The 144,179-nt window shown below is 44.0% G+C and overlaps 1 protein-coding gene across 4 annotated transcripts; it reads right to left on the minus strand.

Moving 5' to 3' along the window:
• Nucleotides 1–36,542: 36,542 nt before the first annotated feature.
• EFEMP1 (EGF containing fibulin extracellular matrix protein 1) lies at nt 36,543–115,899 on the minus strand. Of its 4 annotated transcripts, none has more exons than XM_030557817.1 (11): nt 115,726–115,899; nt 113,505–113,592; nt 110,302–110,350; nt 109,877–110,140; nt 59,787–59,909; nt 54,862–54,981; nt 50,246–50,365; nt 43,550–43,669; nt 39,927–40,050; nt 39,606–39,801; nt 36,543–37,679 (listed from the first exon to the last, which is right to left on the minus strand). In XM_030557817.1, exons 2-11 carry the CDS (start codon nt 113,586–113,588, stop codon nt 37,521–37,523), a joined length of 1,359 nt encoding a protein of 452 aa, XP_030413677.1. In that variant the 5' UTR covers nt 113,589–113,592; nt 115,726–115,899; the 3' UTR covers nt 36,543–37,520. The 4 variants fall into 4 exon arrangements, with proteins under 4 accessions (XP_030413677.1, XP_030413676.1, XP_030413675.1 ...); XM_030557816.1 differs by lacking the exon at nt 115,726–115,899 and adding an exon at nt 115,377–115,464; XM_030557815.1 differs by lacking the exon at nt 115,726–115,899 and adding an exon at nt 115,307–115,328.
• Nucleotides 115,900–144,179: the final 28,280 nt, after the last annotated feature.

A 144,179-nucleotide genomic window follows, 5' to 3' on the forward strand; every position in this document is an offset into this window, starting at 1 on the left:
CCCCCAGCCCTTCCACACAACTGCATCTTCTGTCTGGGGTCTGTACAGCTCTACTAGAGAACAGGGCTGGGGGAAGTACAGCTGGACCTCAGGAGCTGCTGAGGTGGGGCTGCCCAGTGGCCCCACATTCTGCTCCTTTCACCAGGATATAATTCAGGACTGATTTTCAGAGGTGAAGGGGACTGGCTGCTCCCATGGACTTCTAGTGAAGTTGTATCAAGTGTGACAAAGTTCCTCCTCTACTTGGGTGGGTCCTGCGCTTATTGGCAGATTTGCTCACCTCAGTGATCTTCCCCACAGTCTGGGTCAACTCTTCCTGTGTCTGATCAGGAGTTGGGAGGTTTGGAGGGAACCCAGGCCCACCCTCTACTCCAGGTTCCAGCCCAGGGCCTTGTGGATTGCAGCTGTCTATAGTGCCTCCTGTAACAGCTGCATGACAGCTACAACTCCCTGGGCTACTTCCCCATGGTCTCCTCCAAACACCTTCTTTATCCTCACTACAGGACCTTCCTCCTGGTGTCTGATAACGCTTGTACTCCTTAGTCCTCCAGCAGCACACCCTCTCACTCTTAACTCCTTGTGCCTCTTGCTCCCATCTCCTCACATGCACTTCCTCTTCTCTAGCTTCCCCCTGCCTGACTGGAGTGAGCGCCTTTTAAAACCCAGATGCCCTGATTAACCTGCCTTGATTGGCTGCAGGTGATCTAATCAGCCTGTCTGCCTTAATTGGTTCTAGCAGGTTCCAGATTACTCTACTGCAGCCCCTGCTCTGGTCCCTCAGGGAGCAGAAGCCTGCTTCTCCTGTGGCCAGAAATCTCTCTTCTACCACTCTGCTGTAGAGGAAGGAGAGAGAGGGCTGCTGCTGCTGCTGCTGTTCCTGCTGCTGTTCCTGCTGGGCACTGGGCCCTCGGCCCTCGCTGCTGCTGTTTCTGCTGCTGTTCCTGCTCCTGCTGGTCCCCTGGCTGGGCTAGACACCACCCCTTTCTCCGTTGTCTGTTTGCTGGCTGGCTAGTAGATTCCCCTCCCCCCTCTGTTACTGCTGTTATTCCACCTACAGCCCCAGGGGGGGCTGCTGGCCTGCTTCCCAGAGAGGAGCGGAGTGAGGGACCCCAGCTCTTGTTGCTGAGGACACCACCCTCTGAGCGGGGTCCCTCCTGCCTGGACACCAGACCATCACCACCTGGGGCTGCTGGGGCTGTTGCTGGGGAGCTGTTGGTGCCGGGAGGAGGAGTGGAAGAGGGCTGCCTGCTGCTGGGAGACCATGTGAAGACCACTGTGGAGGGGGCTTTTCTGGACTGAGTCTTTTTCAAACTGTGCTCTTGTGGTGGGGGTTTGGACTGTGTCCGCTGGGGCACCGGGGGTGTGGCGTGGAGCCTGTCCCCAGTCCATCCGTGTCCCCTTCGCCCCCACCACCATCGTTGCCCCCTCCACCACCCCCGCTGGCTGTTTTCCTTCTGCTTTGGACTCCTGCCTCTGGGACTGAGCTGCTCGCCTGGCTCACCACGCCCACTTCCACCATTTGGGCCTGCAGCAGCAGCAGCCAACCATTGACTTTTTGGCACAAGTGCCTGTGGGTGCACCACCTCCCCCCTCATACTGGACTGACCCCCTGCCCTTTGCCACATTTGTCCACCCCACCTATTTCCCTCTGTTGCCTGATGGTTCTGCCCCGGCCCTGTAGCTGTCCCCGTGGTCCCTCTACCCCAATCTCAGCTCACCCTTTCTCCCCACCCTGTGCTCCCCCAGCCCTGATCGGTTCCCCCCCATGCGCCCACGCCCCCTCTCAGGCGCTTGTGCCCTTCCCCATTTGGTTCCCCCTTGTTCACTGCACACCCCCCTCTGCCGTTGTCCCCCCGCTCCCCTAGTGCAACTGGAGGAGCCGGAACCCCCCTCTGCGTTGGTGCCCTGCAACAATCCCACCCTTAGTCCTTGGTTGCTCCCTACGCCCCTTTAGCCTTCCCCTTCTGGCGCCCTCCTCCCCTGCCTGCAGCCTAGCGGGGAAGGGTGGCCGCCTCCTCTCCCTCCCCTCCCCTCGCTGTTTGTCCCCCACCCCGCCCTCGTTATGGCGGGGGATGCGGCGGGGGAGACCCCTCGCGATGCTCCCACTACCCCTCCTCCACCTGCCCCCGTGTCCACTGCCCAAGCTTCTACCTCGACCGCCGCTGCCGATCCACCTACCACCGCCCCTGCTGGGACACCGGCGGCGGCGAGTACTGGGGAGACCTCCGTTGCTGCCACTTCTCTCGCCCCTTCTGATTCGGGGGGAGCCCCCCCAGCCGGTGGGAAGGGTCGGGGTGGGAAGAAGGGTAAGGGCCCCGCTAGAAAGGCCAGGCCCTCCATGGCGGAGACTGCCCCCGCTGCCGCAGCCCCGCTACTGGCTGCGGCGTCCCTCCCCGCTATTCCCTCCACCAGCTCTGCAGGTGTCCCTCCCCCGGCCCCCAGGGCGTACGCCCAGGTGGCGGCGGCCCCCCCGCCTGCTGCTGCTCCTCCGCCCGCTGCTTCCGCCAACATCTACAGCGGCCGGGGCCCCTTTCCCACTTTGACCAGGAAGCACGGCGTCCGTTGCCTCCTGGTGCCCGCCTCGCCCCACGTGGAGACCTACGTGCGGGCGTTGGCCAGGGTAGTGGGGCCCACGGCCATCGTGGCGGCCTCCAAAATGTACGGGAAGGTGGTCTTCTTCCTGGCGTCGGAGGCTGCCGCCCAGGAGGCGGTAGAGACGGGCCTGGCGGTGGGGGGCGTGTTCGTCCCCCTGGAGCCGTTAGAAGACCTGGGGGTCCGCTTGATCTTGACCTCCGTCCCTCCCTTCCTGCCCAATGCCGCCCTGCTGCCCGCCCTTTCTGCCCTGGGATGCCCCATCTCCGTCATCAGCCCTCTCCCCTTGGGCTGCAAGGACCCCGCCCTCCGTCATGTTCTCTCGTTCCGCTGGCAAGTGCAGCTTCAATTGCCACCGGCGGCACGTGGCGGAGAGGCGCTCGAGGGGTCCTTTCTGGTCCCCTTCCAAGGAGCCCACTACCGGGTGCATTATTCAAGGGAGGAGGCCCGGTGCTACCTCTGCCGGGCGATGGGGCACGTCCGGAGGGACTGTCCCTTGGCCCAGTACGGAGGAGCTTCCGGGACCCCCGAGCCCTGGCAAGGCGCCGGCCCTGTCATCACCGGTCCCCCTGACTGTTCAGCACCCGAAGCTGCCCCTCCTCCTCTTTCTCGGTCCACCTCTGTGGAGGAGGGTGTGGCGGAGATGCCGCCGGACGTGGGAGAGGGCTCGTCCCAGGGGGCGTCCTCCCCCATTTCTGCTGTCCCACCACTGCCTCCCCGAGTCCCTGAGCCATTGCCCTTGCCCCTCGAGCCAACCCCTGTTAGCCAGCCCCCGGATGATGCCATGGAGGGCTGGTCTTTTGTGCAGGGGAAGCGGGGCAAGTGGAAGGCTCGAGCCTCGTTACATCCTTCGGATTTGGAGGCCCCTCGGAAGAGCAGAAAGTGGGGCACCGATGGCGAGCCTTCTGTCTTGCCCCCTGATGACTCCCGTTTTGTGGTGCCGGCTGGGGACGCCATGGCAGGACCGGAAGGTAACACCGCCCCTCCTCCGGGGTCCCTTCCCATGGAAACCCCCGAGGGAGCCTCTCTTTCCCCCTTCCCACTCGACGCCTCTGTGAGCGCTGAGGGGGGCGTTGCCTTGGGTGCTGGCGAGGGGGGCTCTGGGGTGGTGGACGGTGATCTCCCTTCCATCTACGAGGAGATCGAGGCCCTGGGTCTGACCCCAGTCACGCAGGGGGAGGACGACCCTCTGCTAGCGGTCCTCGATCTGGACGACCTCACCCCAGTCCCCGGGCTCCCTTCCCCTAACCGCTGCTTCTGCTCCCTCCTCTGAGGGTCCCCTGGATTCTTCCATCAACCCGGCTGTGGGTGGCACCCTGTTGATGGCCGCCAAACCCATTGGGGTGATGGCCAGTGCCCCGCTACTGAGACCCGGTTCCCAGGGGGTGTCCCTCTTGGGTGTGGAGGACCCATCCTCCTTCCTAGGCAGGGACCCCATTGACGAACATCTGTCTCTGGATGCCGAGGCTGCCGCACGTGCCACAGTGTCTGAGCCCGGCATCGTTAGGGGTCCCCTTCCTACTTCCCAGATCCCTGAGCCTGGCCAGGAGGAGCCACCATCCAGTGGCTCAGCTATAGAGGCTCAGGATCCTGCCTCTAACCCCTTCCCAGACTCTCTCCCTGATCCACGCCCTACTCCTGTTACCCCTGTCCTTGTCCCTCCCACCTCCTGTGATGCCAGTGCCACCCCTGGAAATACCCTCCAGGGAGTGGCTTCAGTGGTTTTTCCTTATCCCGACCCACCAGGGGATGCTGTTCTCCTTCCACCGCCCCTTGTTGGACCGGGGAGCAGGGCGGGTCGCGTGGCGTCGGCCCATCAGATGCCACGTTGGGGGTCTTCCCCCTGCCTGCCCACCTCAGTGGGCCACGGGGCTGTGACGAGGGCCCCACTGGGGGACAATCATCAATCAGTGACCCCGCCCGCCCATGCCCTGAGGGAGGAGCTGCAGGAGTTCCTTGAAGATGTCTGTGGCTCCCGGAACAAAGTCTATCTTGCGCTCCAGCGGTGGGGGGATTTCCATCAGGTCCTCCGGGTCGCGAGGGCCCTCATGGGGGAGGGTAAGAAGACCGGGAAGCAGGCCGCCGCGGTCTACTGGCGGGTCCGTGACTCTTTACTCACCTTCGGGATAGGTCAGGGATTGCTGCGCGGCCTGCCGGAGGCCATGGGCATATCTGCTGGAGAGGATCCCCCCCAGCTCTCCTCATGGCTCTGATTGTCCTTGCCACCTTAAACACGTGGGGCTGTAGGATGGGTCTCCGCAGGAGCCAGGTGCTCTCCTTCCTCCGGGAGGGGGGGTACTCTGTGGTTTTCCTGCAGGAGACCCATACAGATCCGGCCGCTGAAGCTAGCTGGCGGCTGGAGTGGGGGGACGGGGCCTACTTTAGCCACTTCTCGGTCTGCGCAGCTGGAGTGGCGACCCTGTTCTCCCCCGACCTACGGCCCGAGGTGCTGGGGGTCGCCGAGGCTGTGCCGGGTCGCCTGCTGCACCTCCAGGTCTGCATGGAGGGGCTTGTGGTTAATCTCGTCAACGTTTACGCCCCGACATCGGGCCTGGAGAGGCTGCGTTTTTATCAGCAGGTGTCCGCCTTCCTCCGCTTCCTGGGCTTCCTGGATCCTCGTGAGTGCCTGGTCCTGGGAGGGGACTTTAACACCACCCTCGAGGAACAGGACCGCTCGGGGACCGAGCAGTGCCCGGCTGCCGCAGATGTCCTCTGGGAGATCGTCGACCGCCACTCCCTCTTGGACATCTGGCGCGACCACCACCTGGATGACGTCTCGACGTTCACCTTCGTCCGGTGGAGGCCCATCGGTCACGCCACTCCCGGCTGGACCGTATTTACCTGTCACGTTTCCACCTTTCACGGGCCCATTTCTCCAGCGTTCGGCCGGCCCCCTTTTCGGATCACCACCTTGCCACCGTGACGGCCTCTCTCTGCGCGGAGAGGCCGGGGCCGGCCTATTGGCACTTTAATAATAGTTTGCTGGAGGATGCGGGCTTTGTGGCGTCCTTCCGGGAGTTCTGGCTGGCCTGGCGAGGGCAGAGGCGCGCCTTTTCCTCGGCGCGGCGGTGGTGGGATCTGGGGAAGGTGCGCGCCCGGCTCTTCTGCCGTGACTACACTCGGGGTGCCAGCCGACGGAGGGATGCGGCGATAGGGCAGTTGGAGCGGGAGGTCTTGGAGCTGGAGAGGCGTCTGGCCGTCAACCCCGAGGATCCATCCCTCTGCGGAGCGTGCCGGGAGAAGCGGGAGGAGCTCCGGGCCCTTGAAGACCATCGGGCCCGGGGTGCTTTTGTTTGATCCCGCATCCACCTCCTCTGGGCGGCGTCCACGGGCTCCCTTGATGCCTTCGAGGAGCAGTGGGCATTGTCTGGGGTTCTCTGCTTGGTGTCCTCATCAGGTTCCTTTCGTTTGGCCCTATGACCTCACTCCCAATCCTGTTTTTTCATTAGTTGTCCCCCATAATTACTTGGTTTCCCAGACCTGTTGGTCCTCCCCTTAGGCTGGGGGGAGGTGCTTTAGAAGTGGGCGGGCTGCTGTTGCTGCTGCTGTTCGTGCTAGGCACTGGACCCTCGCTGCTGCTGCGGCTGTTTCTGCCGCCCTCCTGTCCCTGGATCAGGAGAAGGCGTTTGACAGGGTGGATCACGGGTATCTCCTGGGCACTCTGCGAGCGTTCGGCTTCGGACCGCAGTTTGTGGGTTTTCTCCGGGTGCTGTAAGCTGCTGCGGAGTGTCTGGTCAGGCTCAACTGGATCCTGATCGAGCTGGTCAGCTTCGGGCGGGGCGTGCAGCAGGGGTGTCCCCTCTCGGGCCATGTTTACGCTCTGGCGATTGAGCCCGTCCTCTGTCTCCTCCGCAAGAGGTTGACGGGGTTGGTGCTTCGGGAGCTGGAGCTGCAGCTAGTCCTGTCGGCGTACGCCGATGATGTGCTCCTCGTGGTCCAGGACCCAGGCGACTTGGCGCGGTGGAGGCTTGCCCAGGCTGTGTACTCGGCGGCCTCCTCCACCCGGGTCAACTGGGTCAAGAGCTCTGGCCTGGTGGTCGGGATGGGTGGCAGGCGGGCTCAGGCCATCCGGTGGAGCGCGGGTCCGCTGCTTTATCTCGGCGTTTACCTTTCTGCCACGCATCCGTCTTCGCCGGAGAACGGGCACGGTTTGGAGGGCAGGGTGACGGAGCTGCTCCAGAAATGGACAGGACTACTCCGGTGCCTGTCCCTTCGGGGGAGGGCACTGGTGCTTAATCAACTGGTCCTGTCCATGCTCTGGTACCGGCTCAACACCCTGGTCCCGGCCCCAGATTTCCTGGCCAACCTCTGGACGGCGATTCTGGAGTTCTTTTGGCCAGGAATGCACTGGGTCTCTGCAGGGGTCCTCCACCTGCCCCTGGAGGAGAGGAGGCAGGGCCTGAAGTGCCTACGTACTCAGGTCCATGTCTTGCACCTCTAGGCCCTGCAGAGGCTCCTGTATGGTGCAGGTAGTCCGGCACGGAGCATATTGGCGCACACCTTCCTCTGCCACTTCTGAGGGCTCCGATACGACCGGCAGCTCTTTTATCTCCATCCGAGAGGTCTTCTGTGAGACCCCTCTGGGCTGCCGGTCTTCTACCAAGACCTCCTCCGGACCTGGAAGCTCTTTTCAACGACCAGGTCCGTGGTGGCCACCCTGGGGGTTGACCTCCTCGTGGAGCCCCTGCTACACAATCCCCAGCTTCGTGTGCAGGTGGCAGAGTCCCCCACGGTGCGCCAGAGCCTGGTCATGGCGGGAGTCACCAGGGTCGGAAACCTCCTGGACTACGACCAGGGAGACTGGCTGGATCCCCTGACGCTCGCTCAGCGCATGGGGCTCTCCAGCCCTCATACTCCCCAGCGCATACTTCAGGAGGTGAAGGCCACTTTACAGCCTGCTGCTCGGGCCTACTTTGACCGGGTCCTGTGAGAGGGCACGATCACTCACCCTCCACCCCTGGCCTCGTGGACATTTTTATCGGGCCCCTATCCCGTGGACCCAATCAGCCCCCCCCGCCCTTTCACTGCGAGCCAGCTGCATGATCTGCAGCCGGTTCTGTTCCAGACCGCTCCATGGAAACATCTGTACATGCTCGTGCTCCATACTCTTCACTCCCTCACCCTCATGTCCCGCCCCGATACTAAATGGCGGGACCTCCTGCCACCTCTCGAGGATGAGAAGCCCCGGTGGGCCAGCTTATACTCTGCCCTGGTCCCGAGGCCCGCCGGGGATGTCAGTTGGTGACACCTTCATGAGGCCGTGAGCACAGGCGTGTACTTGGCATGGTTCACCCCTGTCTCCAACACCTGCCCTTTCTGTGGCGTGAAGGAGACCCTGGTGCACATTTATTTAGAGTGTGCCAGGTTGCAGCCACTGTTCCGGCTCCTCTTGGACCTCCTATTGCATTTTTGGTTGCACTTTTTCCCTCACCTGTTCATCTATGCACTCTCCATCTGTGGCCCCATGAAGTCACGAGATCTCCTTATCAACCTCCTTTTGGCCCTGACCAAACTAGCCATTTATAAAACCAGGGAGAGGAGGTTGGCCGACAGGTTTTCCTGCGACTGTGGGGCCTATTTTTGCTCCTCCGTCCGTTCACGCATCCGGGCAGAGTTCCTCTGGGAGGCGTCCACTGGCTCCCTTGACGCCTTCGAGGAGCAGTGGGCATTGTCCAGGGTTCTCTGCTCGGTGTCCCCATTAGGTTCCCTTCGTTTAGACCTATGACCTCACTCCCGATCCTGTTTTTTCATTAGTTGTCCCACGAAATCATTTGGTGTCACAGACCTGTGGATCCTCCCCTTAGGCTGAGGAGAGGTCCTTTAGAAGTGGGCAGGCTTCGTGCCCCCCCCCAATGCCAATAGGACCAGACTCCTGTACCCCACTGGTTTTGGTCTGTCACACAAGCTGGACATCCAAAAGTTGAGGCACTTATGATTAGTGGACACTTGGAAGTTTTGACCTAAGTGACCTACCCAAGATCCAAAACTGAGTTAGTAGCAGAGCCAGGAGTCAAAGCCAGATTACCTGATTGGTACCCTATCCAAGTTACTGCACTTCATGACTGAAGCTAAAGGGGTTTTTAATGACTTAACTGTCTGGATGATTAATGACCAGCCGAATGAGGGAAAGGCTTCAGGTGAAACCAAGGGTCCTTCATTTAGCTGATTAATAATTAACTGACCCAGTGATCATTCAGGCCATTGTATATTATGCAAATATAAAAATGTAAAGTGGAAAATTCATTTGGCTATGAATTTAAAAGTTGAACCAGTCATTGCCTTGAATGAGGCGCTCTGCCTCTTTTCCTAGAATATGTAAGCCAACAAGATAGCAGGATTTCATTTGCAATGTTTCCTTAGATTTCTGATGAATAGTAAAGATAATTACAAAAAAAGTAGCCTGGCCTATTTTTATATTGTACATGTTTTCTTCAACTCTTTTTTCTTGTGAATGGGAGAAAAATATTGATAGATGGCTATTGCTGGTAATGTTAAAGAATTATTGTTGTCCAATCAAAACCTCTTTGGAAATGGTTTTGCTAAAGAACAAGGGATGAGGAGTCCGAGCAGTCATTCCTTCACTGGTAATGGGATGTGTACCTTTTGTATTATCAGTCTCACTCCCAATTTATTCAGAAGTATTGTCACTTGTTCTTCCAGGGCCAAAACACTTATGTTTTGGAATTAAGGTACCAGATGAATTAGTAACAGAGATGGTAATTAAACAACATGATAGGACATGCATGTGCAGTAATAATGATTAATGACATGACTCAGGTGGTTTGTGAGGCATGAGGTAAAGACCACTGATTCCAATGCACCAAAGAAGTGTAATTAATCAGCATTACATCCTGGTCTGGGTGAGATTATGAAAAATGACCTTTAAAGTAAAAGTTGTTCTAAATATTTGAAATAAGTTTGTGGAATTGTCAGAACAGAATTATTCAACCGTAAAAATGTGTTTAAAAATAGTTACACAGTACTTAAAGTAACCAATTGACTTGGCTGCTGATATTTGTTTTTAATTTTCCTGATATTTTTATTTTAAAAAGTTTTAAAAATAAACAGAGTGGGCAAGGAGGCAAAACAATGCATATATACAAGTTCCACTAATCACAGGGTCAGCCTGCATAGAATTTGGTGGAAACTTCTATAGTAGAACATCCATCAAAGAAAGAAAGATGGTCCAGTGGTTAGGGTACTTGTCTGGGAGTGGGGAAACCTGGGTTTAATTCCCTCCTCTGCCTCAGACTCTCTGGGTGAGTCTGACAGTGGGTAAGTCAATTAGCCCCTCTGTTTCATATCTATAAAATGAAGATAATAGCTCTTTACTAAGTGTCATGATGATAAAGAGTGTGAGGTACTCGGATACTGCAGTGGGGGGCATATACCTAAATAGACAGGTATGGGAAAGCTATGGTGGCAGAAAGTGACTGCAATCTCCTCTCACAGCAGGCAGTAATTTTGTGGGGTACAGGACGGGAGTGAACAGCGCAGGCTGTGAGTGAGGTATATTCAGTGCATCCCCTTTATGAAGCATCAACTATACATTAAAGTTGCTTCCTTGCAGAAACTTGATTGGAACCCCCCAGGAGGGCAGGCGGTAACAATGTGTATGCCCTGGCTATGGGGTTCTGAAAAGGAGTGATTTTGGGACCCTGTTAAGAAAAGTGTTAACTAGTAAAAGAAATAAGGAATATAAACCATTAACAAGAGTGAATGTTATATAGCACAGATGTTATCTGAGGGACTATAACAGGATCTCAGCCTTTGCAACTTCACATTTTAAACTTTTTAAAATCACAATTAAGAAAAATAAAACCTTTGATTTTAGTGGAATAAATATCAGAACTTGAAAGTCTTGTAGGTTTCAAAATCTGCATTGGAAACAATACTATGGGGGTGCTACACAGAGGGCTTGAAATAAGGAAAATAATAATTTTAAAAAGAAGGTTTAGAAATTTTTTTAGACTTTTTATAGTCAATATTTTCCCCTTTTAGCATGAACATTTATATATATTTTTTAAATGTTAGAGTAAATATAAATAGTAGTTCCAAACCATGTGGATGTGATGATTTACATAGGGCAACATAATAAAGGAGCTAGAGCCAGGAAATTCCAGCTGGGAAACCTTACTCCTCCCCAGCTCAAAGAGCAAGCTCCTGGCCAAATGGCAGAGCTTGTAGAAAGTACTCAGTTAGGTGAGACTGGTAGATTATGAAATGTACTGCCTGGACCAGTGAAAACAAAAGCAGATTTATCATGTAAATCTGTTTAAAATCCTGGAAAGAGCAGCAGACACTTCATATGCCCAGTGAAGGAAAAAGAGGATCTGGAGCCTCAGCTTCCTAAACCGGCTGAAATTGGGGTAAAGGAGGTGCCACTTGAGGAGGAGCTGTCTAATCTGTAGCAAATAAACAATAAATAAACAATAAACAATCTTGTGAGAGCTTACAAAGAGGTTTTCTCCCCACTATTGAGACAAACCTCCTTGGTGACTCCCTGGGGCTGAGCCTATTTGGAAGTCCTGTCAAATCCCACAACCTGTGGTGTAGTGTGGTGCTTTTGGTACCAAAGCTAGATGTGACCATCTGATTTTGTGTAGATTTCCATTAGATAAATATACATGCATCCGATGAAGTGGGTATTCACCCATGAAAGCTCATGCTCCTATATGTCTGTTAGTCTATAAGGGGCCACAGGACTCTTTTCTGCTTTTATTAGATAAATACCATTTCTGACTTTGAGGCATATCTGATGCCCCAAGTCGATGATCTGCTGGATTGTCTCGGTCAAGTTCACTTTACACAGCATTAGTTCTAAATAAGGGCTATTGAAAATTATGTTTACTCCTGACTCCCAAGAAAAAACAGCCTTTTCTACAGTGATGGAGGTACTCCAATTTGTTACCATGCTCTTTGGGTTGCGTGGGACCCTGGCCACTTTTCAAAGTCTGATTGCCCAGGTGTTATGGCCCTACCATTGCTATGCCATGGCCTACTTTGATGATGGTCTACAGTCAGGCCTGGGCCACGCACCTTCAGAACCTAGTAGCTGTCCTTCAAACTCTATGGGAGGCCCATTCAACAGCAAACCCAAAGAAGTGCAAGAGGGGAAAAGAGAAATGAAACGTCTGGGATATCTAGCAGGGAACAGTATGACTATAACACCTAGTGAATAAAGATGAGGCCCTAGCAAACACCCCCATCCCAAGAACAAAAAAGCAGCTCTGGTCCTTCCTACACCTACCACGGTACGATAGAAGATTTGTGCCTGACTTTGCCTTATTAGCCACACCTTAACAAGACCCATGATCCCTCCAGTGTAATTAAGCATTTCAGAAAATTAAGCAGATTCTCTGTAATAAGCCGGTATTGCACAGATCTAATTTCTCTTGAGAATTCATTCTTCAAACACATGCCTTGCACTGTGCCATGAGTGCAGTGCTGTCCTAAATTTTCCAAGGACAAGAACACCATATCCTTCACATAAGTAGAAAACTCATAGACTGGGAAATCCAGTACTCTGTCCCTGACAAGGAATGCCTGGCCATACAATGAGCCATAAAGGCACTGAGATACTACCTGTTTGGAACATCTTTCGTCTTGGTCGCTCAGCAGGCAGCACTAAGGTGTCTCCAAACCATGAAGGACTCAGATGACCATGTGACACATTGGTACTTGGCCTTACAACTCTTTCAATTTCAAATAGAGCATTGGCCTGGGAAGGACCATTGGAGTGCAGACTTCCTTTAAGAACTACAGAAGTCAGGAGGCCCAATGATAAGTGCCCTGGCAGGCCCACCTTGGGAGGAGGGGAGGGGTATGTGAAGGCTTGAGGGATACCATTCCTCTAATGTCAGAGGACTGCAGAGGTTGGCTGGCTGACTGATTAACAATGCTCACTGCACCAGAGAAAGGGCTGGAACTTAATTAGCTGACCTTTAGAGGACAGTAGGAAATTCAGTGGGGAAAACTGCAGTACCCTACAGAAAGCTGAGGGGCCAGGGGTCATGCTCCCAATGGACTGCTCCAGAGGAATTGCTCCAGAAACCAAACAGACAGAAGGGAGATTGTGTGAAATCCTTTACTGCTGAGGCTCTGAGGTAATGGAAGTTACTGGCATGAGGGACAGGCTTGGGAAAGGGACTACTTGGCCTGCCGATCATCCTATATTTCCTTTCCCAACAGCCCCGCCTTTGTCCTCAGTCCCAGGCAAACCGGTCACCTGGGTCCTCTCTACTCAGCCCTTTGTCCTCCCACTGGCCAGAACTGGCTGACTTCCAAGATGGAATGGGCCTCCAGTTGCTAGGGTGGGTTGCTAGGGTACCCAGTCTCCAGGCTGTTGTCTGGAGTCTTGACTGCTAGGTGAGGTGGCAAATGGTTCTCTGCAGCAACAAACACCCTTTCCCACCACCTTGTTAAACATGCAGCACACAGGGGAAACAGGGATACACATAGTATTCATGCAAAATCCTAAGAAAATCCCCCACATCATCACATCATTTGAAATACCTTCTCAATAAGCTTGTGTGGCTGGGCTAAGGTTGGGGAATTAGGGTATGTCTACATTGATCTTGGGAGTGTGCCTCCCAGCTCTGGAGACAGACACATGTTAGCTCTGCTTGAGCTAGTGCACTAAAAATAGCAGTGTGGTTGTTGTGGCATGGATGGTGGCACGGGCTAGTCACCCAACTAGGGCTCAGGGAATATGTTTTTTTGCTGGTGCCCTTGGATCAATTGAATGTGTGTATATACAAAATGCATGATGGCAATATCCCATGTGATAAGCATATCTGTTGTGTTCCTTTGACCACTTCACGTGCCTTCTATCTACTAATCTTTCTCCTCTTGGACTGTCACCATTCCTAACCTTTAAGCACATTTCAGGTAGCTGCCACTTTAAAAAGACCGCCACTAACAGGAAAAGCATCAGCCATAAAAATGTTTCCTTCTTTACCTACCCTTCCCCCTGCAAAATTATTCTCGCTTGCTGTGCTTAGCTATTTATGAGGAAGAGGAAGTAGTTTTAAAAGTGTGCTAATAAAACCTGTATACTACATGAAGCGTGTATGCCACCCAAAACTTATCACCTAATTCTGCAATTCACAGCATGGCTATCATCTTCACATATGTTGAATATATATATTGTATGGAATATTATATTTATACACACCCAAAAGTCCATTCAAAATTACACTGAGAATATTAAGGTTAAGCACTCAAAAGTCAGAAAATCCAAACATAAATTAAGGTTACATGTGTAAACTTATCTTTGTCTCCTTGCATATACATTATAATATAGTCTTGAATTGCATGGTCACAAACTATTTCTCTAATGCAGTGTAATAGTATTTTCTAAAACCTTAGCTACACATGTAGCATCTTTTACATCTGTGTTACTCAGTGCATGCCAGACTGAGGCCATGAATGTTTTTTGTATCAGAAGTACACAGTACACTGTACTCACTCTCATGGTCCCTGTGCAGATTGCCCTGTCTGAGACCCCTTTTCGGCTCCTGTGAGTGCACCCCTTTCAAGTGGCAGTCCTGTGCCTCCACTTCTCTTTGCAGTGGGGCCTCACAGATGAATCACTCCTCTACTGCGTCTCTGGGTTACACCTCCCTCCCTTCCCCTAGTTGCCAACTATGTTACTTAGAAGGCCCAATGGGCTTGGTACTGCAAGAGTTTCCCTGTGGGAGCCTGTGGATTGTAGCAGTTTGCAGTGACACAGAAGCAGCTTCTCCAAAACAGTGTGATTTATTTTTCCAAAAGGTACACCACAGTGCTTAGAAGTGGACTTAAGACAACACAGATATAGACCCATCTACCAATATCTGGCATTCCCTTGGAGCCCCTAAGTAGACCTGACTTAGCCCTGGTGCCTCTTTGCCACCCCGGGCACCAAATTATAGCCCGCTAGCTGTAGATCCTAGCTTTCAATCCACCTGTGTCAGTCTGCAGCAGCTGACAACTCCCTCCACCTCCATTCCTTTCTCTAGGGCAGATCCTTTTTACAGACCAGTGGCTTTTGATCTCCAGATTCTCAGTCTTGGCATACAGCTCAGCCATCAGAACTGGGGCAGAGAAGCCCCTCTTCACAGCTATAAATCTGAGGCTACACTATAGCTTATGTTGGCATAATTTATAAATAAATCACCCCCCCCATGAGGAACATAAGTTACACCAACATAAGCGCTAGTGTGGACAGCACTATGTCAATGGGAGAGCTTCTCCTGCCAACATAGCTACCGCCTCTTGCGGGGGTTGGAGTAGTTAAGCCCATGGGAGAACTCTTTCCCGTCCGCTTAGTATGGCTACATTAGAGAGTTTACAGCGGCGCACCTCTCTAGTGTAGCCATGCCCTGACTATTGTTTGAGGGAATGCTTCGTGTCTAGGCTTGTTTTACCTCTCCTGCCTGGTTTCTTTTAACAAATCCTTTTGGTCTAGCTATGAACTACAGCAGAGAGGCATATGGTATTTATAAAAAAATAATACAACTATTTCCCAGTTCTCCATGCTCACACAACATACTACTGATTAAGTGTAACACAGCATTATTATGAAAGGTGCTAGTGGCTTGTATGCTGAGGGGTCACTGATGTAATAGTCCAGATCTCTTTTGAGGAGACTGTGTAGGTTACGATACTTTTCTTTGTCTGGAGGTTAAATCTCTGATCTGAAGTACTTTTGTATTGCAAGGTGGTGGCACTTAGAAGGGTTGAGGCCAAAGTTAATCTTTTAGGGACATATGGTCCCAGGTGAAGAGCCGTGAGCTAGATGGAGTTCCCCCCGATGAAAATCTCAGGGGCTGAAGCAGGAAGAGGGAGCTGTTTGTTAAGCATTAAGATGTTAATAGGAGTCCAAGAACGAGGCAGAGACTTAAGACAGCTGCTTCTTAAGGCAGGGCAGTGGTGTTGTAGCTGATGTTTTTGCGAGAGTGAGATGTCTGTGTGCAGTTTGTGACCACCAATATTCCAGGGATCAGGATGTGTGTACATTGACTGAACTTGCAAAGCCTGACATTCAGCTTGATGGCATTCCTCTGTTTGTATGAAATGTGACAATTTTTAAACACCATTTCAGGGAATGTTCTAGGCATCAATGGCTAGCATCCCATTGATTCAGATGAAAATTGGAAAAGCAAAAGGGAGAAATGGGGAGAGACATAGGCCAGGTCTACACTACAGATCTATATTGGTATAACAACATCACTCAGGTAGTATGAAAAAGCCACACCTCTGAGCAACACAGTTATATTGACCTAGCCTCTTGTGTAGACAATGCTATGTTGACTGGAGAGCTTCTTTCATTGACATAGCTAATGCCTCTTGGGGAGGTGGATTAACTATCCTGATGGGCACAGGCACTGATTTTCCATTGTGCAGGGGAGTGCTTGACCCCTGGCTCTGCCCCAGGCCTCTCCCCCAATCCACCCCTTCCCTCAAGGCCACACCCTTCCCTGCACCCTTCCCACCTCTTCTCACCTCAGGTCCACCCCCACCCCGCTTCTTCCAACCCCCTACTTGGCGCGTGCTGCATCCTTGCTCCTCCATCCAAACCGCCTGCATGCCATGAAACAGCTGATTGTGGCCGGCGGGAGGTGCGGAGAGGGAGGGGGGACATACTGATCCATGGGGACCGCCAGGGGGCAGGCAGCACTGTGGGGAGGGAGAAGTGCTGATAGTGGGGCTGCCAGTGGATGCTCAGCATCCCCCATTTTTTCCCTGTGGGTACTTCAGCCCCAGAGCACCCACAGAGTCAGTGCCTATGCTGATGGGAGAGCTTCTCCCACTGGAGTAGCAATGTCTTCACTAAAGCGCTACAGCTGCTGTAGCACTGTATGTGAAGAAAGCCCACAGAAACTGGTTAGCAGAGTTAGTCGCTTCAACCATCTCTGTAATTGCTGGCTAACTGCAACTATTGACACATTCCAGCATAACAATACCCCTCATTTTAGCTCTGCCCATCCTTCTAATATAATTTTAAAAACATCGACACCCGAGAAAGGAAGAAAGGAGAATAAAAAGGGTGAGGGATGGGTTTCTTATACAGCTCCTGCCATGGGGGGCACACCAAACCCCTGCTGGGGAGGAGACTGGTGGGATACTGGTATTTGGGAGAAAGGGGAACTAGGACATATACAGAGCTCTGGTATGAAAGGGAAGGGGGCATGAGTGAAAGTTGAAATGGGGGGTACACAGCCTGTGGCATGTGGGGAGAATGGGGTATCCTGGCATGGAGAGGAGCAGGAGGATGGGGGACACACACAGCCCCTGGCATGGAGACAGGGAGGGCAGAGTGTACACAGAGTGTGTACATGTGCAGCAAAAGCAACAGAGTGTGCAACCCCTAGTAAACAAATCACACTAAAGAAATAACCTGGCTCTGTGTCACTGATTTCTGATCCAAAGGGGTAAAAGACATATAAGGCTCTCAGATCTGTTACCACTCGGCAAAAGGGCATCAAGAAATACATTTGGCATATTATATCTGGAAAACAAAGTAAACTGTCAGTGGGTTTCATCCTGGCTTATAATATTGTATATGCAGTTATCACATTTGTACATGCGCAGATGGTGATTAGACAGGGGCTAGATCATCGGGTCCAGAGAGAACAAAAGTGTCCTTACATATATTCCCTTGATTATAGAGCTAGCTGGGGGATAAACTGGTCTCTGGCACAGCTTAAAATAGCCCCAGGATGACTCTAGGGTATGGCTACACTTGAAATTTCAAAGCACTGCCGCGGCAGCACTTTGAAGTGTGAGTGTAGTTAGAGCGCCAGCGCTGGGAGAGAGCTCTCTCAGCTCTGCACGTAAACCACATCCCTTATGGGTGTAGCTTGCAGCGCTGGGAGTGCATTGCAGCGCTGGGAGCCGCGCTCCCAGCGCTGCAGCACAGATTACACTGAGGCTTTACAGCGCTGTATCTTGCAGTGCTCAGGGGGGTGTTTTTTCACACCCCTGAGCGTGAAAGTTGCAGCGCTGTAAAGTGCCAATGTAGCCATGGCCTGAGGGCATGGCTACATTTGCGAGTTAGAATGCATTAAAGCAGCCCTGGGCACCTTAACTCATTATGCATCCACACTGGCAAGGCACGTAGAGCGCCTGGACTCTGCGGCTGGAGCGCTCCTGGTAATCCACCTCGATCAAAAGCATAATGCTTGATGCGCCCTGGCTGAAGCGCCACAGCACCAGAGTGGACGCTCTGGTCTATTAATGCGCTCTGATCGGCCTCCAGGAGTGTCCCACAATGCCTGTTCTAGCCACTCTGTTCATCACTTTGAACTCTACTGCCGTGCCCTCAGGTGACTAACCATCAGACCTGCCCTTTAAATTCTCTGGGAATTTTGAAAATCCCCTTCCTGTTTGGCCAGCAAGGCATGTAGTGCTCTCAGCGAATCTTTCCAGGTGATCATGCCTCCACACACCATGAGATCCCCAGTATGGAGCAATGGTGATGCGCTGGACCTCATCAGTGTTTGGGGGGAGGAAGCTGTCCAGTCCCAGCTGCGCTCCAGCTGTAGGAATTATGGTACCTTTGGGCAGATATCAAGGGACATGACGGAAAAGGGCCATAACCGGGATGCACTGCAGTGCAGGGTTAAAGTGAAGGAGCTGCGGAAAGCCCACCACAAAGCCCATGAGGCAAACTGCCTCTCTGGTGCTGCCCCCGCGACCTGCCATTTCTACAAAGAGCTGGACGTAATACTTGGGGGCTACCCCACCTCCACTCCGAAGACCACCATGGACACTTCAGAGCCCAGTTCAACAAGGCAGGAGGAGAAGGAGGAGGAAAGTGGGAGATAGGATGCTGAGGAGGAGGGAGACACCTCAGCATCCTTAGATGCATGCAGCCAGGAGCTCTTTTCAAGCCAACAGGAAGTTAGCCAGTTGGGGAAGGACAAACACAAGAGGAGGTTCCCAGTAGGCAGCCTTTATTTTGGGGTAAGTGGGATCTCCAAGGATCACAATGGGTATTTCGATTTCCCCTATGGCCGTGGTCCCCAACCTTTTTGTGGCCAGTAGCACATTCATGTTTTTAGAAGAGTGTGGCAGGCGCCAACAATTTTTCAAGGCTTATTTTGTATTTGTACATTAAATAATATGAAAAACATCACATTTAATATAACATAATATATGAATCCAGAGAGAAGAGAGAAGCCGGAGAGAAGCTGTGAGGACAGAGAACTCTGGCGCCTGCAGCCTGCAGCCCCAGAGTTCTCTGTCCCTGGCAGGCATGGGGCAGTGGCTTCTCTCTGGCTTAAGCCGCAGCCCTGTGCCTGCCAGGAACCGAGAACACCAGCGCCTGCAGCCCCGGAGTTCTCTGTCCCCGTCAGGTGCAGGGCCGTGGCTTGTCTCTCCTGCTGGGCACTAGGCGGGCCCTGCGCCTGTTGGGAGCAGAGAACACCGTGCTCACAGCCTGATTTCTCTGTCTCCATCAGGTGCAGGGCTGTGGCTTCTCTCCCTTGCTGGGCACTAGGCGGGCACACATAAATGCCCTGGTGGGTGCCATGGCGCCCACGGGCACCACGTTGGGGATCACTGCCCTACGGTGATCTTCTGGTCTGAGAAGAAAGTCCCGGTTTGCAGCTTCCTGAACAGGCCTGTGTTCTGAAAGATTCATGCATCATGCACTTTTCTGGACCAACCTGCATTAAAGTCAATGAAATGCCCACTGTGATCCATAAGTGCTTGGAGAACCATAAAGAAATACACCTTCCGATTAACGTACTCAGAGGCTAAGTGGGCTGGTGCCAGAATTAGAATATGCGTCCCATCTATCACCCATCCACAGTTAGGGAAACCCATTTATGCAAAGTCAGCCACAATGTCATGCATGTTCCCCAGAGTCATGGTTCATCTGAGCAGGATGCAATTAATGGCCCCGCAAACTTGCATCAATGAGATTCCAGTGGTCGACTTTCCCACTCCAAACTGGTTAGTGAGTGATCAGTAGCTGTCTGGAGTTTCCAGTTTCCAGATTGCAATAGCCACCTGCTTCTCCACCGGCAGGGCAGCTCTCAATCTCGTGTCCCTACTCTGGAGGGTAGGGGCGAGCTCATAACACAGTCCCATGAAAGTGGCTTTTCTCATCCGAGTTCTGCAGCCACTGCTCGTCATCCCAGACTTGCATGACAATGTGAGTCCCACCACTCAGTTCTTGTTTCCTGAGCCCAAAAGCAGCGTTCCACTGCAGTGAGAATGTCCATGAATGCCACAAGCAATCTCTTGTCATATGCATTATGCGAGTTGACATCGTCGGACGCCTCACTGTCAGTTTTTAGCTAAAGGTGTAACTCGACTGCCATTGTGATGTGCTGGTGAGACCCATCAGCATATTCCTCAGCACTTCGGGATCCATTCCCACAGACCGAAAGAGAAGACAGAGCGCAGAGTACAAAAAACATTGAAAGATGATGCCAATGTGGATGGAAGCACAGAGCTTGCTAGGATGTGAAACGATGCATCATGGGGCATTGGGACAGTACCCAGAAGGCCCTGCAACCCCCTGCCCACAAGCCATAGTGCTAGAATGGGAAGAGGTACTCTATAGGATAACTGCCCATAATGCACTGCTCCCAATGATGCTGCAAGTGGCACAAATGTGGCCATGCTAGTCCACTTGCAGCTGACAGTGTGAACACACTGCGGCGCTTTCCCTACTGTGCTCTCCGAGGGCTGGTTTAACTCACAGTTATCCATATCTGCAAGTGTAGCCATGCCCTGAGTTGCAATCAGCTGTCCATGGTTCCTAGGTGCTGTTCTGACAGCTGGGGATCAGTAGTGCACATGGATACTCTGGCCACACCTTTTTCTTTGGGAACACTCAGCATAGAATATCAGGGTTGGAAGGAACCTCGGGAGGTCATCTTGTCCAACCCCCTGCTCAAAGCAGGACTAATCCCCAGACAGATTTTTGCCCCAGATCCCTAAATGGCCCCCCCAGGGACTGAATTCACAACTGTGGCTTTAGCAGGCCAATGCTCAAACCACTGAGCTATCCCTCCCCCTGGTTGCTGAGAAGGGGGTGGCATAAAGCCACTTGGTTGGTTCTACCGCACCTGGGGATTCCAGACTTACACAGGTGGACTTTTCAGGAGGCTGGTTAAATCCCTTTAATGGCTCCTTTGTGCTGCTGTAGCTATGCCAAGTGTCTGTAGCAGAGAGAGAGAGAGAGAGAGTCTTGCTGCAGATTACTTGCTTGTGAAAATGTTTACCTGTGTACATTTGGCATATGCAAAATTAAAAAAACAATTTAGAGTGAGGTAATACACAAAGCAGATTTATCTATAAGTATTAACAAAAATAAATGTTTTACATTGTTTTGTCAGAGAACTTGTTAAGTGACAATGAGTGTCTCATTCATAACCCATTAGCTGGAAGAGATGTGCAGAATGCAACATGCTGTCATATAGACTGGAGGAGAGTTTGGTTCAAGTCATGTGACTGAGAACAAAATTAGTCATATGAGAAGAGTAATCCTGAATACCTGAATAAGATTCTATTGCGGTTTGTCTAATTCAATGTGTTTTATTTAGTTAATTTAATTATGCAGAGCTCTCAAGTGTTGTGTCATACTGAAATTCACTGCTTCAAGTACATTATTTTATAAGTTTACATTAACACATTTAATGCATGAAAATTAGTTTATCCTGTACTACAGTATGTAGACTTAATTTATGACCTCAGATAGATGGTCATGCATTACTGAGGATTTTGGAAGAGAATTTGAACATTCAATGATTTTTATGTTTTGTAATGAACATGCTGGTTAGGTTAGAAATAAGAGGATGTATGACAAATCACTCCACAAATTGCCTTGTATTTTGCTGCGTGGGCGATTACACAACTATGTTTGAGTTAAAACAAAACCAGGGACCTATGCTTTGTGACTATAGAGGGATTTCAAGTGTTGCATAAGAGCTAAGGTGGTCCTTTCAGAGACTGATGTTTTGTGAATCTCAAAGTTTAGCGCAGAGTTTACAAAATTAATCTGAGGTAACTAAGCTAACTGGTAAATATACTGTCTACCCCAAGTTTAGATTCAATTAAAAATGTTTTTCTAAAGGGAAACCTGTACTATTAGAGATAGAGACCATCCTTCCTCACGCCTCCAAAATTTAGAGAGGCATGAATGGATAACCTAGACATAATTTACATCAAATCTATTTTTTCTTCATAATTTTTGCCTCTCTCTTTCTTTCTGCTGTTTGTTTTAATAGTCTTTCTTAAGAAGGATGCAGAACCAACAACATTCAAGTTGAGACTGAATATTTGAATGTTTGAGCGGGTTTGAAATCAGGCAAAATGAGTTCACCCATCACTAATGAGAACAATGCCCAACCCTCAGGAGGACAGGATTTTCCACTTATTTTATATATTTCATTTATTTTTTCATTTTTTTCTTGCCTTATTTGTAACCTTGTTATATAGTTAGATTTTGATTGAATAGTGTCATGTAATTTTTTGAAAAGTAAAGCAATATACTGCATTTGGCAATAGAACGTGCACTGAATTTTAATTGTCACTTTATGCACACAAGTACCTTATTTCAGTGCACACACATCAGGTAGCTGCAGACATAAGGTTCACATAAATGTATGTATATAGTCATGCATAATGAAGTTGGAAAACCTGGGGTAAATCCTGGTTCCACCACAGTCCATGGCACAACTTTAATTGAATTTTACCTCTGGTGCAAAAAGTTTAATAATTTGTATGATTTATATTACTTTCTAGTTAGCTAGCTTCATCAATTAATTTTATTCATAACTTGTCTAACTAGTAATATATTAGCAAAATAGTTGTTTTTTGAGGGTCACAAGTGAAGATTGAAAGCAACAATCTTTATCTTTTATGTTATTTAATTCTGCAAAAAATTAGATAACTGTGTTAGACAGTTTAGATTTACATAGCATATAACTTGAACTGTGTACCTGCCTTTGATGGAACATGCTTGCAAACCAGATCTGGCATCTCAACAGGCCGGTGCTAGATTCAAATTGTTCATATGCAATTAGATAAGTAAACAAATAAGGAATTCAGGGAACTTTTAAATTCTCTATCTCTCTCACATCCATACACCTATCTATGGACCTGCTTTTTAATCTATAGAGCTGTATCAGATGATAAGTGTATTCATTTATTTGTTTCTAGGTCATTACCAGTGTTGTTCATCTTTGTAATAAACTAGCAGGACTTAATAGACTCAAGCACGGTATGCAGGCTTCATGACTGGGAGGAAATACCACACAGATGGAACTTTCATGCAGTATGGTAGTACATTTAATTAAACAGGTTCCTATACAGGGTGACCATATTTTCCAAAGGGAAAATGGGACACTGCGCGGGGCTGGTCTGAGTTGCTCGCCTGACCCCTTCCCATGCAGGCTGGCCCGAGCTGCTCACCTGACGCCTCCCCTGGAGCTGGCCCCAGCCACTCGCCCAAGCCCTGCTCCCCACACTGGGGGCAGGCAGGGCTCGGAGAAGCAGCAACACACATACTAGATAGGGTGACCATATTTCCCAAAGGCTGGGGCTGGCTGCTGGGTCAAGCCCTGTCTTCCTCCTGCCAGACTCCTGTCCTCCCCTCCCCCCATGGGGCTGGCATCACTGCTTGCCCCCCCCGCACCCCACTTTTTTGACAAAAGTCAGCATTTATCCCATTTGCTCCTGGCAACAGATCAAGTAGGCGAGAGCAAATGGGACAAATGCCCACTTTTGCCAAAAAAGTTGGGACGGCTGGGACTGGGCTTAAAAAAGGGACTGTATCAGCCAAAATGGGACATATGGTCACCCTATCCCTATATTCTTCTCAAAGAATTTATGCTCTTGCGAAGAGCAACTTGTCATGTTAGTTACACAAGTTGCTCAGCTTAGCTCTTCTATGAAATGCCATTAATCTGTATAATCTTGGATATTTCATTTCAAAGTCCTAGGAAAGGCTGGTGAACACTAAGTAGGCATGCAGTTTCAAGGGAGACAGGATAAAAGGAGACTAGCCACAAAAGAGCATGTTATGATGATTCCTAAATGTAAAGCACTGAATGTGTTTGAAATATCAGATATTCAAGTTTAAGTTGCCCCAAGGCAACTTTATCTTATGTGAGTGACATTTACATCATGTATAAACCAAGCAGAAACCGAGCTTTGCAGTTTTACAGGAATAATAGCTTCACTAGGACAAAGTGTTCTTGAACATATTATCATGTGTGTTAAGAGCAAACCTGCTTTTCTTTTGCAATGGGTGAGATTGGGTCTTCATGTCATACCTCCTATTGACACTGACCAGAATGGGATAATCTCACTCCTTATTCAAGTCTGAGTTCCACTTAGTCCTTTCCTTTCTTTCTTTCTTTCTTTCTTTCTTTCTTTCTTTCTTTCTTTCTTTCTTTCTTTCTTTCTTTCTTTCTTTCTTTCTTTCTTTCGCAATGGATATGGGTGCAGCTGCTTTTTCAGCACATCATAAAAGACATAATCAAGAATAGACGTGTTGTGATTGCTGTGCTATGTGGCATCCTGAAATCAAATGGGTTCTGTGCACAATGTAGTGACAGAGGGTACCTCTCTGATTCACATGCAAAAATGTTAATTTCATTAAATGTCTTGAATTGCTAATAGCCTTTGGAGCTTGAAGTGACTGATAGCTGTTGATGATATAAGTAGTGGTATGCATCTCAAGAAGCATCATGTGCCTTTCCCATATGTTACAACTGGGATTTTGCATGCCAGTCTGCACAAGCCAAGTATCTTGATACTGAGCTAAACCTGAATATTTTGGCATAATTGGGGCTAGTTCTATTCTCATAGTGGTTTTACACTGATGACCTGCAACAGTGCAAGTCAGAAGAGAATTGGATCCTGGTTTAGTTTTTGTTTTCTTCTTGAAGATTTAAAAAGATCTAGGGGTCAGTCCTGCAGAACTGAAACACCATCAAAGCACCAATTCTAATTTTGGCTCCAGACATACCTCCCTGAGATATTAAACAAACTTGTAACAGATACAAATGTTACATTATATACAAGAATGCTGACATGAATTTTTTTACAGGTGTAACAGTAGCCCACGATTTATATAGTCTTATAGACTCATAGACTTTAAGGTCAGAAGAGACCATTATGATCATCTAGTCTGATCTCCTGCACAATGCAGGCCACAGAATATCACCCACCCACTCCTGTAACAACCCCCTAACCTATGTCTGAGTTACTGAAGTCCTCAAATTGTGGTTTAAAGACCTCAAGGTGCAGAGAATCCTCCAGCAAGTGACCCGTGCCCCATGCTGCAGAGGAATGTGAAAAACCTCCAGGGCCTCTGCCAATCTGCCCTGGAGGAAAATTCCTTCCTGACCCCAAATATGGCGATCAGATAAACCCTGAGCATGTGGGCAAGACTCACCAGCCAGCACCCAGGAAAGAATTCTCTGTAATAACTCAGATCCTACACCATCTAACATCCCATCACAGGCCATTGGGAATATTTACCCTGCTAATAATCAAAGATGAATTAATTGCCAAAATTAGGCTATCCCATATAGCATCCCTTCCATAAATTTATCAAGCTTAGTCTTGAAGCCAGATATGTCTTTTGCCCCCGCTACTTCCCTTAAAAGGCTGTTCCAGAACTTCACTCCTCTAATGATTAGAAACCTTCATCTAATTTCAAGTCCAAATATTCCTAGTGTCTAGTTTATATCCATTTGTTCTTGTGTCCACATTGATACTAAGCTTAAATAATTCCTCTCCCTCCCTGATATTTATCCCTCTGATATATTTATAAAGAGCAATCATATCTCCCCTCAGCCTTCTTTTGGTTAGGCTAAACAATCCAAGCTCTTTGAGTCTCCTTTCATAAGACAGGTTTTCCATGTCTCAGATCATCCTAGTAGCCCTTTTCTGTTTGAATTCAGTTTGAATTCAGTCATCAAGGGAGCTGCCATAGCCTATTGCAGAAATCTACTTTTAAAAACCTGTAGATAGGTTAGTTCCTTATCAATAGTCCCAGGCTAGCTGCGCTTTTCTTGCTTCAATTTTTATTTGAGGAAATCTGTGATCCATCCAGATGAACTAAAAGTCTACAATGTGAGCTTGAACACCCTGAAAGTCACCTGAACTGCAGACTAGGTATAGTACTGTAGATCTCCTCTCCTGATTAGGGAGACAAGGTGGTGAGGTAATATCTTTTATTGTTTGAAGTTCTGTTGAAGAGAGACACCCTTTCAAGCCACACAGAGCTCTTCTTTTCCCAGACTTGAAGAAGAGCTCAGTGTAGTTCAAAAGCTAGTCTCTGGGATCAACACAGCTATAACAATATTCCTCCCCGATTGTTGTTTAGTAGGACACACATGCTCAGCTGTTACTTTTCTGTACCACAGGGGATCTCCTGGTCCTTACTAAAGCCCTATCCTTGTACCTCATGTTAATCTCTTCCTTAGTGCATTTCACTGTTGAAATAGATGGGTAGGCGTTAACATCTTTAAACCTTTTAATGTTTGCACAGACTAATGACTACGTGGTTATTGGCTCCAGCATCAGTGCCTTAGGGCATGATTTCAGCCATATCTATGGAGACCAATTTACAACATCAAAATAAACCAATATCATTGGTATTGATATTACCTTTTAAAAGATAAGTCAACAGAGCTGAGGACTCTACTTCAAGGAAGTCTCCTGGGTTGGTTCAGGGAATTAGGCAGTGCAGATTTAAAAATCTTGCAGGGATTGTAGACAATTCCAAGGAGCTGTTTCCACGTCCTGCCTTTATGAGTGATGGAGATCACCCAGATTGCAGACCGATTCAAGGCTATCTTAAGAATCCTGTAATAATGTGTAATATCACATTTTGACAACAAATAATCCTTTATTTTGATGGCTAGTTTGGTAGGTATGAGCTTCCTAGGTGATATTTTCTAAACATCTCAGAAATCTATAATCTAACAGGGTGGTGATATTATTATTGTTATTTGTATTATCATAGTGCCTAGCAACCCTAGTCATGGACCAGGACCTCACTGTGATAGGTGCTGTACAAGCACAGAACAAAAAGACCTGCCCTGTAGAGCTTACAATGTAAGTATATGACAAGGGATAACAGACTGATATAGACAGGAGCATCCAATAAAACAATGAGACAATATTGGCCAGCATGATGGACTGTGATTTCAGCCCACTAGCAGTGAAACTATTGTCAAGTTTTTTGTAGGGATCATGGCAGAAGAGTTTAAGGAGGGCCTTGCATGAAGATGATGAGTTGTTAGACAATGAGGAGGAGAATGATGATGATTGGGATTCCCGTTGGTAGTGGTTGACTAACTGGGGATAACCTTACCTTGGGAATTTTTTAAAAATGCATGCATATGTCACAGACTCACAGGACTCATGCTCTTTCTCGGCTCCATACGGTCCCTGGGAGGAACCCCCTTCAGTGCGACAGCCCTTCTCAGGGCTCCACTCTCTCTCGGGGGTTAAGCTGGTGGCCCCGTTGCCTCCTGGAGCAGCACATCTCTGAGTCCTCAGCACTTCTGTCTCTCATTGTGGGCCCCCTCAGGGAGTCCATTTGCTCTGGACCCCTGGGGCCTCCAAGCCCAGAGGGAATAATGCAACCCTGATCTCCAGACCGGAGTGACTCTCAGCCAGCATAAAACAGGAGGATTTATTGAGCGTCTGAACACAGCATAGGAAACTCTCAGGCCTCATGCCTAGCAACCCTCACAACAGAACATCTAGGTCTCTCCAGCCTCCAGGTGGGCTCTGGCTGCTCTCTCCTCCCAGCCCAGAGACCCACTCCTTCCAGCTGAGGCATCCTATATCATCAGCTGCAACAGCTCCTCTCCTGTCTTTGTCTTCTGTCCCAGGTAAACAGGTCTCTGGAGCCCTCTCTCTTCCATCCTTTGTTCCCCTCTGGTTGGAACTGGTTGGTCAGGTCATGGGGGTCCTCTCTCCTCAGCCCTTTGTCCTCCCACTGGCCAGAACTGGCTGACTGCCAAGCTGGAGTGGGCCTCTTAGTCAATAGGTCACCGGTTGTTAGGGTTCCCCATCTCCAGGCCGTTGTCTGTGGGTCCCAGCTGCTAGGCGTGGTCACACCTGGTCCTCTGCAACAGCAAACCCTCTCCCATCACCTTGTTAAACATGCAGGTCACAGGAAAACTGAGGAGCGCACACACTATTCATGTAAAACACTACAAAAATCTCCAGCTTCGTCACAGCATATGTAGTGTATTCCAAAGGGTGGGGGGGAAGCTCTTCTGAATTATCTTAATGCCTCTGGGATAGAAATTATGCCTGGCAGGGATGGTTTAACAGTATCCAGATAGATGGGATAAAGGAACTGAACTTCAAAGGCAGGAAAAGTCTGCAATGAATTATATTAGGATTAATCTGGAGTCCTATCGACAAGAGGTAGTTCAGAGCTGCCATAACATCGGATTGCAAATACTCTATCCTCATCCCCTATATTCCTCAGAGTAGCTTAATGACTGTGACTGAATATCTTGCAGAATTTATAATGGAGTTTCCAGTATGCCATGCATAGTGACCGGAGGTGAGTTAGCACAATTTACTTATAATTAGTGATTGTAAATTTGAAACTTCATTTACAGTTCTAATGCAATAGAAACAAATCACAGTCCTCTGGTCCTGAGCTCTGAGTTGCAGAAGACACAAACTTTTGCACAGTATGGAAGCTACCTGAACTTGAGACTGAGTCAGGCTTATATCATCATCATCAGCTAAGGAAGTGGTCTTGAGCGGTCCTTCCTCAATTTGTGGGAGGCTTCCAAAGGCAGCCTAAGTATATGGCTAACCTTTGTACGCAAGCTCTGAATGCTCATTAGGCCCTGACACAGTAAAGCACTTGTGTATATAACTTTATGCCACATGAGTAATCCCATTGAAGCAAATGGGGTCATAGTCAGGGTCATAATTAGATTTGTGGGGTTCTTTTAAAGCACTGCTTCAGTACAAAGGCATGGGAAGCAAATAATTAAAATATTTTACACATCTATAATCTAGTGCATTTAATCTAGAATAATCCCCAAACACATAAAATACAGTACAAATTGGGTTTCCCCTGTATATCACATCGTTAATAAATGCCAAGAATATTATGTGGAATTCCATACTAGATGAAAATGTTGGCAGTTAGGCCGGCAACAGGGAACTTCATAAAGAATCTTTTGTTATAGCTGTTAATCTTCTCCCATGTCACACCCCTCCAGCAAAAGGAGCACAGGAAAGAAAAAAACAGTCAACATTACTAGAGTTACAGTTTTAAAGTATCTTGTTCTAATGACTTTTTGGACTTAGTACAAGCATCAAATTATTACAAGTTGAATGGTTACTTAACAGCTATTTTTATGATAGCAGAGGACTATGCCTACAAACTGCCATCTTAGAAATTGTATTTTAATTATGTAGGTGCCTTGCAGGTGAATGTATTTGACTGGAATATTAATATCAATATTATTTGATGTGAACATGAACACTAACAGTTTTGAATCTTCATTTCTTTTCTGAACAATGTGATATCTTTTAGGAGAGTTTAATCTGTGAGGTAAAGGAACAAAACTGAATTAGCAAAAGTGGATTGTTAAATAAACTTTCTGTGTAATATGAGAAAAGGCTAAGTTAGTCTTTTCTACTTTATATATAAATTTCACACAGTTCTTCTTAGAATCCAAAGTAACAGTATTGCTCCTAATGCTCATTAGCCCTTCCCTCCCGTAAACTGGTCTGATGTTACTCAGTGCATTGAGTTCTGAAATAAAAAAAAACCTCCTTTAGAGGTAGACAAGTGAACATTTACTTTTCATGGACAAGTCCTCCCTACATGTTTGCTCTTAAATTCTTTCTTCCCTCAGCTTCCTCCCACCAAAAGTCAACGGGAGGTTTGGGTATGCAAGAAATTCAGTATTGTCCCTGAGCAGCATATTCTACCCCATCCTCACGTACCACCGAAACAGTCAATGACAAAACTCAGTCGGAATAGGAACAGGTGCTTGATTGTGTTAATTAAACTGCAGAAGAAATTTCACAAACTCAAGTCCTCTGATGGCTGTTGTGGCAAAAATAAAAAATCGTAGTGAAAATAGGAGTAGGAATTTACATAAAGTGGAAACAATAGAATTTGTATCACAAATTGGCTTTTCTGGGAGGTGGTTAATGAAGTTTCTACTAGGAAAATTGATTCCTTTCTCTGTTTTCTTTTGTTAGCTGGGAGACTTTCTATTCCTGTCCAATGGCATAATCCCCATGTTCCTTCTAGGAGTGTCTTGTTTACTAAAGCATGGAATGTCCTGCAGCAGAGAAACTTCCTCACTTATAATAATTAAAAATTCATATTATCTTGCTATGTGGGCACTATTTGTTATTCTTTACTGAATCTAACATAGTGTATTTATCTAAAAACCTGAAACACTATTCTCCTTTAATTCCTATTAAAAATATGTGGTGCCTGTTTTCCAACTTATGTTTTCATCTGTATGTGAATAGTCCTTGTACACCATTTACTTTTGCATTTTTCCTGTCTGGTAATTTTCCAATTATTTGCCACTACCCAAAATAAATTTTAACAAACATTAAACTGATAATCATGAATAATTAAACTGCTTGTTTGTGATAGAACCAAGAACAAACTTTAGCATAGGTATGCTGTAAATAATAATAAAATAATAATGACAATAATCAGTTGCTTGTTAGGATTAGCCTTCAAATAAAAATGGGAAGCAGAATTGTACCCAATACATTTGGCAGTAATCTGGGCTGTGCCCTAAAACAGTGTATTCTTTTGTAAAGGTTTCACTACAGTTCCAATCAGATAACATTTATTTGAAACAGTGGAGAAATGGTACATGGGTCAGTCTGGAGAGACACTCAACTCTGCTATGCATTTATTAAAAGAGAAGGAAAGGGACTTGTTTTGGCATATACATAATATGTTCTTAAAACAAACAAACCCCACTTTGACAGCCTAGCCTGAATTCCATGAAATTTTAGTACTTGATTAAAGATGTTCACTGTATAATTTAGGGCTTCCCCTTTCAGCATACCAGAGCAAATGCAGAATTCTTCCTATCCCAATAAGGTTTCATGTTACTATTTTGATCTTCGTGACTTGGTTTTAGGCATAAAATAGCTTGCCTCACAATGACTGCTCAGCATGTTGCTTCATGTTTCCCGCTATCTACCTTTGCCAGTTCTTTTAAAGAACTCATGAAACAAAATAGCTTCATTAAGGATTAGGGTAGGATGGGGTCTGAGTTGCAAAATACAGATTGGGCTTTCAGATACCCCACAGTTCAAGAGGAGGGTTGTTTGAATCCAGGGCTTCCTGGAGGATTCAGGGGGCCTGGGGCAAAGCAATTTTGGGGGCCCTGTCCATAAAAAGAAGTTGCAATACTATAGAACACCGTATTCTCAGGGGGGCCCCTGCAGGACCCGGAGCCTGGGGCAAATTGCCTCACTCCCCCCGCCCCCCGGGCAGTCATGTTTGAATCAGGATTTTTGGTTTTACTCATTATAGGAATGGGAGCAGCTGAGAAATTTAGATCCATATCCAGGTTCACATGTCTATCCCCTTCAAAATGCAAGTGTACCATATTCAAAACTAGGATTTTAGTTTGCTCTTATGTGTTAAATGATCAGACTACATCTCCCATAATACAACATGATCTCCTATATAGGTAAAGGGACGAGGTGCATCATGGGAGATACTGAACTGGTTGGGGATACAGACCCTAGCCCATTGAAGAGAATGGGAACATGAGGAACGTGAACAATTTCCATGACGCACTCCAGTGGCATTTCTTAATTAAAATATTTTGGTTAACAGTAAAAATATTTTGGTTTTCAGTGCTTATTATTTTATTTGGTTTTCTCTAACAAGTTTGGGCAGCTGAAAAGCAGGGAGGTCCTAATTAATACATTAATCTTTTGTACACAGATGTAAAATGTGGTGGTTCAATAGACATTTTAATCATTTTGTGATCCTTTCAATGAATCAGCCCTCAACAAGTTGCTGTGTATTAGCTGTCACCTTTTAAGTATTGGCTTTGTTCTTTTAGTTGTGCTTGTCAGTCTGCTATGGCTTAAGGGCCTGATTCTGAAAGGCTCCTAAGGCCAACTGAAAATGCACCTTGCAGGATTAGATTTAGGACAAGGATCCCTATTCCATCAGATCTGGACTTTGTTTAGATAAGGAGATATACCCAAAGCCAGAATCTGGGTGCTTTTCAGTGTGGTGTTTCAAACTACAGATCTGAATTTAAATTTTCCCAGAGTTAATATGGAGAGAGACTAAGCTACATACTTGGACCCCGAGTTTAGATTCGCTGCCATCTCAGTTTCAGGGTGTATTAATGTGTGATATGGGACTGGTACAGAAACTGCCTGTGTTCCCCAGGAGCACCATACTTTGAATTGTCTGGTCCTCACTAGCTCTTCTTAGTATATCTTTCTGTGGGCTGTTCCTTGAAATTGGACAGAGACAAAAAACTGCAACTTTAAAATGAACATTTTGAAACAGGGTGCTGCTCACTGCATTACTCTGCCACCATGCTTAGCTTCTGTTGTGTTTTCTTTTTCTAATTCTGGAGTAGATGGCACATTCCCATCTAACACTTCAACTTCAAGCCTCTATTTTCATAGGTTTACTATAGCTTGGGTGAACAAGTCAACCTCTGTTTGAGGGACAAATTCCTGGGCACAAGCAAGTGTGCTGGAAGTTCACAGAGCTAATATAATGGTGAGAGTCCACCCAATGGTTTCTGATTGATATTATTGGTGTGTGCTAGCAGCTGAGGGAGAAGATCCCAAAACCAAACAGAAAACATGAGTCAATTCTGCAAGGACAGCCAGCTTTGTAGATGCCAACTGTATTTATCTGTTAAATTTCTAGAATGATGAGTTGAGACCCTTCCTCTCATGTATGTTCAGCTGCTCAACTGCAGTTGATCTCAAAAGAGACTATATATGGTGGTACATGTCTACATATCTGAGGCCAGGATCAATCTCTTACTATCTGGCGGAGGGGTAGCTCAGCCCACCCCTCTTTTGTACATTTCTTTTGCACATGCAGCTGATTGCTTCTGACTGGATGCACAGAAATTGAGAGTGGCTTGAGGCTGATTTGTCCCAGTATCTTTGGATCATTGCAATTAATAACTGGCAGTCTGAGGGTTACAAGCAGGCACACATTATATAAACCAGTTGTCAGAGGGTGTTTTCCAAAATGCTACTCTGTATAAACTCTGAATGACAAAAATAAAGCTAGGAATATGTACTCTTCACTTCTCTTACAACCTGTGTCCAGTGATCTGAGTGCCTTACAGTACTAATTAAACAGGTTTTAATTATTGCTGTTATTAATTGGTATGAATCATAACAGAAATATACTATACCAATGGTAACCACCTTTATACTAGCATAACTGTATCCAGGATAGGAGGTGGTACCACTTTATGTCATGTTCTTCGTTACAGCAGTATAAACACTATGTATAGAGGAGCCCTAAATTTCTAACCTGTTATTTATTATTGAAAGTATGTAATAATAATCAATTTTTAAATATTCATCTTTAGTGAAACATTCTAGAGCAGGCTTAAGATTAGGGTCTAGGGGTTTTGCCTTCAATCAGTAGCCAGACAACTTCATGGAGAACTTTGTACTCTCCTGGTCTTGAACCCAGGGGTTAAACAATGAAAAATGATATGCTACAGTAACACTTCCATGAACTGAATCTACTATCAAAGGGCTTGATTCTGGAAGCAATGAGAGGTGTTGAGCACTGAACATAGTGGGAATTATGGATACTTACAGCAATTAAGTGCAGGCTCAGAATGTTAGGTTACCCCAATGACTTACTAAAAGGATGTGAAGAGGAAGAAATTGACACAAGATACCACCAAACTGGAAGTCTAAGTCCAATATTTTGGTCTACAGAGCTCACCATCCTGCAGGTACCTATAGGAGGGTCACTTCACCTACAGCGTCTAGACAGTAGGGGTAAATTAAAGTAAGAGTTTTACATTTTTGGACTTACTGATATGAGCCAGAGTAAGCCTATTGCTTGATTTGCAGAGACAATTATATGTTTAAAATCATAGGGAAAAGGCTCTTTTTGCCAAACAGAGATGCATTTTCAGATAATTAATAGGACGTTTTAAGGAAAGGAGCACTTTTGTGACTGCTAATTTGCTTTAAAAAGTTATTTGTTACATATACATGTCCAGTATAAAACAGGTTCTCATCTTTGTCCCATGCAAAGATGAAAACAACTGAATGGTTGTATTCTGCTCTTAAATTTCCTTTTGCAACTATATGCCAACTCCATTTTATTAAACAGGTCTCTCTTTTCCTAACATATACAGAAATGAATGCAGTGTAAACAGCTTATCGAGGCATCTATCTTTACCTACATATAAAAGGCAGTTAACTTTTTGCCCTGTTTCTGTTCACCAGTACTGATAAATTATTCTGCTAGCCAGATGAAATAAAATTGATTTAAATATCAGATGTGGCACAGTTGAAGTTTGTATTATGCAGGTGTTCCTCCAGCTGGAAAGTATGGACACTTGCCACTTTGCTGAGATGAGGATTTGTGTTAGAAATGTGAGGGTGTTAAAAATAATTCTACTTGTTAACAGTGGGCTTTGTCCCTGGTGGGCTCCATGTGCCTAGCATATGACCAGGGCAGCAGCTGCTCTATATTTTAATAGGAGAATTATAAAGTTAGTAACATGTATAACCATTCAAAACATAAGCAACTGCTTGCAGTCATGGAAACAGGATTCAACAATAAACTCTTATTTGTGAGTCTTCCAAACAAAATAATCCCATTGCATTACATTCAGGTGGTCTAGGATAAGTGAATGAACTTGGTTTCTATTTCCTTATGTCTTGTTTACTTAAAGTTCTGTTTGAGAGAAAAGATCAGTATTTCTGAGAGGACAGAAAGCATTTTAGCACCGTGCTCATGAAGGCAAACAGAAATTTGCATTGGATTTTTCACTAAAGTGCATTTTAGGTATTACTATAGCTTTGTAAAAGATAACATAGACGAGAGAATTGCTTGTACATATCTGATTACTCAAGCCATACAGGTACGCTTCAAGCAGCCTGCTCTGCATTAGTGAGCTGTATTTTAGCCTCAGTAAAATTCTTATCTGGTTTTACATACCAAAAGGCCAACCACATGAAGGATTCATATAATAAATGTGTATCACAGTCAGCATGTGTGATGGCTAGGCATATGCTTTGTGTCAAAAAGTTGTTTCATCTTGCCTTGCAGTGTATTAAGCCAAATATATGAATATGCTCAGACTTGGAGATCTACCAAGTACGGTATGGTAGGTAAGTATGGTAAGCAGGGTATGGTTAGGTCAAAAGTAGGAGGTCATAGTCTTCTGCACCATTTATTTTCATGTTTATTTGTGAAAATAGCATGTGAATATGAGTGCAGTATATTTCACACAGTAACGTCAATAAACACAAACCTTATTAGATGCACAATCATTAGGGATCTATCTACCTACATGGACTTTTGCCTCTTTCAGTTAGTCCAGAGATCCAAATGCAAAATCCATCATGCAGACAACAGGTGTATTGGTGACATCCACAAGGGATTCTGGATCCACATGTTAATTAACAGACTATACACAGCTTTGTGGAATTTACATGAGCTAGATATAATGGTCTCAATCCTAGGGTCCAATGTGGCTTGTTGGCTCTGTGCTTACCTGTGTATTAGAGTACTCCGTCAGCCTAGGGGACTGTCTGGTGTAATGTTGCCATAATGAGCCTATGCTTTCTGACACTGAGTGTCAATGAGGAAACAGGTGAATTGGCAACGTGTATGTACTAGCAGTCTCTGGCTGCCAGAATAGTCCATTGGAACTTTGGGCAGCTGTGTATCAATTGGAGCAACCTCGCTCTCTGTCAGCCCTAGGATTGGTGGAGTGTAAAGGTGGCTGGAGCCACCTTAATCTCTGGTCTTGCACCAAATGCAGCTCTGCTGGATGGGAGAATCTAACTCAGTATGTATAATAATCTTCATTTTAACCTTAGTAAAAACAATGTAATTTCCAAGAGGATAATCTCTGGAAACATGGTTTAAGCAATTAGGACCAAACTCTTGGGTGTTGTGGTGATGGGGGTAAGTGGGTGTGTTTTGGAACTGGCTGGGGGCAACTGTGTTCATTTGTGGGGGTAGAATATGAGAAGGGCAAACATGACAGCTTGGCAACTGAGATGGTGTGAAATGGAATGTGTGCCATTTGCTGGAGGTGGAGAAACTGTGGGAGGATCCGAAGCAATGGATGCTTGTCTGGGATAGTGAGATTTATCGGTGGATTAATTTTTTGGTATGTGAGTTATTATCAGGTGCTAGGCTATTGGCAGGGAGAACGAGAGGTGGGGATGTCTTCCTGGGGGGCGAGGAAAGAGGCTGTGTCTGAGGTTAGACCGGGGGCTGGGACTGGGAGGGGTGGGCACTGGAGGAAGCAGGGACAAGATGTTTGGAATGTCTGTGGTTAACTAGTGGGTTTCATAGCTGGGAAAGATCCAAAGTGCTTCAATGTACAGGTCTGACTGGGAACAGAACAGTTAATGGAAGAGTGTTGTAAGGGTTAATAAGCAATCCAAAGGTAAGTCAATAAATTACTAATGAATTAATGGAAAACTGACCCTAATATGCTCAGCCCACCTGTATAAAAATTCAGATTAAGAAAGCAAACAAGAACGAACTGTGAAATGTTATTTTTAGAAGACTTTGTTTGTAATTACCATATAAAACTTTAACAGATGTGCCTGTAAGAAGTGCTGGATTTAGGAATCCCACTATGGAAGTCAATGGATCTATGCTGATTCATGCCAGCTGAGGATTTGGCCAATTTACAGTTATTCAATATAAAATATCTTAAAAGACTAAATAACTCACTATGGGAGAGAGATTTATTTATTAAAAAACTTTGTACACCAAAGTATAAACTATTACATTTTAAACAAGAAATAAGAGGTCTTACATATTACAAGGAAGATGTATTAATTCTTGAATTACTATGAACACTGTACATGAGAAACAAAAATCCAAGTTATAAAAAACAGGAATAGGACCAATTGCTTGAAAATATGGCATAAAATGTAATAATCAAGCAAATATTCTGAAGTCTAAGTATACAATTTTGTATTTCTGAAAGAGTAGCATTTAAATTCTGTCTAGAAATGCAGTATCCCTCTACACAAAAACTAGTAGTACCATTCTCATAAACAAGCAGTCATACACATACAGAAATATTTCTTGGTTGATGATTTTCCTTTGAGAGTTTCAGATCCTTAAGAAACATCTAATGCTAAATATTTCTTGCAATGTTCATTTGCGCCACACCAGATTAAAAAACCAACTTGATAGCACATAAGTGTCTAAAAAATACATTTTTATTGACCTTTATCCTTTCTTACAAGTCAATTAAAAAGGAGAAATACATTGTAACCTATTAGAAATCTTTTATTTTGTATTTCATCAATGCGATATTATCCTTTTTGACATTCAATGTAACTGTGCTAGAACTTAAAACCTAATATAAGCAACACAGGAGATCACCTTTTAATTGTATGACTACCAGGCTAGGAAAAGTGAAGTTTTACAAAATAGCGTAAGCATATATTTCTTGTACAAAAGTGTAATATGTAGATGTCTAATCCAAGTACAGTAATTAAGGCAAGACTTTAGTCTTTATACAGCAAGTGACAACACCCACATTATAATATGGAACACACGTATTAATTTTGAATTACAGGTATAATGTGATTATATATTGATTTACTAAATAAATCTTAAAAAAAAAAGCAAAATCTATAAATAAAATAGTAAGTGCTTTCTTTAAGATAATATTCTTTGGCTGCTTTAGGTGCCTGTGAAGGATTAATAACTAAAATGAGTAAGGTCCCACTATTATTGTTAATCTTAGCACTGAACTTGTACGATAATTCAAACTGTTGACCGTCAGCATCTCCAGATCTACAATATGTTCTCTTGGTCCCGATAGTGATTTCACCAGTACGAGCATTGCACTTATTGCACTTGTTTGCTGAAAAAAATATATAGCAAAGATAAAACTGTTTCATTCAGGCAAATCTGAAATCATTCTTTAGTTATGTCCATATGCTGCCTATATACATTGCTTCCCTGTAAAATAATTAATCTCAGACATCATCATAATGCATAACGCAAGCATTATTTTAACTTTTTAAAATAACTATAACAATACTAAACCTAGTTTTGATGATTATACATAGCAGATGTAAGGTAGTATGTGAGACAAAAATTGGATCTCAGGAGCTTACAAATAATTTTCCAAAAGGGACCAGAGAAAGGTGAGACCTCTTTCAAACATTTTAAAAAGTAGTTGTTTCTGACATCTTATTACGCCATTTGCATCAGCCCAGTCTACAGAGACCCATCACAAAACGGTCAAATGACACGTGAATTCTAATGTCTGTGTTTTGTTTCCTGAAACTTTTATAACACTCCTGAAAAATAAAGATCTTCAAACCCCATCAAAATGAAACTTTTGCTGCAATCTTAACTGTGGTGTTGCTACCACTCCATCATAATATGTTATGTATATTTTAAAGAAAGCTGAGATTCTGAGAGCAGCATATGAGTGAAGAAGTTGGGGGCCATAAGCATGGATTTATAGTGCTTACAGCTGGGGGGAGGGATAGCTCAGTGGTTTGAGCATTGGCCTACTAAACCCAGGATTATGAATTCAATCCTTGCAGGAGCCATTTAGGGATCATGGGTGTGGAACCTGTTAAGGACAATACTTAGTCCTCCTAACAAAGGCAGGAGATTGGGCTCAATGATCTTCCAAGGTCCCATCCAGTTCTATGAGATAGGCATAGCTCCATATATTATGAATCCAGCTCTGGTCTGAGGTTAGAGCATTAGATCCCAGACTATGGTAGTTTTTACTTTTTACAGTAGAGAAAAGAAATGTCATGCAAATAAAATATATTAAAAGCTAAGAGCCAACGGTGACCATTATAGTACAGATACACTGGGGAACAGAGTGAGGCATAAGAAATCCTTTCATAACTCTCCCCTTCAAATGCAGGACAGTCATAATCTGGGTGCTGACCTTGGGAATGCAAGATGTAGAGGTGTGCCCTCTGGACCCCTGGCAGGGATAGCAACCTCTCAAGGGGCATGTCCCTGTCCTCTCTGCATGCTACGATATCTATGGTGGGTATATTTAAGCAGCTGAAGTAAAGAGGTGAAGCCCTCCCCTCATTTCCCCTTTCAGGGACTTAATGCCTACAGACACCATGTTGTGCACAGAGCAGCACCTCCTCCTCCCCAATCTCAGCATGGCTCTGCCTTATAAGAGTCATAATTGAACATCAGCTTTGACCTTTTACACTGAGGGCTTCTTTTAGCTCCAAGGATAGACTGTCACTAAATCACATCTCAGTTTCCCCAAACCAGCAGTCTAGTAGTTCATTTTCCAGTACCAAAGAATTCTTCGCCTAGCCGTTTGGTTGTCATATGGTCATTTGGGTGTCTATAGCTCTGAGGACAACAGCCGTCTTTATAGCTCTCCTTTTTTCTTCAAGGACTTGCATCTGTATTTATTTTCCAGATGATTATAGTGAATACTTATGAAATCCTCTTATGAAAGGGAACATAATTTGAAGACAATGGGTTCACATGGGTCTTAATTTGTATTGCTGAACCTTATTATCAGTGATGATGCACGGAATTAAAAGCACCTCAGAGATTGAGTTTGCAGGGCTAATAGAAGAGAACATCTTTTTACTTGTAAACTTAGCACATTTGATAGTGAAATTATAGAGAGACAATAAATATAGGATGCCAAAATACCATTTTTTACAGAGCAGAATTGTTTTTATGGCTATGAAAAACTGCCAAAGCACTGTAGCACTGGCTTTACCAACATGTCTCCCAATTCTCTTTGCATGCTTGCACTAGTCTGGCCCCCTAAAATACTTACTCGCAGGTAGAATTCTCCATTTTCGTTTCCAGACTTAATCCGGAAAGTGTTTATAGTATTGGGGTAAATAGTTGTTGCCTGAATTTGGAAGATATCAGAGGGCACAGTTCTGTCTGACCGGATGCTCATGTATTTGTGCACAATAGAGTATGGCAGCTCTCGACAAATGGCATTGGAAACTGGGCAAACACAGCGACTGAAAAACAAACAAAAATGGATCAAACTTGGTTCATGTGCAAACTAGCACGATGCTCTTTCAGTTGTAATTAGTAATGCTGCCTATTAAGGATAATCCTACAAACTATGTGTGGTTTTTCTTACTTCTCAGATGTCAGGACATAAGGTTCTTGACAAGGATTTCTTGGGTAACAACGAAATCCACCATGATAATTCCAGCACATTTCATCCTCTCTGCATTCATTAGTAGTCTCACATTCATTTATATCTAGATAGGAAGGAAGGAACCATATCAATTCCCAGTCTAAGTAAATGTAGATGGAATGCAAAGTTGGTATGAAAAAACCTATAAGGGAGTGTTTTAGTTTAAAAAAAAACAAAATGCCTCCTGCTTCTGCACTGAGGAAACCCAACACCCCCTGCTCCCCACCTCTCTTTGAAGGCCTTCTGGAGTAGGATTATTCTATGCAGAAACTGAATGTATTTATCAAATTGACTCTTGGTTTAAATTGACTGAACACATCCAATAGACCAGAGGTTCTCAAACTGTGGTCCACGGACCACCAGTGGTCTGTGAGCTCCATTCAGGTGGTCCGTGGATAGTTCCCTCTAAGGTGCGCAGATGGGCAGCCGCACACGAGAGAATTAAGGGCCACCCACCTAATTAGTGGAGCCGCGCAGGTGTGGCTCCACTAATTAGGTGCTTGGACTCTGGAGAAGACGCACATGTAAGGTGAGGTGGTGGCCTTGGAGAATAAGAGGTAGGTGTGAGTGGGCAATGGGGTGAGAAGAGGGGGTGGGGATAATTTGGGATGTGCAGGGCTGTGGCTGCCAGAGAAAGTGATGACTTTCCCCATCTCCAGGACTAAGGCTGCCAGGGAGAGACGGCCCTCCTGCCCAGCCCCAGCTCAGAGGCTGCTGCGGCGGGGGAGAGAGGGCACATCCATTGCATTAGAAAGGTAATACTAATGATATTAAAATATGAGTTGTGTGTTTTTATTTGTAGAACAAAAAAGTTTATTATAATTAAGGGTTTTTTATATAGCACTTTTATCCAAAGCGCTTTACAACAGTTAGCTAATGGTATAAACAACATTTGGAAAGATCATTAAGTGATCCACCAAGACCCTCAGCAATTTTCAAGTGCTCTGCAGAAAATTTGTTTTGAGAACCACTGCAATAGACTAAAGAAATATATTAAATTATACTATATAGTACAAATGTTCCGATGTATTAAGAGTCTTAGTTCATAACAACACAGCTTGGTGAGATATTTGTTGTTAGAAGGAAGATTTCTGGTGGACAGGTAAAGGGTGGGCATCAACAGAAGAAGAGCATGAGGCTTGGTTTGTGGGGCCTCATTTATGAATTGCCTGGCTTTCAAAGGCTTATTTTATTTTTTATCTATATAGAACATCCTAACTGTCAATGAGGCTTTATTTAACTGATATATTTTTCATCCTTAAGTTTCAATTTTTTTAAATCTGAGAATACCCTGGGTTTTATAGAAAGTGTTTAAAACACAGATACGTGCAAATTTCATACAGGGTTTCCCTCCGACCACCTTTCTTTCATAGGTTTCTTGAACCTGAAGCTGGTAGAACACTTAAACTCTGTATGGGAGGCAGTAAGGAAGGTAGCAGATTGATTCTGGGGAAGAGGCAGTTCCTATGCTCCAGCACTGACAGGTCACTTGCAGGGGGTGAATTGGGGTTTTGACATTCCCTGTACCCATCCAGGGCCACAATTGGCTCAGTGAGCCTCACCTACCTTTGTGACTTTCCAGTCTCCTGTCTCTATCCATATGCCTTCTAGTGGTTCTGCCAGTTTGCTGTGCCTGCTGTTTCTTCTCTCCCAGCCTTTGTGCCCCACTCTACCCATATCTACAATGCCCAGAACTTATTCTCTAAATGACGTTGGAGCCCAGCTGCCCTGTGCTGGGCTCCTGTGATGTGTTGCATTCAGTGTATGTCATGCCAACCCCATTGATCTGTACACTGCGGCTTGTTCTAAACATCAAGTCATCTTTGTCTTGCATGACTGGTAGGGAAGTAAATATGCCACAAGGCTTCAAAGCATCAGAGACAGGAATGGAGATTCTGCCTTTCTGATGGGATTGGGTGTGTTTGAGAAAATCTTCTCTCACCTGCCTCTTATACTTCCACTTCTTGCACAAGGTGAAGACCCTGTCCCAGAAAGCACAGCACAGCAGTATCTGCTCTATCTCACCAGAGAGGAGTTTGGAGAAGCAGGGAGAATCTTCTAAGAGTGGTGCTGGAAGAGCTGCTATATCAAAGAGCAAGGGTTTGAGGGCAATGAGTGGGTTTGTGAAGATTCACCATTCTCTGACCTTCCTGATGGGAGCTATGAGTTAGGAGAGAGTAGCTGTGGGTGGAGCTGAGAGTGTCTGGAGCAGAAAAAGTGCAGGAAAGGGGAACGCTGGGTTATGGAGAGGTGTGGATGTTAAGGAAATAATGACTAGTGCACTTTCTGCTCATGTAGTCAGTATAAATGTTCACGACTTTTTTTTTTTAAAGTTGCAAAAATGAGATCACACAAGTCTGAAGGGTTAGCTGAATCCACAATTTCTCCCAAAACATACCAAAGGTTTCAAAACACCAAATAATAATAACAAATAACCCTCTAAAATTAATTCACCCATCCATCCTTAAAATACTCGAAAGTACTCATTATCCTTGAGAAGAACTCAATGAAATAAGTTTGAAGTTTCTAGACCAAATCTCTTAAAGATGTTTCTAAAAAAAATTACTCTTTCAAAACCAAAATAAAAAATTCTACAAAATATTTTGTCAAATTAAGCTCTAATTAAAAACAAACAAACCAACCCAATCTAGTCTAAGAAGACAGTATGCATCAGAAATTTCTGGTGGAGGGTAGCTTGCAGATAAGAACTGTCATATTCAGATTTAGAACAGAAGCTTAGTTACAATTTCAGTTATGGAGATACTGCGGAGCCTCCAAAATAGTGACAGAGAATCCATTTGTGTTATTTCCTTGTTCTTTATTGAGAATAAGTTGCAAAATTATTAAATTCTAAAAATCAAGACTGCTTCAACAATTTTCTGGCTTATATAGCATACAGCTCTTATAATTAGTATACTGTGCTGTTTGTTTGATTTCACAATACAGAGTACTTGCCCAGGTGAGAGAGATCACTTCATGTATTTAACATAAGCCCCCTCGGGCCTGTAGCAGCAGAAGGGAAAGAAAAATGATTTGAATGTTGATATATGTACATTTGTTTTGTTTTATAAATATACTATACATTCAATATGCTTTTGAAAAATTCTCGCACCTTTTTTCTGTTACTGAAAAGAACAGTTGTCTTTCACTTGTGGCGTGATGTGACTCAGGAGTCTGTGTAAAATGGAACAGCTGATGTAAATCCATATTTAGATACCTGAACAACTGGCTTGATTTTCAGAGATACTCATCTCTCTGTGTATCAGGCTACTTGTTTAAGTGTCTAACTATGGATGTAGGGATCTAAATTTACTACACATCCAAGTTTGAAAATTGTGTTCTGAAATCATAAAAATCCCAAGAGAGAGAACAGAATTTTTAATAAATTGTAACTCATGTAAGTTATGTGGCAATTGTCAAGCAATGTTGTACCCTCTCTTACTCTAGTATATGGGTAATGTACAAAAGATACACACACACACACACACAAAACTTGTAGTCATAGTCTTGTTTTAAATGTTAATATTGCAGTAGTTTAAAATGTTAAAGATCAGTACACTTACCTTGACATGTTCTAGCTCCTACCACCTGGTATCCCTCAGGGCAGATGCATGAAAATTTCCCTGGTTCATTGATACACTGATACTGGCATATGTAACTTGAAGTTCTGCATTCATCAATATCTGCAGAACAGCAAAATAGTTTGAACTTATTGTCTTAAAAACCTATCTTCTCACAGAAAAAAATGGTTACTCACCTTTGTAACTGTTGTTCTTCGAGATGTGTTGCTCATGTCCATTCCAATTAGGTATGCATGCACCACGTGCACGGCTGCCTGAAAGTTTTTCCCTTAGCAGCATCTGTTGGATTGGCTGTGGAGCCCCAGGAGCGGCGCCTGCATGGTGCTCAATATGTGACCCTGACAACTCGGCACCCCCTCAGTTCCTTCTTGCCAGCTATTCCAACAGTGGGGAAAAGGGGTGGATTTGGAATGGATATGAGCAACACATCCTGAAGAACAACAATTACAAAGGCGAGTAATCATTTTTTCTTCTTCGAGTGCTTGCTCATATCAATTCCAATTAGGTGACTCCCAAGCCTTATCTAGGGGGTGGGGTTGGAGTGAAGGAATGTTGACTGTAGCGCTGCTCTGCCGAAAGCTGCATCGTCTCTGGTGTGCCGAACGATGGCGTAGTGTGAGGCGAAGGTATGCACTGAAAACCAAGTTGCTGCCCTGCAGATTTTTTGGATTGGTACCTGGGCCAGGAATGCTGCTGATGAGGCCTGGGCCCTAGTGGACTGTGTGGTGAGAGCTAGCATCAGCACGCTCAATGTAGAAAGCTAGGGCCCTGTGGACATTGAGAGAATGCAGCCACTGTTGCCGGGGACCAGCATGAGGTTTCGGGTAAAAAATGGGCAAGAAACTATCCTGGCTTGTGTGAAAGGCCAACACTACCTTGGGAGAAAGGCTAGGTGTGGTCTGAGTTGTACCTTATCCTTGTGGAAGACTGTGTAAGGCGGTTCTGAGGTGAGGGCCTTCAGCTTGGAGACATGTCTTGCTGACATAATGGCAACCAGGAAAGCTGTCTTCCAGGAAAGATACAGGAGGGATCAAGTGGCCAGTGGTTCAAATGGAGGCCCCATGAGTCGTGAAAGGACCAGGTTAAGGTCCCACGCAGGGATAGGCTGCCGGATCTGAGGATTGAGATGGTCCAAGCCTTTGAGAAAGCGACCAACCAGTGGGTTGGCGAAGACAGAATGGCCAGACGCGCCTGGGTGGAAAGCTGAGATGGCAGCGAGGTGAACCTGCATGGAGGATGCCATCAGGCCTTGCTGTTTCAGGTGCAAGAGGTACTCCAAAATGAGGAGCACCGGCACCTGGAGGTTGTGTGTGCAGAGCTGGTCACACCAACATGAAAACCATTTCTAAATTGCCAGATATGTGGCTTCAGTAGAGAGCTTCCTGCTGCCCAGCCTTATGGGGTCTGAACATAGAAGCTCCATGGGGTTCAGCCATGCAGCTTCCAAGCCGCGAGGTGGAGGGACCACAGGTCAGGATGACAGAGCTGACCGTGGTCCTGAGTGAGCAGGTCAGGAAGGACGCTGAAGCTACAGAATCACCCTCACCCATCCCTGCAGATTTTGAGCAGGACCTTGTGCACCAGGGGGAATGGAGGGAAGGTGTAGAGCAGGCAACCTGTCCAGGGAAGGAGAAACGCGACCGTGAGGGAGCAGAATGCTGGGCACTTGGATGGAGCAGAATGCTGGGCACTTCCTGTTGCTGCAAGTGGCAAACAGGTTGACCTGGGGAAACCCCCACTCTTGGAAGATGAAGTGGATGACATCCGGTTAGAGAGACCACTCGTGCGAGTGGAGGACCTGCTGAGACGGTCTGCAAGCATATTCTGGATGCCAGGAAGAAAGGACGCAAAACCCCTTGCCCCTTAGTACTCACGGAACCTCCTCTATCGTCCCCATGGTGAGGAGTGTCTGAGCCTCCTCAATAAGGACTGCTTGTGAGAGAGGTCCCTGAAGAGGGATAGGGAAGGGGGGGGGGGAAGAGGGATAGGGAAGGGGGGTGGGAGGGCGGGAGGGTGGAAATAGGATAAACAATTAAAAAAAGGTGAGGAAGGATCTGGGGGTAAGTCTGGTACTCTGTCATTGGGAGTCCCTTCAAAAGGCCTGCTAGGAACCCGGCAATGGTTTGATCAGGCCCTGGCCTTGCCCAGATGGGGGGTTGGAGGACTTCCTCTTGCCATTCTACCCCAACCACCTGTAAAAGTCCTGCCTTGGACAAGGAGGGTAGGAGTGCTGCTGCGGCTGTTGGGATTTGAAATGCTTCTGCTGGGTTGCTGGGGTGTGCATACCCAGGGACTTCAGGGTTGCTTGAGCCCTTAAGGCTATGCAGCCTAGAGTTAGTCTGCTCCGCGAACAGAGCCTCCCCATCAAAGGCTAGATCCTGCAGTGTCTGCTGAACCTCAGGTAGCAGGCCAGAGGCTTGTAGCCAGGAAGTGCGCCTCATGGCAATCCCCGAGGACAAGGTATGCGTGGACAAGTCTACAGTGTCCAATGAGGCCTGTAAAGAGGTCCATGCCACCATCTTGCCCTCATCAACAAGGGCCCCAGTCCCTGGACTCAGGAGGCACAAGCTCCTTGAACTTCAGCATGGGGTTCCAGGAGTTAAAGTTGTAGCAGCTCAGGAGTGCCTGCTGATTGGCAATTCAGACCCAGAGCCCACCCGTGGAGTACACCTTGTGGCCAAACATGTCCAGCTGCTTGGCGTCCTTCAACTTGGGCACTGAGCCTCTCTTTCTCATTCATGGCCACAACTACCAGTGAGCAGGGCTGTGGGTGCTTGAACAAATAGTCATACCCCTTCAAGGGGACAAAGTATTTACATTTGACTCCCTTGGCTGAGGGGGAATAGAGGCCAAATGGTTTTGGCATTGGTCTGGAAGGTCTTGATGAGGGGCAGGGCCACCCTTGACAGACCTTCTTGGGACAAAATGTCCACCACCAGGTCCTCCAATTCCACCACCTCCTTGGCCTGCAGGTTCATGTTGCGTGCCACCCTGCACAGGAGGTTCTGATAAACACGGATATCTATGGGGGGTGGCCCAGAGATAGAAGTGTCCACCACAGCCGCATCAGGAAAGAGGATGAAGAGGCCACAGGGGGAGAGGGTCATCTTGACCCCCCAGTGCCATGGGGGCCTGATGCCCTGCATCACTGACTGAAGGCCCAAGCTTGGGAACTGGAGTCAGAGGGGGTCTCAAGGTGGGAGGGGTCATGACATCTCCACACCCCCAGGAGTGGGCCGACCGTTGGAGGTACCTGTGGTTCAGAAGTGGCCAACCAGGAAGCACCACACTGTGCACCCTGGGCCTGGTGGTATGCCCATGGGGTCCAGAACAGCCACAGGGTGGGCTCCTGCCTGTGCGCTGCGATGGTCCTGCCCTCACATCAGGGCAGCCACAGTCCAATTGGCAGCAGTTCCAGTCTGAAAACTGCAATCCCATTTCCAAACCCGAGGAACGAGAACAGGACCATGAGGGCCAGGGCAGTGCTGAGCAAATCTGCGCTGGTGAGTGATGTCAAGGAGAAAGAGAGTCGTGCTGAGAGACTGGGGACCAGTGTCAGGACATGCAGCAGTACCAGGATCTGGAGAGGTACCATGGCCTGGAGCTGCATCGAGATGATGAACGGCACCGGAATTGGTGCTGGGTCTGGGACCTGCTCTGTGACTGGTGGGCGGAGCGGCACTGTGATTGGGAGCATCGACAGGAACCAGAGCGATGCTGCGAGTCCGACCAGTGTCGTGATGGAGAGCGGTGCTGGAACTCCAAGAGGTGCTGGGAACAGGAGTGATGCCGGGAATGGTAGTGGTGCTGAGGCTCGACCAATGGAGCTGATGGTGCCGAAGGTCAGATCAATGCTGGCTAGCCTTGAGACGATGCCATCCGCTACGGCACAGGAGGCTTAGCAGGGAGCAGAGGGGACCTTGATGCCATCATGGCGATGAGATCCCTTGCAGCCACAAAGGTGTGAGGGGTGGAAAGCAGCTGGACTTCCACAATGCTGCGGGCTGGGGAGTCCAATGGCACCAGACTCATCGGTTCCCCCCGTGGGGCTGAAGTTGATGGTGCCATTTCCATAACCTTCGCTGCTGAGCTCTCCCCTCGGGGATGTGTCACAGTGGCTGGTTCCAGGGAAGTGGGTCTCTGTGAAGGAGAACCACCCTTCTCTAGCTTTCAGTGCTGCTTCGATATTGGGGAGTGGGGGCGGTGTTGCGTCAATGTTGCTGGCTTCAGTGCCAGGGCGCGGCGGTGCTGCAGGTCTCAGTCAGGGTCCAACCATGGTGCTGCCTCCACTACTACTACTACTGGGGCGCTGCGCATCGAAGAACTCGGTGCCGGGTCCTGCCACACCGAAGGAGGCTGGGGACTAAGTGCCACCTCCATAAGGAGCTGCTTCAGGTGAAAGTCCCGCTCCTTTTAAGTCCGAGGACGAAATCCCTTGCAGATCCTGCACTTCTTGGCTTGGTGAGTCCCCCCCCCCCCCCGGACACTTAGGCAAGAGTCATGGGGGTCGCGTTGGGATAGGCTTGGAGCAGGACTCACAGGGCTTGAATCCCGGGGTGGAGGGTAACTCCCCAACCCGACTGCCACTAACTAAAACAAAAACAAAGAACTACCAACAAAAAACAAACAACAACTATCTACCAAAGCTAGGGAAACATGGAGAACTTGCAGAACAAGATGCCACAGTTCCAACATCATCAATGGGTGGTAAGAAGGAACTGAGAGGGTGCTAGGTTGGCAAGGGTATATATTGAGCGCCATGCAGGCACCGCTCCACGAGGCTCCACAGCTGACCCGATGGATGCTGCTAGGGGAGAAACTTTCCGACAGCTGTGCATGGGGTGCGCGCACACCTAATTGGAATCGATATGAGCAAGCAGTTGAAGTATTAATATATTAATTTACAATTACTACACATTAGCTTTAAGAGAAGTAAAATATATCCACTCTGAAAGAAGGAAGTTCTCCATAATCTGAAATGAATGCTATGCTTAAGCAACTTAAAGTTGTCACCAAAAGCTAATTCTACTGGTATATTTAACTATCTCTAAAGATCAGATTTTTAAGAAATATACTCTAGGAAACTGAGATTAAATGAAAAGCCTTCAGAACTGGTTTGGGAAAATAATTTTAGAAAGTCATTTTTTAGTGTTCCAAAATGTGATTTTCCCCCCCCTTGATCAAAGCATTGACCACTTTAGATATTTAGTTCAGGGGAAATGTTTTGCCCTCACATATGTATGGAACTCCCACTGTAATCAATGTGAACTGCTCTTGGGAAGAGGATAAGGACCATTTTCTCGCTTCAAATAGTATTGGCTGCATGCCATTCTCTTTTGGCTTTTGAAGCTTTGTCTAATTGATTAGCTGTCAGCAAAAGCAATTTAGGATGGAATTTAATTTTATTTAACAACTTATGTGATATTTCTGAAAAAATAGATGAATCAATAGAATTAGGGAGTGTCTTGACATTACCGTAATGTGTCTTATCATATTGGAGACCTGAGCTCAGTGCTTTACTCTTGGGCTGCGAGCTCTTTGGAGACATCATGTTGAAGGCTTGCTCCTGCTCCCTACGATCACTATGTCTCCAAAGTTGCCTAGAGGACACCGGTGGGGTTCGGACAGAGAAAATTAAGTGCTACTTGTATAATTGTCAGACAATGTATGCTCTTTGGACATCCACTTGCATAAAAGCAACTCAAAGGCACAATTGTTTCTTCTTTAGAATGACAAGTTTAAGAGGATTTGTTTAGAGCAATTTTACACCACACAGAGTTATCCTTGTTTAGGTTTGTCTTCATTTCTAGTTTGTCGTGATCTTCTGTATTAGATCAAATACCGTTCAAGTTAGTTTCAGGAGTAAGTTTTCAGAAGTGTGTCCCCCGACGCAGGTGTTGCCTGAAAAATGTGTACATGCAATTTTGTGCTTGCAACTGAATTGTGAGTGCACATCTGACAACAAAAATGATTAGGGGGCTGGAGCACATGACTTATGAGGAGAGGCTGAGGGATCTGGGATTGTTTAGTCTGCAGAAGAGAAGAATGAGGGGGGATTTGATAGCTGCTCTCAATTACTTGAAAGGGGGTTCCAGAGAGGATGGATCTAGACTGTTCTCAGTGGTAGCAGATGACAGAACAAGGAGTAATGGTCTCAAGTTGCAGTGGGGCAGGTTTAGGTTGGATATTCGGAAAAACTTTTTCACTAGGAGGGTGGTGAAGCACTGGAATGGGTTACCTAGGGAGGTGGTGGATTCCCCTTCCTTAGAGGTTTTTAAGGTCAGGCTTGACAAAGCCCTGGCTGGGATGATTTAGTTGGGAATTGATGCTGCTTTGAGCTGTGGGTTGGACTAGATGACCTCCTGAGGTCCCTTCCAACCCTGGTATTCTAGGATTCTGTGGTTTGAGTAGCAGCATCTCTACCTACCTGAATATAGGTACAACTACTCACACACAGAATGTCTGCAATTCATTCTGCCAGGTGCAAAAATATGATACCAAATTTTATGGCTGCAAACTGTACCTACTAATAGGGATGCCAGACCTCAGTCTGACTAGAACCATGCATACTATTTAATTCACAGAATAACTTCTCAGAAAAATTGCAGAATCAGAAAAAGGCACTTATCATGTATCAATATCTTTCTATTATGACATTATGTATAAAGCGTAGTTTACCTTCACAGTTGATTCTGTCACTGCTTAACTCAAATCCTGGATTACACTGACAGATAAAAGAACCAAGTATATTGTAGCATTGTTGTGCGCATGGGTTGTTGGCATCACATTCGTTTATGTCTGAAAAGAAAGGTTACATATCTTCATGCACATCTTGTTCTTTGTATCTGATAATTAAGCTGATCAAATTGATTGGGTCCACCACTTTGCAAAAGTTAGTAGATTGTATCAATAAAGATTTTGCAGTTGTTGGAACAGTGTCGGATCTATGCTCTTCATTCCTTGTAGAAAAATTGGAATATTTTTCCAGGAATGAGAGTTATTCTAACATGTAATGAACTCTTCCAAAAATGTTTAGTACAGCTATTAAACTCCACATTCCAGCATCTTTTTTTTCCAGGTATGAAATGCCAAGTCTATAAATAATTGATATAAGGAACACATACTGATAAGACTTCTCAGCATGCAATGATTTTATCTGAGCTATTTATTACTCTTAAAATCTGTTCTTTTAAATTCCATTACAATTATAACATATGCCATTGAGACCAGTAGAGAATTTTGCAAAGCTCTAAGACATAGAACATATTGGGGGAAGGCATTTTTTGATACTAGATTATTTCTATGATGTTCCTATCTTAAGAACATGTGTGAGGATACTGCAATCTGAAAAAGGAGGCATTTTTAATGGAAAGTTATGTACAGGAACCTGCAATACACCCCTGTGGAGTCTTTAACACTTATTTTCCATACACCATTGACTACTTTATTTATGTGTATCATCTTGTATGTAGATTTTTAGTGTACACAGAGGAGGAACACAAGAGAAAATACTCTTCATCCACATCCTAATGTGTTTTATCAAATGCAACCATTATTGAACTTTTACAGTTTTAATATATTTTTTATTTCATGGGCATTTAAAATGCATATAAACAATGTCATAAATATTCAGATGCAGATACAATTAATACAACTGACAAAATTCACTTCTCTACAATCAAAATGTCTATTAAAATCAACCATTCACAAAAAATTCAACTAGGGAGTAAAACATTTAGCCCATATATGTTTAAGATGTGGATGGGGAGGAATGACTATGAAGCATTTTTTCTGTTAAATACTTTTTGATAAAAGTGTAGTGAAATTTGTGAGAACAATGTTATCAGAAACACTAAACAAAAAGATAGAAAAAACAAATTTATCTATTGTATATGCTTCTCTAAAGTTCAACCATTCTCAAGAGATACAAAAGTTTGAAAACTCGGCCATCAGCAGAGGTCCCGGGTGACTGGAAAAAGGCTAACGTAGTGCCCATCTTTAAAAAAGGAAAGAAGGAGGATCCGGGGACTTACAGGCCAGTCAGCCTCACCTCAGTCCCTGGAAAAATCATGGAGCAGGTCCTCAAAGAATCAATTCTGAAGAACTTAGAGGGGAGGAAAGTGATCAGGAACAGTTAGCATGGATTCACCAAGGGCAAGTCATGCCTGACTAACCTAGTTGACTTCTGTGAGGAGATAACTGGCTCTGTGGATGAGGGGAAAGCAGTGCATGCGTTAATCCTTGACTTTAGCAAAGCTTTTGATATGGTCTCCCACAGTATTCTTGCCAGCAAGTTAAAGAAGTACGGGCTGGATGAATGGACTATAAGGTGGATAGAAAGCTGGCTACATCATCAGGCTCAACGGGTAGTGATCAACGGCTCCATGTCTAGCTGGCAGCTGGTTTCAAGCGGAGTGCCCCAAGGGTCGGTCCTGGGGCTGATTTTGTTCAATATCTTCATTAATGATCTGAAGGATGTCGTGGACTGCACTCTCAGCAAGTTTGCAGATGACACTAAACTGGGAGGAATGGTAGATACGCTGGAGAGTAGGGACAGGATACAGAGGGACCTAGACAAATTAGAGGATTGGGCCCAAAGAAACCTGATGAGGTTCAACAAGGACAAGTGCCGAGTCCTGCACTTAAGATAGAAGAATCCCATTCACTGTTACAGACTAGGGACTGAATGGCTAGGAAGCAGTTCTGCACAAAAGGACCTAGGGGTTACAGTGGACAAGAAGCTGGATATAAGTCAACAATGTGCCCTTGTTGCCAAGAAGGCTAATGGCATTTTGGGCTGTATAAGCAGGGGTATTGCCAGCAGATCGAGGGACATGATCATTCCCCTCTATTTGACATTGATGAGGCCTCATTTGGAGTACTGTGTCTAGTTTTGGGCCCCACACTACAAGAAAGGTGTGGAAAAATTGGAAAGAGTCCAGTGGAGGGCAACAAAAATGATTAGGGGGCTGGAGCACGTGACTTATGAGGAGAGGCTGAGGGAACTGGGATTGTTTAGTCTGCAGAAGAGAAGAATGACGGGGGATTTGATAGCTGCTCTCAATTACCTGAAAGGGGGTTCCAAAGAGGATTGATCTAGACTGTTCTCAGTGGTAGCAGATGACAGAACAAGGAGTAATGGTCTCAAGTTGCAGTGGGACATGTTTAGGTTGGATATTCGGAAAAACATTTTCACTAGGAGGGTGGTGAAGCACTGGAATGGGTTACCTAGGGAGCTGGTGGACTCTCCTTCCTTAGAGGTTTTTAAGGTCAGGCTTGACAAAGCCCTGGCTGGGATGATTTAGTTTGGAATGGGTCCTGCTTTGAGCAGGGGGTTGGACTAGATGACCCTTCCAACTCTGATATTCTATGATTCTACACGAATGTATCCATTGTGGATTTCTGAGCTGTCATAGGAATATAACAGTTAACAGACATACCCATCACAAACAACAGTTCACCACATTATACAGCAAAAATGGCAATCAGCCACTTGTAAAATTTCCTTTTGAGATGAGACAGGTTGTGCTTCGAGGTTGGTAACAGGAAAAAGATGTGCTGTAAAGGACCTTTCACATTTCTTGGTGCTATAGTAATACAAATATCTGAAGAAATATTTCTTGTAAGCTATGGGCTCCCCTCTGCTCACACAACCTGGAGGAGAATGATTCAGTACCTGTGAAGGGATCTGGGATGGGAAAGTGTGTGGAGGGTGGCTTCCTTTTCACAACCACCCCAGGAAGTTGTCTCTCCCCTGTTGCAGACACTGTAGATGTGTTCTACTCAGCGATGGTGGTGTGGAGTGAGGGGATAGTAAGCAGCCAGGGGGAATAGCAGCTGTGTGTGATGTATACCACCTCAAGACAATCTGGAATTATAACTAAACCATTATAGAAGTAGCAGTAACTTACTTTCTGTGGCATTTCAACACCATGGAGAAGGCATATGTATGTATATGGCATATCACATGGCAATGCTTTGGAGCAGTGGTGGCAGCTGTGAAACCCCTGGAGAAGCCCAGTGATTGGTGGGCTTCTTCCCTGCCAGTCACAGCATCCATAGATTTCAATGGCCAATTCCCTTCCCAAATCCACCATACCCTGGGTAAAGTCTCAGCTCCACTCATGGCAATGGCAAAAACTCGATTGATTTCAGTGGGGCCAGGACTTCTGCAATATCCTCTCTTGGGGGCTGAAGATCTGTTTTCCCGTTATTGTCATTTCAAGCTCAAAGTGAGGGATGATTTAGTCTTATGTATCATATAACCATTTAGCTTAGTCATATTCAATGAAAACAGATTCCCTTCCCCACCCCACTTCTTAATTCGAACCCACACAATAGCAGTAGATGAAATGGAAACTTTAGTTCCCTTCTTCATAAATTAATTCATGGATTGCATGTATCTTCACTGGTGCGACTGAGTAGTTTTTGCCACATATGGAAATAAATCTATTCTTGGCCCCTGGAAAATCAACTTTCTTATCTGCTTCACTTTAGAAATAACATCCCTCTACCAAAAAGTTACCTAAAGAAATAGTCATGTTGAATGTATCTTGCACCTCATTAGACAAATCTACTTGCAGCCCAATGTCCTCCTTTCTTCTTATTAACTCTAGATCTTCCAATAAAAAATCCTGTAGATTCCATCGAAGTCAGTAACGGTCTTATGGCTCAGTTACTAGTATTTTTTTAGCATTTTATTTACAATGGCACTAGTCCTCAGCATGCCCCAAATCACTCATTTTAATTTTTAATACTATTTCCCAAGGATTTACATTTGAAATGCTGAGACGTGTTTTCTTTCATCAATATATTTATCACGTGCTGCTGCGAATTAACTTTAGCTGTAAGAACTTGGCATTGCTTTCTCCAGTTTCCAGTTCTCGGGCCTGATTCTGATGTCATTTAAGCTGCTGTAGATAAGAAGTAACTCCACTAAAGTCAATAGAGCACTAGTGTAAAACCAGCATAACTAAGAGGAGAGTCAGGCCCAAGATTTAATAATGAGTTCAGTGCCCTGATGACCAGATTGCCAAATTCATGGCCCACAGAAACCAGTCTGCCAACAAAATAATCCATTTTCATAGCGAGTCTCCATTTTTGTGTCCAAGGATTCTGTGTTCCTCAAGATAATTACTTTGATCAGTTCCAAGAGTCTGCAAGCCTAGGAAAGCATGACATACTTTAAAATATTCTGCCTGGTGACTTGAGCTGATGAAAGCTAGCAATGGGTCAGTAGTTGTCTTTTGTAACCACATGGGCTGGTTCATATGGATATACAGAGAAGTGCTTACCTACGCAAGTGTGGTTGTTGGCTGCTAACTGGAACCCAGAGTTGCACTGGCAGTAATAGGAACCTGGACTGTTCACACATCTATGGTGGCAGTATGGAGGGAGATTGCATTCATCTATGTCTGTTACCATAACAAGAGCAAAACAGTAAAAATGTTAGCTCAAATGTAATAACAAAAGTTCACTGTTGCTATCTTGTGCCCTAATAAACAGTGTAAAGTGAGCTGGCTCTGATTAAATGAAAAGAGAGAAGTTAATTTGCAGCTCGATTCTGCTCTTACTTAAGTTACCTCCTTGACTTCAATGGGAGCAGCATTGTGCTCTTTTTCTTGTCTTCATGTCTTAAGTTTTGTTAAAATCAGCTTTACTCTGAGTATGTTTGCTCAGCCAATGATGTCAATACATATAAACATTATCCTTTATTTGGTGTTTAAATCACACCCATACTGTAGTATTGATCTCTATATTTGTTATGTAACTTGCAACATGCTTCCTGACTACGTCTTGACCAGAAATAAAGCAGACCAGCAGAGTGGCTCTTATGCTCATTTTCTGTACAAAAGTACACATAGCAACAACTTAATGCTAAACCTCTGTAGTTCCATTAGCAATTCAGAATTCATGCACTCTCTCTGTCCTGAGTCCATGGGAGTGACGGGGGGTCAAGTGAGCAGGGATCAGGCCTGGAAAAGAAGCAGAGAGCTGGGATTTCAGGGGAATGTGGGCTCCATCCCCCCACAGGACTTGGCCAACTACTCAAAGGACTCCCCACACCCCTCTCCATCCCTTCCTAGGCAAGACAGCACAGCAGTTCCCTATAGCCACTGGCTGCCAGCCCTTGGCTGTGCTCTCTGACTCAGTGGAGGAAATAAGATTGCATGACTGAAGCCAATGCTATCTCAGGCAGTGTTAACTTTCCCTGCCGACTGGCCATAATTCTGGGGTGGAGCATGCTGCCTTTCCCAGTTTCAGCATTCCTAAAGTGCAGCCGAGCGGGTATTCCACCTACCAACTGTATAAAGTGTTCAACAGCCCTACCTTGACCTCTTGGCACATTGCAAGCTATGCATGGGTCAAGCCACAGGCCTCTGCCTCAGCTCATGTGCATCTGCAGAACAGTTTCTACTACATAGCTAAGTTGGCCATGCATGCATGGGAGAATCTTCTTTAGCTATGACCTTTACAAGCTTAACAAAAGAAATCCATGCAAAGTCCTATGCGTGTAGAGAACATGATCTCTAAAAGGCTCAGCACTTGGTCAAATAAATCGCAGTTTTCACTGGAACACAGTGAAAGGCAGTTCTCATTTTCATGCCAAATTTAGAATTTCCTGCCCCCAGCTGTTTCTGTTGTAGATATGTTTTTAAAGATGTATTTTTTCACTTTAATATTAAAAAATGACAACCCCTTTTTTTGAAAATGTACTGGTCTACGCCCAAAAGCTGAGAATTTTAGACAGTTATGAGTGATGGAAAACAGGGCTTTGATTGGACGGAGTTTGGCAATCTTAACTATGGGGGTGGGGGAAGTGGAGAAGGCTCACTACAGCTCTTTTATTTCAGAGAAACAGTAGTGCCATTGAATCTTTTCAGTTCCATAAGACTACTCTTGTGCTTAAAGTTACTCCTGTGTGTACATATTTACAAGCTCTGACCCTAAGTCAGTGTGAGTTTAGTGTGAAGGACTAGGCTATACCATTTATGTGCATGATTCTATGAAAGACTATGGGAAACCTTAGCAAGGCAAGATTTGATCATAGAACCAAATCATCTGTTTGAAAGAATGTTGCCAGGTTTCCTTGTATCTGAAGTCTCCATGTTTCAGAAAATAAAATCTTTGTGACATCTGAACAAACTGTTTTTAAAAAACAAACCCTTTAATCAAATAATAAAAAAACCCAACCAGACATGTTTTTAGAGTAAATTAAAAATAAAATAAAGTTAGAAAAAGGTCTCTTTCTGTCTTCAAGCCAGAAAAAGTCTGGAACTATTTTTTTCAAACTTTGAAGGATCATTTCCTCCCAGGATGAGACTTTATCAAGGTTTTTCTGGCTCACTTATTTTAAAGTCTCAAAAGAGTGGTTTTATTATGAAGTGCTGACAGTACTTAACTGTAGCATTGTGTTTGTGCTGTTTTATACTCTGACCTAAGTCACATAGGAGGAAGTAGGAGAATGGAAACTTTTCCTTCTAGAGAGCGTATGTATGTTTAAATTAAAATATACATACAAAACTTTGACTTTTAGTAATTTATCATGATGGTTCTTTACTTTCAATGTTTCATTAGACCTTTAGGTACAAGCTGAACCCTAATTCTGTTGAAATGAAAAGGAGTTACTGTACAAAGGGAATATACCTTCTAGTGAAAGCATAACTTTTTTTATAAGAATCAACAACTTGTCATAATGATTCCCCTACCTATATGCCAAACTACCCATCCTAGTCCTGCACAGAAAGCTGGCAAATATTGGAAAGAGTTATATATACAGAAGTCCGTTGGCCTGCTCTAAAGCCTAGTTAAGTCATTGAGAATCTTTCCATTGACTTCGATTGGCTTTGCATCAGGCCCCTAAAGAGAAAAGGTATATCTTTCTTACTAAATTAAAAAAAATTAGCAATCCATCTAAATGGCCGCTGATACTGCCTCTGCTTCCCTCTCAATGTTCTCTTTTGAGAGGAACTGACTCTCATCATAGTAAGCCTTCTAGTCACATATTAGGGATCTTGCAGTTTGTGACAACTCCTTCAATTTAGGTTTTGTCTCTATTTTGAGGATGTGAAAAGGCCTTTCTCTCACCCGGGGTGTTGGAACAACCTGTATAGTGGGGATGCTGAGAGCCATTGAACCAAACTGTAAATCATATATATAATGGTAACCACTTCAAGCCAGGGGTATGGCAGCATCCCCAGCATCGCCAGCACCCCTAGTTCCAGCACCTATGCCCTCACCTTGTCTGATCCAGTGTATATTACAGAGGTACTATTAGACATCAGCTAATGGTATGCCTTTTATTCTACTATTTCACACTTGTTTTCTTACATGTGAGAAATGTATGGCCCAATCTTGTGGCCCTTATGAAGGCAAAACTTTCAGTGAAGTCAAGGTTTGAATCCTATTCCTTCATGAATTAGGGCTTATTATTATGCTAGTAGTTTAGAGTTTACAGCCCCTGCTCTTGGCTCTCAGGAATTCAGAACTGTGGCTGATATGTCACAAAGATCAGACATCTGGACCCAACATTTCCACTGAGTATAAGCTCTTCAAGGCGGGGACTATGTTGTCTTGTGTGTCTGCACAGTGCCTAGGCCTGTATCGCTGGATCTAACTCTTACTAAAGTAAATGGAAAGACTCTCATTGATTTTAATGGGACTTGCACTGGACTCACAATTGTGCCAAGGGTCACTGGGCACTACCCCCATACAAGTAATAAATATAGTAACAGCTAAATTCAATTAAAAGTATTGAATATGCTTAAAATAGTTTGCAGCTCCATCTTTTGGAGACTATTTACTTTTCATCCATCATCTTTCTAAACAGGCCATCCGACAGCAATTCTGGGTCTCTGGGCAGAACAGTCAATGGGCTCCCAGCCCATGCAGATGTGGTCCACCTGACATTTAGGTGGTGCTGCCACCTACTGCTGGTGCCAAGCGAGCTGCTGGCTGTGCTGCTGGGCATGCCCTTCCAACACAGCCATGGCTTCCCCATGCCTACCTGGCTGCCTTCACCAATGCCAGTATAATCCTGCGCATGCTTAGGAGCCCTGCCAGAGGCGACTAGTGGGAGGGACTCAAAGAGAAGCACCAGCTAAGAAGGGGGACATGTGACACCCCAACATGACCCCTCCCACAGGACTCCTCCCTGCCCTGCTTCCAGCCCGGGCCCTCTGTGCTCTCCCCGTCCCCTCCTCCCCATCCCACATTACCTGAGCAGGGGGTTCTGTCCTCCTGCCAGGGCCGGCTCCAGGCACCAGCTTCGCAAGCAGGTGCTTCGGATGGCCACTCTGGAGTAAGGCGGCACGTTCAGGTATTTGGCGGCAATTCGGCAGAGGGTCCCTCACTCCAGCTGGGAGTGAAGGAGTTCCCGCTGAATTGTCGCAGATTGCAATCGCGTCTTCTTTTTTTTTTTTTTTTGACTGCTTGGGGCGGCAAAACCCCTGGAGCTGGCCCTGCCGCCTGCTGTGCCAGCCCAGCTCCCACTGCTGTTCAGTTGCTCTTCTGGCCGCCAGGCTCCGGAACCACACCCGGATGCTGCATGGTGCAGCACAGCAGCTACTTGGGAGAGTACCTGGCTGCAGCAGCAGACGTTGCTTCTGGTGATGGTGGCCGAGTGAGCCGGAGTCCCCCCACCCTCCCTGGCATACTTGGAGTAGGCTCCTGTCCCCAGAAGCTGAGCCTGGGCAGGGAGAGGGCTGCCACTGTTGCTGCTCCCTCCCTTGCCCAGGCTCAGCTTCTGGGGACAGCAGCCAACTCTGAGCATGCCAGGGAGGGTTCTGTCTCACTCGGCCACTGTCACTAGAGAAGCTGAGCCCCAGGGCAGCTGCTGCTCTGCACTGGGCAGCATGGCCGAAAAATGAGAGACTCTGGCCCCGCCTCTTCCCTTCCGTCTCTGGCCCCGCCCCTTCCTCTCCCCAACCAAGGCTGACTGCTGGGTTAAGTCCCTGAGCAGGCGTCCGGGGAAGGCGGGTGGGCGACGCTCTCTCCACCCCCCCGGCGTTGCCTCTGAGCCCTGAGCTACAGTATTGGCGGCCGGGAGCCCCCGGCCCCTTTAAGTTGTCCTGGTTCCTGGGAAATTGCCCCCTTTCTCTCTCCCTGCTCTCGGCAGGCCTGTTTCTAAATTATATGGAGTTACTTTATAGTTCCCCATAAAGTTTGAAAATGAACTTTGATAGCCAATGAACATTGCTTATGCTAGTTCAGAACTTACCAACACACTGTTCCCCACGTTTCTGGTAACCTGAGGGACACTGGCAGCTGAAAGACCCTCTTAAATTGACGCATACTTGATCTGCCCTGCAGTTATGGGTTCCTGTTGCACATTCATCTATATCTTCATAAAACAGCAAACACAACGTTAGTCAGAAACTTTGGTTCAAATTTAAAAATGTTTACCCATCTCCAACCATATTTTAAATGAAGATAGCAAGTTTCAAATTCATTCAAAAGATTTTTATGCCAGAGTTTATTCTGTTTACAGAACACACAACACTGTCCTGACGTTCCCCTCTGGTGTTATCTGGACCAGTGATCTGCTAGGTCACTCCAATCCTTGACTCTGGGAGCCAGCCTTACTCTGCTCTGCTGTGAGAACCCCCACTCCTGGCTGTTCACGTACAGCCTCTGGCATGTAAGCTGCTCCCTGCATTGTGCAACCGAATGACAGTAGCCAATATCTCCGGTCCCAGACACAATCCTAGGAACCTCTGTCTTGCAGTTCCCAGTTATGCCCGCTGGACGCTGCAGGTTTATACGAGTTTGTCAATTTAACAAAGAATTTGATATGTACCAGACTTGTTATCCTAAGGGATGTCTCTGACATGCTTCAAACCAAACGCACTGCTTCAGGTACAATAAACAAACAGATTTATTAACTACAAAGATAAACATTAAGTGATTATAAGTCAAAGCATAACAAGTCAGATTTGGTCAAATGAAATGAAAGCAAAACACATTTTAAACTGATCTTAACACTTTCAATGCCCTTACAAACTTAGATGCTTCTCACCACAGGCTGGCTGGTTGCTCTTCAGCCAGGCTCTCCCCTTTGATCAACACTTCAGTAGCTTGGTGTGGTGTCTGTAGATGTAGGTGGATGAGAAAGGAAGAGCATGGCAAAGTCTCTCCCTTTTATAATATTCTTTCTTCCCTCTTGGCTTTGCCCCTCCCCTCAGTCAGATAAGCATTACCTCATCGCAGTCCCAAACTGGCCAAAGGAAGGGGGGGTGACTCATTTAAAAGTCCAACAGATCCTTTTGTTGCTGCCTAGGCCAGTGTCCTTTGTTCCTGTGAGGCTGGGCTGGGTTTATCCTATACCTGCCCTGATGCGGTGTGAACTGCCTCTCTGCTCTTGGAGAGTTTTTGCCTGGGCTTATTTTAAGCCATGTGGATATATTTTCAGCCTCATAACTACATACATGAAATTATAACCTATAACAGTACTATAACAACAATGCTCAGTGCATCAGGAGCCTTCTGAAGATACTCAACATGACAAACTTTGCACTGGATACCACACAATCATTTTACAAGAATGAACATGGGGGTGATGGGTGTTCCCCTGAGATACAGAGCGGAACAACTGTCTGATTCCTTTGGGTCACAAGCCAAAAATTTCTAACAATACTTAAATCTGACTGATTGTATTTTAACATATTTCCAATATTATTTTTTTCTCCATAGGAATTTATTCTAGGTGGGGCTGGTAGCGCCACCTGTTATTAATGTTGCCAGACACTCCCAATTATAAGACCTATTTTCAATTGCTAACAACTTTCTAAATATTAACTATTCTAAATATTAACTGAAATTGTCACTGCTGGGTATCTTTTGTAGGTTGAATATTCAGCTATAATGCTTCAACTGTTTCCAAAAATGAGACTAGCAAAAAATATGTTGTTCTGTAGATGTTAAAAAAAATTCTGGTGATCTCTTTTTGTCCTGAGAAGGGGACAAGTTTCATTTAGAAGCCCAAGCACAGGGCTGGAGTTTAAAGGGCTCTAGGATGGGGCTGAAGACCTGGAGGTGGACTAACAATTTGTTAAACTTTGTTACCCCCAGAAGGCAGTGGAAGTGAAGGAGTGACCTGGCTAGAGAACTGGGGACATCACAGAACCCTAAAGGCAAAGAGTCTTCAGACAGAAAGCCCTGGGGGCATTGCTCCATATTAAGGCAGGGACAGACTTAAAGCTAGCTCAGAAGGAGCTAAGATCTGAGCCCAGAGACAGTGCTGCAGGTACCAACAAGAGCATAGTGATAGGCCCTGTTGTACTTTTGTTACTCTGGAAGGGACTTGCTTGTTTGTTCACATATTGACAGTGTGAACTGGCTGGAGGGTCAGGCCACTGAAGACCCCCCTGATGAGGTTAAGAGCCGACACGGGATGTCAGGAGCAGAAAAAGAGAGAGTGTAGGTTCACACCCAACTGAGAGAAGGTGCTCATGAGAAATGAGTGTCCCCCATCTCAAATCCATTAGCAAAATGTCTCAGCCTTCTGTAATGCTGGTCCATGTACAGGATTAAACAAACTACTACTATCAGTTATTTGTTAGCTCAAGTGGCAGAGGTCTGTGCAGCACATCTAAAGATTCCAACCCTGCTGATGAACCATGTGGATATCACTATAAGGCCACATGATTAATTTCTTTTTTTAAAGTTAGGAAATTACACACACAAAATGACATTAAGAGAACATTATTAAGTTTGCAAAGTTAAAGCACTTAAAGTTAGGAAATGACAGAATTAAGGTTGCTTGTACACCTGAATCTGCCCTCCTTCTACATACACATTATGATAGTCTTCAGTTATATGATCATGTACTCATCAATGGTTTAGATAATGGCATCAAGAGTACACTTATAAAGTTTGTGGATGATACCAAGTTGGGAAGGTGGCAAGTGTTTTGGAGGTTAGGATTAAAATTCATAATGATCTGGACAAGCTGGAGAAATGGTCCGCAGTAAATAGGATGAAATTCAAAAAGGACAAATGTAAAGTACTCCACTCAGGAAGGAACAATCAGTTACACACATACAAAATGGGAAATGAGCCTAGGAAAGAGTACTGCAGAAAGGGATCATAATGGATCACAAGCTAAATGAGTCAACAGTGTAACACTGTTGCAAAAAAAAGCAAACATCATTCTGGGATGTATTAGCAAGAGTGTTGTGAGCCAGACAGGAGAAGTAATTGGTTCACTCTACTCTGCCCTGATAATTAGGGCCCTACCAAATTCAAGGTCTATTTTGGTCAATTTCACAGTCATATGATTTTAAAAATAATAAATTTCATGATATCAGCTATTTAAATCTGACATTTTACGGTGTTGCAATTGTAGAGGTCCTGACCCAAAAAGGAGTTGTGGGAGGGTGACAAAAGTTATTGCAAGGGGGGTTGTGGTACTGCTACCCTTACTTCTGCATTGCTGCTGGCAGTGGTGCTGCCTTCAGAGCCAGGCAGCTGGAGAGCAGTGGCGTCTGGCTGCAAGTCCAGCTCTGAAGGCAGAGCCACCACCAGCAGCTGTGCAGAAGTCAGGATGGCAAGGTATGGCATTGCCACCCGACTTCTGTGCTACTGCCTACAGAGCTGGGCCCTCAGTCAGCAGCTGCAGCTCTGTCTGGCCGCCCAGCTCTGAAAGAAGCAATGCAGAAGTAAAGGGTGGCATGGCATGGTCTTGCTACTCTTACTTCTGTGCTGCTGCTGTTGGGGTGCTGCCTTCAGAACTGGGTGCCCAGCCAAAAGCCACCGCTCTCCGGCCGCCCAGCTATGAAGGTAGCACAGAACTAAGGGTGGCAATACTGCAACCCCCTAAAATAATATTGTGACCCCCCCGTGCAACTCTCTTTTGGGTCAGGAACCCCAATTTGAGAAACACCGGTCTCCCCCATGAAATCTGTACAGAATAGAGTAAAAGCACACAAGAGACCAGATTTTACAGGGGAAGACCAGATTTCATGGCCTGTAACGCATTTTTCATGGCTGTGAATTTGGTATGGCCCTACTGATATGGTCTCAGCTGGAGTATTGTGTCCAGTTCTGGGTGCCACATTTCAGGAAAAATTGGAGAAAGGCAAGAGAAGAGCAACAAAAATGATTAAAGGTCTAGAAAACATGACTAATGAGGGAAGATTGAAAAAATTGGGTTTGTTTAGTCTGGAGAAGAGAAGGCTGAGGGGGGACATGATAGTAGTTTTCAAGTACATAAAAGGTTGTTACAAACAGAAGGGGGAAATTATTCTCATTAACCTCTGAGGATAGGACAAGAAGCAATGGGCTTCAACTGAAGTAGGTTGGTCTTTAGGAAAAACTTCCTAACTGTCAGGGCACTGGAATAAATTGCCAAGGGAGGTTGTGGAATCTCCATCATTGAAGATTTTAAAGAGCAGGTTAGACAAACATTTGTCAGGGATGGTCTAGATAATATCTAGTCCTGCCATGAGTGCAGGGCACTGGATTAGATGACCTCTTGAGGTCCCTTCCAGTTCTATGATTCTATTATTTTATTTTTTCACAGAACCCTGGCCACATTTAGTACACAGGATGGTTCTGCTCTGGGGATGATCAGGTTAGTGTCCAAAGAAGGCTGTTGTCTGTAGAATCCCTGCCTCATTTCTTGCAGAAGTTGGAAAGTGTGTACTATTTGTACCACTGGGGCAGGTGGGTCTAGGCCTGCCCAAAACTAAAAGCTTGCCCTTCAGATAAGGAGAAGGGACCACAAAGCCCAGGCTACAACTGAGTTCTTGAGACCACAAATGAAAAAAACAGGAGCAGGAGTGAGGTGAGATTTTAAAAATGAGGGATCCAGAGGAGAACCCCAAGCAGGGAACCCTGGACAGCTCCCACTGCTTCTCTAAAGTATTCAAGGAGTTAGTGGATGCTGCCCAGAGGAACTCTGCCTGGAGATGTGAGCAGATAAGGTACAGGAAATAGAACCCACAGTCCCTGAGTGCCCTGTGCCTAATTTCCTTCTCTTGAAGTGATGGATGGCCATCTTGGCTAGTTCTAGGAGGAGACTGAGGAGGAGGTCCTTTAACTTGGTGGGGCCAGGGATGGGGTGTGCATAGATTAGGGTGACCAGATGTCCCAATTTTATAGGGACAGTCCCGATTTTTTGGTCTTTTCTTATATACGCTCCTATTACCACCCAGCCCTGTCCTGAATTTTCACACTTGCTATCTGGTTACCCTAGCATAGATCAGGAGAAACAGGGATGGAAAATGTGTAGAGAATGAGGCAGGGAATTGCAGGAAGAGAAAGGAGGGTCTCATGATTAAGGCAGCTGAATGCTGCCCTAGAGCAGTGGTTCTCGAACTGTGGGTCAGGACCCCAAAGTGGGTCACAACCCCATTTTAATGGGGTCACCAGGGCTGGCATTAGACTTGCTGGGACCTGGGGCTGAAGCCAAAGCCCCCACGGTGGGCCTCAGGTTTTGGCTTCAGCGCTGGGTGACAGAGCTCAGGGAGGGAGGGATAGCTCAGTGGTTTGAGCATTGGCCTGCTGAATCCAGGGTTGTGAGTTCAATCCTTGAAAGGGCCATTTAGGGATCTGGAGCAAAAATCTGTTCTGGGATTGATCCTGCTTTGAGCAGGGGGTTGGACTAGATGACCTTATTAGGTCCCTTCCAACTCTGATATTCTACAGGCCCCCACCAAAGGCTTTTGGCTTTGGCACCCCCACCCACTATGGTGGAGCTCAGGCTTCAATTTTGGCCTGCCCTCACCTGGGGTGGCAGGGCCTGGACAGCCTCAGGGGTCAGTCCTCTCTCCTGGGGTTGTGTAGTAATTTTTGTTGTCAAAAAGGGATCCCAGTGCAATGAAGTTTGAGAACCCCTACCCTAGAGACATGGATTCTACCCCTGCTTCTGGCAGAGAGAACCTACATGATGCTACTCAAATTATTTAAACCAAACTTTTCACAAGAGGGTGGCCACTAATTATCTTCCTCATTTTCCGATTGCCTGACTTGAGACCCTGTGGTCTGATTTGCAGAAGTTCTGAGCACTCACAGCTACAACTGAAGCCAATGGAAGCTGTGGTTTGAACATATACATGCTATAAAATGTTAAGTACTCTGAAAAATCAGAGTATTTCAAATTGGGCACCCAGAATTAGTGGATGGTTTTGACCTTATTTTGTGTGCCTCAGTTCCCAATTTGTAAAGTAGTAGTACTCTCTCACACACAAGGAGGTTGAATGAAGTTTGCACAGGCAACTGAATTCAGGCATTTCCTAACTTTTAAATGCTTGATTTTGTAATCTTAATAATGTTATTTTAATGTAGTTTTTTTTGTATGTAATTATATGTACCATTCCATGCAGTTTATGTCAGACTGAATGCAGATATATAAAAGTATAAAAGAGTAACTATTGTGTTTTTCTGATATTCTGATTCATTTTCTTCACAATATCTTGGCGTACTTAGTTAAAATTATGCTCTGTGTGTTGATAAGTATTGTATAAAACTAAATTACAATTTGGTTTATAATTTGATCATCCAACTTGTTTCTTAGAGTTTCTTATTGTAACCTGACACAGAACACTGAAAGGACTTTGTAATGTTGGCATTCTACACAAACTGGAAGTTGTAGACCGAATAAACAAATTCCTTAAACCTCATGATCTCTAGTTTACGTATCTCAGCTAAACTCTCTATTTGTACAGGCACCGGGAATCTTAGAACATCACCTGTGGCAGATTCTGGGTGGTGCTTTGGAAAAAAGTGATGGATTCTTTCACATATCAAATGAAAATAATTTTGACCACAAAATTCAATAAAAAATAAACTAACAACAGTTTGAATTAATTCTCAGTGTTTTCCCTTTTCTCAAAAGTCCAAATATTTGCTATATACTTCCTCTCAATCTGACAGCTCAAATAAAGGTCTAACTCTTCTGCTGTCCTTTTCATTTCTGCATGTTATCAGTTCTGAAGTTTGCATATTAATACAGAAGTAGCTGACTCCACTGTCCTGGATTGACAGCTGAGAAGCTCATGCTCAGACGCAGAGCAGGTTTTTCAGGCACTAGACTAGGCTGCCTAGCACAGAGCAGACAGGCCATTAATGGCTTGATCCAAAGTGCAGTGAAGTCAGTATGACTCTTTGCATTGACTTCAGTGTGCTTTGTATGGGACTCCTAGTCTTTGCATAAAAATGGAGGAAAGCTGTTTACACTGCTCATATACTTTCATCTTTTTTATAATATTCCTGGAACGAGGCACATTTAACCTCTGATGACAACTAAATGGGTAGAAGTGTCACTGCTCCAGAGCAAGCAATGCTCTGGACAAACAGTCTTGCCAGAGGGACACAGGCTTTTCAGTAACAGGTACTCCAAAAGCGTACTGCAATAAGACAGTGTAAATAAATGTTAATTTTATTTCTTTTTTATGAACTCATCAGCCTGTCATGAGAAATTTGGTACAATTCACTTTTGATAAAGGCTTTTACACCTACTCCATCACATCTTGTGATACTGTTGCTTTCTCAGAGTTCAGTTTTTAAATGACTGGGCCACCTTAACACTATATCACTAATGGAGAGTTAGGTTTGTCATGAATGCTTGCTTTATTGGATTGTGAAGTAGACTAGTCTTGTAAGTAGTGGCTACCTTTTCTGGAAAACTTAGCTTCAGCTCTAACAAGTAGGTCTGTGCTGAGGTGTATAGGCCCACATGGACAAGTAAGAGGCCAGAGAGGTCCTGGCAACAGGGCTAGCCCCACTCTTCTGGCCTTGTCATTTATGCATGATAGGGAGGAGGCCTTTAAAAGGGAGGAAAAAACAGGCGGGGGCAGGGCCAGGAGGGGGAGGAGAGGAGAGAAGGATTGCCCCAAACAGCAGACTGTAGGAGTGACTCCTGAAGCTGTACAGGGAACTCTTCCTCAGGGTCAGGGTGAAGGTTTCCTGCCTAGGATATAGTGGACTTTTAAGGTAAGACAGACAGGCTGAACTTGTCTCAAAGACCCAGTCAGAGCGATTTCCCCAAACCCATTACACTGGGGCTGGATCGTTGGTAGCACTATAGACTAGCCAGTTCCCTAGCCCTGTACCTAAACCCCAACCTGTAGGACCAGAGTGTCTGTTTTGTCTGGCCCCTCCCTCACAGACCAAGCTGGCATGGCTGAACGTGCCAGGAGCAGAAAGCCTCACTGACACAGACTCTGGGGATCTTTAGACAAGGCACAGACACCAGAAACAGGAGTACATTGGAGTCTGTCATGTCTGCAATCCTCTTCAGCATTCCCATTGACTGGGTAATGCAGCATACAACAGAAGACATGCCAAGAGGCATTAGACCTGGACTTTGCAGATGATCTCCCTCTCCTATCGCAATACCCAACATCATATACAAGAATAAACAGCCTGACTCAACACATTCAGCCAGCAAATTGGACTGAAAATCAATCACAATAAGACAGATATCATGACCTTTAATATTGCCTCACCATCGCCAGTACAGATAGAAGATCATGTTCTCACCAATGTAGAAACATTCACATACTTGGGCAGCACCATCAACAGGGACAGTGGAACAAGCCAGGACATCCAAAACAGAATCAGTAAAGCCAGGAACACCTTCAGGAGCTTAAAATACAGTCTGGATATCATCAAAATACAACACCAAAACCAAAATCAAGATTTATCAGAGCTGAGTATTTTCAATACTATTTTATAGTGTAGAATACTGGGGAATGACAAAGTATGACATGTCCAAACTGTCTTCATTCCATACAACCTGCTTCAGAAAAATCCTCCATATCTTTTGGCCAAGAATAATTTCAAACCAAGACCTATTCACACAGTGCAGCCAAGAAGATACGCGCACCATCATTGCCAGAAGGCGCTGGAGATGGATTGGGCATGTGCTTCAGATTAAAACTGATTCAATCACCAGAATAGCAATAAGATGGACACCTGAAGGCAAATGAAAAAGAGGCTGCCCAAAAGTAACATGTTGAAGAGCTGTGGAACCTGAGCTGAAAAACACAGCTGGGAAACCATTGAAAGACTTGCCAGAAACAGACAGGCGTGGAGCAACTTCATCGCTGCCCTAAACACCAGAGATGTAATGGGAACTAACTAACCAACTAACTATAAAGGGCAGTGCTCCCCTTGCAAATAGGTAAATGGGCCTATATTGTGACCACTCCATGTAGATAACTGAATGTGGTCAGGTTCCCCTACTTCCTGAGGGAGGAATCACAAAGGACTTTGTTACAATATCAGTTTTTTAGTCCATTGCTATTGCAAACACCATTGTGTGGACTTCTTGGTTGGTTGGTTTTTTACCCTCTATGATTAAACTTGATATGTGCATTTCCTAAGCTCTTAACTGAAGACAACTTGCCAGAACTATCAATAATTCATTTAAGTGATAATAGCCCTCAAATATAGGGCCTTGTGTCAATCTGATGATGCGGGTTGTTCCTCTGTATTTAGTATAGGGATCCTCCTACTGCCATCTGTCCTTTGGTTGGTGATGGCAATAAATCATACACCTCAATTCTATATATATCTAATATAAGCTATGTGTTTTCTGTCCCCAGACGATTTCACTCACATTGTTTTGTACCATCTATCTCCTCTGACCACTATTTTTGTTTAAATTGAAAGCTTTTATTAGGATAAATGGTATAGAATATGCAGCTCAGAATCAAACACAGGAACTAGAGTGTCTGATCCGAGAGTGTCATTAAATCTGACAAACCAGTCACGTTTCCAGTAATTTTTATTTCACTTCTGCTTCTTCGCATTAAATGAACCACATATCTCATTTAGTACCAGCTCACTCATTGCATATGTCTGCACTGAAGCTGGAAGAGCAACTTCCAGCTTGGGTAGATGTATATATGCTAGCTTTAATTGAGTTAACATGCTAAAACATAGCAGTTTACACATGCTAGTCCATGGACCACACCTCTTTGTTCTACTTGATCTTTCAGGACAAACCCTCCCCTGCAGAATATGAATAGCAATGAGGCTATTGGGAATCCATGCCTTTTGGCCTCTACCTAATGCAGATGCCTATGACTGCAGCTTATTTGTCACCACTGAGGGAATGCTGTTTGCAGAAGACAGTCTTTTCTAGGGGGTTGGCCCATGACTGTGGAATGAACTCCCACAGGAACTAATAATCATCACAAACCTTCCACTCTAAATGCAAGGCATGTTTCTTTGACCTTGCCTTCTCTAACATAAACATATAGCTATGCGAGTGTATGTTTGTGTGTATAAATAAATTGTATTTTCCAAAACAAAACACTCTACTGTACACACACTTCTCTCCTTAGGAAGGTGATGAAAGAACAAACACAGGATGGATGTTAGTCACATTATATAGTACATTACTGGAAGGTACTCATATACTATGATGATGAGCGTGGTATAAGAACCTCTTTAGAAAAGGAAAGAATGTACTTTTATGACCTAATTCTTGGACATCTCTCTATTCCCTCTTCATTCTCTTCCACCCCACCCCAAAACTCAATGTAATCAACATACTAATGTTTGTTTTCTTGAGTGTTTCAGAAATAGCTGCTATCTTATATAAATTTCTCCTGGGAAATGCCTAAATCTATTCCCACCAGGGCAACAAGAAGGCCCATGTCCCCACCCCCTGGGTTCCCTGCCCACAGAAGGTGAAGGGTCCGTGGCTTCTCACAACTTTCTGCGTGGCTCTTATCCTGACTTGGCTCCGGCTTCTGGTCAGGGGGTGGGGCCTCAGGGGCCAAAGAGCAGCAGCCGGGCCATGCTAAGAGCCGCCTGAGCAGCTATGGGGTGCTGTGGACCCTCCACCTTCCCTGGGCGGGGAGTCTGGGGGGTGGGGACATGGGGAGCTGTTCTCGGGGCCCCCCATCCTAGACAGGTGGAGGATGCATGGCTCCCCACAACTGCCCAGGTTCCCAGAACCCGGGCCACTCTTACCAGGCCTGGGCTCCAGCTTCCAGCCTGGTCAGGGGGCAAGACCTTGGGGGGAAGAGGAGGGGCACGGAGCTGGTCCTGTGGCAAAGAGTGGACTGACCAGGCCCGTTCACTTTAAAAACTGGGAGGACCATGGTCCCTTGGCCCCCTGTGTTCTGGTGCCCCGACCCCTATCACTTTCTTAGTGACTGGTGATTGTATTTTTCTATTCCCTTTCCATATGTTACATAAGATCATAAGAACAGCTGTACTGGGTCAGACCAAAGGCCCATCTAGCCCAGTATCCTGTCTACTGACAGTGGCCAACACCAGGTACCCCAGAGAGAGTGAACCTAACAGATAATGATCAAGGGATCTCTCTCCTGCCACCCATCTCCACCCTCTGACAAACAAAGGCTAGGGACACCATTCCTTACCCATCCTGGCTAATAGCCATTTATGGACTTCACCTCCATCAATTTATCCAGTTGTCTTTTAAATGCTGCCATAATCCTATCCTTCACAACCTCCTCAGGCAAGGAGTTCCACAAGTTGACTGTGCACTGTTTGAAGAACTTCTTTTTATTTGTTTTAAACCTGCTGCCCATTAATTTCATTTGGTGGCCCCTAGTTCTTGTATTATGGGAACAAGAAAATAACTTTTCCTTATTTACTTTCTCCACGTCATTCACAATTTTATATACCTTTATCATATCCCCCCTTAGTCTCCTCTTTTCCAGGCTGAAAAGTCCTAGCCTCTTTAATCTCTCCTCATATGGGACCTGTTCCAAACCCCTAATCATTTTAGTTGCCCTTTTCTGAACCTTTTCTAATGCCAGAATATCTTTTTTGAGATGATGAGACCACATCTGTACACAGTATTCAAGATGTGAGTGTACCATGGATTTATATAAAGGCAATAAAATACTCTCTGTCTTATTCTCTATCCCCTTTTTAATGATTCCTAACATCTTGTTTGCTTTTTTGACCACTGCTGCACACTGCGTGGACGTCTTCAACGAACTATCCACGATGACTCCAAGATCTTTTTCCTGATTCGTTGTAGCTAAATTAGTCCCCATCATATTGTATGTAAAGTTGAGGGTATTTTTTTCCAATGTGCATTACTTTACATTTACCCACATTAAATTTCATTTGCCATTTTGTTGTCCAATCACTTAGTTTTGTGAGATATTTTTGAAGTTCTTCACAGTTTGCTTTGGTCTTAACTATCTTGAGCAGTTTAGTATCACCTGCAAACTTTGCTACCTCACTGTTTACCCCTTTCTCCAGATCATTTATGAATAAATTGAATAGGATTGGTCCTAGGACTGACCCTTGGGGGACACCACTAGTTACCCCTCTCCATTCTGAGAATTTACCCTTTATTCCTACCCTTTGTTCCCTGTCTTTTAACCAGTTCTCATTCCACGAAAGGACCTTCCCTCTTATCCCATGACAACTTAATTTACATAAGAGCTTCGGTGAGGGACCTTGTCAAAGGCTTTCTGGAAATCTGAGTACACTATGTCCACTGGATCCCCCTTGTCCACATGTTTGTTGACCCCTTCAAAGAACTCTAATAAATTAGTAAGACATGATTTCCATTTACAGAAACCATGTTGACTTTTGCCCAACAATTTATGTTCTTCTATGTGTCTGACAATTTTATTCTTAACTATTGTTTCAACTAATTTGCCCGGTACTGATGTTAAACTTACCGGTCTATAATTGCCGGGATCACCTCTAGAGCCCTTTTTAAATATTGATGTTACATTAGCTAACTTCCAGTCACTGGGTACAGAAGCCAATTTAAAGGACAGGTTACAAACCGTAGTTAATAGTTCAGCAACTTCACATTTGAGTTCTTTCAGAACTCTTGGTTGAATGTCATCTGGTCTCAGTGACTTGTTACTGTTGAGTTTATCAATTAATTCCAAAATCTCCTCTAGTGACACCTCAATCTGTGACAATTCCTCAGATTTGTCACCTACAAAAGCTGGCTCAGGTTTGGGAATCTCCCTAACATCCTCAGCCGTGAAGATTGAAGCAAAGAATCCATTAAGTTTCTCCGCAATGACTTTATCTTCTTTAAGCGCTCCTTTTGTATCTTGATCGTCCAGGGGCCCCACTGGCTGTTTAGCAGGCTTCCTGCTTTTGATGTATTTAAAAAACATTTTGTTATTACTTTTTGAGGTTTTGGCTAGCTGTTCTTCAAACTCCTCTTTGGCTTTTCTTATTACATTTTTACACTTAATTTGGCAGTGTTTATGCTCCTTTCTATTTACCTCACTAGGATTTGACTTCCACTTTTTAAAAGATGACTTTTTATCTCTCACTGCTTCTTTTACATGTTTGTTAAGCCACGGTGGCTCTTTTTTAGTTCTTTTACAGTGTTTTTTAATTTGGGGTATACATTTAAGTTGGGCCTCTATTATGGTGTCTTTGAAAAGTGTCCATGCAGCTTGCGGGATTTCACTTTAGTCACTGTACATTTTAATTTCTTTTTAACTAGCCCCCTCATTTTTGCATAGTTCCCCTTTCTGAAATTAAATGCCACAGTGTTGGGCTGTTGAGGTGTTCTTCCCACCACAGGGATATTAAATGTTATTATATTATGGTCACTATTTCCAAGCGGTCAATGTTACGCATATTTATATATAGATAGATAGATAGACACACACATTTCAGATAGCCATTTCAGATTAGATCAGTAACCCATAGTTAACACTGTCTTGTACTTTGCTAGTATCCTTTTTTTATTCCTTTATATTTTCTAATCTCACCTATCATTCTAGCTGATGACAGTGTGTATAAATCAACAGCTGCATGAGTGTGCCAAACTGTTAAATGTCTTGTATCATGTTTGATAGTTGAAACATGCAGCATACACATTGCATTTAGTATTTTATAACTTAAGGAATCTATCACAGTCTCATCATTGCAAATCACTCACATAAACAAACAGAAGTTTGGGCAGCGATACTAACTTTGTGGCAACTAGCCACTCCCTCACCAGAAATGATAGTAGAAAAGTGAGAACATATAAGACAATATCATAGCCAAAATGCATCCAGCAAAGGCTTGGCTGAACAGCTGAGCTCTGCATCATTCTCTGAAGGATAATAAATGCTGACAGCTTGCCAGAAGAAGTAAGCTTCATAGTAAGGGACTCTCCACTGAGATTACCCTGTCTCCAGTCCTCAAGCATAAACATCTAGGAGCTGTTAATTAAAGCACAGTGGTTAATGTCAGCCATCATGAAAGTGCATGGTAGTGTCTAATATATGCCTTTATTTAAATTTTCATCTTTTTTTGTGATAGGGATTTCTCATGTATTTTCCCCTCCTATCCTAGGATGTGTTCCAAGGAGACTCTCAGTTCCTTTAGGTGGTTAAGCAAGCTATCTAGTCTATCCCAAATAGAGCCAGTAAGCTTTTTATCATGTCACAGCTCAAGATTCTGGGCCTCCATTTTTTATCTTGTTTTAAACCCAGCCCCCCTCTTCAACAAGTACACTAACCCTACACAATTTCTTTTGAATAGCTGTATTTTCTCTAGCAATAGATATACACTAATTTATTTTAAAATTCATTTTTGAGTTAAGCCACTTCCTTTATTTGCAATGCATTAAACAACAGTCATATTACTTGAAGAGGCTTGCATTGAGAGCTAAGTTTTGTTGCTAGATTTATTTGTACTTGCTTTACAGTTATAAGCGTTTGGTAGTTTTTATTTTACTATAACTTGCATTGGAATTCAGTAGTTTGGTTACCATGTACTGTTCATAGTTATTACACCACAACAAACTACCTTAAAAGAATGTTAAGGTTGCAAAGTCAAACACTCAGAAGTTAGGAAATGCAATGTGTTCAACTTTAATTCTGCCCACTTGTGCATGTGCATTATAATAGTCTTGAATTACATGATCACATAACATTTTTAACACACACTTGCACTCAATCAAACCCCACCATTCCCAGAGTGGGATCAGGTGGCATGGCTTTCTCTATTCAAGCAGAATGTACCCAGATGCTACAAAAGATTAACGGTATATAAAGCCCTTAGTTAGATGTTATGGGTCAAAGTGATGGTGAGGGAAAAATAACTGAAGTTAACTACATTAGAATTTAGGGTAATGGGCTCTGAGTAAAAATGCATTTCAACATCTCTTTCAGAAATGTTTATGATGGTATACTATGGTATTGCCACTAGACCCCAATCACTCATCATAATATAAATACTGCCTTTTGCAATAATCTCCAAGACATTTAAAAATCTATTGTAGAAGGCTTTCATATACATAAATATCTATAGAATCAGAAAGCGCTAATTGATTTGCATTGCTACTGTTTGAAGTTAGCAGGATGCTGCAAAAATAATGTGAGAACCATTAAGGGCAGCAGAGCTTGCCCCTTGCATTCTTGCGAAATATAAATCAACTTGCGTTTCATAGTTTTAATTCCACAAGCTTCGCTAATAGCTATACCCACTGATTCCCTCACTTTCCAAAAATGTACCCACGCTCCCTCTTGAAGTGATTTACACAATTATGTCCTTCCATTGCTGACTTTGGCAGCCTGCTCCATATTTCAACTGCTAGTTGTGTACAGACATTTTGCCTGACTTGCTTTTAGCTATAATCTTAGCTATAGTTTCCCCAATATCTAATCCACAGATTCTTGCTGTAGAGATAGTTTTTCAAAATCCCTACTATATCTATCCTGTAAGTCTCTTATCTTTAATCCACAAAATCCTCTCTTAGTCTCTCTCTTTCTGAATTACAAGCCTGGCTCTATTCTTTCCATGCTGTGACTCATTCCTCCCAAGCCCCTGACTCATGCTGCTTGCTCATTTACGCAACTTTTTAATCCCTGCAGTTTTCTTCCTATAACTTGGAATTAGAACTGCACACAATATTTCAATGTGTCTTTCACCAGTACTTTACACTTCTGTGGAAAAATGAATTCAGTTCATAGTTACTCTGCACCTTTACCTAACCAATCAAAGCTCCTTTTTCTCTTTTAATCACTACCAAGTATGAAGCCATGGCTAGAGAACAATATCCACTATCAATCAAGCTATAGCCTATATTTAGGACAGTCCATTACTAATAAGGTTTACAGATGACACAGATGAGGGGTAGTGGTAAATAATGAAGGAGACATGTCCCTGATCCAGAGCAATCTGGATCTCTTGCATAGCTGGCGGTAAGCAAACAAAATGCATTTTAATACAGCCAAATGTAAAGTTATATATCTAGGGACACAGAATGTAGGCCTTATTTGCAGGATGGGGGATTATTCCTGGGGAGCAGTGACTCTGAAAAAAAGTCATGGTGGGTAATTAGCTGAATGTGAGCTCCCAGTGTGATGATATGGCCAAAACGCCTAATGCAATCCTTGGATGTATGAACAGGGGAATATTGAGTAGGAGCAGGGAGGTTATATCACCTCTGTTTTCAGAATTAGTATGACTGCTAGTGGAATACTGTGTCCAGTTCTGGTGTCCACAATTCAAGAAGCATGATGGTAAATTGGAGAGGATTCTGAGAAGGGCCAAGAGAATGATTAAAGCATTGGAAAACATGCCTTTTAGTCGGGCTTGGCAGAATTAGATATTTTTTAAAATAATGTTGATAGATAATATCAATGTTTATTTTTAGGCAGGTTTTTTTACTTTATTGATTTACAATTTTGCACAACTGCGAATTTTATTTTTTTCGCGGGGGGGGAGGGAAGGGCAGTCAGTATCACATGTCAAAATATACAAAATAAATATCCATCAATCAAACTCTAAGAAGTTCTGAATTTTTCTTCCTTTGCCTATCTGTAACCTTCAATTATTATCAATGAAAATATTTTTGTTGGTTTATATGTGCATGTTGAAATTGACATTTAATGGCATTTACCGAATAAAAACCCCAAATCTTGCCAAGCTTACTTACAGTGATAAATTCAAGGAGCTCAATCAAGTCAGTTTAACAAAGTAGGTTAAGGGGTGACTTGAGCACAGTTTATAAGAATCTATATGGGAAACAGAAATATAATCATAGAGGGCTTGTCAATCTAGAAGACAAAGGTAAAATAATATCCAGTGTTTGGAAGTTGATGCTAGACAAATTCAGATTCAAAATATGGTGCAACTTACCAAAGGTTGTGGTGGATTCTCCATCACTGGTATTTTTTAAATTGAGACTGGATATTTTTCTAAAAGAGATGCTCTAGTTCAAATGGGAATTAATTCAAGGAAGGTCTATGGCCTCCATTATGCAGGAGGTCAGATTAGATTATCACAGTGATCCCTTCTAGCCTTTCTGAATGTTTACTGGCTTTGGAAGACAACCTTTTATATAGAATCACTTTGAAATACTGGCAAATTATATTTGCATTGCCTACCAGTTTAGGAAAGAGTATTCAAAGAACGTAAGGAAATACAAAGCCAAAACCTTTCCATTAACTTATGCTCACTGTATTTTACCAAATTAAGTATTCTAGCCCTTACTTAAATTTCTCATATTGTCCTTACAACTGAAGCCGAGCTCACTGCGATTAGCTTCCAGGATCCTCCCTTGATCCTTTCTTACACACAAGAACAACATTAGTAACCTTCCAAACTCTCTGGTTCCCTCCCCAGCCTTAGCAAGCTATCAAAAAATTCTGTCAAAAGCTTTTCTATTTCCCTTGCTACTTCCTTCAACATTTGAGATGTTATTCATCTGGGCATGATGCCCAGACAACTTTTAACTCATTGGTGATGGGAGCCTGAATTCTCCAAGGCAAGCATCAATGGAAAAACTGTTATATAACATCAGATAAATAGATACCTAAAGGGTTAATAGTTTTAGCTGACTATCAGTTCTGGAATGATGGAGCCTATTAATATTTCAGTGCTGCTTTAGTGTATTCTGCATAAGCTAACAAATTCTCTTGCTTTTTTTTGCCTTTTATGTTATGTGTATGTCAGACTGACAGCCCAAGCAACTGAAGTTTTCAGATATTTAAGAGCAGACAGTTTGCACAAACATCTGTTTGCAAGGACAAGATACTTGCATTTTTGTGAGCCAAAACCTGTATTTGTGCACATACCTCAAGTAATTGTGAGCAAATGGAAACACAGGTTTTCACCTGATTTTCATGCAGAGATGCAATTTTTTTGCATGCATAAATATATGCACTCTCAAATTTTTCTGGGCACAGCTAAGGAGGACCCTCATCATTTTTTTTTCAGTGCTACAGGCATTCCTAGCAGGGTAAAAGTAACCCCTTCAGGATGACAAGCACAGTAGAGGTGAAACATAACCACCAGATGAGATTCCTATATACTGTCTCCAGTAAAGTGAGCATATAGTACAGACAACTACCCACTACAATGAATTTCTGAAGAGGAAGACATAGCAAAAGTGTCCATTTGTTAAACAAAGGAGTGAGCTGTAACAGTTAAGGTTGGTTTAGAGTACTTTGTCACAATTATGTATTGTCTTTGGTATGTCCAAACTGAATTGATTTAACACAGGAGTGAGCCATACTTTTCAGCACTGAAACATCTACCACATGTTTTGTTTGGGAGTGGTGGCGGCTGAAAGGAAAGCAGTGAATGAAGCTGTCAACCAATGCATGACTTCCTTTCTGCTCCCCTCTGCCTGCACCGGGGTTCCATCTTTCTTCGTTAGAAGAGAAGATAAGGTAAAGTGCTTTTGATTCAGATACTATTTTATATGATCTGGTACAAGACTAATGCAAGCCCTATAGACCTGAACATGTGCTACATGCCTCACTCCTTCCCTGAGCCCTGATTAAGGAAATACTTAAGCATGTGCTTAAATCCATGGACAGAAGCTCAGGCATGTCCTAAATAGGAACGTTTTCTTGAATTGGTGCTTCAGTGCATATTCTGCCTCTACAATTCCATTGAAGTTTATATTTTCTAACCTACCCAACATCTTTTAAAAAATGTAAGTTTGAAACAATATTTCTTTTCTTACTTACTTGGGGATTTGTCTAGAGTGAGATTTAAACTTGTGTTGTTTAGAAGGTTTTAGCTAATATGCTCTAAAACTCTCCAGTAGAACAGTCTTTCCCAAATTTGGGTGGGTCACCACTTGTGTAGGGAAAGTCCCTGGCGGGCCAGGCCTGTTTGTTTACCTGCTGCGTCTGCCGGTCTGGCTGATTGTGGCTCTCGCTTGCTGCGGTTTGCTGCTCCAGGCTTCCAGCAGCTCCCATTGGCCTGGAGCAGCGAACTACGGCCAGAGGGAGCCGGAAGCCAGTGGGAGCCACGATCAGCTGAACCTGCGGACACAGCAGGTAAACAAACAGGCCTGGCCAGTCAGGGGCTTTCCCTACACAAGTGGCATCCCAAGTTTGGGAAACACTGCAGTAGACAAATGCAAAGCTGATCATGTTGAATTCAAAGCTACTTGTTCCTGGGCTTCAATTCTATAAGTTTAGCTCTGACTGCACTATGCTTGTAGTAGTTAGAACTTGTTAGCTAAACACCTTCTAACAACACACCTTTAAATTGAAGTTGAGACAAATCCTGGAATTAATCAGTCCTGGGATCTACTATACCCTCCACGTATCTAAATTGGGAAAATAGGTGTTCGCTAATGTGTTAAACAAAACACAGTCCCAAACACAGTCAGACTGTGATTATTTAACCCTAGGTTGATCCACTATGGCCAGGTCCACACTACAGCGTTAAATCGATTTAAACAGTGTTAAATCGATTTAACGCTGTAACCGTCCACACTACAAGGCACTTAAAATCGATTTTAAGGGGTCTTAAAATCGATTTCTGTACTCCAGCTAAACGAAAGGAGTAACCCTAAAATCGATATTACTAAATCGATTTAGGGTTAGTGTGGACGGAAATCGAAGTTATTGGTCCTATTCTTTTACTGAGCTACCCAAAGTGCACCGCTCTGGAAATCGATGGTACCCTGGGACCATGGATGCACACCACCGAAGTAATGTGCCCTAGTGTGGACGCGTAAAATCGATTTTATAAAACCTGTTTTATAAAATCGATTTTACTAATATCGATTTAAAGCTGTAGTGTGGACGTAGGCTATGAGCTAATGTATTGTGGACCCCAGTTACAACAAAGTAGTGCCAAACACAGGTTAAAACATAATTTGGTTTTACAGTGCAGACCAGACCAAACAGTGATTTAACTGTATTCTTAAAATGTAAGTGTGCTGAAGCACAGATTGTGCTAAAACCTTGGAAATACAGTAAGAGTGGAATGATATTGTAACCATGCAACCAATATGTTATAGCTGTGTCCCATGGTAGCTCTTCAAAGTATAACTGGGATGGGATCTAACTGTCTTACTGTGAATTGTAGACAGCTGTCCATATTAGTAATACCATAGTTAGAAGCTTTTTTTGCTATGTAATAGCATTTTACTTTTTAGCATGGTGTTTTATACTTCAGCAGATCTCTAGCAACAGACGTCCATAATTCAGCAAAGTATTTAAGCATGTGCTTAACATCAAGCATGTGACTGAGTACTTTAGAGCCAGTCAAAATTCTTAACCACGTACAAAGAATCCTATCTGCAAAATGTCGCTGAAATAACAGAACATTTAAGCAGTTGACCATACGTATGTATGCAACCAATATATTAATCCAATATAGGGGCATAAAAGTTGTTCCATAAAGGCTTTTCATATGAGTGTTTTCAATCTGAGGTTCTTTTCATTAAGATAATGAAAAAACTTAAGGTCCTGTTCATAAAATAAGCACATGGTCGTTACATTAAAAAGGAAAAAGCCTCTCAGAGGGAAGAGTAGAGTTTCCCCTAGTGCAAGAATGTAAAATTAACTATTATCTTCATCATTATTCAACAAGACAAACATTCCACGTTGTAAAATTGATCTTCATTTACTTTAAGGGCTGTATTTTTGGCTTCCCTGGTTCTAGTGGGATTGTAAATTGAGATATATTTACTTTTACATTATAATCTAATAGTTGAATGCAATATATCAGTAAGCTGCAGAAAGCCTCGGTGACTGGTATGTTAATACTAGCTGTCAAAATAGTAATCTGACTGATTTACACTATAATAGCTTATTTTTACATTTAGTGGAGTATTTCCTGCTGTTACCGCCTTATGATCTTATAGTAGAGAACTAACAGCTTAGGCAGGCATGAACTAAAAAGGACAAGTAAGGATTACTCACCCATGATGACCAATACAATTGGACTATATTCAAAAACAACAAGGGTGGATAAAAAATTCCATTATTGCAGATGAAAGAGTTTTCCCCTACATCTGGCATGTCATTTTCAAACCTGATATGAAACATTTCCATAAATTCAGCTTACCATTGTTTTCACCAGTGTTTCAAAGTATTTTTTAACATGAAGTAATAGCATTCAAACCCAATTTCACATCTGAAAAATTAAGCTTCTAGTTCTCATTCTCTAACTAAATCACACAGTTATGAAAAAGATGACCACTTCCTTGAGGCATGATGTTTTGTTTAGTTAAGTTAATGGAAAAGCTAGCCAGTGTTTGATGTAAAGTTGTCACCCTTGCATGAAAGAACCAACTAGTTATTTATTATGAATATCTTCTAATAGTTTCCAGAATTATCTGAACTATGTATTTTTTCTTAATGACATAATTTTAAATTCCAAGTTCCGTATTCATTTCATTTTTGTTTATTTCTCTCCTTGGAAACCTCATAAGCATCTTCTTTTACTAGGCTTGACTGGACAAAATACTACTGTTACAACCTGCAATATTGGGAAGTAAAAGTGTGAATATTTTTTGTGTTTTTTAACTAGGATATTGTAGAATCACATTACATTTTTGCTAGGCTTTTCAAAACACTACCACTTCACAATCTCCCCACAAAGGAAAGCCTGCATAGTATACTTTTAAAATGAAAGTCTGTGTATTATTTGGGGGACAAAAGCATAAAGAATCCCATAGGAAATGGTTACTCCAAAAGTTGCCTTTTGGCAACTAGCTCAGAATGGTATTTTAAACTAAAAGAAACTGTAGTTTATCAGTGTACAGAACAATTTGGTTTGTATGAAAAACTGCACATGCTGTGACCCAATGGCACTCAACCTTTCTAGACTACTGTACCCTTTTCAGGAAGCTCATTTGTCTTGCCTACCCCCAAGTTTCACCTTATTTAAAAACTACTTGCTTACACACTCAGGCATAAAAATACAAAAGCGTCACAACATACCATTACTGAAAAATTGCTTACTTTCTCATTTTTACCATATAATTATAAATCAAATCAATTGGAATATAAATATTGTACTTACATTTCAGTGTATAGTAATATATAAAACAGTATAAACAAATCATTTCATTGTCTGTATGAAATGTTAAGTTTGTAATGACTTCGCTAATGCTTTTTATGTAGCCTGTTGTAAAACTGGGCAAATATCTAGATGAGTTGATGGACCCCCCTGGAAAACCTCTGTGTATCCCCAGTGGTACATGTACCCCTGGCTGAGAACTGCTGCTGTAAATAATGACATTTTAAAAAACACACTGGAAAGCATCACTTTTCAGCGATAAATCTTCTCCAGCTGTATACTACAGTATAATTCCAGTTATCCAAAATCCCTAGTTATCTGAATCCATAGTGTGTCTCCCATGTAGTCCTGTGTTAGTTAACCACCCACTAATAACTTCTCAATTAGCTGCTTGACTCCTGTTAGAGCTAATCAATGGGTTTGTATTTATATAGTGGTTCTGAGTGGTTATCTGCAGTTACTGAGACCTAATTCCATTTTAGCTGCATCAGCTCAAAATAGCACTTCTGAAACTTTCAGATAACCAGGCATTCAGATAAACGGCTGTCCCCTAGCCAGCATTTCTCAAATGCAGGCACCGTGGCTGCATGTGGCCACCAGGGGGTTTTCCTCCTGGGCTGTGATTGGGGGTGGGGGGTGGGGGGCGGGATGGGGAGAGAAGAAGCAGTGGCCCCTCCCCCTCCCTCTTGCTCCTGAATGCACAGCCTTGGTCTTGGCTGCTGGGGCTGTAAGCAAGGGTTGGACCCGGCCCCCTCTGGAGATATCAAGGGCACAACCCTGGAGAAGCAGGAAGCTTGTGAGTTCCCCACTTTCCCAGGGGTGGTGGGGCTCAGGCTTTTGGCTTCAGTCCTAGGGTGGTGGGGTGGCAGGCTCTGGCCATGGGGCTCCATCCTCCAGCCCTGGGCTCCAGCTTTGCAGTAGCAGGCACCAGACTCCGTCCACAGGGCTTCTGTCTCCATCCCTGGACCCCATCCACCAGGCTTCAGGTTCTGGCCCCCCACTGCCTCCCCCAGTCACCCACCCACCCCCATCTCCCCTGGTCCCCGCTGCCTCCACCGGACCCCCCATCCATGGCTTAATTTGTCCCCAAGCTTTCTGGGACTGAGTAAGTCTGCTGTGAAAAGTAATACTTGTATGTTTGTTAATATCACTTTTCACAGCAGACTTACTAGCTAGCAATAAATAAATTACAATGATTTGGATTTGTATATTCGCGTATTTATTTGTTTTTCCTAAAGCTAATTAAGTATTTTAGGAAAAAGTGCAAGAGCAACCACCAGCAAGAGTTGGTGGCCACACTCTGAGGCCACCGAATAATTTGTCCCGAGAGCCCCTGGGCCATTTGGATATCTGTACTGAGTGTACTGTACCTTCACCACCAGATAATAATGTAGGCCCTCTTTCTTGTCCCCACTAATCAAAGATATGCTATGGGAATCTGTCCCTTGAGGTAGTTGTAACAAAATTTTAGAATATACCACAGGAATTGTTGATTTCAATTTCTTTAGCTCTAGATATTGCATTATAATTAAAATAGATAATGAAGTTTTCTATAATAATAATAATGGCTCATTATTATCATAACAAAAGTCCTACCTCTGACCAATTTAGATCCTTCAGCAAATCCTTTACCTTAAAGTCCTGAGTGGGTGAGAAATCCATTCAGTAGCAGCACAAGAGGAAAGTTAAAGGGAGGCTTTTGTTTCAATCTTCTGGCTATCAACTGTCCCAGTCACCCACCTAGGAGTGATCTACTTGTCTTGTAGCTAAAACAGGTCAATGGATTGCCAGCTGTTAGGCAGGAGAGAGGGACTATAACGATGACAAGAAAATGCCAAATAAACTGTTCACTACAACAGTCCAAATTATCTGAAACAACCCCTGGAATGCTTTAAGGAGTGAAACTAGATAGCTTTGGGGAAACTTGAGGCCTACTTTTAAGGTCTTTTAAAATAAAATTCAGCATCTATGCTGCTGAAGAAACTACATACATAATCTCTGTTTACTGTTTGGTATTTTGGCCTTCATGCCTTCCCCGGCTGCACGGCATCCCAACTGCATGGGTGAAAAATGCGAAAAGAGCATGCTAGAAAGACAAATCCTACATCCATCGTGACTGTAGGTAATCAATTTTGCAAATTTCTTTTTAATTTTCATGTAAATAAATTAAACGTTACCAATTTAGCAGCATCTGACATGACAAGCATTACAATTTCCCAGAGTTCCATTCATTATTACACTTCAAAAGAAAGTTTCTCATTTGAAGCATTAATATCTTGTTTGTGTGGCAACAGTAATTGATAATTTTCAATTTATTATACTGTAACTTCACTATTATCAGGGCCCCACAGAGGGGGCATACAGCAAAATCTGAAACTGAGATACCCCCTTCCAAAAAATTACCACTGAGGGGAGCCCTGGTGAAGGGGCGGGGGGGGGAGGGAGGGAGTTTGGAGAGTGAACCCACACCACACTCACCCACAGTGGTGGCTCAACTCTTGTCCTGCAGAGCTGGGCCTGGTTCCCTGCAGGACAACCTAGTATACAAGGTCACAGTGCCACTCCAGTTTAGTCATGACAGGGGGGCTGCCAGGCCAAATTTCAGTGAGTGGCATTGCAACCTAGCATGCAGGGCTGCTACACCACTTGTTTTGGTGGCTCTCTCAAATAGGGGGCTCAAGGAAAACCATCCTCTTCCTCTCTACCCCAAGGCAGTGCTGTTATTGCTCTCTGTCAAACACAAGACAGTGTGCTCAGTGCTCTACAGAACAAAGAACAGACACCGGCCCCTCCTCCTGCAAGGCCAACAGTTTCAAACCCAGATGCTTAAAAATAGGCACCTACATAAAAGTAATTTGATTTTATTCAGAGATAATGAGCTCTCACTGACTTCCACTCATTCCATATTGACTTCAAAGAGACCTGCAGGTGCTTGGAATTTCTCAAAATTAAATAACTCTTAGATGCCAGACTTCAGGCACTCAAGTTTTGAAACATTTCACCTTTATTATTATTTGTTTTATCGTAGTGCCTGGGATTTCTAGTCATGTACCAGGACTAGGCACCCGTGATCCCCAAACTGTGGGGTGCAACATTCAGAGGAGGAGCGTTCATGGCAGGGCCAGGGCCAGCCCCCACAGAGGGTGGGGAGGGAGCACCACCCAACCCGGCTTCATCCCCAGCTGCAGCTCCACTCCGCTCTCAGCCCAGCTCAGGATCCAGCGACAGCCCTGCTCCAAGCTGCAGCCCCATCCTGCCCCATCCCCTGCTCTGCCTTCATTCCCTTGCTGACCCCAGGCCAGTTCCACCTCTAGCCTCAGCTCCTCCCCCATCTCCAGGTCTGTCCACAATGCAAGCTCCTCTGCTGAGCCTAGAATTGCCAGGCATCTGGTTTTTGTCCAGAACACCCAGTTGAAAAAGAACCCTGGTGGTTCTGGTCAGCACAGCTGACTAGGTCACTAAAAGTCTGGTTGTGGCAGGCTGGTTCCGTGCCCCGTTCCTCATGGCTCCCAAAAAGCATCCAGCATGTCCCTCTGGCTCCTAGGCGGAGGAGCAGCCAGGAGCGCTCCATACACTGCCCCCACTCTCAGGCGCTGCCCCGAGTGCCAGCTCTGCAGCTCCCATTGGCCAGGAACCATGGACAATGGGAGCTGTTGGGGTGGTGCTGCAGGCAGAGGCAGCCCTCAGAGCCCCCTGGCCTCACCGCTGCTTAGGAGCTGGAGGGACATGCCAGACACTTCCAGGGAACAGCCTGAGGTCACCGCCATCCAGAGCCCGCACTCCCCCTCATGCCCCAACCTTCTTCTCCAGCTCAGAACCCACTCCTGCACCCAAACTCCCTCCCAGAGCCCACACCCTGCATTTGCAGCCTTCAGCCCCCTCCTGCTCTCCAAACCCCTCATCCCTGGCCCCATCCTAGAGCCCGCATCCCCAGATGGAGTTCTCACCCTCCCCTGCACCCCAACCCTCTGCCCTAGCCTTGATCCTCCTCCTGCACCCTGACCCCCTAATTTCTGGCCCCACCCCAGAGCCCACATCCCCAGCCAGAGGCTATAACCACTCCTACACTCCAAACCCTCAGCCCCAACCCTCAGCCCAGAGCCCCTTCCTGCACCCCAAACACCTCATTCCTGCCCCCGCCCCCAGGCAGAGCCCTCACCCCCTCCTGCACACCAACCCACTACCCCAGTCTAGTGAAAATGAGCGAGTAAATGGGGGAGAGTGAGCGATGGAGGGAGGGGGGATGGAGTGAGTGGGAGGTGGGGCCTCGGAGAAGGGGTGGGGCAGGGGCAGGACCTCAGGGAAGGAGTGGGGCAAGGGTGTTTGGATTTTCTGCAATTAGAAAGTTGGCAACCCTAGCTGAGCCAACTGTGCAGTAATGGAGCAGGGGTGGGGACAGATTCCATTCCCACACTATTCTTGCCAGCAAGTTAAAGAAGTTTGGATTGGATGAATGGACTATAAGGTGAATAGAAAGCTGGCTAGATTGTTGGGCTCAACAGGTAGTGATCAATGACTCGATGTCTAGTTGGCAGCTGGTATCAAGCAGAGTGCCCCAGGGGTCGGTTTTGGGGTTGGTTTTGTTCAACATCTTCATTAATGATCTAGATGATGGGATGAAGTGCACCAGCAGCAAGTTTTCTGATGACGCTAAGCTGGGGGTAGAGGTAGATATGCTGGAGGGTAGGGATAGGGTCCAGAGTGACCTAGACAAATTGGAGAATTGGGCCAAAAGAAATCTGATGAGGTTCAACAAGGACAAGCATCTTTGCTCAGGAAGGGTGCTGACGGATGATCCTAATTTTAAGCCCATGATTAGGCTCTCTGGCTGAATAGGGATACTTTCTTCAATCAGAATTTAAAGTAGACAAAGAAAACAATGCATTTAGCATTGGGTAGTAAGAAGCTGTAGGAATAACAAGGCAGTGCAGAGAAATTTTTAAATAAAAACACTTTGTTGAGTGGAATATGATTGAGAGGCTTCAAGGAAAAGTGTGTTTTATGGAGGAAGAGGAGTAATATAAGAGCCAATACAGGCATAAGTGCATTTGTAGTTAGAGGAAAATGAGGACAAGGACATTGAATCTCATGAAGAAGGAGTGAGAGCCATTCTTCGAGAGGAGCAGGGTTTGGACACAGAGTGACTATTTTGGATAGACTGAAGAGGGTGAATGAGGAAATAGGAAGCCTGAAGAAAAGGGTTCAATTGGTTAATGTAAGATAAAATAATTAGATAAAAAAGTTTTACTGGTAGGAACGGAGAGAAAAGGACAGGATTTGGAACATTTCCCAAACTGGATGAAAGAGTGGTACTGAAAAGCACATAGATGTTATTCTCAGGAAGAACAACAGAAATGGATATTATATTACAACATTCTGTTAAGAAAATATTACATGCATATAAAACATCAAGCATCAAACATCAATTATTGTGAATGTATTATTTTATGTATTACAGTTGCACCTAGAGGATCCAGTCTAGATCGGGACCCCACTGTGCTGCTGTACAAATGTATAGGAAAAAACAGTCCCTGCCATGAAGAAATTACAATATAAATAGACAAGACAGACAAAGAGTATTATTAGCCTCATTTTACAGACAGTGAACTGTGGCAGAGAGATCAACTGACTTGCTGAAGGTCACACAGCATGTCTATGGCAAAGCTGGGACTAGAACTCAGATCTCCTACAAGTCCATCCTTCCTAGCCCCTACATCTAATTAAACTATAGATAACTATCAATCATTCTGTTCAACAATCAACATCCCAAAAGGACAAAAACAATAGTTTAAAAAAATAGTTTGCAATGTTCCTACACAGTCATCCCTTTATTAGTTTACATATCTTTTTATAATGAATGCAAGAAGTGGTCCCATGTAGTATTAAAAGTCACAAATCAACTCTTCATTTGTATGCCAGAAGCTCATTAACTGCACATTCAGTAGCAATGGTCAGAAAACAGGCTGTTTTCCTACAGAGAACTTCAAACTTTTGGCAAAAAAATCAAAAGCTAAAATAATTTGGTTGAAAATTGAAATATTTTGATTAGGAAATGCTGATGCCTCATGTTTCCATTCTCCTGTGTGGGCTGGGCTTGGACTACATTTCCCATTATGCACCATAATGCATTATGTGGTGGAGGGAAGGTATTTGCACCATGGATGTTCCTGTCCATGGTGCATAATAAGAGATTTTGTTTGGCTTGGGTCTAATCATGGCAGAACCCCTTACTCATATGTTGATTATTAAAAGTAGTTATAAAAAATAATACTTAGTTAACACAACAGGGAGCAAATGTGTTGAGAGAAAATAATTTAAAATCTGAGCCTATTCTGAAACACAGTGGCCTAAGTTTTCTAGCAGTGATGTCTCAGGCAAGACATAACTTAACAGTCAGTGAATTTCTTTCCTTTTACTAAATTGGGATGTTATAGGTATGTACCACTATAAGGACAACTCACCTAAATAAAGTTACTCATGTGCTTAAGATTTGGCAGGAAGATCCCCACAGGGCATAATCACTTAAATTTTTTTTTTAAAAGATAACTTATGCGAGAAGCCGTTTAAAATTATCAGAAATATACACCAGAGTATCTGAGTGTATTTTCCTCCCCCAAATTAATTACCTTCGATGAATGAGCTCTTTAAGAATCTGTACCTATAATTCCCTGGGAACATTTAAGTTCATGTTGAGTTCAGTAGCAACTATCAGAAGTAGAAGCTTTATCTAAAAGATGATTTTTTTAGCACTAATCATCCTATCTGTTGGCAGTACCAACATTCTAAATCTCTACAACTCCCTGTGTAAATAAGCAGATTCCTGATGCTGTTCCAGCTTCAAAAAATGCCTTTCAGCTAGCCATGAATTTTTTCTACATGCTTGTGTAATACTTTAATGTGCTTCTGTGTGTACAGAGGTATGCTGTTTTGTAAGAAATATTTCCAAAACATATTTACTTCTAAACTATAACTGGATTATTTGGAAAACACTGTCCCATTTATGAACTTACCTAACAGTTAAGATGAGATGAATACAGTCTAATTCTTCTGCTCTCTGACGTTATAAATTACTAATTTATAAAACCAAATTATATAAATTATAATTTTTATAAGCAACAATGTCAGAAGATTTAGTCTAGCATCCAGGCTTTGTGGGGATGAGGGAAAAAGACAATGGTCAGTTTGCAGAGTTCAAGTAATATGTTAGGAAATGCATAAGTTAAAGTTTCTATAGCAATGTTGTTTCAGTCATCCCACAGGCACGCAACATTATATGGTATCATTTAACAAGAACAAGAGGAATATTATGTACTCCTATATTGACAAAATAGTGTTGCCACAGGAACCATATATCTGCATTACCTGATTTTTTTAAATGTGAATTGTGCAACTTGAATATTCATTAACAAAGATTTTTTCATTTAATGGCCTTGTTTTTTAGCAAGAAAAATGGACTATAACTAAGCTCTAAGAGTACCTAATAGATAAAAAGTTTATCAAAAGTTTGCTTTATTAAAGATTTCCATAGATTCTAAGGTCAGCAGGGACTATTATAACAATCTAGTCTGGCTTCCCACATAAGACACACTATAATGATGGCCTGGCTGACGCTTTGGATGTTCACATTTTGTCTGAAAGGTTTATAGGTACTTGTCAAAATGTGAACATCATACTCCTATTCACTGTGCATATGAGGCTGTCAGGAGTGTTAGTCAGAAGGTGTGGGCTGAAGTGTTGATAACATACAGCTTTATATCTCCATCTTGTTTGTCTTAGCTAGTGCAGGTGAAGGTGTCTCCCAGTGTCTGTACAAGACTGGGACATGGATGAGAACAAGCTAGATAAGATGAAAATGAGTACGGTGGGTTGGGGTGGAAAGCTTGACTGAAATTAGATGAGACACCTTTGACATAGTGATCACTCTACATTTGTTACTAAAGTTCATAACTAGAGCCAGTTGGGAAATATTTTCTGTTCCTATGAAAAATTTAGATGAAAATCCAAAAACTGATTGATTTTTTTTCCTGTTTCTGACAACTAAAAACCAAAATTTTTTGGCTAGAAACTGAAATTTTCTGGATTTTAGCCACACTTTTTACTGTTTGGCAACTGAAAAAATTTGGGACTTTGGTTTTTTGTTGAAAACCAGAAAAAATTCTCTGAAAATTTTCACACAGAAATTTCTATTTTAATGAAAAAGCTATTTTCCATCTAAAAATATTTTGAATTAAAAAAAATTCTACTGGCTCTTTTCACAGGCTTGGGATCTGGTTTAACTCCCTGCTACTTTTAGAGGATCAAACTGCAGTAGTGATCATGACAGTTTTTCTTCTGTCATTGTCTGGCCAGGAGGTTGCATCCTTTTCTCTCAAATATCGAACACGCTGCTTCCAGGATCCAGACCTTTGCCACCTTGATATTAGATTACTACAATATGTCGTACAATGGCTACCTCTTATACCACTTGGATACTGAAGATAGGGCAGAATGCAGTAGCTTTGTTAAATGTCATGCTGTGAGCATATGACACCAATACTTCATGATCTTAACTGGCTGTCTGTTGGCTTCTGGTGGAGTTTAAGATGTTGACTTTGACCTGTAAAAGCCATAAATGGCCTAGGACTATCCTACTATGACACTGCCTCTCCACCAGTGTCACTAGGGCTAGAGCTCTATCTCTATATAATAAGTAGAATAAAAGAGAACGGGTAAATACCAGTAAAAAATGCAGTTTATTAAATATAAAAATGCAACATTACTGGACGGAAGGGATGAGATGCAGTAGGTGGTGCTTCAAGTCAGGACAAATAATCTCTCACTGACTAGCTAGTAGCAATGGCAATTCTCTCTTTGCTATTAAGCCTATTTCTGTGTTCTACATTTGCTTTTAAGCTTGAAGGATTTTGTTTCATAAGATCCTTGTTTTACTTCTCTGTATTTACACATCATTTAAACAAGCACGTAAATATATTTAGAATCTAAGTAAGGGCTAAATGTTCTCCTTCCTCTGCTTTTTCTTCAGGAAGAGAAAAAGTGCTCAGAAAACTCGGAGGGAGTGGGATTTTCAAGGGGGAAGAAGGCTTTTACGCTGAGGCCACGTCTACTCTATGGGTTCTACTGCAGCTCAAGTGCAACGCAGCAGCTATGCCACTGTAGCACCACAGCTTCAGACAGTAATGGAAGGGTTTTTTCTGTCAATGTATGTAATCCACGTCCCTGAGCAGTAGTAATTAGCTTTATGGAAGAATTATTGGGTCGACGTACCTGCGTCCACACCAGGGATTCAGTTGGCTTAACTACGGCACTCTGAGATGTGATTTTTTCATACCCCTGAGCAGCACAGCTAAACTGATATCAATTTTAAGTGTAGACCAGACCTTAGTGGTGAGACCACAAAACACAGTATTGAAGTCCTGCTCTTCAGAAAACCCCATAACCTTTGAGTATCAGGAAAGAGAGCTGGGCACGCCATGTGCACTATGGGAAATCTGATGGATCCCCAGGGTAGCCTGCCATGGAAAGCACCTGCAGTACAGCTCCATCTCTGTGCCAGCCACAAGTTCAAGAATCAACACTTGAAGAGTTTTAACATGGAGTTATTTTGGCAGGCTCCCTAAAAATGACTAGGAAGAAGGCGCAATGTGCTGATGTTGTGGTAGTGTGACTTTTCAGCTCATATTTGAGGGACTTCTTTGCCTCCCTTCCACAGTTGAGAACATTAGGGAACATGGTAAATAGCACATTTGTTTGCAAAATATTTAAAGATACTAAATTGGAGCAAAGCAATAATGGATTGGTTAAGCTATACTAGAGCTTTGTAATTTTGTAATTTTATATTTCTCTCAAAATTCTTCCAAACATGGTAGGATTTAGGATCTGAAGCTTCTGTAAGCGAAAACCCCAAAGAAGTGTCTTTGTGTAAATCACAGTCATATCATCTAAGCAGAGCATAATCTCTCTTGAATGAGAATAAAGATATTCATAATGAGAGACTTTGCAAAGGAGACTTGGTTGATTTGAACTTGATTCAGCTTTAGCTGAATCAATGAGGGTCCTTCTGTTGACTTCAATTGGACTGAATTTTAACAGGATAAACTGGCTTCTTTTAAAAATGCTGAATGTTTTACTCTGAATTTTGCCAAATTACTTGTGAGACACATAGGTGACATTAAACTAAATCTAAATCTAGTTAACATTTCATTTAAGTCCACCATAGGTAAATTGTCTAAAGAGCTTTAAAACTGTACTTTCAACTATGACAAATCAAAATTTTCTCCTTGTTTGTTTCCTTCACCTCTGACCTCCCACCTTCCTTCTCCTCTTATTTTTCTCTGTATATTATTCTCCCTGGTTCTGCCCTTCAAAATACTGCAGGGCAGGGAATTTGTCTTCCTCTGTTTGTAAAGTGCCTATGGCATCCTATTAATTATATTTATTAATCATATCATATCATTAAAATCTAACTGAATTTTTCTCATAGTCCAAAAGTGGCCATATGCCCAGAGGCATTACTGTCATTAGCTGTATTTTCTATTTCTAAGATATATTTCAGTTTACATCAGAGGCTGAGGGAGAGACTTCTGCTTGATATCACTTCTGCCAAGTGAAATCCATGGAGAGGTTGTAACCAAAGAAATTCTATAAAAAAGTCCAGGATCTGTAATCTTGTTCACGTGGGTACATGGTAAAATAAATTAACTGCCAACAAAAATAAACTAAAATAGATACAGCATTGTGCTAGTCTCAAAATGATCCTAAGTGAGAACTGAAAGAGAACATACTTTGGCAAAATGCAGTTCTGTGAGAAGGTGAGCCCTGCAAGGTGGCCATGAAAGGATGGGAAGTTTCTCTGACAGTGTATTCCACTCTGCACAAGTTAATGAAATCCCAGAGAGAGTAGTTTATAAGTGACTTAGAGAAAATTGTTGTTTTTGAAAATATTTGTGGTTGTGACAGAAAATGTAGGTGCTCGAAAAAGCATATTAAAATTAAATATGTATTATGGCAGGGAATAGATAGGAATTAACTCTCTAAGTACTACAGGGTGTTACTAGTATTGGTAGCTCCTGAGACCCTCATAGGAATTACTAGTAAACTCCCTTGTACAAACAGGGAAGAGGGCAGATCCTGGCTGATCTACTGGGCAATTTGTTTTAATTGTGTGGCAAGGGATGCTTTTCTCACTCCTGATTCCAAGGGATGGTGGTGGCCAGGGATGATCTGCCCACATCAACAAGGAGTATAGTTTGTGGTGATGCCCTTTTCCCCTATTGAACTTTTTTCTGGGGGTTGGGCATGATGTTTGGTCTGGTACGCCCTCATCTTTCAGAAACAACATTTCTAGGCCATAACACAACCCCCTAAAAATTCTTCTCTGGCTAACTGCATGTACTTAGCCAGGGACAAACCTGCCTACAGCTTAGCACTTTTGAGGGATCAACTGAGCATGCTCAGTACATCCTCCAACATAATCGCTTCTTCGTCCAATTGCCATAGAAGTCACAGCCATTAATTCTTGGACACAGTCAGAAATGGATGTTTAATACCTAATCTGGTCACCACCTGACAGCCACTGAGATGAACTAGCCCCTCTGAAAAGGGGAGGCACAAGGAGCCTGTTTCTGCTGGATACAGGCCAGTGATGGCTGGTTTAATTTTTTTTCTCATGTAAAAATGTGTTCAGTATGGAGGAGGGATTTTTTACCCAATTTGAGGTTTACAAAATGATTGGAAAAGACTGTCAGAGTCACTGAAGTTTTTTTCATAAAGTGCTATCTTCTTCAAATGCTTTCCAAATGGATTAGACCCAAGGTGAGCGACTGGCCACTCAGCTGCAGCTGTGCAGTCTAGCTGAGGAGCCTAGATCATGCTGATTCCAATGCTTGATGGCAAAAAATGACAAAAGAATTTGTCCAGCAAGAACTAAGAGGAGAGATTGCCTATGTCCAACTAACATATCCAAAAAAGAACAAGAAATAATTAAAATGAAGAGCAGGGAAAGATGTCTAAACAGTGCTTTATAAATGACTAACAGAGGAAAGGAAATCCAAGTATCTTCCATACAACTGCTAGAAGTATATCAACTTTACTTACAAATAACAGAATAATAGCAGAATTGCATAGAAAGACAAGTTAAAAATCATGTATTTTAAACTAATAATGCCTATTATTATTACTAACTTATGAATAATCAGATTTGCTCATCACCTAAATTCTCTCTAAGCTGTGCAGCCGCGCCGCAGCCTATTAAGCACCACGAAGGAGTTCAGGGCTGCGGTGAGGAGAGATGCCTCTCTCCCAGCCCCGGACTTAGGGTGATGGGGTGTTCCAGTCGAAAAGGGACCCTGGCGGCTCCAATCAGCACTGCCGACAGAATCATTAAAAGTCCGGTAGGTGGTGCTAAGGCAGGATAGTCCCTACCTGTCCTGGCACTGCACTGTGCCCTGGAAGTGTCCAGCAGGTCCGGCTCCTAGGTAGGAGGGCCCCGGGACTCTACGCACTGCCACTGCTGCGAGCATTGGCTCTGGTCCGCACTCCCATTGGCCAGGAACTGCAGCCAATGGGAGCTGCAGGGGCGGTGCCTGTGGGCGAGAGTCGTGTGCAGAGCCACCTGCCGCACCTTTGCCTAGGAGCTGAATCTGCTGCTGGCTGCTTCCAGGGTGCAGTGCAGAGTCAGGAAAGGCAGGAAGCCTGCCTTAGTCCCTGCACTGCGCTGCTGACTGGGAGCCGCCGAAGATAAACCCATACTCCAACCCTGAGCCCTAACACCCTGCCCCATCCCTGAGCCCCCACAACCCCGGAGCCCCCTCCCAAACCCCAACCCTCTGCCCCAGCCCTGAGCCCCCTCCCACAACCTGACCCCCTAATTTATGGCCCTACCCATGAGCCCACACCCCTAGTTAGAGCTCTCAGCCCCTCCCGCATCCCAACTTCCTGCCCCAGCCCAGTGAAAGTCAGTGAGGGATGGGGGAAAGCAAGCCACCAAGGGAGGGGGAATGTAATGAGCAGGATCAGAGCCTCAGAAAGGGGTCGGGCAGGGGGCATTGTGTCAGCAAAGGGGTGGGGCTAGGGTGTTTGGTTTGTGTGATTAGACAGTTGGGAACCCTACCTGGATCTGCCATGGTGGGAAGAGGGCCCCTATCCCGGCCCCAGCCCAGTCCTGGCCTTGACATGGATGGGAGAGAGGAGCCCCAACCCAGCCCAGCCCCGGACCTGTCTCAACCATGGCAGAGGCACCTATCCCATGGCCCCAGCCCAGCCCCAGACCTGCTGCCGCCAATGGAGAGGCGCTTCTCCCCTCTTGCCCCTTGCCAGCCCTGGTGCTGCTGTAGCAAGAGAGGGCTGAGAGGAGTCCTCTCTCCCCACTGTAGCCTGCATCCCAAACTCCTCATATCCAGCCCCTCCCCAGAGCCCACACCCCCAGCCAGAGCCTTCACTCCTGCACCCCAACACTCTGCCCCAGCCCTTAGCCCCCTCCCACACTCCGAACCCCTTGGCCCCACTCCCACCACATGAATTTTGTTATGTGCATCAATATGGAGGTGATGTCTCAGACATCACCTCCATATTGGTGCCCATAACAAAATTCTGCACATGCGTGCGAAAAATTAGAGGGAACACTGCTCATCACTGTGCTCTTTGCTTTCTAATTCTCTATCTGGAAGGGCAATCAAAAGAGACTAGTCAGTTTCATGTTTGTTATCAATTTCACTTTTAGATTCCTATGATTGAACCAAATACTGCAGTACTTGAATTGCAAACACTGAAGGAATATGGAAATGGAAAACCTTTCCTATGGAATTTAAAAAAGTTTACCAAAAGAGATTAGGAAAGTAAATACAGGTTAGGTGCAATGTTGAGCCTGTAAAAATGAGAGAGCAAAAACAATAAACTAATCAGGTGAGTGTTGACTCTTCATGAATTGTAGATATCAATGAGACAAAATGGCTGCAGTAATATCTTTTATTGGACCAACTTCTGTTTGTGAAAGAGACATGCTTTTGAGCTCTATAGTCTTCTTCCAGGGGATATCAGATATCAATGGCAGTTAAAGAAAGTGGATTGGAAATTGTTTCTACAGCTGTAAGAAGGCTGGAACGTTGCTTAAAGGACTTGTTTTAATTACTCAGATGTTAGCTTAGTCAATAACTGCAAAACACAGGTGAGAGAACAATTGCAAGATTGAGTTCCATTAATTTGTTGAACATCCTACATGGATAGAGCCTATCTGCACCTAATCTTATCAAAGAGCACAACTGATGAGAGCATCTACAATCAACATTATTATTTGCTTTGAAACCCACATGAGAAAGTACCAGAGGAAGCAAAAGATGAGCTAGTCTTTAATATTGTTGATTTTATGGGAATGCAAACTGCCTAAGAACTTGTGAATGGATTTCTGGTAGGGCTGTCAAGTGATTAAAAAAATTAATCGCAATTATTTGTGCTGTTAAACAATAATAGAATACCATTTATTTAAATATTTTTGGATGTTACCTACATTTTCAAATATATTGCTTTCAATTACAACACAAAATACAAAGTGCATAGTGCTGACTTTATTTTTGATAACAAATATTTGCACTGTAAAAAAAAGAAATAGTATTTTTCAATTCACCTAATACAAGTACTGTAATACAATTTCTTTATCATGAAAGCTGAACTTACAAATGTAGTATTATGTACAAAAATAACTGCATTCAAAAAGATCACAATGTAAAACTTAAGAATCTGCACTCAGTCCTACTTCTTGTTCAGCCAATTGCTCAGACAAACAAGTTTGCTTACATCCACAGGAGATAATGCTGCCTGCTTCTTGTTTACAATGTCAACTGAAAGTGAGAACAGGCATTTGCATGCCACTGTTGTAGCAAGGTATTTACGTGCTAGATGCATTAAAGATTCATATGTCCCTTCATGCTTCAATCACCATTCCAGGGCACACAAGTCCATATTAATGATAGGTTGTGCTTGATAATGATTCAAAGCAGAGCGGACTGACACATATTCATTTTCATCATCTGAGTCAGATGCTACTAGCAGAAGGCTGATTTTCTTTTTTGGTGGTTTGGGTTCTGTAGTTTCCACATTGGAGTGTTGCTCTTTTAAGGTTTGTGAAAGCATACTCCACACCTCATCCCTTTCAGATTTTGGAAGGCACTTCAGATTCTTAAACCTTGGGTTGAGTGCTATAGCTATCTTTAGAAATCTCACATTGGTACCTTCTTTGCATTTTGTCAAATCTGCAGTGAAAGTGTTCTTAAAAGGAATAACGTGCTGGGTCATCATCCGAGATTTCCATAACACAAAATATATGGCAGAATGTGGATAAAACAGAGCAGAAGACATACTGTTCTCCTGCAAGGAGATTATTTTTTTAACAAGTGTCATCAGCATGGAGGCATGTACTCTGGAAAGGTGGCAGAAGCATGAAGGGGCTTGTGAATCTTTAGTGCATCTGGCATGTAAATACCTTGCTATGTTGGCTACAAAATTGCCATGTGAATGCCTGTCCTCACTTTCAGGTGACACTGTAAATAAGAAGCAGGCAGCATGATCTTCTGCAAATGTAAACAAACTTGTTTGTCTTAGCGATTGCCTGAACAAGAAGTAGGACTGAATGGATTTGTATATAAGAACATAAGAATGGCAGTACGGGGTCAGACCAATGGTCCATCTAGCCTAGTATCCTGTCTACCGACAGTGGCCAATGCCAGATGCCCCAGAGGGAGTGAACCTAACAGGTAATGATCAAGTGATCTCTCTCCTGCCATCCATCTGCACCCTCTAACAAACAGAGACTAGGGACACCATTCCTTACCCATCCTGGTTAATAGCCATTAATGGACTTAACCTCCATTAATTTATCCAGTTCTCTTTTAAATGCTGTTATAGTCCTAGCCTTTTCCTGAAAACTTTGCCACCTCACTGTTTACCCCTTTCTCTAGATCATCTATGAATAAGTGGAATAGGATTGGTCCTAGGACTGACCCTTGGGGGACACCACTAGTTACCCCTCTCCATTCTGAGAATTTACCATTTATTCCTACCATTTGTTCCCTGTCTTTTAACCAGTTCTCAATCCATGGAAGGACCTTTCCTTTTATCCCATGACAACTTAATTTACGTAAGAGCCTTTGGTGAGGGACCTTGTCAAAGGCTTTCTGGAAATCCAAGTACACTATGTCCACTGGATCCTCCTTGTCCACATGTTTGTTGACCTCTTCAAAGAACTTTATTAGATTAGTGAGACACGTTTTCCCTTTACAGAAACCATGCTGACTTTTGCCCAACAATTTATGTTCTTCTATGTGTCTGACAATTTTATTCTTTACTATTTTTTCAACTAATTTGCCCGGTACGACGTTAGATTTACTGGTCTGTAATTTCCAGGATCACCTCTAGAGCCCTTTTTAAATATTGGTGTTACATTAGCTATCTTCCAGTCTTTGGGTACAGAAGCCGATTTAAAGGACAGGTTACAAACCGTAGTTAATAGTTCAGCAACTTCACATTTGAGTTCTTTCAGAACTCTTGGGCAAATGCCATCTGGTCCCAGTGACTTGTTAATGTTAAGTTTATCAATTAATTACAAAACCTCCTCTAATGACACTTCAATCTGTGACAGTTTCTCAGATTTGTCACCTACAAAAGCTGGCTCAGGTTTGGGAATCTCCCTAACATCCTCAGCCGTGAAGACTGAAGCAAAGAATTCATTTAGTTTCTCCACAATGACTTTATCGTCTTTAAGCGCTCCTTTTGTATCTCGATCATCCAGGGGCCCCACTGGTTGTAGGCTCCAAAGTTTTACATTGTTTTGTTTTTGAGTTATGTAACAAAAAATAATCTACATTTGTAAGTTGCACTTTCATGATAAAGAGATTGCACAACAGTACTTGTATGAGGAGAATTGAAAAATACTATTTCTTTTGTTTATTATTTTTATAGTGCATATATTTGTAATAAAAATAATATAAAGTAAGCACTGTACTCTTTGTATTCTGTGTTGTAATTAAAATCAATATATTTAAAAATGTAGAAAACAGTCAAAATATTTAATACATTTCAATTGGTATTCTATCGTTTAACAGTGCAATTAAAACTGTGAAATGCTGCCTAAAAGCCATTAGACCCACCAGCTTGTCTGTTGAAACCTCGGAGAACTTCTCATCCCCAAACCATTGCACCCAGCGCATTCTGGAGATTGCCTGACATTTGGACGTGACTCTGTAGGAGACGATGATTGCAGACCACCAGGAGAAGCCCTTCATCTTCCCCATACGAGCTTCCCAATTCCAAAATCTTTCCCATCCTGGTATTCTACTACTTCCCTCGCAACTCTGCTCTTCTGCTCCCCAGGGACGAGCTTGAGGGATCTGTTCTGGTCTTCCTGGGTGCTGCTGGCAGACGTGGTACTGCTGCACTGGGAGGACTCCTTGGAATCCTCCTCAGTGAGGTCAATCGGGGTGCATGGACAGACATGGCCATCCTCCTCTTAGAGCACCAAATGGGAGGCAGAGACTCCAGGTCATTCTCTTCTTTAAGTTTCATCTGATGGAGATTCAGTCCTGCCTGGAATATCATGCGAGCTGGAGGCTTCTGCCTCAGGCTGGTCTCCCAGCTGGCAGCACCGCGCGGTTGCACCTACCCCAGCCTACCCCTTGCTCTCATTGCTCATGAAGCCTGGACAGTAGTAAGGAGCAGTTCAACTATAGGCTGAGCAAGTGCAGAATGGTGGTAGAATGTGTCTTTGGACGTTTAAAAGCTCACTGGTGCTGTTTGCTGTGGCTTTGGTGTGACAGTTGTGTGTGTTTCTCTTTGATGCAAACCCACCCCCTTTGTTGATTTTAATTCCCTGTACGCCAGCCACCCTCTCTCCTTCGAAATAAATAAATAACTATAACCGTTTTACTAATTTTTTAAAAATGAGATAACGGACAAGGTAGCCCGAGTGGGTGGGGGAAAAGGGAAGGACAAGGCCACATTGCTTATTGTAGCCACACTAAAAATCGAATTGTTTGAATGACAGCCTTCTGTTGCTTGGGCCATCCTCTGCAGTGGAGTGGCTGAGTGCCCAGAGCCTCCCCCACCGTGTTCTTGGGCATCTGGGTGAGAAGGCTATTGAACATGGGGATGAGAGTAGGTGGTTATACAGTGGATGCAGCGGGAGTCTGTGCTCTTATTGGCTTTCCTGCAGCTCCAACAGATGCTTCATCATGTCCATTTGCTCCATTAGCCTCAGCATCATGTCCTACCTCTGCTCTTGGCGCTCACTTAATTCTTCCCTGGCCTCTGACACTGTATGCCTCCATGCATTAAGCTGTGGCCTATCAGTGCGGGAGGAGTGCATGAGCTCGGAAAACATGTCATGGCGAGTGCGTTTTTTCCGCCTTCTAATCTGCGATAACCTCAGGGATGGAGATGATAGGGGGAGTGTAGAAACATTCTACACTCTACGATTCTGGGGGGACTGCATGGTCACCTGTTCTGTTGAGTGCTGCTGAGTTTGCCATGCTGACCAAACAGGAAATGAAATTCAAAAGTTCCCGGGGCTTTTCCTGTGTGCCTGGCTAGTGCATGGGAGTTCAAAGTGTTGTCCAGAGTGGTCACAATGGAGCACTCTGGGATAGCTTCCAGAGGCCAATACCATTTATTTGTGTCTGCACTACCCCAAATTCGACCCAGCAAGGTCGATTTTAGCGCTACTCCCCTCATTGAGGAGGAGTACAGAAGTTGATTTTAAGATCCCTTTAGGTCGACGGAATGAGGTTGGTTGCATGGATGCAGTCATTTTTAAATTGCCCTAGCGTGGCTAAATTCGACCTAACCCCGTAATGTAGACTAGTCTGAGAGCTGAACTCCAGGCTTTAAATATATAAATGACTAAATTAACATATTTCAGTATTGTGCATATTTCCTTCCATTAGGACTCTTTGGCTCTTTTGCTGAAAGCATTCTGATATTCCTATCTGATTTCTATTTATTGATACAGAAACACATTAAATTCTATTAGGTAGCTAATGTATTTATATATGATTTATATATGATTATTTGTACATAAGCTTAGTAATGTTACAGAAAAATGTCTGTATTTTACTCTCTTTTCCCTGATTTCTTCATGGCATATTAGTTTTATGACAAAAATACACTGGTTTGCTGACAGTAAAGCTGAAAATCTAATCCTGGTCTTTGTTCATGTGGCAGAATGGGGACAGGACTCCCATATGAATACACAAACCAGTTCTTCACTATTTTGACTGATCTGAGATCCAGTGCACAGAGAGTTCTAGAGGATCTATGTCAGCTCCATGGACCGCACTCACTGAACATAGGAATTGCCACACTGGATCAAACTCAGGGTCTATCTAGTCCACTACCATGTCTCTAAAAATGACCAGCATCAGATGCTTCAGAGAAATGTGCAAGGATCTGACGGTTGGAAGGCAGCTGTGTGGTACTTTGTCCCGCCAATATTTGGTCTCATCCTGATCTCTAGCATTTAGCAATTGCTTTAAACCAGTGGTGAGCATCCTGCAGGCCACACGTGGCCCATCAGGTTATCTGCTCGCGGGCCACGAGACAGTTTGTTTACATTTGCACAGCCACCTGCAGCTACCGGTGGCTGTGCTTTGCTGTTTGCGAGCAATGGGAGCTGTAGGAAGCGGCGCAGGCCGCAGGAATGTGCTGGCCACTGCTTCCTGCAGCTCCCATTGGCCGGGAATGGCAAACCGCGGCCACTGGGAGCTGTGGATGGCCATGCAAATGTAAACAAACTGTCTCGCGGCCAGCCAGCTGATTACCCTGACAGGCTGCAGATTGTCCACCACTGCTTTAAACATTGAATCATCAGGTTTATATCACTTCCAAAAAATGTTCTGGTTATTTTTTTTTCATCCAAATAACCCATCCAATCCTTTTAAAAATCTTGTTAAATTCTTGGCCTCAGTGAATTCTTGTGGCAGTGATTTCTGCATTTAATTGCACATTAAGTCAAAAAGTATTTCCTTTTATTGGTTTTGAATATGTCACTCTCCTCAATTTCATTGAATGTCCCCTTGTTCTTGTGTTATGAGACAAGGAGAACAGAAGTCTCCAATCTACTTTCTTTAGAGTATTCATTATTTTAGATAATTTTTAACACATTCCCTCTTATTCATCTCCTGTCTGAGGTAGACAATTCCAATCTTTTCAATCTCTCTTCATCTGAGAGCTTTCCCAGGCTCTTGATCATTCTCTTTGCCCTTCTCTGAAATGCCTCTAATTCTGCAATATCTGTTCTGAGATGGGGTGACCAGTGCTGCACAAAGTATTCCGGATGAGCAGTTCAACAGATGAGAAACTCATGCAAGTGTAGTGTCTCTCCATCTGGACCAGCTCTTAGCATATCCTGGTCCTGCTTCTCCCTGAACTGGGCTATAAGAACTCCCCTGCAGTACCAACAAGGGTGGAGAAGGTAGAAACAGGATCAGGACCACAGGGGAAGAGGAAGCCGGAGGGGCTTCTCTGGTTCATTAGTTTCTGATTTTGGCTTTATATATTACATGGTCTATACTTTTAATTAAAAGAAATGTGCCTGGAGCCTTATAAATCTAAATAAATCAATAAGTATTAAGGAAGATAATCTTTTGACTGGTGAATAGTGAAATTCCAAATGAATACCATTTGGGGGATGTTTATACTGAAATATAGACTGAAGCAACCCTTCCATAAAGATGTTTTCTATTAAGCTAAATACAGCCTTCAATTGATGTACAATATTAGTACAGTAAAAGCTTTATCTGGCGTTTTGAGGGAATGGGGGGTGCCGGTAAGTAAAAAATTCCAGTTAACTAAGAGCATCAGAGGGGTAGCTGTGTTAGTCTGGATTTGTAAAAAGTGACAAAGAGTCCTATGGCACCTTATAGACTGACAGAATTATTGGACCATAAGCTTTTGTCTGATGAAGTGGGTATTCACCCACAAAAGCTTATGCTCCAATATTTCTGTTAGTTTATAAGGTGCCACAGAACTCTTTGTCGCAGTTAACTAAGAGTTATATTCACCAATGGAGGGAGGGAGTTTGGGTGCAGGAGGGGCCTCAGGGTTGGGGTGCAGGAGAGTGTGCGGGGCATGGGTTCTGGGAGGGAGTTTGAGTGCAGGAGCGGCTTGGGGCCAGGGGTTGGGGCATGGGTTCTGGATCTGAATCTGGATGGTGCTCACCTCAGGCAGTTCCCCGCAAGCAGCAGCATGTCCCTGCTGCTCCCAGGCGTAGAGCCTTTATAGAAATGGAGGCCAAAAGGAACCATTTGAAGTGAACCAAAGAAAAATATTTGCTCTGGCTCTATGAAGAAGTTATTGTAGTTCCTTGCTGGTGAGTAGAAGATTATGCTATAATGGTATATTAATTTCACAGCAAAGGGAGGAGGATTCTCCAAAGATTGTTTGAACATGCTTTAGAAATGCTAGATCACTACTGTCATTAAAAGACCATTCCTGTTCACTGATGTTAATAAAAGGGTATTACAACAATTTTTATTACTCTTTGACCATGTAAATGAGCAAGTATAGCCTTTTACTGACGTCAGCGGAAAAGTGTAACAACTCTTAGTAGAACAACGGAATTACAGTTATGGTTGGCAACTTTTCCAATGAAGAGGTCAATATGAATGCTTTATTAATGTAACAATGGTCAAATGTTAATCTTTAACTGCTTGATAGTGCCCCTTTAATAAATATTTAAAAATTTCATAAATGGTGTCTTAATATAGGAAATATTAAACCAGTGGTCTGGACAGCTAAACAGGCATGGGATGAACATGACTAAGACTGAGGTAATGTGGGTCAGCAGAGGTGCCACAGGGAAACTGGATGTAGAGATTAATGGAGCATGCCTGCACCAAACTGACCTGTTCAAGTACCCTGGTGGCAGGCTTATGGAAGATGGTGAGCTTGAATGTGAGACACAGTCCAGACTGGGGAGTGCTGGAATAGTGCTGAATAACACCTCAGGAGTTGTGTATGACTCTGAGACTGAAAGTCCAACTGTTATAATACAATGGTACACCCCACCGTGCCGTATGGTGTAAAAGCATGGCTGGTAGAGAGATGGCCTACAAGTGGTGCTCAATATATCTTCACACAATGCAAGTTACACGAAGGGACAGGTTTTGAAATGAAATCATTAGGATGGAAGTCAAAGTCATTGATGTGACTGACGAAATCCAGGAAGTGTGACTTCACTGCTTCAGACACATACTGAGGATGAATTAAGAGGGCCTGGTGAAGACAGCATGGATGGAGATGTTGTCAGGAAAGAGACCCTGAAGAAAGCCTAGGAAGCAATGGATGGAACTTAGCGCTGCCTTGGACAGACAAATATGGCAGATGCTTACAGGATGACACGACTCCAGAGGATAGGCTATGGGGAACAAGAAGTTTATGACTCGTAGAGCACCCCATTGCCAGCTGGCATGCTGTTGTCATGATACTTACCTTAAAAGTGGCATGTAATATACCATTAGAAAATTAGTAACTCACTGTTCATTAATGTTCTTGTGTCACGTATATACGGCAAACCCACAAAGAACTTTATAGCAGTGTTGGACACATGTGACTAAAATGTGTGTGTTTAAACCAGGAGTGTCAGGGATGTTGATAAACTGGTTTTCTCCAGACAGAGGAAAGAGGCCAACACCTCAAACCAGGTGTGACCAAAGTCTATGTGATACTTATTTGTATTGGAGGTTGCAGGAAGACATCATTTGCATTGGAAAAAGCACCAGAAGGGGGGAACCAGCATAAAGTCTATACTAGACAACATAGTGTCTACAGCGAGGAGGGAAATGGAACTTTATGTGAGGATACCGTTCAGAAGAATACATTTTGAAGATTTACTACTATAGAGAGAGGGAGAGAGAATCCCTTCACCTGAGAAGCCAAAGGGTCTGACCACTTTGAGCTCTGTGAAGGGTCCTGTCCAGAGATTCTGGTCAGCCATGCTGGAGAAAAGACTTGGTGAGAAACACTTTGAAAAAAGAGACTCTAATTTGTTAAATTGGGTTTTAGAGACTTAGAAACATATTTTTGTTTTTATTTGCTTGTAACCCTTTCTATCTTTATTCCTTATACTTGGTATGACTTAAACCAATGACTTTTTGTTTAATAAACTTGTTTTACTTTTACTAGCAGGGGCGGGTCTAGCTTTTTTGCCACCCCAAGCATGGCAGACAGGCTGCCTTCGGCAGCTTGCCTGCGGGAGGTCCCTGGTCCCATGGATTCGGCGGCATGCCTGCGGGAGGTCCACCGGTCCCGCGGCTTTGGCGTACCCACCACCTAATTGCCGCCGAATCCGCAGGACTGGGGACCTCCCGCAGGCATGCCACTGAAGGCTGCCTAACTGCCGCCCTCGCAGGGACTGGTAGGGTGCCCCCTGTGGCTTGCCGCCCCAGGCACACGCTTGGAGTGCTGGTGCCTGGAGCCACCACTGTTTATTAGAAAACAATCCAATACTTTGATTAAAACAGAGTGTTTGTTAACTCCAGTTAAGGTAGTAAGCTGCTGGGCACTGTCTCATTAAAGAAGCAGCGAACGTAATAATATCTGTAAGTATTCAGCAAGAGGGTTGGACACTATAGGGCAGATGGTTTGGGGAAATTTGGGACTAGGTGGATGTTGAGGTCAGCCTGCAAAGAATAACTGGGCAGTGGAAGCCAGGGTGTAACCTGCATGTTTATATGCTGGCTGTTGGGGTTAGGGTTGTAAGCCACAGTAGCACAGCATTTAAGGCACCCAAGTTGCAGGGTAGGTAGTGACACAACCCCATACTGGTCTGGCTTGAACACCAAAGCATCACAAAGGTGTCTTAACATAGGCCCTAATTCAGTAAACACGTGCTTAAGTTCCATTGAAGCCAAAGCTAAGCAACTGCTTAAGTGTTTTGCTGAGTCAAGACCATAATGTGTAATTAACGAACATAATATAAACCAATCTCTGTGTGGGAAAAAAACAACAAACAAATTGGTCCAGGGTTTGTGACATTAATTAGCACTAATTCAGCTTCTCTAGGTAAAGTCCTGGATTGAATGTGGTAGATAATTGTGTAGACTGTTACCAGAAAAAACACAAAAAGAGGTTATGCAAAAAATAGAAGCTAACTGTATCAGTTTAAAAATACAACAAAATGCACAAACTCAAATGCACCTTTAAAGACCTATTGTATCCTAGGCTAAAAATAATGATGGAACACATTAAATACTTACACGCTATAGAGGATTCTGTTAATGATGAAATATAAGTATTTGTAACACACACACAGTACTCTTTCATATATTCAGGGCTTGTTCCACACTACTACAAAAACACATTTTGTACATAATACCAACGGTTACAGGCAGGTTAGAGACCAAAATAATAGTTTCCTTGCTGAGCTGCTTGTGGAGCTTTCATGATAGGCTGGTACAAAATGTATTTTTTCCTTCTCAGACATATCAGTTTCTCAGTGCATTAAGGTACATTTTGATTGTCATGCCTTTCCAGCCAAAGCTAGTAGTTATATATAGGCCAGATCCTGCACCATGAAAGTCATTGGGAGTTTTGCCATTGACTTCAATGAGATCAGACCCTCAGTGATCTGAACAATATAGTAAAAGTAAAATATGTATACTCCTTGTATACAGTAGAGGGGAAATCCTGGCCCCACTGAAGTTAATGGCAAAACTCCCATTGACGTCAATGGGAAAACTTTAATGTGTTGCTCTCCCGTATCATAAATAAATGTTGGTGGCCGTTAGTTAAAGTTTATTTAAAAATGTATTTCCTCTGCTATTTCTGTTCAGTAATCTTGCTGCTTCTTCCCTCTTTGGGTGATGTTCTCCCACTAGCCCTCACATTTACCAGTGTGAGAAGAGCTAATAAGTCTAGAAACCAGTCAGCATTCTAAATAAAGGTTTGTCTACTTAGCTCAGCAATTCAGTAACAATTTGAATGCAACAGGGAGAGCTGTTTTAGAAGTAACGTCAACTCACTTTCATCAGCGGAAGTTGTCTATGTGAATCAGAGAAAATGGAGCAAATTGAGGGCATATTTTAAACCTAATTTTAAACGCTGAATTTTCTGAGTTTTTGCATTTAAATCAGACACCTAATTTTACTGTATGCATTTTATATAAAGGTGTTTGCTTTGCAATATATGACTTAAGGCAAAAGACTACTGTTTCCTATCATATAAGTATATATTCATGCTATTTTTCAATTTTGTATTATGTATCTGATGTACGATGCATAATGAACAGAACTTTCGTTTTTGGATAAATATGGCAGATTGTATGTTGCAAAAGCCACCTGAGAAGTACTTATTATACCGTATATGGACAGTAGATACTAATCAAAGTGAAATATCTTAATAATTTTCATGTATTTTCTTTTAAATAACAAAAATGACTGAAATATTATGGATGAATAGCTAAATTTCTCTTTTTTGCTAGTCACATTAGTTGCAGCATTGTTGTAGGAAGAGCTTAGAATATAGTGTTCATTGAAGTCAAAGCAGGTTTTGCCTTCCATGTCAGTAGAAACAGAATCTGTGCCCATTGTGTATCTTTAAACTTTACCCGTTGACTAAGATTAGCTGAAAATTGAAGTAAATTGAATGCAAATATAATTAATCTTTAGATACTCATTTATTCCAAATTTATAGACCAAAGTGAATGTATTTTGATTATCATACCATAGCTACACAATGTTTAAAAAGGGAGTGGACATTTGTATTAAAACAGAAGGCCCTTCTTACTCCAACATGATGTCAGTAATATAGCTCCTCAGAGCATGCTATTGTTTTAAACAGAGGTCCTCAAACTTTCACACTGGTTGTAAAATATTATTTAGTGTTGCTGGACTAGGAGGAAAATGTCATACATCTGTAAACAATTAGAAGGAGCTGGACTTTTTTTTATGAATTAAACAATAAAACATTCTTAAATGTGACTGTGGGCTCATCTACACAGTGTGGCAAAGCACGCTACAAGAGTTCTTTTCGTAGAAAGCTCTAATGGGTTGTTCTCTAACTTCCCCATGTAGACCCTGCTGGTGTGCTCTAAAAGGTACTGCATTCAAGTTAATGTCTTGCCCTGTAGAGCACTTTTCCATGCCATGTAGACAAGCCCTGTACGTATGGAAGTCAGATTCCCTGGGTACTTCCTGCAATTGTCATATGCAATAAGAACTTTTAACAACAATTAAATAAATCCTCTGTGGGGCCACTGGTGATCAACAATATCATTTATAAGATCTTTTCAGCATTGCAATGCATGAAGATATCCAAGTTGTGTGTGTACTTTAAATCCTCCAAAATCTTTTAACCTTTCTTTCAAACATAGTGACCATTAGCCATTTTGGAACTGGGATTCATTCAGTATAATAACTACCACTGACTTTAATAGAGCTAAGATTTCATCCTTAGTTCATACAGTCTGCTTCTCTAACATGATTAGCCAAAGTTAAGATTTTAGCCACAGTTAGTTAATTATTGTTATAGTTACCCAAAGCCTTTACAAAACTGGTATTATCTTTAATTAGAAAGCTTTCTGGAAGCCAAAGAATAGACAAAAATATTAATACCACAAGCACGTTTCCACTCAAAAAATGCTGGTATAAGAAATTAGAACGTTTTGTTCAACACTAGGAAATTAATACTTCACTATACCATGAATTTTATAAATTCGTATGAAAATTCAAAATACTCAGAACACAGTAAGGCAATAATACTACATAAAATTAAGCACTTCCATACTGGCACCTTAAATAATTGTAAACCTAAAAAGAATGTAGCAGGAAACACACTTCTATTTAAAACATTTTAGAGTTACTTATGAACACTATAATATATAGTATATATTACACAATCCATTAAATTGAAATAACATTGAAATTCAACAAAATGAATGTTAACGAATGTCACATTAAGTTCAGTTATATGTACCATAACTTTGAAATTAAAGACATAAAATACACTGGTCAGACAGACGAAGCATCATTGCTGAAATTTTGATTTATGGTAGTAACTAAAAACAGTTTCTATTACAATAACTAAGCTTCTACTTATTAGTAAGTAAATGATGTTGGTACTGTATACATGAATACTAAGGAGAAAGGAACTACAGCTGTGTAACGCAGCTTGCCCTGATTATAGCCACTTTACTACTATTTTATATGACTACATTGATTTTGAAGCCAGAGGATGGAAAAAATGAACAGGCCAAGTTTCAGTGGGCACTCTGAGTGCTCCACAAGTTTCCTATCGACTTGCCTGAAAACAATGCTTATGAATCAAGGGCAGAATTTACCCCAACATCTTTTCTTCCATAAATGTATACTTCCTAAAAGTAACAGATGTTCAAGTAAACTATTTAAACAAACAACAAATGAGAAACCATCTCAGTTTAGAATAGTGTTGCAAGTCTGACTCTTGAATTTAACATTAGCATTGCTAATACTCTGAGAATTGTGGAACTGTGCATGATGTATGTACACTCATATGGATGTTGTTCATTGCCATAGTTTCACGGGATAACTAGCCTTCATATTGGAAGTAAGCTGGCAGGCTCTCAGCCGATATACTCTTTTAAAATCGGAAGAGCACAAGTTGTTCAGATATTTGGTTCCTAGTCTTTCAGATAGAGATTGTAGGCAAATGTGATCTAAATATATGAAACATTCTACATTATAGCTTGAGTCTAAGGTAAAGTTCATCGTGCAACTAATCTTTCATGCATTCAGATTTTAATTAGAGAAAATATATAGTTTCAGGAAATCTCTGAAGCTGAAAGACTACCGCTCGCTTTCCCAGGTACTATGTTGCCTACTTTCTTCAATGCAGTGTATCTCAGACACATTTAATGTAATCCAAAATACTTAATACAACTGAATTTGCTTATCGCAAATATTGTTACCTTCAACTGTGACAGTGAAATATATAAATGACAAATTTCAAAGAACATCCTGAGGAAATATATGTGTACGATACTAGGATGCAGCAATGCAATTGCTGGCAAGGACAAAACTCCACTGCTGTCATTGTGTGTACATAGGGTTTTCTATCATTCACTTTGAGCATGAATGTAAAGGTTAATAGAAGGCAATTGCTTACCTTGACACACATTATGCTCGCTTTGCTCATACCCAGTTGCACACTGTATTTGGTGAGTTGGATTTGGAGGTGGTCGATGAGGATCAGCAGGGGTCCGTCGAATGACATTGTTTCGTCCACCAGTGGATTCAGCAGCTGTGTCTTCTCGCCCATTATTTACAATAATTTGAGCTGTTCTAGGTAGACAGAGGTATCCTCCATAGTGGTTAACACATTTCATCCCACCTTTGCATGCATCTGGGACAATTTCACATTCATCAATATCTGTGGTTAGCAACAACACAAGTCATGTTTTAAAATGTGACCTTTACAGACATTAACATAAGTAATGTAACAAGGCATGCAAGCACACTTGTATTGTCCAAAATGTCAAAACAGGGGATGTAGAAGACAATAATTCTTTCACTTGTAAAGATTTACTATACCTTTGCACCGCTGCCTGACAGGATCCCATTCATAGCCATCTGTACATTGCTGTATAGAAAAGAGATTCAGAAAAATGACCAATTAATTCATATTTTAAATACTTCATGCACTTGTTATTGCTACAGAAAATTGTGTTCTGAGCAAACAATAACCAGGCTGGTTATATATTTTTCATAATATCAGGGAAATAGATCTCAGTGCAATACTGCTGTGTAACAAAACTAAGCAGTAGTTTATAACAGGAAATGGATAATCTTTTCCTAAATGTTGGCCTAATGTCTATTCTAAATTGACAAACTTAGGGCCTGATCTTTTAAGGTGACATGAGCTTCCTATGTTCCCAGGGAAGTCAGTAGTTGGAGAAGGCTCTCAAGATATTGCAGGACCAGATCCTAAATTCTTTGACTTATAAAAGTGTAGATGACGCTCCAGTTCAAGACCTTGATCCTGCCAAGCCTTACCCACATGAGTAGTCCTACTGATGTCAATGTAACTATAGTATTGCCAGCTTAAAAATAATAAATCATGCCCCAAATCATGAGATTTTTAAAAATAATAAATTGTGGGCTCTTTTTTATCTGCCTTCTTGATTTTGAGCCATTAAGGTTCATGTTCTTGAGCTTTTCTCTGCAGCCAGGAGGGCTAGAGACTTACCTTATTTTTTTAAAGAAGAAAGTTGAGATTCTCACATAATCATATGACTCCAGGAGATTGGGCTTTAGGAAAAACAGCAAGTATTGTGAGACTCATGATAAAATTGTAAGTTGCAACACTGGGACTACTCATGTGAGTATGACTTTGCAGGATTCAAATGATAAAAATCATGCAGTCCATGTATCTATTCACATCAGTATGGACTACAAATGTGAGGAAGAGTTTGAGGGTTAAGGTCTCAGACTTTTTAGAAGGGCATCTTCCCTCTTCTCTAAAGTATTCATTTTCTAGAACACAAGATCTAATTTTTGAGAGGCTTAATTATCATCTGACAATTATCATCTTAATTATCAATGACAGTTAGTGGAAACTGACTGAGCATCATAGTGCTGCTGAAGTGCATGAGGATACAGATGTAAAACCTCAATAGATAAACTAAGATGTAGTACATGTTTCTGTCCTGCTTGATATATTATTTCTCATAGTGTTGCAGAAAAGGAGTTGACTCAATAAATCAGCTGGTCATAGTGAGCCAAATTAATTCTTGCTGTATCTCCTTGGCTTTAGTGGAGCTACATCAGGGATAAACTTGACCCAGAGTGTTGATATCCATATTGCTCAATGTATTATGCTGAAGTTGTTTTGAGAAACTTGTTACTAATAGAGATTGAATCAGCAGTAGAAACAACAACATTTTGTTTATTCACAGGTGACATCAGTGATCTGCCAAATGTAGCAGTGAGCTGGAGGGAAAAGCCTCTAGTGTTAGGAGGGGGTAAGAGGACAGCTAATTGTATTATAATTCTAGCTCTCTAAAGGAATGACTGCATGCTGAGTTGACACCACAAAAGTTACTGTAGCTATGAAAACCCAAGCCCAAAGGAAAACAAGCAAATTCATGTATTTACTGAATCACCCAATTCCTGCTAATGCACAACAGAAGTAATGTATACTTAATACTAATGAGCCAAATCTGCTCCCATCAAAGTCAATGGGAATTTTGCCACTGACTTCGGTGGAATCAAGATTTGGCCCTAAATGCATATAGTACATGTATCAAAAATATTAGTGTAATAGGGGTACAATTTTCAAAAGCAATTAAATCCCATTTTTAAAAGCGAGTTAGGGACTTAAAGCCTAAGTCTCACTGACATTCTATGAGATTTGGGCTTCTAAGTGCTAAAGCCACTTTGAAAAATGGGAATTGGCAGCCTACATCACTTACAGGCTTTTGAAAAATTTATGGTAGGTTTAAATGAAACTAGGCAAGCTTACTGGAAGAATGCTATATTTTTTTTAGGGAATGCGCAATAAAAAATGGAAAATGAGCCTGGGTACTAGGCATAATCTCACTTTTAAACATTTTATAAATTGCATTTTGCTGTAACATAAGTAATTATAACATATAGACTGATTCTGCAGCACTTACTGAAGTGAGCAGTCCCCTGACTTCAGTGAGACTACTTATGTGAGCAACAATTGCATGATCTCAGGCCCTTTGACCACAATCCTACAATTTGTTCCACAAGGACAAACTTCTCTGCTTGTGTGGAATCCCACTGATTTCAGTGGGGCTCTGTGCAGGAACAGCAGTCCACCTACATGAAACAAGTTTCAGGATCAGGGCCTCTGTTTGTAATAGGAGTCAAATATGAAAATGTGTTGTTTTTTTCATGATCCAAGCCAATGTAAACATTACTTTGCCAGTGATATTCATTACAAAAGTAAATGAGCAAACACAGATGAAAAAGTAACATATAAAGGAGACAGCCCTGCCCCTCTATTCTTATCACTTCAATTTTAGGGTGTGAGTAGAACATATTTCCAATATTTTATTAGCAGCTGGTCACAGCCACTCAAATAATTGTTCAAAACTATTCTTGACACTGACAATATACCAGCTAGAAAATTTTGTAATTTACATACAGCATTAAATGTTGACTACCATTACAAAGTACTTATATTTTGTTAAACCACCTTGAAATCTCCCAAAGAAATGGAGCAAAACATTTTGACTAATAGCCGACATATATGATGTTTCATATATTTGTAATTAATATAATATGTTTGTTTTAAATAAGTCATATACAGTATTTCTGTAATTTTGAAGATGCTTGGGTGTCTTATTTCACAGAACTTGGAATAGCATATAACAATATGTCAAACCCTTTTCTGTTATGGATGAGATTTACTTTGTATATTTATGATTTTCCAGTCTATTTTGTGCATCCATAAAACAAAACAAAAATACTTCCAGAGGGTTCAAATCTTTCTGAAAGGTAGGGAAAATGCCTCATCTTATAATTTTGTTCAAGTCATATAATTCAGTACCTAAATAAACCTTTCAAAACAGAAGGTATCACCAACAAGTTCAAAGTCTGAAACTTGGTTTCACTATAAAAGCACCTTAGTCTATGATGAAAATACAAAGTCAAAGAACTTTGAACTGAACACTATATTGGAAAAGAACTATGGTTTCTCTGTCAAGGGTTATTTAGAAAAGAATCCCTGCTAAGCAACAAGTATCTTAAAGTCTATTAAACCTTACCGTGTATGTTATAGTTTCTTCAGTTTCCTGTGAATTTACTGTAGTAAGAGTGAAAGCAGCTAAGAACATAACTGTCAACATCATGAATCTTGAAAGAAAGAAATAAAACAAAACAATTTTTAGCACATTTTACTGTTAAAAGACTAAGAATAACCAGCTATAGGGGCATATCCCACACTCCTTACTAGGATAAGACTTCCACTGAAGAATAAGGAGGGCAAGATGGAGCCCTTGTTAGATTATGAGGAAGTGGCTGAGATTTAGCAATGTCTTAGTCTGTTTTATCTTTCCCCAGCTGAAGTAACAGACATTAAAATAATATAGCAATTAACACTGCATCACACTCAAGTGTCTGTTCTCTAAAACAACATAACCCAAGTACCATACATACTTACAACATCCTCGCAATTATCTGATTTGGTTTTAAAATTAATTTTCAAATGACTTCATGTCCCACCAGAAATGTGTGTGTGAGAAATATAACAAGTAAAAGAACCAGGGGGAAAAAAGGGTAAAAATGGGATTTACCTGGATCCTGCCAGTTTTTGTAAACAACTCCCATACTGTACTATCAAAATAGAGACTAAGTCTAGCCCTTTCTAAGGCACCAAAAAATCCCAGACCCTGTTGAAACAGCACTGCAAAATGATAGATCTAGCACCTGCATCCTGACAATTGTTGGCCCTAGTCCCCCAAACTGCATCATCTAAACAGATAGGGTTAGCTGCTCTGACTGCACCTTAAAAATCCAGATCCTGAAGTACCCATATGCAACAGTCCCACAAAAACTCTGATTTGCTGCTGGGTCTTGCCCAATTTTTCCACAAACCCAGAAACTGTATCACCTTCCATTATTCCACCAAAACAGTCTGGATCTCCACTCACCCAGGTACAAGGAAAGCTACCAACAACTCTCATTTGGCATATGTACTTTGCTGGATCTGGCTAAGTGCTGGCTGCCTACTCCCCAATTTCCCATTTAAATGTATGTGTCTCTTAGTCCACCACAATCCTCAGGAACCCTACCTATCATAGTGCAACAGTGCTGCAAAAACTTGTATCCAGTGACTAAATCTGGCTGACTTTTGGCCATGACCTTCCCAATCGCACTATTACCACCCAACTGTATTTGACCCTTCATTTCAAGGAATTAATTTATGTTTATCAACATACTGTGGCCACAAAAAATGCTTTTTGTGGCGCTGCTGCACTGGAGTGTATCAGGGTCAGGGTTTTCAAGGTTGCTAGGAGCAGCTAAACATGGTCTCTGGGTGTTCAGATTTGGATCAGAAAATGGGAGACCCGGCAGCATCCAGCAGCCTGATCCAGAGCTGGTGACACTGATGTGCCATGATGTACCTGCGGCCAAAATCTGGCAGGATTCAACTTTTCCCCAAGTCCCTGGCAGAACCAGTTTATAAACTAAGCGTGGGAAGTTCCAATGTATTCCATTCTCAGAAGGTTTTTAAAAATAAACCCATCTAGTCATCTTCAGTTCGGGTTACTTCCTATTTCAATTAACTCAGAAAAGTTCTCTGCTCAACCTCCCCCCATGCCCTGATTAACATTGCCAGCGTAGCCCAGATTCCAAGCAAAGCAGTCCCCCATTCCCTGCGCATTGAAGGGGGGGGGGGGGGGGAGACGGGGGAAGCCAGCGCCACTAACCCGCGGGAGTTGTATTCTGCCCCGAGCCCTATGATCTTATCCCCACTCCATGATCTTATCCCCACTCCAGGTCTGCTCGGCCCACAGAGCAATTCACCAGCAGCTCTCGCAGGACTGTGCCCCACGCCCGCACTCACCCCACGGCGAGCAGTGCGCAGTGCGCCCCCAACTCCTCGTCTCCCGCGCGGGCTGCTCTGAGCGCCTTACCTGAGCGCAGAGCAGGGCTCCTCTGAGGGCACCTAGGAGCGGGGCTAGCCTGGCAAGCGCCGCCGGGGAAGAGAGCGAGTTTCCGCAGCAGGTTGGCCCCGCGCTCGGTTCCCAGCCCGTCCTCTCTGCACGCTCGCAAGGCTGCCTGGCGCGCCTGCTCCCCCCGCCGGCCTGGCATTCAGTGACCAAGGGCCCCCTCCGGTGGTGTCTATTGAACGCCCCCTCCCGGCCCCTGCTCAGTGCATTAACCCCTTCGGCTAGGGCGCACGCTGCGGGGGAGGAGAGACAGACTGGGGATGGGAGCGCTCTCCCCACGCCCAGCGGTGCCACCCACAGAGGAGCGTGTCACCTTTGCTGAGAGACCCCAGCTGCTGCCCCTCCGCCCCTTGCACCAGGCTGCTCCGAGGCTAAGCGAGAATAATGTGAACGCGTCGTTATTTCGGTAGCTCCAGGGGGCGGGCTGTCCCCTTCCCGACAAAATGGGACGAGCCCGATCCTGCAGAGACTTCAGCACTCAATGGGACAATATGGTTGCAATGGGACTGCTCGTGCTGTTCAAATTGAGCATGTGCGGGAGTGTCTTCAGGAGTCAGACCACTTGTGTGTAAAGTTCCTCACAAAAGTAAGTGCTTATCGGAGTTGGGGGCTATAAAAGGCAGGTCCCTGCCCCAGAGAGTTTGCCATTGGAAGTCAGGCACATCTGCTTTAACTGCGGTGGTCAAAAGGACACAGAGTGCACTAGGATGGAGATTAATATGGAAAACATTATAATGCCATTATATAAATATATGGTGCAGCCTCCTCTTGAATAGTGTGCCCTAGCTAACAGAAGAAAATGCAGAATTAGAGGGAATGAAGAAAAGAGTGATGAGAATGATGAAGGGCTTGGGAAAACTCATATGAAGGCCAAAAAGATAAGGTTATTTACTTTAGAAAGGAGATGAATCAGAGAGCACATGATAAAAGTATATAACATGATGAATGGTCTAGAGAAGGTAGATGACGAGATTCCATTCTCTCTGTCTCAGAACACAAGAACAAGAGAGTGTTTAAAGAACTGAAAGGTGGCAAATTCAAAACCAACCAAAATATTTTTTTTCACACAATGTATAATTGAACTGTGGAACTCATTGTCACAGGATGTTGCTGAGGCCAAAAAAGTCAGCAAGATTTAATACCAGATTGGATATTGATATGGCTAACAGTAACAACCAGCATTGTTATAGTGAATGCTAATAGGCATTTTGGAAGATGTAGTAAACCTTATAATTCAGGGTTTAAGGTAAAGTCTAATTATTAGGGATTAGGAGGAGACATAATGTGGGGAGCAGAGTAAACTACATCTGTCTAAAGTTGCTTGCACTCTCCTTTGAAGGATCTGATGTTGACCATGTCAGAGACAGGGTACTGGACTAGATGGATCATGGCAATTTTTGTTTCCTGTGTGAATACCTTAATCATGACCGAGGCCAATGGGACTACTGTGTGCGGTTTTGTGGGCTTGGACCTGATCCTGCAATGAATTCGGCATGGGTGGATCTTTATAACTGACTTCAACAGGGAACTGCCCAGCCACCAGGATCCATCTATGCTGAACCCACTGCGACACTGGGGTCCAAATTAATGGAAAAATTATATTTGCCTTCCTGAACAAATAAAAAAAAAGAGACGAAGAGATTTTCCTTACCCTTGTTTTTTAAAATACACCATTGGGTTGAGGCCAAACACGGAAAGGAGATTTTTTGGATAGCTGTGAATGAAGACAGGATTACAATGAGATGCCTTGCAACCTTCACTATATTTTGTCAACTCTAGGGGGTTGTACTGCTTTCAATATACTGGGGTAGTTAAAATGGTACAACTTTTGCTTATAGATAAGTGCTTGTACATATGCTTAACTTTATGCACCTGAGTTGTTCCATTGTGACTACTCATGTATAGAGCTAAGCATAAGTTTAAGTATTTGCAGGATTGGGGCCGAGTTTTTAGAATGTTAAAATAACCCCCAAATCCTAAAAAGACAGATGTATTCAAATATTTTCGTAAGCCTTTTTGGAATGTAAAATGTGTTTAAGAATTATTACTATATCCATCCCTTGTTTTCATGGGGCATTGTGCAATTCTTTTTGGGAAATGATTTGGGTGAAACAAGCAAAAATATATTGAAACAAAATAAATTAGTTCACTTTTGAAAACTTAATCCAGCCTAAGACTCTTCAAGTATTGAGTAGTTTTCTTTACAGCCAATCCATTTTGAATTTGAAAAAGCATGGGTGAATTGGGTAAAAAACAATCATTGGGTAAAAAACAATCATAAATCAGTAAACAAGAAGAAAATGAAGCAACATATCAGACCTCCAGCTGGAGAGCCTTCCAGAAGAGCACAATTAGTAGTAGTAGTAATTGTAAATGTTTGTAAGACTCAAAGGCCCTAATTGTGACTGGAGTCCAGTTGTGAAGAGTGTTGTACAAAGATATAAGTACAGTGAGGGCTTTTCCTGTACAAAGATAAAAGAGATGGAGGATAGGGGGCTTTCTTAGGGGCCTGTCTAAGACTGTGGAATGTACTCCCATAGGAACTAAGGTTGGTCACACACCTCACCATTCTCAGTTTTAAATGCAAGATGCCTTTCTTTGACCTTGCCTTCTCTAACATAAACCCATAGGAAGGTGTATAGATGTATTTTTATATGTAACCCTTCTGCCTGTCTGAGTTGGCAGCAACAAGGGCTGGGTTCGGTATCTAGGAGTTCTGTTTCAATAACACAGTGCAAAATCGGCCCGAGCCCCTACCCAGTGACCTGGGACAGTTACATACTCCCCCCCTCACTCCTGCCCCTGGCAACTCTAAGAGGCAATACTTCCTCTCTCGCAAGCACGGAACAAAATGTAGCAAAATCCTTTTACTAAAGAAGGAAACAATGCTGCATTATGTTGGGGAAACACCACAAACAGGATTCATAATACCAACCATGAGCAAAAGACCCACCCCCAAGTTAGTTTGGCAGTATCCTTTTCCCCTCTGGGTCTTAAGTCCAGCAACCCAAAAATATCACCCAAAGTCCCAAAAGTCCATACCCCCAAAAGTCTCTTCAGTCCAGCAATCCAAAAATCACCCGAAAGTCCAACAACCCAAAAGTCTCTGTCCCTGGTCAGTGCAGCCCCAGAGTTCAAAAATTTATCTGCAGAGTTTTACCTCCCAGCCTGGGGTGGAGGGCGAAGTGGTGTTAAGGGGCACCTTACGTGGTCCGAGGCCGACTGCCCCATCTCTCCATGGGGTTTTGCTGCAGCCTTCACCGCAAGCCACTCCACCAGCCGCTCTGCTCCACCAGCCATCCCATGAACTGCTCCAGCCATTCCGCGAACTGCTCTGCTCTGCCAGCTGTCCCGCGAGCTGCTCCAGTCATCCCGCAAACTGCTCTGCTCTGCCAGTCGCTCAGCAACATATATTCAGCATCCCCCCAACACTCAGTGATTTCAGCTCTTAGTAATTTTAGCTCTTTGTGATTTCAGCTTGTAATAGAGGAGCCTCAGTGCTGGTGCACCATTGGCCCAAAGTGGATTCAGCTCCATAGCTTGTAACTAGACTCCTAATAAAATTAAAATGGGCTTTGATATTCCACAGTAAAGAGAGAAGAAGGTGTAACTGGTATTTTAGGCCCTCAAAGGGGGCCTATACCATCAGGTACAATTAGCTGCTCCCAGCCTCTCTCAGTTCACTGGGTTTTGGAACCCATGTCCCTTGTCTATCGAGTGCTACTGAGTTGGTGGCAAGTCCCTCTGTCATAAAACAGTTTCACTGTCCTTGATTCACATAATCAGGGTAGCAACACTTTATTCTTCCTGCCCCAATAACAGCGAAACTAGGGATCCCACAGCAGCCAAAGTGACCATTTGGGCTGCTGTGGACTCATGCTAGGCGGGGTGGGTGTGCCTATGCAAACAAGATAGCCCCTGAAGTTCTTTTCCACAACTCGCCACAATTCACCACCAGATGTCAGGGTAGAGCTCATCCTGACTCTGTTACATATATATAAATATAAAAATTCCCAAACAAAACATTCCACTGCACACATGGGACAGATATGCAATTACATTGCTTAATGCACAACTGGAAGGTGCTTAAATAATGTGGTGATGAGCTCAGTATAAAGAACCTATCTAGAACAGAAGAGCGTAGGGTTTGGGGATATAACATTAAAAAGTCAATGTATATGGTGAAGAACTGACAGAGCTTTACTAGTAACATTTTGTTGGTGGTTTTGTTTTGTGTTTTAATATGTTTAATTGGGGTACTGGTAAGGTTAGAAATGGAAAAGTCAGAGTTAGGGCGTAAGAAAGGAAAGTGAAGAAGCATGCTCACAGCTCAGCACCTGCCAGCTATGATCAGCAGGCATCATGACAGAGGTGAGTCTTATAGAGGGATTTGAAGGAGGATAAGGGAGAAGTTTATATGGATTTTATCATTCATAAAAGGCAGATGGGAAAAAGCAAGAATTGTTTATGGACAAAGCTGATTGGTGGGTGGTAAAGGCTGGAAATGTTGGAGTGAAGGCAGGGGTTGATGTTGCAGTGCATTACTAGATCAGATGAATAAAGCAGAGCTAATCTGTAAAAGGCCTTAAAGGTAAAGTAAAGGGATTTTCAAAAGGGCTTAAAGGATTTAGGAGCACAAGTTCCACTGAAAATCAACGGGACTTGTCTTGTGCTCCTAAGTCACTGAAGTGTTTTTGAAAATCCTATCCAGGAAACTTGTGGTTGATGCAGAGCTGAAGGGAGAGACAGTGGAAGGACTCAAATAGGGGAATGGTATAGGCCAAATGAGCAGCCAGGAAGTGGGAAGATGATTTTAGCAGCAGCACTTTGAACAGACTTGAGGGGAGCAAGGTTGCAGTGGTCAAGGTCAGAGAGGAAGATGTTACAGTAGTTAAGACAGGGAGGCCCTTTCTCTCTTTGGTATCAACAGAAGACTATTAATGGAGAGGCTCAAAAGACTCCTTCAGTGCCCAGCTAAGCTCAGGAATCATTAGTTTATGACATCTTGTGTGTGAGTTGTGAGGCCTTCAAGCATGGGGCACCTGTACATTTGAATGCCTTGCTGCTTTGCCTTTAGAAGTAAGAAGTCTGTTAGGGGTTTCCACAGAGATATAGAAACTCTCATAGGCTGTGTGGTTCCCATGGGAGGAGAGAGGAATAGGTTCAATACACAGGATTCTGTGCACTCTATCTGCTCTATCTTTCTCTCCTCCTCCTCCTCTGTATCCCTGTGCAGGGGCTGGCACACTGGTAATCCAGCTGCTTCTCTGAACTCAAGGACCACTCAAACCTAATGGTGCTCTGCTCCCTGGGATCCTCCAGGCTATCCTTAGAGGAAGGAGTGCTGGAACAATTTGTATAGTGGGAGTGCTGAGAGCCATTGAACCCCCAGCACCCCTAATTCCAGCACCTGTGCTTGGGGCTATATATATGGAAAAGATAATACTGTCCTGGGCTGTATTATTATTTATGGGGAATCCCCACAATACAGAAGTGGGAACAATGGGCAACATCCCTGTCTCAGACAATTCTTCTCCCATCCTTCCTACTTTCCACCTCCTCCTCTCCTGAAGCCAGTAGGATTCCTCTGTGGAGCTTGGAGGGTGGGGAATGTGGAGGAAGTGGTTGAGTGTCCTGTTGATGTAGGAAGAGGAGATATTCGTGCAAAAGGATGCCCCTCTACATATGGATGATAAGGGCCAATGGATAACTCAACAGATGTGCTCCTGCAGGGGTTGTGCCTGTCTGTGGCATAAAGCCACCTAAGCCTCCTGCTGGGGTAGTGCAGTTCTGCATGGCTCCCTAGCCACAGCTGAGTCCATAGGGAGTTGTGGAGGCAGGCACTTCATTAACAAGAGTTTTCATCTCCTCTGCAGCAGCTTATGAATCACTAACACAGATCAGATAAAGCTGAGATTTTTTGACCTTCCATGGCAGGCTGATCTTTCCAGGTGAGCTTGTAGAGGCCTTCAGAAATATGCACGGCCTGGTGGGTAACAAATACTATGGTTACAGATGAGTGAGGCTCCCTCTAAAAATTCAGGAGTTGAAGTTCATACAGTTCATTGATAATTACAGCATAGCAGTTGCAACGAAATGTGGTACAAGAAATGTATGTTCAACACAAGTTTTTAAGGGCATTTGGCACATATTTTCATGAAACTGGCAATTTAACAAGCTATCATTTGACAAAAGCCGTTTCTTTTCCTCAAAGTGCATATAAAGCTCCTAGAAACAGAAGTTCAAAGTGTTGCATAGGTTTTAACTGTATGGCTCCTAGATTGGATTCATGTCAATTGGATGCATGTGGCTAACGCCCTACACAGTGCTTTGGAAATGTTCTGGTCAGTGCTTATATCCAGCAGCACAGACATTAGGAGAAAACAATTTCATCTTTACCTCAAAAGAAGTCTTCTCAATAATCCGATGGATGCAAAATAATAATATATAGAATACAGATGTGATAAAAGCAGGGGTCAATGAATTTTTAATGTGTAAATCTTTCATCTCAGAGGATCTGGATTCAAACCTAGATTAAGTCAAAAAGGAAAAAAAAAAACCAGTTTGGTCTTAACCTAGCACTTAAGGAAAATGTTATCTGTACCACAAAACTATCTCAGATAGTCCCTGCTCTGGAAAAGCCTATGACTGAGGAATACTGGCTGACCACGTACCCTGTACTGGCCTGTAGAAAGTGCTATACATTCACTGAAATACACCTCCACAATATCCCAAGAATTATTATTTCCCCTTTTATATTAATAACCATAATATCTTTTTAAAATAGAGATAATAGGTCCATGCCATAGTCCTGTAATCTGGAGGTTTCCACTGACTTTATTGGGGCTTTAAAGTGCAGTAGGATCCACACCCTTGACAATTTGAAGATGCATTTGAGAGAGCTGAGTGAGGGTGTTGGTGTGACACTCTGTACCTGGGTGGAACACCCTACACCCCTATATTCATCTTCATGGAATGATTGTGTGGTATCCAATGCAAAGTTTGTCATGTTGGGTGTCTTCGGAAGGCTCATCATGCACTGAGCATTGTTGTTATAGTGATGTTATAAAATAGTTACTGTAATTTTTATAATAATATTATAGGTTATAATTTCATGTATATAGTAATGAGGCTGAAAATGTATCCTCCTGGCTTAAAATAAGACCAGGCAAAAGCTCTCCAAGAGCAGTGAGGCAGTTCACATCCCATCAGGTGTGGGTATGGTATGTGGGTATGGGACAAACCCAGCCCAGCCTCATAGGAATGAAGGACGCTGGCCTAGACAGCAACAAAAGAATCTGTTGGACTCTTGAGGGAGTCACCCCCTTCCTTGGATTAGTTTGGAACGGCGAGGGAAGAAAGGACATGATAAAAGGGAGAGACATTTGCCATTTGTCTTCCACCTACATCTACAGACACCACACCAAAAGACTGAAGCACTGATCAAAGGGGAGAGCCTGGCTGAAGAGCAACCAGCCAGTCTGTGGTGAGAAGCATTTAAGTTTGTATGGGCACTGAAAGTGTTAAGGTCAGCTTAGAATGCATTTTGCTTTTATTTCATTTGACCAAATCTGACTTGTTGTGCTTTGACTTATAATCACTTAACATTTATCTTTGTAGTTAATAAATCTGTTTGTTTATTCTACCTGAAGCAGTGTGTTTGATTTGAAGTGTGTCAAAGACTCCCTTTGGGATAACAAGCCTGATACATATCAATGTCTTTGTTAAATTAACGAACTCAAATAAGCTTGCAGTGTCTAGCGGTCATAACTGGACACTGCAAGACAGAGGTTCCCAGGGTTTTGTCTGGGACCGGAGATACTGGATTGAGTCATTCGCTTGCAAGTAGCTGGGAGCAGCTTACATGCTAGAGGCTGTGCGTGAACAACCCAGGAGTGGGGTTCTCACAGCAGAGCCGGGTAAGGCTGGCTTCCAGAGTCAAGGATTGGAGTGACCTAGCAGATCATTGGTTCGGATAAAACCAGAGAGGAATGTCACAGTTGGTTGCCAGTGGATTACCTGTTATTTTAGAAATATGAATTGAAGTTAGATTACTTGTTTGAAGATGTCAGTGAAAAGTGTGGTTAAACCATTTATTTTACTATAGTCTTTTTTTCCTCACTCTATGATATTGAATCTCTTAGGACAGATCCTGCCAACATTCACTGCTGGCATAACGCTTCCTACCATGAGTAGTCTCAAGAGGTTGGTCCCTAATTAATAACTCCACATCATATTTATTTTTTATCCCACTTTTCTCGTATTAATGTACTTGATTATTCTCTGCTTCAACTAACTGATTTCCACAATGCAATTATTTTAAAAAAAAGATTTTCATATATTTTGGTCTAAAATGTAAATTTATATATCATTTATATTTCTCCTTTTTATGTATCACTTATACAGTATTTCCACATTAGAGCTCTCAGGCCTGATTCTGCGGTCACTCGCACCATTGCTGTCTCCCTTGACTAAAGTGGTGACACTCCTGTTACATCTGAGTAGGGGTGAAATCAGAAGCACTGGTGGCCCTTTATGCTTGTCTTGCTACACCACTGATTAATGCATGAAACAATCAAGTGCAGTTCCCTGCTTTAGATGTCAGTGACCTCATCATCTATTGCACAGAACCTTGAAAATTGATCTTGATAGGTCAAAGCTTTCCAGTTTACCTTTAAAATATGTTTAAGAAAACGTTCTATATCATCTTTAAATGAGGGTGGCCGCATGGTCAGCACACCTAATAAGATTATGTTTTAAAATCTGAGAATTTGATCCTGCAAGATGCCAAGCACTCAGATCTCACTGACAACATATGGGATTAAACTAAATCAAAGGGAGTGAAAGGCACCCAACACCTCACAGAATCAGGCTGGTTCATATCAGAGATGAATCTGAACAAACCCTCAAACTTTGAGGCTCAGTTCCGGACTCTGCAGCTCAGGCCTGTCACTTATCAATCTAAGGAGCCTGATTCTCCATTGTGTTATGGTCCCTTTATGCCGATCTGCTCGTTCAAAGGGTATTGAATAATGTGGCTCTAGCCATTGGAGAGTTCCCCTGGCATGGCACGATCCATGGGTGATGTAGAACTAGCATAATTCTGTTCTGTTCTTTATAGGTTCTTACACTGCCCTCACAACTGTACTATTTGAATGCCTTCCAGTAGTGCATCAAGGAACATGACTAACATTTATCGCATATAGTTAGTTCTTTCTCTTATTCTGTCCCCAGGGGAGAATTGTTTGTGCAGTGCAGTATTTTGTTTTGGTACATTTTTTGTTTTGTTTTAGGAAGGGGAAGGAATATTTTTTTTTTAAAAATGTACATGTTGCTAATAGCTCTATGCCACCCTCCCTCACAAGCCTGGCAGGTAGAAGGTGGGAATGGCTGAGGAAGGAATGTGTACTAAAGCTAGGGCTGGCTCCTGGAATTACCCTTTGGGGCAATAGGAAGCCAGGCATAATGTAGAGTAGCCCTGAGACAGACCCTAGAGAGACTGGCCCAAGAATAAGAAAAATTATTCTTTGAGGTTTAATCTCCTCTGTCTCCCACTCCCTGTTCCCCTTTTCTGGGCCAAATGTAGCCAAATGAACAAAAAATGAAGCACACAATGAATGTAAGTAACTTGTATCTATTAGCTCAGGGTGCTTCCAGTGTCAGTTTAGGAGGCTTTCTTTTCCTGGGCATGTATCATGTAACAGTAGAGTTGTCTATACTAGGTGCTGGAATGGAGGTGTTATTTTCATGTTGGATTCACAGGAATTTTAGAACATAAATTATTTTGATAAGATGGCATGCTGCTTGTCTGCTGTAGTACATGGAAATATTAAACATTTTCCACATTTCTACTTGGAATTTACAGCATGTTGATGAAGGATATATTCTGAGGAATTACATTTCTGAATTTATTGCTGATTAAACATGACAAATGTTGAACTTTTATTTCAGGTAAGAGATTACAAGAGAGGTATTGTGAATGTATTGCATACAATGTGAGGATTAAAGATTGCTTGCTTTATTGTAAATTTAATTTAAAAAAGAAGAATTTTAATGGCAAATCATTCTTGATTTCAGTAGAAATCCAGGGAATGGTAAAATGGAAGAATTTTTAAAGAAAATTTCTGATAATTGATGCCAGGATTATAAATAAGTCAGTGAGGATCAGGAAGTTGATAGTGGGAAACATAGGGATATTCTCCCTTTCTCCTTTTGGCCTCATGTTGAAATGCATTTTATATTTTTACTGTTGTCGATATTTATTCATTTGTGTTACAGTAGTTACTAGAGGTCAAAATCAGGCACTGCACAAACTCACAGTGAGAAACAGTCCTTGTCCCATGAACCCTGCAATCTAACTAGACAAAACAGACAAAGGAAAAATTCCCATTGACTTATATGGAGTCAGGATTTTACCCACAGGGTATGTCTACACTGCAATTAAAAAAACATGGTTGGTCCGCGCCAGCTAACGTGGGATCATGAGGCTCCGGCTAAGGGATTGTTTAATTATGATGTGAAAGTTCAGGCTTGGGCTGGAGCCCGGGCTCGAGGACCCTGCCATCTCTTGCAGGGTCCTAAAGCCTTGGCTCCAGTCTGAGCCTGAACATTTACATTACAATTAAACAGCCCCTTAGTACAGGTCAGAGGCAGGTTTTTAATTGCAGTGTAGACATACCCTAACTATTTGCTAAAGATATGAACTGAGGCCACATCCAGACTACCCGCCGTATCGGCGGGTTAAAATCGATTACTCGGGGATCGATATATCACGTCTAATCTAGATGCGATATATCGATCCCCGAGTGCTCTTATATTGATTCCGGAACTCCATCAACCCCAACGGAGTTCCGGAATCGACACGGAGAGCCGCGAACATCGATCCCGCACGGTGTGGACGAGTGAGTAATCCGATCTTAGATATTCGACTTCAGCTACGTTATTCACGTAGCTGAAGTTGCGTATCTAAGATCGATTTCCCCCCCCTAGTGTGGACCAGCCCTGAATGGAAGTTGATGCATCCCATTTTACTATGCTGATATCTGCTTTGCCTCTGGCTACCTTAGCATGTGAAAGACAAGTGATGCTTTCCAGTTAATAAAGTACAGTGATGTTGGCCTTTTTAAAAAATCAGAAGTGATGTATCAGCCATGCATTTTTGTTCTTCTAAGTGAATTTTACTTAGGATATGGTCCTTGTGCACCCAAAGCTCCCGTGGGAGTTTTGAATGCTATAGGAATGCAGGATTGGGCCCCCATGGAGAACTCAATCAACAGGAGTGTGTGTGTGTGTGAGTATGTGTGTGTGTGTGTGAGAGAGAGAGATCACAGAAATTAGCTGTCCTCTGTATGAGTCTTCCTTTCTGTCTGGGTCCATCTGTGCAACCATAAAGAATCAGAGTGTTGGAGGACTTGCAGGAATGAATCATAAAGCTGGTGTGGGGGCATGTAAACAGCATACAAAATGAAAGTTTGGTGATAGGACATATCCACCTTTTCTCCCTCTGCCACCTCCCTTCCCCACTGCCAGTGCAGTACACCTATACTTGTGTCTTGTATAGCTTGTATTCTCCATACCAGAGCTCAGGGCTGCCCAGAGTTGGGGGCAAGAGGGGCAATTTGCCACAGGCCTCAGGCCCCGCAGGGGCCCCCACGAGAGTTTTTCGGAACCACTGGAGCGGGGTCCTTCACTTGCTCCGGGGGCCCCGGAAAACTCTTGCGGGGCCTGGGCCCTTGGAGCTTCTTCTGCTCCTGGTCTTCACCGGTGGGGGATCCTTCCCCGTTGGCGAATTATCACTGAAGCGGGACCCGCTGCCGAAGTGCAGCCGGGTCTTCGGCAGTAATTCGGCGACGGGAGGCCCTTCCGTTCCGGGATCCATGGCCGAAGTGCCCCGAAGACCCACGGCGGGGGCTCCCCGCCGCCAAATTACTGCCAAAGACCCGACTGCACTTCGGCGGCAGGTCCCGCTTTCGCGGTAATTCGGCAGCAGGGAGCCGCCACAGCGGATCTTTGGGGCACTTTGGCGGCGAGTCCTGGAACAGAAGGGCCCCACGCTGCCGAAGACCCCAGGTCCCCGGAATCCTCTGGGCGGCCCTGCCGGAGCTTGGTCCTGATTGATATCAACAAGCTGATTCCAGGCTTACTTACGCCTCTGAAGAAAGAGAGGATATGGATTACAGGTGCATTCTCAGCATTTGAAAAGGATAAAACTTTGGGACCTGACCTTACATACCCTTATTCACATAAACAATCCTAACTCATATAAGTACACATAGAAATCATGTTAGTAGGGACTACACATGGGAGTAAGGTCTTGCAGGATCTCAGGCCCTAAATTAAATTGCTTTTGTTCTGAGATTTCTTTCTCCCTAATCAGTCTCTGTGTAATTCTCACAGTCGTTCTGTATTTTTAAAACTTCTATTTGTATTGGTATTTCTGGTTCATTCATTCATTATCTTTCTCTGAGAAGGTCTTTTCTATTATCACTACCCCTCTACCTACTGCATTCCTTTTTTCCTTCCACTGTCTCAGCTAGAAAAAAACACTAGTTTTGAAACCTGCACCAATGCAGTTGTATGGCTTAGGTGACTACAAGGTACTGTGAAGTAAATGTAGCCATTGTTCTTCCTATCCTTTTCCACAAAAAAAACCACAGGTATCAGCAAGCACAGGAGCTTGAATCTAATGCAGAGCTAGGGGTACAACCTGTTTGATTATAGTGTGAAGTGGCTCAAACTTTTACACACAGCTCTAACCAAACAGAATACAAACTATTTTTGATGTTGAAAAAAGTCTGCTTGAATTTTATTGTTTTGTTTTATTATTATGTTTCTTATGTTCTTATGCAATTCCTGGTTCTGTCCAGGACATAAAATAGTCATTTAATCTCTCTCTGCCTGCATTCCCAATGTGTAAAATGTGTCGGCTAATATACCCCTGCTTCATAAGGGTGTAGTGAGAATAAATTCATAAATATTTGTGAGTGCTCAGATAGCTGGGATTTTCAAAGGTGTCTCGGAGGTAGATGTCAAAATCCCATTCAACATCAGTGGAATTTGGATGATTTGGCTTATCTGAAAATCTCAGTCTATGAGGATAGGAACCATGAAAGTACATAGAGAGACTGCAATGGGAGTTTTGCCATTGATTTCAGTGAAAGAAGGATCAAGCCCATTCTGGCGTGTTGCCTTATGTAAAATGACTTAATTTCTGTTTATACACTTGCTTGGAATCTCCTTCTTTTTCCTATGTTGTTTCCTTATGGTGGAATTCTATCATTAAACTGCAGATTCATTTGAGCAGTTTAAGACTTGGATTGTTAAAACCAACTTTCTTTTTTAATTTATTTGTGTGTTGTTTTTATTTATTGCATTCTTTGCTAATGCTTTTGTGCAATGTTCTATATTGTGCTCTTCTGTTTTCCAAAAAAATTAGAATGAGCTCTTCAAAAGCACTCAGCATTAGCCTAGTTCTGGTTGTCAAGGGTAAGCAAAGATAGGCCAACACTGAGTGCTTTTAAGAATACACCCTTATTAAATAATTATAAAACAAACAATGGTTGATTTTAAAAAATCAGATACGTGGCTGTTCCTTTATAAGAAGATAAAATTTGAAGAAACCCATGGTATTGATACTTGAAATTGAAGAAATTAGATTTTTGAAACAGGCATTGCCAAACAACATGCTGTTGCTAGCATAAGGAACCAAAAAGTTCTGTTTTTCTAGTACTCCTTAGTTTTAACAGATGCTAGTAAATACATTGCTGCAGAAGAGGACACTGGAAAACTGTGATGTGCAAGACAGAACAAAATTTTTAAAAGGAAAAAAATTCTTTATGTTTTGCTAAGTATTAACTCTAAGGAAACCTGTAAAGCATATTTGCTTCAAGCTATGTACTTTAATAGAAAATAACACTTGACGCATAATATATATTCCTTTTTATAGCTGAATTAGAACTTTTCATTATGTTCAATGTAGGCATTCTTCTTAAACAATGTAATGGCTCTTTTCATGAAAGTATGAAGCCATACAGAAATCAGTTCTTATTTGGTCACTCCAGAAAATAGTTAGCACATGTTAAGGGCCATTAAAACTTTAAAAAAATGATTGCTACACCAAAAAAGATAAAAGCCCAAAATAAACCAAATGCTTCAAAGAAACACAAACAACCCCCAGCCATGAGCAGCCTAGCATAGTTGAGTTAAATTGCTGATGTCACTCCAAAAGAGCCAGAGCTCTGCTCTGCCAATAATAGACTCAGTGTGTGCTGGACTGTGGGCCTCTTTGGCCCCACAGCTGCAGATCATAAATACAGTTCAGGAGATTAAAATATTAAAATGTCCCTTTTAGGTGGCTGCAGAATAGCAAATTAGGGATTTCACCCTGCTTGTAAGGCAATCTGGTAACTCCCAGTGATTTCAGGTTACCATATGGAGATGGGATCGGCAACCTTTGGCACATGGCCTGCCAGGGTAAGCACCATGATGGGCTGGGCCAGTTTGTTTACCTGGCATGTATGCAGGTTTGACCAATTGCGGCTCCCACTGGCTGCGGTTCACCACTCCAGGCCAATGGGGGCTGTGGGAAGTGGCACAGGCTGAGGGATGTGCTGGCCGCAGCTTCCCACAGCCTCCATTGGCCTGGAGCGGTGAATGGTGGCCAGTGGGAGCCGTGATCGGCCGAACCTGTGGATGCAGCAAGTAAACAAACCGACCTGGCCCACCAGGGTGCTTACCCTGGCGGGCTGCATGCCAAAGGTTGCCGATCTCTGATATGGAGCATACTCAAAGAGGACTTAACAGGAGGATTAGCTCTTCCCTCACTGATATATCCGCCATCTCTTATGTCAGCCAGGGAGTGTTTTGTTTGCTGGAGTTGTGCCTTCTTCTCCTCTAAGTCACCATAAAGCTGGTAGAACAGTTTGTCTGGCATACATGAACACAATCCATATAAGTAAAGGAGAGTCATTTGCCTTTGAAAATATAAACCCTTTCGTACAGAACAGGTTATAAGTGAGTCATCAAACCCTCCATGCAGTGCAAATCCCAAAGCTGTGCCCCCATTCTCCGGATTTATAAGGAAATAACAGAAAGTCAGAAAGGGCATTCGGAAGAATTGCGTGTTGTGGTCCAAAAGAGGAATGTGTTTTATTTAAAAGTGTTCTGCTCAGCTCTGCACCTTTTTATTGCTTAAGGAACCCTTTTAACCTTTTTTTGTGTAAAGAATATTTACTTTTCGAACTCCTTTTTGCCCCCACCCCGTTTCCCAAAATATATCTTATTTTATGGCATTTTAAATTTGTGAACTGTATTCAGTAGGAAATTTGACTTCTAGAAGCAGTAATCTGACATGTCAGATTTTGAGGCCTTGGCCAGTTAGGGTTGCATTAATCAATCATTGTTTAAAGACATATCTGTAAGAAAGAACAGGCCTCACCATATAAATTCAAACTCTGAAGGCGAACACGAGAGCCAGAGAGGCATTACTGATTAAAACTGGCCGTTCTCTCTTCAAATGTAAAGAAATATCCTGGCTCAACTTTTTGCCAGCAAGTAGTGGCTTAGTTATTAATTATCTGACAGGAAATTATGAAATTTTCGGGGGAAAGCATTTAATGTGCAAGTCTCTAAAGTACATTACTTGAATTCTTGACTGATGTCTGTGTGCACTCAGTTCGAAACATGTCATCTTGGAAATTCAGAACATTAATTGCTAGATTGCTTGATAGTAAAATGGCTTTCCTTGGTTCTTCTTTCTATGGGACTGAGGGTCAAATTCTCCTCCCCATCCTTCCCAGGTGCAGGGCATCCCAGACACATTGGCACTAATATGCAAAATGGGCTAAATGAGTCTGAAAGCTTCCTGGGTGAGTGTACATATGTAAGCGGGGGAATGGTCCCCCTGCTGTGGGGAACTTTCCTGGCTTATACACTACCCTGGTGAAATGGGCTAGCGAAAGGATCTGAGTCCTCGCTCCCACTTCCTTAACCCAGAGGCCTGTCTGACCTCAAGGGCTCCCATTTCACTCTCTTATGTGGCAGAGTCCTCATAATCCCAACAAGACTGGGCCCAGGATTCCTGGGGGGCTCAACCCCCAACCTTGTCATGGTTACCTAGGGCAAGTGCTAGGATGTCCCCACTCTGGCGTGTTCTCTCTGCATTGGATGGTTCCCTGACCTACTGATCATTACATACAGTTCAAAGCAAATACAATTTATTAAACAGCAATCAATTAAAAAATAATTAAAAAATGGGAAAGGTTAAAGGAAAACACATTACCCCGCTCTGTGGCAGGGGGACATCACAACTAGCAACTCTGGAATATAAAGGAAGTTCAGTCTGTTCCTCACAAGTTCCAGGCCTCCTTCTCAGGCCCTGGCTGTGCTGCAGGGATGCTGTGGGTCAGACACTTGCTCAGGCGGTGGCCATACTCTGTAAGGCTATAGGTGGCAGGACCCTTTCTCCCGGAGTTGCTCCCGCCCCGTTGGAATTACGATTCCCCTTAGGGTGACCAGAGAGCAAGTGTGAAAAATCGGAACAGGGGATAGGGGGTAATAGGAGCCTATATAAGAAAAAGACCCAAAAATCTGGACTATCCTTATTAAAACTGGGACATCTGGTCACCCTAATCCCCCTCCAAGTCCGGCCTGCCGGGCGTCTTGGCTGGGGGCATCTCCCTGCCCTGGGCCCGCTGCCCAGGATCCCCCCTCGCTCTCCCCAGCTGTTCATCACACTCGGCTCCGGACTGTGCCAGCCCCAGTTCCAGCTCCAGCTCCACTCTGTCTCAGCTCCAGTTCCACTCTCCCTCAGCACTGCTGCTCCTCTGCCTTCAGCTCCCTGGGCTGCATCTCTGGCCTCTCTGGCTCTGGTTGCTACAGCTCTCTTCCAAGCACAGGTCTGCTCTGTGGGCTGCTTCTGTGACTCTGCTCCCAGCACTGACCTGCTTCCTGGGCTGCTTCTCTGGCCACTCTGGCTGGCATGGCTCTGCTCCCCAGCTCAGCCTGGGCCCCTGCTTTCTCCTTAGCTCAGCCCCACTCTGTTTGACCCAGGCAATTCCAGCTCACACAGAGGACGGGACCCCCCTGGATCCTTACTCCCTGATTAGCCTGCCCACTCTGTCAATCAGGCTGACCTGGAGCATTGGCTTCTCCCCATTGTTCCTGAGGACTGTCAGTCTCATAGTCCTGATTTCCCATCAACCTTTCCCCTTTCTTTTGGTACTGGATGCTAGCCAACCAGAACACCCTCACTGAGTTTTAGTGTAAGCAGAGTCAGGATAAGCTCTACACTGACATCTGGTGGAAAGAAGTTCAGAGAGTGTATTTGCATAGGTATGCCCACCCTATCCCAGACTCCCAAGCTGTGGGATTGCTTGGTGACAAATTGCTCACCCTCAGTTGGGTGGTACTGGCTAGACATGGGACATGGGTTCCAAAACCCAGAGAATTGAGAGAGGTTGGGAACAGGTATCTGTGCCTGGTGGTGCAGTCTCCTTGTGGAGCTAGAAGCACCAGTTGCACCCCCTCCTCTCTCCACTGTGGAATGTCAGAGTTGATTTTTTTTTATTCTCTCAAGAATCTAAATACAGGTTACTGAGCTGAATGCCCTTTGGGCTAATGGTGCACTAGCACTGGGGCTCCCCCACTAAGAGCTGAGATCACTAAGAGTTGAGATCACAAAAAAGCTGAAATGACTGAGCTGAGAGCACTGAGCATTGTGCTAACTAGTGGGGGAGCCTGAAGATATGCTGTGGAACAGAGCAGCTGGTGGAGTGGAGCAGTTGCGGGGACGGCTGGAGCGGATCATGGGACAGCTGGTGGCAGCAGAGCGGAGTAGCTGTGGGATGGGTGGAGCGGCCCACAGAGTGAGCGGAGCCGAGCAGTTTTGCAGAGCAGCTCATGGAACACAGCAGCTGGTGGAGCGGAGCAGTTCCTGAGGACGGCTGGAGGAGCAGAGTGGAGCAGCTGGTAAAACGGAGCAGTTCGTGGAGAAGGCGGAAGCAGAACCCACGGAGAGGCAGGGCAGTTGGCCCCGGACCACGTAAGGTGCCCCTTTCTACGCAGGCTGGGGGGGGGGACCTCTACAGATAAACTCTCGAACTCTGGGGTGGCATTGACCAGAGACTTTTGGGTTGTTGGACTTTGGGGTGATTGGACTTAAAACCCTAAGCGGAAAAAGGACAGTGGCAAACGTACTTGGAGGTGGGTTTTTGTTTATGGTTTGTGTTATAACCCTGTTTGTGATGTTTCTCCAATGGGATGCCGCATTGATTCCTTCCTGTATTAAAAAAGATTTTGCTACACTCAGACTCCGTGCTTGCGAGAGGGGAAGTATTGCCTCCTAGAGGCGCCCAGGGGGGTGTGGTATGTGAGTGTCCCAGGTCACTGGGTGGGGGCTCGAGCCGGTTATGCATTGTGTTACTGAAACGGAACCCCTGGATACTGAACCCGGCCCTTGTTGCTGCCAACTAGAGGGGCAGAAGGGTTACATTAGTAAGGAGACAATAGTCCCCTTATACATAGTGGCTTTTGAGGGTAGGGCAAATGGGCCTGCTGCTGAATGTTCCACCAGCCAGTGCACAGGAAAGAACAGGGCACAAAGGCCACGGGGGTTACTCCAGTCCTGAGACCAGAGTTTGCTCCAGCATGGAGTCAGAGCTTTGTCGCCTTTGGGGAAGGATTCTTCCCCTGCTTTCCCCCACAGATATCCTAGTGGCATTACTGGTGCTGAGGGTTCACCCAAACTGTTGAGTTATGGTTTAATTTAGTAGAATAATTTATAAATAATATTTTTAGGAAAGCGCTATTATTCCCAACCTTTACAAGGATTATTCTCATGTTGTCCTGGTTAGTTCTGGAAATAAGACATAATAGGTTTTGTGTGTATGTGCATGTGTGTGTGAGAGAGAATTTAGAGCCACATCTGTAGACAGAAGTCCTCTATTTTTTTTACCAATCAGCTACATTGGTGGTGTTAAGTACCCAATGATGCCCCGTTAATGTATCCTGATACTAGGGGTACCAGATGTCCTGATTTTATAGGGACAGTGCCAATATTTGGGGCTTTATCTTATGGCGGGGGGATAGTTATCGGGGGGAAGGATAGCTCAGTGGTTTGAGCATTGGCCTGCTAAACCCAGGGTTGTGAATTCAATCCTTGTGGGGGCCACCTAGGGAACTGGCGTAAAAATATGTCTGGGAATTGGTCCTGCTTTGAGCAAGGAGTTGGACTAGATGACCTCCTGAGGTCCCTTCCAACCCTGATATTCTATGATATAGGCACCTATTATCACACACTTCCATCACAATTTTTCACACTTGCTATATGGCCACCCTACCTGATCCTAACCCTAGTCTTCAGGAACTCTTCTACAGATGAAAGGGTAATTTAATCTCCATGACCAATCTGGCCTCTCTGCTGAGGTGGCCAACAAAGATGGCAATTAGTGCCACTTGTAGCACTGGTTTTGAGATGACGATACCTAAATATTAGGAAATAGAACTACATAAAATGATTTTTTAAATAAAAATTTCTCTAAGCGGGATAAAATATGCAAACAGTTATTATAAAAAGATGCAAAACCTTTAAATCATGCCACTTAGCCTTCGACTGCATATAAATCCATTTAGTTCCTTCTTTGCCAGCTTGCATTATACATTGATAACGTCAAAACTGTAAAGACAGAAAAACGTATGCAGCTTTCTAGCATGAGTGATTCATCTCAGGTTATTAAAATGATTAGTGACCTCATAAGGTATGGAGCTGTGCTTCAGACAATCCTTCCACTGTCTCAGCTTTTTTTCGGGTGGCTGGTAGAAAAAAACCCAGTTTGTGAAACCTGCACCAATGCAGTTGTATGGTTTAGGTGACAGCAAGGTGTTGTAAAGTAAATGTAGCCATTATTCTTCCTTTCCCTAAAAAAACACAGCTGTCATCAAGCACAGGAGTTTGAATCTAATGCGGAGCAAGGGGTATAGCCCATTTGATTACAGTGTGAACTGGCTCAAACTTTTGCACCAACTCTAACCTAACAGATTACAAACTGTTTTTTTGCTGTTCAAAAAAATCAGCTCAAATTTATTATTTTGTTTTTATTAATTTCAGGCAAGCCAAGGACCTGGATTCATATATCTGAAACATACACTCAGGTTTATGGCCCCAGTTCATCAAAACATTTAAGCACATTTAAGCTTAAATTCCTATTCAGCAAAGCATTTAATCGTGTGCTGAAGTCAATGGGACTTAAACACAGGCTTAAAGTTAATCATGTGCTCATAAGACTTTGCTGAATAGGGATGGACTGCTGATTAGGGGCAAATGTGCTCATGTTCAAATTTGGGTCCTCATCTAGAGCCAGTTTCTGCTCTTCTTACACATGTTGAGTAGTACTATGCCTCAAATAGTTTAAGTGAAATCAATGTGACTAGTCACCAGTTGAGGTACTACTAAACATGAGTCAAAATTACAGAATTTGTCCCTTAAGGAGCTATGTAACTATCACAGGATCGCATCACAGGACTATGCCTGACTGGCTTTTCCAAGGGGTGTCGGTCATCATGCAACATTTTAGAAGGTATTTAAATATTCCATTCTCAGTTCTTCCACAACCTATTGTGGAAATAATTTTTTTAATCTGCCTTTCTATTCACCTTCCAAATGCAGCATTATCCTCACTTACTTTAGACAGAGCTTGTTCTTTAACTCATCGGTTCTGTTCCCACAGGGTGAAATTCAGCTCCACCCATAAAAGCCCAAGTAGCTGGACTCTGTGTGAGGAAGGTGAAAACACCTCCTTCCCAATCTAGGGCCAGGGTGTGGGGCTGCTGCATAGCCCCGTCATGACTATAACACAAGCCTTTCGGCATAGAAGAGAAAGAGAAGTTGCAGCCCTTTCATATAGATTGCACAGGGCACTAGGGCTACTGCAGCCACATACACATGGATTCACAGCCTAACGCTGGCCCTAAGCTAAATGGACATAACTCTTTGGCCTGTAGTGAGGTGGTGTGGTTCCCCTGCTGCCCCAGAGAGAGACAAGTCCCTCCAGACACCAGAGTGGGTGGAGCCAGGGAGTTCTGAGTCTGCCCCCCAAAGGGTCAGGTGTTGCCACGGAAGTATAAAGGCCCAACCCCACAGCTCAGTGAGAGAGCAGCTGCCAGGGAGGTCAGATGCCTGCGGCCTAGCTTGCAATTGGGAAATCCCAGTGGCCTGCGGTAAACCCAAGGACTGGCCCAACCTGCCCTGCGCCAGCTACCCAGAGGAGTTGCCGATCCTGCCCCGTGTCAGCTACCTGGAGGAGTTGCTGAGCCTGCCTCGTGCCAGCTACCCAGGGGAGTTACTGAGCCTAGATATCTTTCAGCAGCGGTTCCAAAGCCAGACCTACCCCACAGGTACCAGACTCTGGGTGGTGGCTCAAGAGCTGAAGGAAGCATTCAGGCGGTGGCTACAGCTGGAGAGAAGGACTGCGGACGAGGTCACAGAACAAATTATTTTAGAACAGTTCATGCACATCCTCCCGGTGCGAGGAAGGGCCTGGGTGCTTCGCCATCAGCCAGCGATGCTAGCCATTGCCGTTGCATTGATGGAGACTTCCTCGGGGCCAAAGTGCTGGTGGGGCCAACTACCAGAGCCCGCCCCCCAGGGCCAGAGGATCGTAACCCTGAAAAGAAAGGGGGCATTCAGACCGATGTATGGAGTCTTCCCCACGGGCAAGAGGCTCACTTGGGGCTTCCGGCCAGACGCCCCAAACTCCTACCTTGACAAGGATCCATGCCCCGCTCCCGTACCGAGTGTCCTGTGGACCAATTGGAGTCCACCCAGGGGCCTGACAGGAGCCCCAACCCGGGGTGGTCGCCCAGAACTCGGGCCCTGTTTTTAATGCGGGAAATATGGACACTTGCAATGTAACTGCACTGAGATGGACTGCAGCTTCGGCCACGTCTGTGCAGGAGAGACCCATGCTCGGCTGCCACAGGGCCCCAAGACCACGGTTCCGGTAGTTGTTGGGGACCACCCAACCATGGCCCTGATCGATTCAGACTGTGACCAGACACTAATCCATCAGACCTTGGGCCCCGGGCCAACCCCACCTGGGGACAATTCGGCTGCAATGCATCCATGGCGACATGCGGCCATACCCCAGTGCCTGGATCCCACTAACGGTGGCCAGGGTCGTCAGCCTGACTCCTTGACTAGCCTACTTGGTGAGTCTGGGGCGGGACTGGCCAGTGTTTGAGGAGATCCTCTGCTCAACCCCTGTGCTGGAAGGAGATGACCCTGAGGCCCAAATGGAGGAGGAAGAGTAGACCCTGGACCCTGAGGGAGGGACCAAGGAAACCAAGGAAACCAAGGACCCCCGGCCAGGGCCGACAGTTGACCCCTGACTTAACACCGACTTTTTCCGTGATCATAGAGCAGACCCCATTCTTACTTAGGCCTACAAACAACTAGCCACTGTTGATAGGGCCGTGATTGACCTGCATCGAGCAAACCAGTGGCCTCGTTTCAATCTACGTCATGACCGTCTTTACTGGGTGGAATGGGATCCATGCACGGAAGAACCATAGACGCAGCTGCTGGTGCCTTGGTGCCACTGATGAGCAGTAATGAAGCTTGCACACGACATCCCTGCCTCAGGGCACTTAAGCTATGAAAAGACTCTCGTCTGGATTTTGATGCGGTTCTTCTGGCCCGGCGTTCACCAGGAGGTGAGGAACTATTGTAGCTCCTGCCTGAAGTGCCAGTTAGTTCCCGCATGGGTGCCATGCCCATAGCGGAGATGCCATTTGAGCAAGTGGCCATGGACCTGGTGGGCCCGCTCCCAAGAAGTGCTGCGAGATTTGAGTCATTGTTGGTTATGCCACCTGTTTTCCCAGGGCTGTGCCATTGTGGAGCACCACTGCCCGAACCATCGCCGGTAAACTAGTGAAGGTCTTTGCTCAAGTGGGCCTGTCTCGGGAAATCCTAATGGACCAGGGCAACAATTTCACCTCACGGCTATTGCAGCAGAGAAGGACCATAGGGTATCAGTAGATCACAGGATGACTATGAGCCGCCAATGTGATATGGCCGTTAAAAAAGCTAATGCGGTTTTAGGATGCATCAGGCGAGGTATTTCCAGCAAAGATAAGGAGGTGTTAGTACCGTTATATAAGGCACTGGTGAGACCCCACCTGGAATACTGTGTGCAGTTCTGGTCTCCCATGTTTAAGAAGGATGAATTCAAACTGGAACAGGTTCAGAGACGGGCTACTAGGATGATCCGAGGAATGGAAAACCTGTCATATGAAAGGAGACTCAAAGAGCTTGGCGTGTTTAGTCTAGCCAAAAGAAGGCTGAGGGGGGATATGCTTGCTGTTTATAAATATATCAGAGGGATTAATATTAGGGAGGGAGAGGAATTATTTAAGTTTAGTACCAATGTAGATACAAGAACAAATGGGTATAAACTGGACACTAGGAAGTTTAGACTTGAAATTAGATGAAGGTTTCTAACCATTAGAGGAGTGAAGTTCTGGAACAGCCATCCAAGGGGAGTAGTGGGGGCAAAAGCTATATGTGGCTTTAAGATTAAGCTTGATAAGTTTATGGAAGGGATGGTACGATGGGATAGCCTAATTTTGGCAATTGATCTTTGATTATCGGCAGATAAGTATGCCCAGTGGTCGGTGATGGGATGTTGGATGGGATGAGATCTGAGTTACTGCAGAGAATTCTTTCCTGAGTGCTGGCTGGTGAGTCTTGCCCACATGCTCAGGGTTTAGCTGATCGCCATATTTGGGGTCGGGAAGGAATTTTCCTCCAGGGCAGATTGGCAGAGGCTATCATAACCTTAGTCCCAGATTTGGATCTTAGCGTCCAAAATATGGGGGTTAGCATGAAAACCTCCAAGCTTAGTCACCAGCTTGGACCTGGTACCTGCTGCCACCACCCAAAAAATTAGAGTGTTTTGGGGCACTCTGGTCCCACTGAAAAACCTTCCCTGGGGACCCCAAGACCCAAATCCCTTGAGTCTCACAACAAAGGGAAATAATCCTTTTTCCCTCCCCCCCTCCAGGTGCTCCTGGAGAGATACACAGACACAAGCTCTGTGAATCCAAACAGAGTGACTCCCCCTCTCCGTTCCCGGTCCTGGAACAAAAAGGACTTTCCTATTCCCCCAGAGGGAATGCAAAATCAGGCTATCCAATTCAACACACACCGATCTCCCCTGATTTCGTCCTCCCACCAATTCCCTGGTGAGTACAGACTCAATTTCCCTGAAGTAAAGAAAAACTCCAACAGGTCTTAAAAGAAAGCTTTATATAAAAAAGAAAGAAAAAATACAAATGGTCTCTCTGTATTAAGATGATACAATACAGGGTCAATTGCTTAAAAGAATATTGAATAAACAGCCTTATTCAAAAAGAATACAAATCAAAGCACTCCAGCACTTATATTCATGCAAATACCAAAGAAAAGAAACCATATAACTTACTATCTGATCTCTTTGTCCTTACACTTAGAAACAGAAGATTAGAAAACAGAACTACTTCTCCAAAGCTCAGAGAAAGCAGGCAGCCAGAAAACAAAGACCTCAGACACACAATTCCCTCCACCCAAAGTTGAAAAATCCGGTTTCCTGATTGGTCCTCTGGTCAGGTGCTTTAGGTGAAAGAGACATTAACCCTTAGCAGTATCCGGCCAAGCCTAAGAAGGATTGGACCTGTTTCTTTGACCTTGGGACAGGCCACTTTTGGATAGCATCCACTTTGGCCTGTAGGGGGTTTATGGTTCCTCGACCCACCTGGTGCCCCAGGTAAGTCACTCTGTTTTGGCCTATTTGACACTTTTTGGCCTTAACAGTTAGTCCTGCCTGCCTGATGCGCTCAAAGACCTTTTCCAGGTGTAGTAGGTGTTTGGGCCAGGAGTCTGAAAAAATGGCCACATCATCGAGGTAGGCAACTGCAAATTCTCCCAGTCCAGCTAGTAGACCATCTACCAGCCTCTGGAAGGTGGCGGGTGCATTTCGAAGGCCGAAAGGAAGGACATTGAATTCATACACCCCCGCATGGGTGACGAATGCTGACCTCTCCTTGGCAGGTTCATCTAGCGGTACTTGCCAGTACCCCTTGGTTAAGTCTATTGTAGAGATGAACTGGGCACGTCCCAACTTTTCCAATAGCTCATCGGTGCGTGGCATTGGATAGTTGTCCGGACGAGTTACCGCATTTAGCTTATGGTAGTCCACGCAAAAGCGTATTTCCCCATCTGGTTTGGGTACCAGAACCACTGGAGATGCCCATGCACTGGTAGATGGGCGGATTATACCCATCTGTAGCATGTTCTGGATCTCCCGTTCTATAGCAGCTTGGGCATGAGGAGACACCCGGTAGGGTGGGGTTCTGATTGGGTGAGCATTACCTGTATCAATGGAGTGGTATGCCCGTTCAGTCTGTCCTGGGGTGGCTGAGAACAATGGGGCGAAGCTAGTGCACAGCTCCTTGATTTGTTGCCGCTGCAGACGTTCCAGGGTGGTTGAGAGGTTCACCTCTTCCACGCCACCGTCTTTTTTTCCGTCGTAGTAGACACCGTCAGGCCACTCAGCATCATCTCCCTGGACTGTAAACTGACAAACCTGTAAGTCTCTGGAATAGAAAGGCTTGAGAGAATTAACATGGTACACTTTAGGCTTTAGTGGGGAATTGGGAAATGCTATGAGGTAGTTTACAGCTCCCAGGCGCTCTTGGACCGTGAATGGCCCTTCCCATGATGCTTCCATCTTATGGGCCTGTTGCGCCTTCAAGACCATAACCTGGTCTCCTACCGTGAAGGAACGTTCTCTGGCATGTCTGTCATACCAGGCCTTTTGCTCTTCCTGAGCATCCTTTAGGTTCTCTCTAGCAAGGGCTAAAGAGTGTCGGAGGGTGCTTTGTAGGTTGCTTACAAAGTCCAGAATGTTAGTTCCTGGAGAAGGCGTAAACCCCTCCCATTGCTGCTTCACCAAATGTAATGCCCCTTAACCTCGTGACCATACACAAGTTCAAATGGTGAAAACCCTAAACTGGGATGTGGTACAGCCCTGTAGGCAAACAGCAACTGCTGCAACACTAGGTCCCAATTATTGGAGAATTCGTTGATGAATTTTCGTATCATGGCCCCCAAAGTTCCATTGAACCTTTCCACCAGGCCATTGGTTTGATGGTGGTACGGGGTGGCAACCAAGTGATTCACCCCATGAGTTTCCCACAGTTTTTCCATGGTCCCTGCCAGGAAATTAGACCCTGAATCTGTAAGGATGTCGGAGGGCCAACCTACCCTGGCAAAGATGTCTGTTAGGGCCAGGCACACAATGTTAGCCCTGGTGTTGCCTAGAGCTACTGCTTCTGGCCATCGGGTAGCAAAGTCCACTAAAGTCAGTACGTACTGCTTTCCTCTGGGCGTCTTTTTTGGGAAAGGGCCCAGAATATCCACAGCTACTCGCTGAAATGGGACCTCAATTATGGGGAGCGGCTGGAGAGGGGCCTTGACCTGGTCTTGAGGCTTACCCACTCTTTGGCATACCTCACAAGACCGGACATACTTGGCAACATCCTTGCCCATCCCCTCCCAGTGGAAGGACTTCCCCAACCGGTCCTTGGTTCTGTTCACCCCAGCATGGCCACTGGGATGATCATGGGCTAAGCTTAAGAGCTTCCCCCGGTACTTAGTTGGAACCACCAACTGTTTTTGCGGCTGCCATTCTTCCCGGTGTCCACCAGAAAGAATTTCCTTGTATAAAAGTCCTTGGTCTATAACAAACCGGGATCGATTAGAAGAGCTGAGAGACGGTGGGGTGCTCCGTGCCACCGCCCACGCTTTCTGAAGGCTGTCATCTGCTTCCTGCTCAGCCTGGAACTGTTCCCTTGAGGCTGGGGTCACCAGTTCTTCCTCAGACTGTGGACTTGAGCTTGGTCCCTCTGGAAGTGATGTAGGTGATGGGGTTGTTTCCGTTGCTGGTGAACCGCTCCCCGCTGGTGCACCTGAGGGTATTTCAGGCTCTGGCTGAGCCTTTTGGGTATGGCTGTCTGTTGCTTCTGCCAGCTCTGGCTCACTGGCGCCCTCGGGCGTTGAGTTTGAAGATGTGGTTGCACTTGCTGGTGCTGGTTGCTGTTCCAGTTCCGGGCCTGGGACTGGAGATGCTGTGGCTGTTTCAGTGGTAGGCATGGAATCCGGGTCCACTACCTCTGTCTGGGTCTCTGGTAACGCAGACGGGGCCTCTCTGGACGGCTCAGGAACAGGAATGGGTCTGGAAGCTTGCCTGGTTTGGCTACGGGTAACCATTCCCACTCTCTTGGCCCGCCTCACCTGGTTGGCCAAGTCTTCCCCCAGTAGTATGGGGATAGGATAATTGTCATAGACTGCAAAAGTCCACATTCCTGACCAGCCTTTGTACTGGACAGGCAGTTGAGCTGTAGGCAAGTCTACAGCTTGTGACATGAAGGGGTAAATTGTAACTTTGGCCTTTGGGTTGATGAATTTGGGGTCAACGAAGGATTGGTGGATAGCTGACACTTGTGCCCCCGTGTCTCTCCACGCAGTAACCTTCTTTCCGCCCACTCTCAAATTTTCCCTTCGCTCCAAAGGTATTTGAGAGGCATCTGGGCCTGGGGATCTTTGGTGTGATGGTGGTGTAATGAATTGCACTCGCATGGTGTTCTTGGGACAGTTGGCCTTGATATGTCCCAGTTCATTACACTTAAAGCATCTTCCATCTGATGGGTCACTGGGCCGAGGTGAGTTACTGGAGACTGGTGAGGTTGAAGGGTAGGGTATTTGTGGCTTTACTTGGGTGGTATGCGGGGTCTTTGGCTGTCCTCGGTTGTAGGGTTTATGGTCTGTGTGCCCCCTGGGGTAATCGTTCCCCTTGACAGTAGCTTTCTTGCTTTCTGCCACTTCCATCCATTTGGCTCCAATCTCCCCCGCCTCAGCGATATCTTTGGGATTTCCATCTTGTATGTACCGTGTGATGTCTTCAGGAACACCATCCAAGAACTGCTCCATTTGTATGAGGAGGTTCAGTTCTTCCAAGGTTTGAATGTTGTTTCCTGTTATCCAGGCCTCATAGTTTTTTGCAATGTAGTAGGCGTGTTTGGGAAATGACACCTCTGGTTTCCACTTTTGGGTTCTGAAGCGCCGACGGGCATGATCTGGGGTTATCCCCATCCTGTATCTGGCCTTGGTTTGAAAAAGTTTATAGTCATTCATTTGCTGCTTAGGCATTTCAGCTGCCACCTCTGCTAAAGGTCCACTGAGTTGTGGCCTTAATTCTACCATGTACTGGTCTTCGGGGATGCTGTACCCAAGACAGGCTCTTTCAAAATTTTCCAAGAAGGCCTCGGTGTCATCACCTGCCTTGTAGGTGGGAAATTTCCTGTGCTGTGGAGCAATAATTGGCGCCGGGTTGTTAGGGTTGGCTGGCACATGCAGCCCAGCTTTTGCCAACTCCAGTTCATGTTTTCTCTGTTTTTCCTTCTCTTCATTTTCTTTTTGTTGTTTTTCCATTTCTTTTTGTTGTTTTTCCATTTCTTTTTGTTGTTTTTCCATGTCTCGGTGGTGGGCCGCCTCTTCTTCTTCTTGCTTCCTTCGGTGGGCCAACTCTTCTTCTGCTTGCTTCCTTCGGTGGGCCACCTCTTCTTCTTCTAGTTTTCTTTTTGTGTGCTGCCTCTAAGGCTGCCTGTTCTCTGTGGTAGGCTGCCAGTTTGATGCTTTCTTCCTTTTCTTTTAGCTCCAGTTGTCGCCGGTGTTCA

Source organism: Gopherus evgoodei, chromosome 3 (assembly GCF_007399415.2).
Source record: "Gopherus evgoodei ecotype Sinaloan lineage chromosome 3, rGopEvg1_v1.p, whole genome shotgun sequence".
Classification (NCBI taxonomy): domain Eukaryota; kingdom Metazoa; phylum Chordata; order Testudines; family Testudinidae; genus Gopherus; species Gopherus evgoodei.

What these genes read in the sequence shown, in the direction of transcription:
- EFEMP1 (XM_030557817.1), bottom strand. Translation starts at nt 113,588, where the DNA reads ATGATGTTGACAGTTATGTTCTTAGCTGCTTTCACTCTTACTACAGTA. An exon ending in AAGAAACTATAACATACACG is followed by an intron (nt 110,351 to 113,504) that starts GTAAGGTTTAAT and finishes TTTTCTATACAG; the next exon opens with CAATGTACAGATGGCTATGA. An exon ending in ATGGAGAATTCTACCTGCGA is followed by an intron (nt 37,680 to 39,605) that starts GTAAGTATTTTA and finishes TATTTTTTTCAG; the next exon opens with CAAACAAGTGCAATAAGTGC.